The sequence below is a fragment of the Staurois parvus genome, unplaced genomic scaffold (genome assembly GCF_062004578.1).
Source record: "Staurois parvus isolate SC_StPar_1 unplaced genomic scaffold, SC_StPar_1.0 ptg001432l, whole genome shotgun sequence".
In the NCBI taxonomy this organism is placed as follows: domain Eukaryota; kingdom Metazoa; phylum Chordata; class Amphibia; order Anura; family Ranidae; genus Staurois; species Staurois parvus.
This window is the reverse complement of record NW_028319228.1, coordinates 7,548,222-7,669,572: the sequence shown is the minus strand read 5'-3', so window position 1 is coordinate 7,669,572 and position 121,351 is coordinate 7,548,222. Positions and strand designations below refer to the sequence as shown.

At 40.8% G+C, this 121,351-nt stretch overlaps 1 protein-coding gene across 1 annotated transcript; it reads left to right on the top strand.

The window, feature by feature from the left end:
* Positions 1–23,666: 23,666 nt before the first annotated feature.
* LOC149436041 (cryptic protein-like) lies at positions 23,667–115,238 on the top strand. The gene is made up of 6 exons (XM_089662098.1): positions 23,667–23,710; positions 96,127–96,173; positions 99,197–99,367; positions 102,519–102,633; positions 112,317–112,429; positions 115,105–115,238. The coding sequence occupies exons 1-6, from the start codon at positions 23,667–23,669 to the stop codon at positions 115,236–115,238; spliced, it is 624 nt and encodes a 207-aa protein (XP_089518224.1).
* The last annotated feature ends 6,113 nt before the right edge of the window (positions 115,239–121,351 follow it).

Sequence of the window (121,351 nt, the reverse complement as noted above, 5' to 3'; positions counted from 1 at the left end):
GGTGTCCATGACATCTGATCACATTAGTATGATGCCGGTCATCTGTAGTAGGAAGTTGACTTTGGAGGTTTTTCTTCTGCTTTCTGTCATGACAGGAAAAAAACAATCCACCCCAACACAGTAATACCTCACAGAAATTTCAACTTTCTTCCCTCTCTTCTGGGGATGGAGGGGTAGGGGACATTTTTACAAGCAAATGTTATTCTGTTATATAATGTAGTTTACAATAAAGCTTTCATTTGAAATTTTTACTGTGTGTGGTGCTGGACTTGCAAAAGTGAAGCCATGGTATTTTAAGATCTATAAATGTTCTTTCCTCTATTATTTTGCCATGCCGGCTAACTGGGATATTTAAAAGCACTTTATTCAAGATAAGTCAGCCATTTTGGCATATTTTACAAACAGGATGAACAGACAAGTTGGCCTGAACCTAGGTTTGGACTGACCTCCTGGATGTTTGGATGAAAACCCAAACCTTTGTCTTTTCAGCCCCCTAATTGGCTACAGACAAAAATTATATATAGAATTGATATTTCTACCCATTCTATATATGACAGTTTCTTGCTATCACTGGGAATCCCTGCCACTGAAGCAAAGGACCCTGGCCTTATTTAGTCAATTTCACCCCCCACCCATCTTTTGCATAGCTGATGAAAGCTCAGGAACTGTCATTTTGGACATGAGTTCCGGTTTGATCGGCAGTGTGGTTGGCCAGGCGAGGGGGTCCCAAAATATTGAGAATGTTGAAGGCATGTGACCCAGTATGGTTTAGGCTGCATGTTCAGATTAAGGGTCTGGTATGAATTTGTGTGTGTGTGTGTGTGTGTGTGTGTGTGTGTGTGTGTGTGTGTGTGTGTGTGTGTGTGTGTGTGTGTCCCTTAAAATCCATACCATCCTCAAAGGATCTGATATGCATTTTGGAAAGGAGGGGCTGCTGTACACGTTGTGTGTTCTTTTGTTTTGCATTGGTATATGTTCCAGTGCTCAGCTCCCTATGATTTATTTATTTTTTTTGGCTACGCTAAAATAAGAAATATGTTTGTACCTGAAAAAAATAAAAACCTGAAACAGGTTCTAACCCTAATGCTGTCTATGTCGCTACTCTTTAGGGGTTCCTCCTCTCTTATATGTCCAAGTAACCCTTCCCATTGGGAATTAAAGTGGGACTGAAAATCCAAAAATTGAGTTGTCACTAAAAACAGAAGTTGATTGAACATATTCTAAAGGTGATGCTTATTCTAGTGACAGCTGTTCAAGAGAGGTTTCCTTTCATTTACTGGTGTCTCATGACTTCAAGTAAAGAAAAATCTACTCAAAAGAATGCAGACAGCAAAAAAAAAAAAAAAAATCCTGAGTGCTTTGAGTAGTAGATTGATATGCTACTGAAAAATTATTTACCCAAGTTGTGCTAATAGTGCCCCTGTGAGGCATCTAAGTGATTTGCAGGCAGCTTCCAAACACAGGACTACCACAATAACTTTGGGATGTAAAGATATTTAAATTAAGACTGAAGTGCCACACTGAAATATTCCAGGTACATTTTTATTTCAAGCATTAACTGCGTACAAGAGCCAACACATTTTAGCCACATATCTCCCTTCATCACAATGTAATATGAAAATAAAAATCATTTGGCAAGGATAAATGAATAAAAGCCACATTCATGTATTTATATACAATACACATACACCCATATACAGTACATAAGCGTGCATGAACAGTCATCTGGGATAAACAATGGTTTCAACTTCTAAAAACACAGATATACAAAAACAGATGATAAAAAGTAATAATTATCGAGGCGCTTTAGGAACATTTTATTACCAGTATCAATAATTTTACAAATTTCAAGAAATATTCAGATTTATTGTCTATGGATACAATTTCCTAAAATTGATTGTCCTACCAGTGATGACAGGTTTTTACAGTGCATAGGTTTTGTATGTATTACTGTCCACATATATACCATATGAGGTTGATTCACTAACCTGGAGAGTGCAAAAGCTGGTGCAGATCTGCATAGAAACCAATCCGCTTCCAGGTTTTATGTCAAAGCTTAATTGAACAAGCTGAAGTTAGGAGCTGATTGGCTACCATGCACAGCTGCACCAGACTCCATACACTCTATAAATGCATACATACATATACTGTGTTTATCACTTTTAATATATTTTTGTAAATATATACTTTTAGAAGTGAAAACTATTTTTTAGCCCAAATGATTGTGTTTATGCACGTGTATGAACAGATGTATGTGTATAAAGACAAGAATGTGAGTTTTATTCATTTATAACTGCCAAATTACTTTTTTTAATTTTAGTTTTTTTGTTACTTTGTAGTCCAGGTGAAGGTGGCAGCCTGTGGTTTCTTGCATTCAATTCATATTTGGAATAAAACCTTACTTTAGACTCGATGTGACACTTCAATTTTAATTTAAATATTCGCAAATACTGTCAGGGGCCTTGAAGTGTATCTAAACCCAAAAGCAAACCTTTTGTATATTGCAGCAAACAATTGTTAAATGTGGAGGCTGCATTGCTTTCTCAAAAGTGCTGTGCTATGTCTCCTCTCCAATATTTACCTGCTTTGTCGCAGTCTTTTATTGACTGTATGAGTTGAACTTACTCCTCTGTGCTGGGATAACTGACTCCCATGTGCATGCACAGGATGATGTCATCCTCCTTTAGTTCAGCTTTACCACTGTCCAGGGTGCTTACAATGGTCAGTTTTTATTTATGTAAAACCTTTATCCTAAAAGAGAAAAACAACTGTTGCTGTCACTGCTTAGAAAATATTAGCTGAAGTTTGGCTTTAATTTGTTAGTCAAGTTCATTTAAATGTTCAACTGTTGTGTTCATGTGGATGGACCTGGGCAGGAGAGTGTTGGAACCACTTGTTTTTTGAGGAACAAGAAGTTTAGAGCATGCTTTCTAACCTATCCAATCCATTGTGAGAACAGTTATTGGTGAAGATTTGGGCAGTTGTTATCTTAAAATCTACTGGCAAAGTAATATAGACAAGGTCACCAGAAAAACAAATCTGTTAAATGATTTAATTATGAAATTTGGTCATGCAACAGCAAACAAATTAATCATTAAGGTCACAGTTATTACATCATATATAACAGTTACATTATATTTTTTCAGCTGCATAAAGTTGTGCTGAGGTGATACAGTAGATCATCATTTTTCCTTACAATGTTCTGCTCAGTCAGTTTCAGGGCATAGGACATATGTTGATGGGTCTCACAAAAAATGTTGATAAATCATGCCATTCTTGGTTTGGTTTACCAGCATTTTTCTGGAGAACCGTCAATTCCAGGACTTTTGACATCATTGGGAAGCCAAAGGTCAAGCCTTAAAGTGATACTAAAGTCTTGTTTTTTATTAAAAAAAAAATGTCATACTTACCTGCTCTGTGTAATGGTTTTGCACAGAGAAGCCTGGACCTTCCTCTTCTCAGGTTCTCCGCAGGTGCTCCTAGCCTCTCCATCCTGTCTGGTGCCCCCACAGCAAGCAGATTGCTATGGGGGCACTTGAGCAGGCACACTCCAGAGCCGTGGCTCTGGTTCACACAGGGAGCCATGGCTCATCCTCACCCCTCCCTCTACTGATTTTCTCACTAGCTGTGATTGAAAGCAGCTCCCTCAGCCAATCAGGAGGGAGTCCCCGAAGAACCGAGGCACTCATGGACATCACTGGATCGGGATGGGGTTCAGGTAGGTGTTGGGGGGCTGGGAGAGGCTGCTACACACAGAAGGTTTTATTACCTTCATGTATAGAATACATGAAGGAAAATAACCTTTAGCTTTTAGAACCACTATAAGATGATCTAAGATCGTGGAGATACCCCCATGACTTCTTTGACAACTTGTCCAAGGGCTATTGTGAACCTCCAGGACCATCTAGGAATGCTGAGCTACACCCTTTGTTTTCTGTGTTATATTTAAAATGAAAAATTGGTGATAAAGAATTGTGCACTGCCCAATGATTATATCAATAGTGAAATAATACATTTTGAGCTGCTGCAAACACATGAAGTGTGTGCTCATCACATATGAACATACAAAATCAGTGTGTAGTGTTGCGCTGCTAAAAAACACTAAAGCAGAAGAAAAACCTAGATAAATCCAAAAAAATGTGAACAACTCAACATTATAAGTCCAAAAAAGGAGAAGGAAGTCTCCAACAATATTAGTGGGAAACCGTATTCCTACTGGTGAGTAAGCCCACTATCACGGTGCTGTAGTCTTTAAATGATGTGTATCACCCCAGTGACCATACTATATAGGTGGACCCTCACCTTCATGTATTGACCTGTATGAAAGACGGGAGATGCCACCCTGGTTTAGAAGTAGGTTTCCCACTAATATTGTTGAAGAGACTTCCTTCTCCTTTTTTGGACTTATACTGGTGAGTGTTTCACATATTTATGGATTTATTTATGTTTATTATGCTTTAGTGTTTTGAGCAGCACAACACTACACACTGGTTTTATATTTAAAATTAAATATATGCCAGATCTCCCAGAGGAAGTGAGCTTGTCGTGGGAAATGTGGCGGAGATGACTATATGAAACCTTCCTCAGGATTATATGATTGTTTTTAACAGTACCTCAATGTCTGTACTACAATTATTTCTTAATGTTTTGTATAATAAAAATGTAGGCTTTTTTATATATACAGTATGTGGTGTGGTACTTTTTAAAATCCTATTAGCTTTTTCAATGTTAGGGATTGGTCTATATTTCAGTGTTTAATGGAATTCTTGCCCCAACAGGCTACAGGATCTAAGAATGGAGGATGGGTGGATGATTAATAGTTCCACCCACTCAATTCATAGATCACATTTAATTCATAGAAGTTGGAGTACGGCTTCTAAAAATGGAGAAGCTGGGTAGAAAGCTTGGGTTTTCTTGAGGAGAACCTATGATAGCCCCTTTTAGCTGTATTAACCCTGCCGAAACAGAAGATTACAGTGGGGGGAGGGGCAGGGGCAAAGGAGAATTTCAACCTGAGGAAAAGGTACAAGGGGCGCTTGCTACTGACTGTATGTTATGTCTGTTGTGCTGATTTTTCTGTTTTTATTTGATCAATACCTAGGCTTTAAGTGCATAAGAACAGGTTCCTTCTATTTACATTGACAACAGCTAATGACTGGAGCTTTGATATATCATTATATACTCTTGAAGCTATCTATACTACTAACTGATGTGGAACATTTGAACGATTATATCCTAAAGGGTTTAATTAATCCTTGGTGTCTATTGGATTTATTATATTGCAAAAAAGAGCAATATAATTAGTACATTGTGGGATCATTGATTATTGATTGGATTCTACTCATAGTTTTATACAGCAATGACAGTGAGCGCCTGTATTGGTAAACATAATAGTGCGTTTGGGCCAGTATAGCTCAAATGAACTATTTAAAGTGATATCAAAGCTGGAGTTGGGCTTTAAGGTTATAAACTTTCAACAAAATTGTTTACCTTGTGTTAGCTTCTTTAATACGAAATTAAAAAAAAATCTATATAAGGAAAGTGGTCAATCAGATGTGTTTGACATCCTTACCACAGTGTCAGATTCTGCAGGCTTTCTTCAAATACTGATTGGTAACAAAAGAAAAGATAAAACATACCTGTGTATTATGATGAAAAACCTTTGACACGGACCATTTCACTTACAACATGATAAACATTGGTCATGCTTGAACAGCTATCAATGTGTACTTCATAGTTATTAGCTCTTTTCAATAGTAGCAATCATGTATTTTGTGTTGAAGTATGTTACCATGAAATAAAAAGGACTAGGGTGATTTAAAATTAAAATAAAAATAAACTGAAAATTGAGGAGTTAAAGGAAAAGCTGGATGCTGACATGCTTGGATTTCCTGTCAGTTTCAGGGTTTTATCACAAAACTAAAGATAACAATTGAGTGTGGTATTCTGAGGTCAGCACTGTCTTGTCTTTCTTATATCATCAATGTGGCTGATCCAATTGCATTGCTTTTCTTATCTTGACATTTATTGATCAGTCACTCAGATTCAGTGCAAATTGCTTTGGAGAAGCTTGGAGCCTTCACTGAGATGACACAAATACACTTCTCAGGCTCTGTTTACCTCCCCTTGCAATTAGTAGATGATACAATATTCTAATAGATCGAGGCATCCATTGCTGGGTTTGGGGATGCATTTAAGAAACTGAAATTCAGATCTCTGCTGTGGTGTTTTTTTTTTCTTTTATTCCATAACTTGTAATATTCTATATTTGTTATGCTTGGAATGCAGGCATACCTTTTCTATGTGCCTTTTCATTAGTACAACTTGTTTCTTTTATTACAATTGTATCTAAAGACTTTTCACAGAGAACAAGACTGGAAGCACTAATATGGTTATTTTAAAAAGCTTGCAGAGTCTCCTAGCTACCAAACACAAATCCTATTTTATAACTTTAAATGGTTAGTTCAATGGTATAGGTTCCCCGTCCTCCAATGCCCTCTCCAGCCGGTTTAACTATCTAGTACAACTTCACAAAGCAGAGCTGGAGGCTGTGTAGCAGCATATTGCCCACAATGGTGAGTGCTCATTTGTCAGCACTGGCCAAGTTACCACATTAATGAATGAGACACTATGCTTTGTTCTAGAATGCCATCCTGGAAGAAGGGAGCCTTTAAAGGATTCAATTAGGCTAAAATGACAATGATAGCAGCATTCAACAGTGCTGCATGCCTGTTGTCACCTAATGCAACAATATCAACTTAAAGCCCATATGCATTCAAAATCTGAAGCACCGTTCCTCGCCATCCCCAACTAGCTTCCGCCATTCTTTAAGTTATTATTATTTTTATTATTATACAGTATTTATAAAGCGCCAAGAGTTTGCTCAGCGCTGTACATTACTAAGGGGGACAGAACATGTGACAGAACAATACCAATACAATGCAAAACATGAGGGAATTGAGGGCCCTGCTCTTTCAAGCTTACAATCTAGGAGGGAGGCGATGGTGGCACAGGAGGAGATAGCTGTGGGGGATGGAGTGGTAGGAAGAGTTGAGGAGGTCGGCAAGTTAGCAGGGGGTGGGGTAGGCTTCCCTAAAGAGATGGGTTTTCAGTGTGCACCTAAAGGAGAGGAGAAGCTACTTCTTTCTTATTTATTTGCCGCCAAAGCAATTTGTTACTTGAGTCTGCAGTCATGTGATCCAATGCAGTGCCTTTTCTAGGAGAGATGACCAGTGATCCACTGGTTGTGGACTTATTGCTACTCCTGTTTGTGATGTCATCACACTACAGCTGGGGTCTCCAGCACCTGTAAAAACCCTACAAATGGGCAGCTTTTTGAAATGTGAATGTCACCATGCTGTGTTCTTGGCACAGAAAAAAAGGACTCTCCCACTATGCAGTCTAAGGAAAAGAAGACTTGGAACCTAACACCTCATATGACCACAGATGTCAGGAACCTGATAGAAGACTGATTTGATTAGGTCAGCCTCTTGTATCTCCTACCCAGGCCCCACTGAAGGTGGAACAGATGGTGCTGAGGGACAAGAGAAGCACCAGTGCCTGTGGATATTGATTGCGGCTGGAGGTGTAACCTTGGTAAATCAAGCAAGGCATCCAGTCAGGAACAGAGGAGATGTCAGAACAGCCAGCTGAGGTTAAGGAAGTACTCCACTGAAAATGCAAGATCTGGGTATGTGGCTTGCCGGAACTTCTGATAAGCGTGAGGCCGGAACACACCATGACAACAAGAGCTGATATAATGGATAGCCAGGAAAAGCACTTGGCAGGACTGTAGAGCCAAACTGGAGCCAGAAGCGTAGTCAGAGTAATAGCCAGGGTCAGCAACGAGCAGGCGATGAGATACCAGAACATCAGACAGGGACAAGGTCAAGCATAAACAGAATCCAAGATCAGGTCAATGGAAAGTCAGGTCAGTAACGGATACACACAGGATACAGCAGGACACAGGGAATTAGCTGAAGACCAGTCAGCACTGACAGAGAGTAAGAGCTTCCTTTAAATAGTATGTCTGGTGCCAGAAACTGTGGGCATGCTCCCGCGTGCGTGCATCTGTGTGCACGCATTCTTGCACGCATGCGTGAGCCTATGCTCATTGTTATTAGCAATGCACCCTTGTTCATTTCTATGCATGATGTTGCACACATGTGCATTTCTATGCGCCAGTTGCTGTACATAAATTCCCTTCCAACAGATTTGGACAAGTATTTTGTAACTTTTAGTTTAGCTCTAGTAGGATCAGGCAGATTCCTGGTGGTCTGATAATAAATTTGCTTGGGGTTCTAGACAGGTGAGTATTCTGTTGCAGAAACCTGCCACTTAGACTTTTTTAAGCAACTGACAGGATTAAAAAAACTATAAAATGGTGCAGCGCTATTAATAAATACCATATGGAGCAAATAACCACAGGTGAATGAACCCCCTTAAGTGACAGCATAAATCAATCACTGGTGTCAAGATGCAATTGACACGCACTTAACAAGTGACTACGGGGTGATAAAGTCCAATATGAGCACACAGGTGAGGAACTCTTCACACGTGGATGTGTCATACGTGCCACAGGAATCCCAAAACAATCTGAGTGCCCCCTCACCTCCTTGAAATGACCTCAAGGGCCAACCAGCTTTCCAATGATAGTCAGGCAATCTCCTGTTGATCCCTTCAGTCTGACTGGAATAATGGTAACTTTCACCAGACCTCTTCCACCGCTCTACCGACACCACTATCTTCCACTCAGAGACATAACCAAAACAGGCTCCATAGTGCAATATGTCCAATTTATTAAGATAAAAACATAAATACCCACTTACATGTAGGCAAACGATCATGCACAGTACTCGGCAGTCCTCCTGACATGCGGCTTCATGGAGTCCCAATATGGCGCGGACGCCGGAAGTGACGTCACCGCGTCCCGGAATAAACAATGAACGTACCAACGCGTTACGTCACGAATAACACGTGACTTCATCAGGGTGAACGCCCATAGTCCCACATACCGCTTATATTGGCTGCCTTGGTGTCAATTAACTTAAACGACAACCCCCGGCGGCCATTTTCTTGAAGTCTCGTCCCATGCAGACCTTCCCATTCAGTTACACTGGGACTGATCACAACCATTACTATATTATATGGGAAGATAAATAACGGTGGTTCTATTAGCAATTAAAACCCACCCAACTTTCACACCCTACATGAAATAAATCAGGGCATAATAGACCATTATATATATATGATTAAAATATATGATTAAATAAATTACAATATGTGTGAATAAAAATGAATTAAAATACATTAAAATACATATATCCATATATACATAAATATATATATACAATATATGTATACACCTATATTCAACTCCATGTAGACACTCCATGTCTTGAGTATACATTCAAAAAAGCTACCAAAAAATACATATACCATAATAGCCAGATAGATCAAATACAATAAAATACAATAAAATATAAAACATAAAACCTATTCAAAAATCACTTATAAAACAATTCAGGTCGAATTCAATATTCAGACCTTTGGGAGCTTGGGTATGCATTGTGTATATCCACCGCGACTCGGCCTTGCTAAGAGTTTTTTTAATTTATGTGACACTGGTACATAGTAGGTGCTAGCAGCTTATTATTAGGGTCATCTAAGCGCAGGGGTTCTTTTATTTATTTTTAACTGACAGGATTGATTTAATAAAAAAAAACCTACTATACCACATCTATAGTACAGTCTTCTAACAAAAAATTGTATCTTGTATCATCATGTAACCCTTGACCACTAGCCAAGTGATTGGGCCTGGGCTGATGGAAGGAATCTAATGATGTCATCAATGTGCTGCAGTTTGGAGAGGGCATTTTCTTAGTTCACACTAGGATCACTCAATGTGACTGCTTTAACCTTATGGGGGGTTATTTACTAAAACTGAAGAGTGCAAAGTCTAGTGCAACTCTGCCAAGAAACCAATCGGCTTTCAGGTTTTATTGCCAAAACTTAATTGAACAAGCTGATGTTAGAAGCTGATTGGCTACCGTGCACCAGATTCTCAGTTCACCTGTTTTAGTAAATCTCCCCCTATATGTTAGCACAAATGATAGGAGAAAGCAGCCAGTCAACTGATTTGTGTAAGACAATGTGGGCAGCACAGTGGCTAAATGGTTCGCACTTCCGCCTAGCAGTACTAGTGTCATCGGTTCGAATCCCAACCACAGCACTACCTGCCTGGAGTTTGCATGTTCTCCCTGTGCCTGCGTGGGTTTCCTCTGGGAGCTCCAGTTTCCTCCGACACTCTAAAGACATGCTGGTAGGTTAATTGGATCCTGTTTAAATTGGCCCTAGTATGTGTATATATGAATGTAAGTTACCTTAGATTGTACACCCTTTGAGGGTTATGGGCTGATGTAAATGCAGGGGTGTAAATAAGAGGGGGTCAGGGGGTCTGAACCCCCCCAGAGGAGAGTTGCCAACCATCCCTGGCTGCAGACTGCAGCCCTCTAAATTTGGGCAGTGAAAAGAACACAGTGGTGGAAACAGCAGCAGAGGAAGGGAGGGATGATTTCAGAAAGAAAACCGTTCTGTGCAGCAGTGGAGGTGGTGAGCAGCACTGGGGCTAGGGGTGTTTGGGAAGGGTGGGGGTGGTTGTGGTGACAGGCAGCAATCTCCTTTATCACTTTCAATTAATCAGCTGGAAGCCACGGGAGGGAGAGGAGGAGACGAAGCTTCCAGCTCCTTCATTGAAAGTCATACAGGAGATCACTGCCTGTCACCACAACCACCGCTGCCCCTCCCACACACCCCTAGCCCCGGTACTGCCCGCCGCTGCCCAGAACAGTTTTCTTTGACCCCGCTCACCCACCAACCAACAGACTGCCGCTGTGCTCTAGCTGCTGTGTTCTTTTCACTGCCCAGCAGCCAAGCCCCTCCCTCCATCCTCCACCAATAGGAGAAGAGGGTAGAGAGCCTGGATCTGCTCTACTTCCCCCTGTGCCCACCCACACTCTATTTCGTTCATCTTTAGAGGAGGTGTGGGCGGGAAACTGAACACAGCAGCCAACAGTCACAGCTCTGATGCTTCTGAAGGAGTCATGCTGAGTTTGACCTAACCTTCCTTTCATCCTTCCACCCTCTCCCTTCCATCCTTCCACCCCCCCCCCCCTCCATTCCATCCTTCCACCCACCCCTTACTTCCTTCCACCCACCCCTCCCTACAGCCCTGTGTGATTGTACAATATATATACTGTATGTAAAGCACTGTGTAAATTGAAGTACCTGTAATAAATAAATAAATGTGTACACTTGGCACAGAACATTAAGGGCACATTCAACCTATAGCATATTGTCAAAATGTACTGATTACTGCAACACATAAAAACACACACTGCATGCATTTCTGTGATCCAATGTGATAAACGTGCATGACAGTGCAGCACAACACACTGACATAAAATGTAGTGCAGTATGCCACAGATAGGACATGCACTATTTCAAACCCATGGGCTTCCTTAATGTAATACACATTAACATGCATGTGCTAATGTACCGCAGTGTGAATAGGACCAAAGGCTACTGTACAGGCTTTGGGTCTTACAGGGTTGTATCACTTGAAAACCAGCACTCTATTCTAGGCAACAGTGAGGATTTGTTATTTGTGAGAGGTATAAACACCTACAATTGTTTCTCCTGGTTATCATGAATCTACTTCACATGCTAAAAATATCTTCTTAAAAAGGCATAGCCACCCTGGTTTAAAAGTGTTATTACACACCTACAGTCAGGTCCATAAATATTGGGACATGGACACAATTCTAACATTTTTGCCTCTATACACCACCACAATGGATTTGAAATGAAACGAACAAGATGTGCTTTAACTGCAGACTGTCAGCTTTAATTTACATCCAAATCAGGTGAACGGTGTAGGAATTACAACAGTTTGCATATGTGCCTCCCACTTGTTAAGGGACCAAAAGTAATGGGACAGAATAATAATCATAAATAAAACTTTCACTTTTTAATACTTGGTTGCAAATCCTTTGCAGTCAATTACAGCCTGAAGTCTGGAACTCATAGACATCACCAGACGCTGGGTTTCATCCCTGGTGATGCTCTGCCAGGCCTCTACTGCAACTGTCTTCAGTTCCTGTTTGTTCTTAAGGGCATTTTCCCTTCAGTTTTGTCTTCAGCAAGTGAAATGCATGCTCAATCGGATTCAGGTCAGGTGATTGACTTGGCCATTGCATAACATTCCACTTCTTTCCCTTAAAAAAACTCTTTGGTTCCTTTTGCAGTATGCTTTGTGTCATTGTCCATCTGCACTGTGAAGCGGCGTTCAATGAGTTCTGAAGCATTTGGCTGAATATGAGCAGATAATATTGCCCGAAACACTTCAGAATTCATCCTGCTGCTTTTGTCAGCAGTCACATCATCAATAAATACAAGAGAACCAGTTCCATTGGCAGCCATACATGCCCACGCCATGACACTACCACCACCATGCTTCACTGATGAGGTGGTATGCTTAGGATTATGAGCAGTTCCTTTCCTTCTCCATACTCTTCTCTTCCCATCACTCTGGTACAAGTTGATCTTGGTCTCATCTGTACATAGGATGTTGTTCCAGAACTGTGAAGGCTTTTTTAGATGTTGTTTGGCAAACTCTAATCTGGCCTTCCTGTTTTTGAGGCTCACCAATGGTTTGCATCTTGTGGTGAACCCTCTGTATTCACTCTGGTGAAGTCTTTTCTTGATTGTTGACTTTGACACACATACACCTACCTCCTGGAGAGTGTTCTTGATCTGGCCAACTGTTGTGAAGGGTGTTTTCTTCATCAGGGAAAGAATTCTTCGGTCATCCACCACAGTTGTTTTCCGTTGTCTTCCGGGTCTTTTGGTGTTGCTGAGGTCACCGATGCATTCCTTCTTTTTAAGAATGTTCCAAACAGTTGTTTTGGCCACGCCTAATGTTTTTGCTATCTCTCTGATGGGTTTGTTTTGTTTTTTCAGCCTAATGATGGCTTGCTTCACTGATAGTGACAGCTCTTTGGATCTCATCTTGAGAGTTGACAGCAACAGATTCCAAGTGACAGCTCTTTGGATCTCATCTTGAGAGTTGACAGCAACAGATTCCAAATGCAAATAGCACACTTGAAATGAACTCTGGACCTTTTATCTGCTCATTGGGATAATGAGGGAATAACACACACCTGGCCATGGAACAGCTGAGAAGCCAATTGTCCCATTACGTTTGGTCCCTTTAACAAGTGGGAGGCACATATGCAAACTGTTGTAATTCCTACACCGTTCACCTGATTTGGATGTAAATACCCTCGAATTAAAGCTGACAGTCTGCAGTTAAAGCACATCTTGTTTGTTTCACTTCAAATCCATTGTAGTGGTGTATAGAGCCAAAAATGTTAGAATTGTGTCGATGTCCCAATATTTATGGACCTGACTGTATATGAAGATCAAAGTGATGATTGCGCCTTCCTTGCATCTCAAGCCTTGAAACCACTGGCGTAGTGACAGAAAGTTTAAAGGCACAGACTGGTGACCTAAAATCTAAGGAAACACTTGTGATGGACATCTTGATTGTGGAGTGCTCCTTTAGAGTACCAGAATGACTGAGATCAGGAACTTCTGAGGAACTGATATGCAAAACTTAGCAAGGCTGCCATCAGCAACTGGCATTATACAGGTTCAGGGTAGTTACTGAGGTTGTGTTTATGAGTAGAGAGGTGTGCAAACGGTACAAGACAGGAAGCAGGTGGGGTCCTAGTCAAGGAGGTCACACTGGAGCAAGTGATAGACAGGTACAATCTGTAGTCGGAAAGAAATCAGCAAGAATGGAGTATGCCATCCTCAGGAAGCAGGCCACAACCACTCACCTGTTTCTATGAGCTGCTTGTGTGTCATAGGCAGCATAGGATTGCTGTGGATGTGGGTGCACCATGACTTTGAATATGTGTTTGAGTGGAACCACACTTTGAAAGCTCCATGCAGACTGGGTGTTTTGCTAACGCTGGTAACATTAGCTGTGTAAAGTGACGTTAAAAACATGAGTTTTTCAGCTTTTTTTTTAGCATGTTTGCATTAGTGTTTAGAAACCTTTTTCCATGTTTTTCTGCATTTTTTTCTTTTTTACCAAAAAAAGTCCAAAACACTGTTTTGCAGCATTTTACCACGTTTTACCACATTTTTCAGCGTTAGAGCATTCTTTACAGCAAATAAACTCCTCTAGAAACCAACTAGTCCTGGGGTTTTTTTCCAGCGAAAAACGTCCCCACCAAAAAATGTTGATTACAGTCTATATGTGCATGGACACATAGGATAACATGCTGGGGGGTTTACTGGCTATAGAAAAAAACATCAAAAGCCAAAAACAGCTGCTGTAAAAATGTCCAGTGTGCACGAGGACTGAAACTGTAGCATGACAGATTTATTCCAAACAAGTACAATGCAGAAATCTTGTGGGATTGAGTCCTTTAGAAGAAGTCCTATAGAACTTTTCATTTGTCTATGTATTTTGCTAGCATCACGAAAAACTGCTAACTTCCCTACTGTTAACAAGCCCTAAGATATCAATATCGTGTGGTATGAGGTGGTATACAATCAGCTACCCTAACGATTGCATAGCCTTTTTTCCAGACACTCTGGAGAAGTCCCAGTTTACAGGTATATTTTTCACTGCAACACTACTATTCCATGCACGTTTATCCACTATTATTGATAAGAATGTTATCACTTTCTTCATGCTTTACATGTTTTAATTATAATATGCGGCATAGCTCTCTACCTCATTAATCTATGGCACACAATCTATATTGTAGCACACAATGATGTGTTTCTGCTACACTGTATATGTGTACAGAAGTGCAATAATGAATGTTGATGCATAGAGTGATGACTTAAATCCACCACAAACCAATCCATTGGAAAGACTTAAAAAGGGGGCAAAAATCCATATTTCACTAAATTGTTTTGCTAATTAAAATGGATTTCAGATTTTCTGAGGTACCTTAGCATCTTGATTTACTCATAAAAGTGGTTTAAGACTTGATTCAATATTGTGTGTTTGACCTGTTTTAGTGGATATTGATTAATTGGAAATTCCATTTAATAGTATTGCAGTGTTGTTCAATCAACTGTATCTTGAAGTCTCTATAGTTATCTCTGTGAAGAGCTGCTTTTTCTTTTCTTTTTTTTAACCACTGCATTGGATCTCTTCATAAAAATCAAATTTGTATACAAATGCTGTAATAATGTTTTCTCTGAATAATGAATGGCATTAATGGATGGATGGATAGATGGATGGATGAACGCTCATTTTTATAGCATCCGCATATTCCCCAACTCTTTCCACAAGTACTGTATACAGGTTCTGAAAAAAATACAGGGGCTGCCTTTCCAGAATGCCTTCTGAAAATTCTAGTTGCCTGAATATGTATGATTTCAATATTTTTAAGTTATACAACTAGAACAAACATGCAGCAAATAGATGTTTTAGAGAAAGCGATCAACCCCTAAATCTATGCTTTTTCCATATCAGGCAACTAGCATTCTAGACAGAGATATGCACACTAGCATCCTCTAAATTTATTTCATGAGAGGTCTCCTTTAAACATTAAATTATTTACATTGTCTATAATGAGCTTACAGCAACACCTTCCTGGAGTTTGCATGTTCTCCCTGTGCCTGCGTGGGTTTCCTCCGGGTACTCTGGTTTCCTTCCACACTCCAAAGACATGCTGGTAGGTTAATTGGATCCTGTCTAAATTGGCCCTAGTAAGTGTATGTATGAATGTAAGTTAGGGACCTTAGATTGTACACCCCTTGAGGGTTAGGGACTGATGTGAATGTACAATATATATGTACCGCACTGTGTAAATTGACGGAGCTATGTAAGTACCTGAAATAAATAAATAATACAAAATAAAATTCCTACCAGTTTGGATAAACATATATTTACTTCCCATAGTAAGGATTGTGGGAGATAACTTGAGCAAAGGAAATCCACAGAAACATGGGGAAACCTACCAACATCATGGAGATACCAACTGTAATTCAAATACATTTCAAAGTTAAAGATAAGCAGATATAAAAGACAAAAAAGCAATGCCCTGGGTGATAACACAGCAGGCATCATGACTGATGACAGTTCCTTTGGGATAGCAACTGGTGACAAAAGGGTTAAGTGTGAGGGCAAAGCGTGGAGGAAAAAGGATGGCAGTGAACTAGGTGTGAGGTTATTGGTGGGGAGTGTAAGAAGGAGGGGTCTGTCTTTAATGTAGTGCCTGGTGATCTGCAGGGGGAGGAGGGGTCCCTTCAGTCTGCACATTATTATTTGTATTATTTATTTATTTCAGGTACTTATATAGCACCATCAATTTACGTAGTGCTTTACATATATATTGTACATTCACATCAGTCCCTAACCCTCAAGGGGCATACAATTTAAGGTCCCTAACTAATATTCATATATACACATACTACGGCCAATTTAGACAGGAGCCAATTAACCTACCAGCATGTCTTTGGCGTGTGGGAGGAAACCGGAGTTCCCAGAGGAAACCCACGCAGGCACAGGGAGAACATGCAAACTCCAGGCAGGTGGTGCTGTGGCTGGGATTTGAACCAACGACCCTAGTACTGCCAGGCGGAAGTGCTAACCATTTAGCCATGTAAAGGAGAGAGCAAGTCCCTCCCACCATTAGTGTTTTGGCTTTGTTATTCTTACTTTGATTTCCAAAAAAACCCCAAAAAACTGAGGAATATGTAAATATACTGACTACAGAATGTCAATGACATGGGGTTTTTTCTTTTGTTAGGCTTTGTTACTTGTCAAGCATGTTCATGTGTGTGGGGATTAGCATAGTTGTGGTGTTTCTGTTGTACCTTTTCATAACACAGCTGGCGGTTATCCCTTTTGCGGGCTAAGGTGGCAAGTGGTGGATAAAGTTGGATGAATTGCTGGCAGGATGCCCAAGTAAGCCCCTGAACCCTACCTGGATGGCTGGAGGCTGAATTGGCTCCTGATAAGGAAAGAGAGTTTGTGGACACCCACTCAGGTCTGCCATAGGAATATTGGAGCTGGTTATATGTGATGTGAATGTACAATATACATGGAAAGTGCAGCATAAATTGGTATATAAGTACCTGAAATAAATAAATATGTCGGTGTTTTGATCATTCATCATTTACATATATCAAGCTGTGGCCGATACATAAAGTATAAACCCAGTCAAAAGAACTTATGTTGTCGGAGTGGTTATTTAAGGTTATGTTTTGTTAAGAGAGAAGTGAACAGTGGATCAGTCATGAATTCAGTTCTGAATTTATTAATGCATCATTAAAGCCCTTTTTTGTCAATGCAAGCAGTGTGTAACTGAATTTTATTGGCATCAGCCTACTACAGTCTTTGCGCATAGCTCAGAATCGGAAAAAGGAAGAAGCGGCATAAGGAGCCAATCAGTCTGTGTGCTGACAAGGAGATGATAGCTAAAGAAAGCAGAGTGATAGAGATAGTGACTACTTCACTGCCCAGTCACAGACTGGGGTTGATTCCATCACAGCCTGTGCTCAGAGGAAGTGGGTTGAATGATGTCTCCGAACCCAGAAGATGGAGGACCAGGGGAGGACTGACCATTTAGCCACTCGGGCACTGCCCAAGGGCCCAGGGTCAGTAGGGGGCCCCATGAGATGCCCCTGGTACCTTTCATTGGCTTTTTCATAGGCTTTTTTGGGTGTGGGTGAGGACACAGGGGCCCCATAATCCCCTATTGCCTGGGGGATGAGTTGTCAGTCCGCCCCTGTGGAGGACATTTGTTGGTGGAAAATAAGTACTGAGTGGGAGAGTTCCAGATTGCAGGTAAGAATTGCTGTAAAATCGGTTTTTCTTTTATCTTTAATTTAGCTTTTTTTTTTTGACTGCTGGATTCCTTTAACCACCAGGCACTTATACCCCCTTCCTGCCCAGGCCAATTTTCAGCTTTCAGCGCTGTCGCACTTTGAATGACAATTGCACGGTCATGCAACACTGCACCCATATGACATTTTTATCATTTTTTTCACACAAATAGAGCTTTCTTTTTGTGGTATGTACTTGCCACTGGGTGTTTTATTTTTTGTGCTATAAACAGTAAAAGAGCAAACATTTTGAAAAAAATAAGTTCTTTGTTTCTATTATAAAATTTTGCAAACAGGTAATTTTTCTCCTTCACTGATGTGCGTTGATGAGACTGCACTGATAGTCAGCACTGATGGGTACTGATAAGCAGCACTGACAGGCATTGATGGGCACTGATAGGCAGCACTGATGAGGTGGCACTGATATGCAACAATGATGAGCACTGATAGGCGGCACTGATAGGTAGCACGGATAGACGGCACTGTTGGGTGGCACTGCTGGGCACAGGTGGGTGGCACTGCTGGGTACAGATGGGCGGCACTGGTGGGTGGCACTGCTGGGCACTGATCATCAGGCCACTGATCATCAGTGCCTTGATGATCGGTGCTGATCCCTCCTCTGACAATTGCCAGTCATCGGCAGTACTTTCCTCATGCTGTGACAGCGTGAGGAAAGTGCAGCCGATAACCGGCAACTGCATTTACTGGTGATCTGCTGTGTCATTGGACATGGCTGATCACGTGGTAAAAGGCCGCTGTGATTGGAAAACAGTGATCACGGAGATCGCCGGGTGCATGCCCACGGGGGCACCCAGGAGAGCTCATTCTTGGAGGACATCATATGATGCCCTCCCAGAACTGACCCGCCACAGTGCAGCTGTCATTCGGCTATCTGCGGTTGGCAACTAGTTAAAGTGGAACTTTAGTCAGCAAATTAAGTCCGGCTAGATCGCTTAGGGCTGGCCTTTTTTGCAGGTATGCTGTTGCTATATCACAACAGAAAAATCAGCCTCTTACCAGACACATTGATCTCCAATCAAGAGATCAAATGAGCAGACAGTGTTTAGATCCAACACTGACACCCATGTCACTTTATAATTTGGGCTTTTTATAGCACTTTAGCAATACATTTTTTGTCATATTATTATTCATTTATTTATATTTTGTGGATATATTGGGTTCTTGCATTTGATTGTTTAGTGTACAGAGCACTTACTTTATTATTATTATTATAATACAGGATTTATATAGCGCCAACAGTTTGCTCAGCGGTGTACATTATAAAGGGAGACAGTACACGAGACAGTACAGTAACAATACGATTCAATACACGAGGGGCTCGAGGGCCCTGCTCCTTGGAGCTTACAATCTAGGAGGGAGGGGATAGTGGTACAGGAGGAAATAGCTGTGGGGGATGGAGTGGTAGGAAGAGTGTAGGAGTTCAGTAATTAGCTGAGGTAGGCTTCCCTAAAGAGATAGGTTTTCAGAGTGCGCCTAAAGGTGAGGAGAGTAGGTGACAGTCTGATGGATTGGACTAGGGAGTTCCAGAGAATGGGGGAAGCCCTGGAGAAGTCCTGGAGATGAGCATGGGAGGAGGAGACCAGGGAACTAGAGAGTAGGAGGTCTTGTGAGGAATGGAGAGTACGTTTTGAGTGGTATTTGGATACCAGATCAGTGATGTAGTTTGGGGTAGTATTATGAACAGCTTTATAAGTCAATGTTAGCATTTTGAATTTTATCCGTTGGGCAATCGGAAGCCAGTGGAGGGATTGGCAGAGAGGGGTGGCAGATACGGTGCGGTTAGTAAGGTGGATGAGTCTGGCCGCAGCATTCAAGATAGACTGAAGTGGGGATAGCCTGCAGTGGGGTAAGCCGGTGAGGAGGGAGTTACAGTAGTCGAGGCATGATATAATGAGGGAGTGAATGAGTTGCTTAGTGGTTTCCGGGGTTAGGAACGGACGTATTTTGGAGATGTTGCGGAGGTGAAGTCTGCATAAGTTTGTCAGCGAATGGACTTGGGGCTGGAAGGACAGATTGCAGTCTAGGATGACACCTAGTAATCTGGCTTGAGGGGAGGGACTGATGGTGGTGTTGTTGGTCTTGATGGAGAAGTCGGGGGGGGGGGGGGGGGTGCGGGCTGGGCGGAAAACTAAGAGCTCAGATTTGGACAGATTTAGTTTGAGAAAGTAGAGTGACATCCAGTCCGATATGTCACTCAGTAGGCTTGTGATACGAGCAGAGACTGAAGGGGTGAGGTGAGCGGTAGAGAGACAGATTTGCGTGTCGTCGGCATAGAGATGGTAGTTGAAGCCGTGAGAGTGTATCAATTGGCCAAGGGAGGAGGTGTAGATGGAGAAGAGAAGGGGCCCAAGGACAGAACCTTGAGGGACCCCAGCAGAGAGGGGGAGTGTAGAGGAGGTGGCAGCGTTATAGGTAACACTGAAGGAGCGCTGTGATAGATAGGAAGAGAGCCAGGAGAGAGCGGAGTCTCTGAGGCCAAGAGAGTGTAGTTGTTTGAGGAGGAGGGGGTGGTCATCTGTGTCGAAAGCCGCAGAGAGGTCGAGGAGTAGGAGCACTAAATAGTGGCCATTAGCTTTGGCGGTTAGCAGGTCGTTGGTGAGTTTGAGTAGGGCAGTTTCGGTGGAGTGTAGGGGGCGGAAGCAAGACTGTAGGGGATCAAGGAAGTTGTTGTCGTGAGGTGGGAACTCAGGCGATTATAGACTAAGCGCTCTAGGAGTTGGATGTAAATGGCAGCAGGGAGATGGGTCTAAGGTTGTTCGGGTCGGTGGGATCCAGGGAGGGTTTTTTAGGTATGGGAGTGATGTGCGCGTGTTTTAGAGGGTAGGGGAATGTGCCAGTAGAGAGGGAAAGATTAAAGATGTGTTTGAGCTAGCGTAGAATGGAGGAAGAGGGGGATCATAGGAGTTGTGAGGGGACAGGGTCAAGGGGGCAGGTGGTGAGGCGGGCTTCAGAGAAGACCTTAGTGACCTCTTCAGTGGTAGCGAGGTCGAAGGAGTGGAGTGTTGAGGGGGCTATAGTGTGAGGAATGCTAGGTGGGGTGGAAGTCTGGGCCGTGGCGAGGTTGAGGGAGTGGAGTGTTGAGGGGCTTTTAGTGTGAGGGATGCTAGGTGGGGTGGAAGTCTGAGCAGTGGCGATGTCCCTACGAATTGCGTCGATCTTGTTTTTTGTATTTCAATGGTTTTTATTCATTAATAACAATTAACATAGGAGCAACAAATCACGCCCATGCAGGGGCTATCAATTGCACATAGAAAAAGTAGAAAATTAAAGAAATCAGTTCTCTAACACAAACGGTAAAAGATCGCCCACGCAGGGGCTATCAATGGCACTTAAATAACAAAACATAAATATAACACTGATAATAACTCAGACTAAAAGGCAGCTATCCACTGCCACACCAAAAGCGAAAAAAAAAAAGGGGGGGGGGAAGGAAGGAGGAGTACAAAAGAAAAAAGATAACCAAACCAAGAGCAGGGATCCAAGAACGCCAAAGCCGAACAACTACACATCCCCAGACTAGCCGGGGGGAGTGTGGGAAAGGTATATTGCAACCTCGGCTCCCATATTTTCAAGAATTTACATTGGGAGTCGTTGCAGATACTCGATATCTGTTCATTGAGCATCATAGTGGTCCCGCACCTCCTGAAGAGGGACAAACGGGCTCTTTCAGGCCTGAGCAATTGTTCTAGAGGCCGACAAAAACAAATAGGAAGCCAACTTCTGCTGATGAGCCAAGAGGCCCGGAATTGGGACAATGAAGCAAAGCATACCGAGCATCCCATCGTATAGAGAGATGGAACAAGGTGAAAACGAGGCCAAACACATGAGACCAAAAACGAAGCAGCCTCAGGCATGACCACCAGATATGCAATACATCACCACGATGGCCACAACCCTGAAAGCATCGATCACTGCAGGCAGGATTCGTCTGTGCCAAACGAGCCGGAACCCAATACCAACGATACAATACCTTGTAAGCCGCCTCCAGTGTGGCCGTATTAAAAGTGACCAGGCCCTATTCCAGTCACCGGATCCACAACCACTCCCAGGTCGCGCTCCCACTGAACGACATATGAAAGAGAAGTATGCAACGAGCGTCTGTTCAAAACTGCATAAAGAAGGGAAATAAGGCCTGGGGCGCCCGGCCGCTGTTGGCAAAGCAGTTCAAAGGCAGATTTCTGGTACGGGAAGACAGAAGTGCCCCGCAATGAGAGCAGCCAATGCCGCAATTGAAGGTAATGAAAAAATTCTGCCGGAGGGACATCCCGTGACTCCTGAAGAGAATTCCAGGTAGGGAAGGACCGAGAGGTCAAAAAGTGTCATACCTGTAAAAAACCATTGGTCACCCACCAAGAAAACACCCTTGGTTGATCTAAACCCGGTGGGAAGAGGGGGTTGTTAGTGATTGGGAGCAAAGGCAAAAAAGGTGACATTAGGCCACTGGAGTAATGTACCGAGTCCCACACTTGTAAGCCATGGAGCAAAATCGGACTCAGTGCCGTGGGGCGCAGGGCAGGGGGAAGCCATAGAAGTGTTGATATTGCAATAGGCGCACAATTAGGTAATTCCAGGAGGACCCAGAGAGGTATGTCTGAGGAAGCATGCAACATAGATAGCGGAGCGATCTGGCTCGCCTGATAATATTTAGTAACATTGGGAACCCCAAGGCCACCCTGGAGTCTATGGACAAAAAGCGTAGTTCTGGAAACTCTGGGGTGTTTATCGGCCCAGATAAAACGCATAATCTTTACCTGAAGCAACTGAAGGAAATGAGGAGGAACCCACACTGGGAGGGTTCGAAAATAGTATAACAATTTCGGCAAGATGGTCATTTTCACTGAATGAATCCGTCCTATCCATGACAGGTGTGGAAATTGCCAAGAATGCATAAGAGAGGACACAGAGCGAAGCAATGGATAGTAATTTGCAGCAAACAGTGAGTCATAGGTGGGGGTCAAGCGAATGCCTAGGTATTCAAGAGAAGAAGAAGCCCATTTATAAGGGAAGTGGGACTGTAGGCGCAAAACCAAATCAGAGGCCAAAGTAATATTAAGTGCGACAGTTTTATCCAAATCGATACAGAGACCTGAAATCAAGGAGAAGCGCTCAAGAACCTGTTGCAAATTTGGAAGCGTCGTCAGGGGATTAGTGAGAGTCAAGAGGGCATTGTCTGCAAAAAGGTTCAACTTGAACTCCAGTCCCGCGTATGGAACCCCCGATACATTACAATCAGTCCGAAGTGCCATAGCCAACGGCTCAAGCACCAGGACAAAGAGTGCTGGGGACAGGGGGCATCCCTGTCTCTTACCTCACCAAATAGGAAAGGAATCTGAGAAATACCCAGCGTATTTAACGGAAGGGGAAGAATACAAGGCTTGAATCCAAGAAAGAATAGAGTCCCCAGCGAGACAGCACAAACCACAGATAGTCTCAGGATAGAGAATTAAAGGCTTTATATATGTCTAAGGACAGTAAGAATCCCGGTGTCAGGGCTCCGGGTATGACCAGAGGTGTGTGTACTGACACAGGGAAACGCAGGCTTCAGATATGGTATAAATAAGACAATTTATTAACCATTAGCCGCCCGGCCAATGGCCGTTTGGCGGCTTGAAATGCGCTCTTAAATTCCGGGTGCACGCCATTTGGCGTGCTCCCGCATATGCGCAGTTTGCGGCACAGCAGAGCGGCGCAGCAGCGGGATCTGTCACGGGCCGTGCACCTCGGACATGGCCGATGACAGATCCGAGTACCTCCGAGGCTCCCGTAGCTGGTACCATGTGACCTGCTGTGACCAATCACAGCAGGTCACATGATAGTTGTATACAATGGATGGCTTCATTCATGATGCCATCCATTGTATACTAGTGCCTAGCTGTGAATGGTCACAGCAGGTCACATGCACATGTCATGTGATTAGCTGTGACCAAATCACAGCTAAGCACAAAAAAAAAAAAAAAAAAAAAAGCTGAATGAATCGATTTCATTCAGCTAAATGCTTGCTTATAGCAAAGTAATTCTTTGCTATAAGCAAACTGTGTATAAAAAAAAAAAAAAAAAAAATACTGATCACTCCCCCAAAGTAGTACAATGTTACTATGGTAACATTGTACTACTTTGGTCATAGTAAAATATGAAAAAAAAATCTTTAAAAAAATGTAATAAAAAATATAAAAATAAATAAATAAATATAATAAAAAAATAAAAAATAAAAAAAAATATATATATATTTTTTTTTCATACTGTCACCAGTCAGTGTCCATGTTCACCGCCATGCCAGTTATATGAAGACGCTGTACTGCACTGGTGGCAGTATGTAAAAAAAAAAATAGTGAAAATAATTTTTTTAATTTTTTCATTTTCCGAAAAATTATGACAAAAAAATACAACTTCAAAAAACTCGCCATGCCTCTTATGAAGTACGTCGGACTGTCTACTCTGCAAAAAGGGGTCATTTGGGGATATCTGTACTATTCTGACATTCTTGGACCTCAAGAAATTAGATTGGCTGTCAGTACTTCAGGATTGATCAATATTCAGATCTATACCATAGTTTGTGAACTCTATAACTTTCCTACAAACTAAAAAATACATCCTAATTTGGGTTATTTTCACCAAAGACATGTAGCAGAATACATCTCGACCTAAATTTATGAAGAACAATTATTTATTTGTAAACTTTTATAACAGAAACAAAGAAAATGTGTTTTTTTTTCAAAATTTTTGGTCTTTTTTTGTTAATTTAGCAAAAAATAAAAACCCCAGCGGTGATTAAATACCACCAAAAGAAAGCTCTAGTTGTGTGAAGAAAATGATAAAATTTTAGTTTGGGTACAGTGTTGTATGACCGCGCAATTGTCATTCAAAGTGTGAGAGCGCTGAAACCTGAAAAATGGCCTGGGCAGGAAGGTGTAAAATCACACGGTATTGAAACGGTTAAGACTAACAATACAAATATAAACGCAGTGCACCAAAACCCAAACTAACACAAATACATACAACAAGGTGAAACAAACCCAAACCTAAACTGATATAGATACACAGGTACATACACATATAGAGCACAATGTAGTCAGGCAGGCCGGGTCGATAACTATCGGACAGGTAGGTACAGGAGGAGCAGGCGGAGAGTAGTCAGGGTCACAAGCCAGGGATCAAACAGGAGAAGTCAGCAGAGGTCAGGATCAGGCAGGGTCGGCAACAAGTCACTCAGGAACAAGAACAGGAACAGGAATGCAGGTTACAAGATACAGGGGCCCATGGAAAAACACACACCAAGGCACAGACTGCAGGTCTGGCCATCCCTTAAATACACCACCTGCAATCAGCCCCAGGTGATGGCTAATTGCCGAAGTGAACCTCTGGTTGTTGAGAGCACCCGCTGGCCAGCCCTGGTACTGCAGCCCACAAGGCAGGTGAGTCCCACCACTATTGGCAAGTCCATTCCTGACACCCGGTATTTTCCGCTGCTGTTAAAAATGTATAAGATGGACCACCTTACGAATGTTATCACCTGCCTGTCTCCCAGGGACGAAACCCACTTAGCCCCTGTGAATCAGACTACACAAATATTTATTGATACGACAGCTAAGAATCTTGCCTAATATCTTCAGGTCTTCATTAAGAAGAGAAATGGGCCAAAAGGCTTGCAGTTCTTGCACATCATCGGTCGTCTTAGGAATCATAGAGATGTGAGCTCTAAGCGTGTCTGGAGAGGGCAAGGAGCCTTGTCGTAACTCATTAAAATAATAAGCCAAGAAGGGTGCTAACAGGGTTTCAAATTTCTTATAATAGAGGCCGGAAAAGCCATCTGGACCTGGGGCCGCGGTGGACCGTAGAGATTTAATAGCTTGTAGCACTTCCGGTACGGTGACACCAGCATTGAGGGCCTTCTGCACTGCCTCAGATAGTCCAGGAAGTTGATGGTCTTGAAAGAATGCCTCTGCCCGAACCACAGGGAAGGGATCTAGTTTAGCGTAAAGGCGCAAAAGAAAGTCCACAAAACGGGAGGCAATCTGCTGGGGATTAGAAGTACAGCCACCCACGGGAAGTCGCAATCGGATCGGTTTGTGGGGTTTCCCCACAGAATTGAGTTTCCTGGCCAGCATCGGACCAGGCTTATTCGTACAGGAATAAAATTTGTGTTTGGTCCAACGCAGGGCCCGTTTCGCCTCTGAAGAGGTGAGTTGATCCAACTCTGCCGCCAGGGTGTGCTGAGCACGTTTATGGGCCATGGATGGGAATGACTTCCAATGAGCATCCGCAGAGGCCAACAGAGAATGAAGCTCCAAAAGTTGGCGCCCTCATTCCCGCCTCCGAACTGCCGCCAGCTGTATAACCTGACCCCGCACCGTGGCTTTATGTGCCTCCCACAGGGGAACTGCCGAAGAAACAGATCCCGAGTTTTCCATGAAGTATGTGCATGCAAAAGATTCTATTTGTTGGCAAGTGACCTGAGTGGTCAATAAGGAATCATTAATGCGCCAGTGAAAGTACCGACCCCGAAAGGGCCAGGAGGAGTACCAGGGGATCATGGTCTGACCAGGGCGAGGAGGGGATAGTTATCCGCCTGACCAAAGGAAGCTGCTGAACATGCATGAATATATGGTCAATTCTACAAAAACTGTCATGAGGGTTGGAGTAGAATGTAAAGTCGCACTCAGTTGGGTGAAGTTCTCTCCAGATGTCCGCCAGCCCCGACGTCCGCAAGAGAAAGCGCATACGTTCCTCTAGCACTAAGTCGTGAGAAGGCGCCTATCCAATGTGGAATCCAAGGTAACATTAGAATCTCCCAAAAGTAAAAGAAGACCCTTGGAGTGTTGGGAGACAATGGTGCAAAGATGAGAAAATAATTTATGTTTAAAGCGATTGTGTGCATAGTAAGAGACAAAGGTAACCTCCTGATCCCACAGGGTGCCCTGCAGAAGCAAGTACCTACCCGTGGGGTCCGCTATATTCCGAGCACAGACAAAAGGAAGATTGCACTTGAAAGCTATTAGTACACCCCGGCGTTTCTCAGGGGCCGAGGCAGTGTAAAAAGGTGGGAAAGTGAGGCGAAAGATACCGTGGAGCGGAGGACTGAGAAAACCTGGTCTCCTGTAAACATACCACGTCAATTTGTTGCGATTTGAGGTGATGAAAAACTTTAGCCTGCTTCTGAGGCAAATTGAAACCTTGAACATTCTGTGAGTATACTTTCAGAAGGGGTGAGGCCATGGCGGTATCAGCACAGCACGCTCAGCAGAAAAAGCATAGGTCGTCCACCAGCTACCACTCCCAATGGCGTTCGGACCATGGCATCCCGAAACCCTGCATGAGGATAAAACAAAAAAAACAGAAAGGAAAAGAAAAGAAGGGAGAAAAAAAAGAAACAAGAAATATATACAGCAGTACAAACGTGTCACGTCAATGGTGACATGCATCCTTCTACACCTGAAGAATACCGGTTGGGGGTGGCTCTACCACCGGACACATGGCTGCAAATGAAAACAGCAAAAGCATAAGCCCCCAGGGGGCAAAAAGGCAATTAACACAGTATAACAGAACACCAAAGTAATAACTAAGAGTCTCAGAAGTGAGCACATCCGCAGCAACCTCCCGATAGAAAACCCAGCTAAACTAGGGGCCAACCCCCTCCAGGAGGACGGCCACAGGCCGCCATAGAACCACTGCACAGCCCAAGTGGTCCCCCACCCACCTCCCAAAAAGGCCAACACCCGATCAGGCCCACCAGGCCAACCTCCCACCGGAGCCCGAGGGAACCATCACCCCATACCCAAACGGGAACCCGAACAATGGCACCCGGACCCGAGATAGGCCAGGACAGCAAAATGTCATAATCCGCGAGTCCAAGAGGAGACCCTCCCCCCTATTCAGTGATGGAACCCAAGGGAGTGGGCTGGATCAGGCCAAGCCTGGAACGCTAACAAACTGGAAGAGCCCTAGGGGCCAAACTCACAGTCCCATCAGGAGAGTCTAACGGTGAAACACAACGCGGGAGATCCAAGATGCATCTTCAGCCTGGAGAAGAGCAGGATGGACTTGATCATTGAGGGGTCTGAGGGAGGGCCCTCTTCCTGTTGGACGACTGCTCCCAGAGGCAGCCTGATAGAAGCAGCCTCGCTGGGGATCCATTGGAGTGAGCCGGGCTCTGAGCAGCGGCCCCTGGCGGAAGAAGGTGAAAAGATTCCAGGGGAGAATGGGCCTCCTCCGGCGTAACAACAGAGTGACTGCGGCCCTGGTGGTTGAAGGTGAGGCAGAGCGGAAAGCCCCAGGCATATTTAATTCTGTGGTTCACCAGGACCGAAGTTAAGGGCGTCAACTGATGTCGTTTCTGCAGAGTGGTCTGGGAGAGGTCCGCGAAGAGCTGGTAGCAATGTCCCTGGAACCTGAGGTCTGGTTTGTTTCTGGCCGCCAAGAGGATGGTTTCCTTAGTGCGGTAGAAAGTGAACTTGATGATGATGTCCCTCGGGGGCCCATACGGTCGTCTGGGGCCCAATGCACGATGAATGCGGTCAAATTCAAGCCGGTCAATGGGAATTGCGGGCGTCAGCTCCTAAAACAGAGCTGTAGTGGAGGAGGTGAGATCTGTGACCGTTTCAGGTATACCCCTTAACCGCAAATTGCCGGGACGGGAACAGTTCTTTAAATCCTCAAGTTGGAGCAGCGCGTCTGCTAATTCTTTCTTGAGGTCACACAAGTCCTGCTCATGACCCTCAATGACTGTGGTCGCTGCATTCATTTTATCCTCAAGATCATTTGTCCGATTGCCCAACTCTCAAATTTCATGCGAAAGTCGGTCGGCAAGCTTGGAGGTAGCGGAGGACAGTTCCGACTGTAGCATCTCCTTGAAACGGTGCAGAAGCTCAGCATCCCTTAGACCTGGAGGGGAAGACCGCAGGTATGCTGCTGATGCCAGGTCATCTTCACCCCTGGGATCCAGCCCACCCGCGGGTAGGGGCAGCGGGGGACCCGAATTCGAGACCGGGGCTTCAACTGCGGTCTCTGGGAGAAGACGTGATCCTGCGGCCGGGGCTCTGGAACTCTCCGGCGGCAGGCCAAAAATTGAGGCTGCGGCCGCAAAATTGAAAATGGGCTGCCGGGCACTGGAAGCGTGGGAGACGGCTGTTTTTTTCCCCATCGGGGCACCAGGGGACAAGGGGCCAGGAGAGGTTGGAGGAGAGGCGAGAAATTCCCCCCTGAGAGCTTAAAATCAGCTGATGTGCCGGTGATCAAGCAGCCAGGTTTAAAGAGCAGCCATTCCTGAGGCTGCTCACGAGTGCCCCCCGATCTTGTTTTTTAAATGGTTAGCAATCTCGTGGGCGGTGAGTGAGGTACTGGGTGGAGGTGGGGGCGGAGCGAGTAGATAGTTAAAAGTGGAGAAGAGCTGGCAAGGACTGGAGGAGAAGGTATTAATGAGGGATTTTATATATGTTTTGTATTTTTCTGGTGTTCAAGAAAAGAGTAGCAGCAGTTTGCTATATTCATTCACATATTTATTCATTGTCATTCATTTTGCATATACATTTTTTGGATGTAGAGCAGGTTTTTCTTTTTTACATATACTGTAGCTATGTAAAACAGTAAAAATACTGTAAGTGCCCGTACTGTTTAAAATCCAGTAATACAGTCTCACCCTACCCTGCACATGCTTGGTTGCTCTCTATTTTTTGTCACTGTCAAAAATCTAGAGACTGATCTGTTAAAAGTCTAAAGATTTACTGCTGCTCAGGGCTTCAGCAAAATGACAGACTCCAGTAAGAAGAAACAGGAACAATGCTGGAGGCAATTTACATCACAAACCATGACCAGATCTAGGGGGGTGCTGGGGAGGGCTGTGCCCCCCCCAGATTCCAGTTGTGCCCCCCCAGGCCGGGTGCTCCCTCTTCCCACGTACTTTGTGCCGTGCCCACTGAACTTTCTCCCCCCACTTGCACTCACGGTCAGCCACATCGAAAGTGATCAGTCCAGACAGGAGCGGCAGAGAGGAAAGAGCGGGTAGGAGATGTGGGCTTTCTGTGATCTCCCCTCCTGTCATAACAGCGATCCTCCATATAGCAGGTTAAACAGGATCGCTATTACATCCGATAGTACATGCTTCATTACCCACCCCCATCCACATTTCCAAGAGTTGAGCAGTCTTTGGTGGAGATGGGGGCGGGTAATGAAGCCGTGTACCGTCAGATGCAATAGCGATCCTGTGTAACCTGCTATATGGAGGATCGCTGTTATGACAGGAGAATCACAGAGAGCTTGCATCCTGTCATTCCCTCTGGTAAGACTGGGGGAGGGGGAGCTCGTGGAGGAAGGATGGAGGGGCTACTTGTGCTGGGAAGCGTAGTTGGGGGCGGGGATGTGTTAGTAAGAAGGATTGGAGAAGATTTATGCTAGGAGGGGGGAATGGGGGGGTAGGATTGTGCTAGGAGGGAGATTTGGGAGGGGGGTGGATTTGTGCTAGGAGGGGGGAATTGAGAGGGGGATTAGTGTTAGGTGGGGGGAATTGGGGGTGATATGTGCTACTAGGGTGATTTGTGTATGCAGGAATTTGTGCTGGGAAGGGAAATTTGTAGGCGGTTGTGCTAGCATAAAGATTTTTTTTGGGGGTTGTACTAGAAGGGGGGATGGGGGGGCAAATATGTACTAGTAGGGGGGATTTGTACTAGAGGGGGGGATTTGGGGGAGAGGATTTGTACTAGAAGGTGGGATTTGTGGGCAGGATTTGTACTAAAAGGCAGGATTTTGAGGGTAGGATTTGTGCTGAGAGGGGAGTTTCAGGGGGGAGTATTTGTACTAAGAGGGGAGATTTGAGGAGAAGATTTACGCTAGGAATGAGGATTTGAGAGAGAGGGTTTGTTCTAGAAATGGGGGGAATTTGTACTAGGAGAGGTGATTCTAAGAGAGAATTTGTAGTAAGAGGGGGGATTTGGATAGAGGATTTACGTTAGGAGTGGGGATATGGGGAGAGGATTTGTGCTAGGAGGGGGATTTGTGCTAAAAGGGGGAATTTGGTAAAGGATTTACGCTAGGAGTGGGGATTTGTACTAGGGGGGATTGGGGAGAGAATTTGTACTAGGAGAGGGGATTTGGGGGAGAGGTTTTGTACTAGGAGGGGGGATTTGGGGGAGAGGGTTTGTATTAGGAGGAGGGATTTGGGAGAGAGGTTTTGTACTAGGAGGGGGGATTTGTACTGGGGGGTGGGGGGATTGGGGAGAGAATTTGTACTAGGAGTGGGGATTTGGGGGAGATGGTTTGTACTAGGAGGAAGGATTTGGGGGAAAGGTTTTGTACTACGAGGAGGGATTTGAGAGAGGGGGGCTGTACTAGGAAGAGGGATTTGGGAGAGAGGTTTTGTACTAGGAGGGGGGATTTGGGGAAGAGGCTGACCACTGTCTTCCACCATGCTGACCCCTGTACCCTGCCCTGCTAACCTCTCCCCCCTGCACTGCTAACCCCTATCTTCTGTTCTGTTGACCCCTGGGTCAACCATACTGGGACATTAACTGTGCATCTTAGCATATCTGTATGGTTGTCCTGAGAACATAAGCTCCTTTAATACATGGTTAAAATAGTTCTATGCACAGAATTTTTGGAGCTGTGTAAATGAATTAAATAAATATATAGAAACTGAACTGCTGTGGTAATTGTATAGCCTTTGGAATTAGTTCCCTTGCATTTGCAAGTGCATCTTGAAATATTGGAATGTTTTTTCCTCTAAGTATTTTTCCTGATACAACAGCTTGTTAAATTAGGGTTATTTCCTATTCCCTTATCTTTATTGGCTCCTTAATAAAGACAGAACGACTTCTGGAAATAGAAAACTACAGCTTCAAGTTTAAGTAACAACAGGAGTTATGATTCCTGCTATTGTCTTGAACAAAGAACATGTTGCATGTGAGTTAAATCACAAGTAAATATAAATAACTAAGATACTAGAACACAACAAAATGTGCATATGCAATACAGTACTGTATGTTCCAATCAATGCAACTGTCTTCCTTATTATTATTATTAGACATTATTATTATAATATGTGCTGGAACATCAGAAAAGGCAGTGCAATATTGCTGAGAATCTGAAAAGATTTACCATTTGTTTATTTATTGCAGGTACTTATATAGTGCCATCAATTCACGCAGCACTTTTACTTATACATTCACATCAGTCCTTAACCCTCAAGGGGCCTACAATCTAGGGTCCCTAACTCTCAATTACACATACACATACTAGGGCCAATTTAGACAGGAACCAATTAACCTACCAGCATGTATTTGGAGTGTGGAAGGAAACCAGAGTACCTGGGGGAAACCCACACAGGTAGAACATGCAAACTCCAGGCAGGTGGTGCTGTGGTTGGGATTTGAACCAATGACTCTAGTATTGCCAGGCTAAAGTGCTAACCATTTAGCCACTGTGCTGCCCATGACTTTGTTGTAAGTCTTTCTATATAAAAGTTCAAACCACAAGGAGCTGACTTAGCAAAATGGTATCAGAAAAAGTAAATCTGATATTTTAGTGTGTGTTGTTTTATAAAATAGACAATCCATTTGTTAAAAAATTTTATGGGCCAAGCATATACTTTAGCCCATGTCTGTTAGGGCCCATTCACACCAGAATGCAGTGGACTGCAATAAACACATTTCTGTGACACCAGACTTATGTAGTACAACACAGCACAAGGTACTGTAAAGCTCTAAATGACAAATCCCTATAAAAATAGTTGCCAAGAGTCCCCCTTTTGTAGGACTCCCACTCCATTTTCTCCATTTGTCCCATTATACCCATACTTCCCAAAAGTTTTCACCAGGCATATGGTGTGTCCTCCCAAGTTTTTTTCAAAAATATCAGCATAAATAAATCCTCTTTTACTGACTTGACCTAAAGTGTATATGTTTTTTCTTTTTTTTTTACACACAATACCATTTTTGATTACAGAGTATACCAGTGACAGCTAAGAACTGTTCCAGTTCAGAATGGGTGAACTAAATGGTCAACTTTGGCCAGTTTGCCCATGTGAACCTTTGGTTGCTTCAGATAAAAGTCATTAATTTATTAGTGTTATCACTACTGCCACTGAATGAGTAGCTAAATGAGTGACTCCCTACCCCCTAGCTTGTTTCAGCACAGTTTACATGCTTGATAACAAGTTGGTGAACAGGCATCCTGGCCAATACAGTCATGATCATATTCAGTCAATGACATCAGCCAGCACCCTGGCCAGATGGTTTATGTTCAACAGCAGCCTGAGCAGATTTTGATTTTGTTTTTTTGTGATGGAGTGTCCTCAGGAGAGCATAATTGTTGTACATTTACTTATTGGGACATTATTTGTATACATCGTGGGAAATTGGAGATTGTTAGAATTGAAAATAGTTTTTCAATACAGGACTGGGTATAGAACTGTTCAGCACATAGGCAGCAACAACCTTTCTCTACAAACACTGTGTTATTATTCCCTATCTACTCCAAATCTCTCCAACACACATTGACTGTAAATATAAGACTTTTCAGCAGCGCCATATAGGGTGGCAGCAACAAACTCTCCCTGCAAACGCTGTGTGGTCTATCCATATTGCCCCTAAAGCAGATGATGATACAGTTTAAGCTGTTTTTTTCTTTTTTTTCTTTTTCACCCAGTGGGTTGAAGGAAAAAACTGACTTGATGTGGACGGGAGTATCCTCCTCAATGGGCTATGGTATTCTGATAGAGACTTCCCCAACATCAAAGTACACAGGCAGGGAAAATCCAGCAGGTAGATTAGTAGATCAACTTCTGTACAACCTCAGTGCCTTGATTTTAATAGGGAAGGGACTAGAACATAAGAAAACCTCCATGATTGGCTCTTCTAAGCCACCTAACCATAATTCAGAGACCAGGAAGTACACTGTTGGTTATTGATTGCTATAGACGTGAACAGACAAATTTGTTTGCCATTTGGTAAAACTGCAAATGGACTGGATTAGAGTTAAACTCATGTTTGACCCAAAGCTGAAGCTCATCCCTAGTTATTAACCAGAGTAGCTATCTCTGCCTGCAAGCACTGAGTGTCTATGTGACTGACTGTATATACAGTATAGCTGTTTTCAGCAGCAACTATCACTTCTTGCAAACACTCTGTGATCTATCCCTATTTGCTCCAGTTCTCTCCACCATAGAGCTACAAGTAACATATCAGCTTTTGCTGCTGCTCTGTGGAGCCTCAAGTACAAGCATAGCATAGCAGAGCCATACAAAACAATGTGCTTACATAGTAAAGCAAACACAGCACACATAGTAAAACAGCACACAGTTAACCCTTTGATCGCCCCAGATGTTAACCCCTTCTTGTCCAGTGCAATTAGTACAGTCAGTGCTTTTTATTAGCACTGATCACTGCATTCATGTCATTCGGGATGTCAGTGACACCAAGTCAGTTCCAAGTCAGTTCCCCCCAGTGTCAGAATTCCCGTCACAGTCCCGCTATAAGTCGCTGATCGCTATTACTAGTAAAAATAAATAAATAAATTAATTAATTAATTAATTAAAATTCGAGTATATATACGGCTATTTGTAGATGCTATAGCTTTCACGCAAACCAATTAATTTACACGTATTGGGATTTTTGTTTTTAGCAAACACATGTAGCAAAATACATTTTGGCCTAAATTTATGACGAAATTGGATTTTTTAAATTTTTTTACTGGACATGTTTAACCACTTGCCTACTGGGCACTTATACCCCCTTCCTGCCCAGGCCAATGTTCAACTTTCTTTGCTGTTGCACTTCGAATTACAATTGTGCGGTCATGCAACATTGTACCCATATGAAATTTTTATCATTTTTTTCACACAAATAGAGCTTTCTTTTGGTGGCATTTAATCGCCACTGGGTGTTTTATTTTTTGTGCTATAAACAAAAAAATAGCAAAAATCTTGAAAAAAAAAAAGATTTTCTTTGTTTCTATTATAAAATTTTGCAAACAGGTAATTTTTCTCCTTCACTGATGTACATTGATGAGGCTGCACTGATAGGCAGGACTGATGGGCACTGATAGGTGGCACTGATAGGCAGCAATGATGAGGTGGCATGGATAGGCAGCACTGATGGGCACTGATAGGTAGCACTGATAGGCAGCACTGATAGGTGGCACTGATGAGCTGGCACTGATGATACTGCACTGATATGCAGCAATGATGGGCACTGATAGGCGGCACTGATGGGCACTGATAGGCAGCACTGATGGGCACTGAGGGGCAGCCCTGATGGGCACTGATGGGTGGCACTGACTGGCGGCACTGCTGGGCACTGATGGGTGGCACTGCTAGGCAGGACTGATGTGTGGCACTGATGGGGGGCACTGCTGGACACTGGTGGGTGGCACTGCTGGGCACAGGTGGGTGGCACTGCTTGGCACTTGTGGGTGGCACTGCTGGGCACTGGTGGGTGGCACTGCTGGGCACAGTTGGGTGGCACTGCTTGGCACTTATGGGTAGCACTGCTGGGCACAGGTGGGTGGCCTTGCTGGACACTGATCATCAGGGCACTGTTCATCAGTGCCCTGTAGATCAGTGCCGATCTGTTTTCTGGCAATTGCCAGTTATGGGCAGTACTTTCCTCATGCTGTGACAGCGTGAGGAAAGTGCAGCCGATAAGCAACGACTGCATTTACCTGGTGATCAGCTGATCACATTGTAAAAGGCCGCTGTGATTGGCTTTTTACCACATCACGTGGTCAGCTGTGTCCATAGGACACAGCAATCATGGAGATCTCCAGGTGCGCGCCACTGGGGGCACGCAGGAAGGCGCGTTCTGGGAGGACGTCATGCGATGCCCTCCCAGAACTGGACAACTACGCTGCTGCCGTCATTTGGCTATAGCGCAGTTGCCAAGCGGTTAATAGCAAAACTTCAAAAATATTGTTTTTTTCTCCAAATTGATGGTCTTTTTTTGTGTATAGCGCAAAAAATAAAACATGCACAGGCAATCAAATACCACCAAAATAAAACTCTATTTGTGGGGAGAAAAACGTAAGACATAAATTTAATTTAGGTGCAGCGTTGCAATTGTCAGTTAAATTAATGCAGCTCTGTACTGCAAAAAATGGCCTGGTCAAGAAGGGGGGGGGGGGGAGGGGGGGATCCGGAGGGCAAAATCCTCTGGAAGGCAAGTGGTTAAATCATGTTTTGATTATCATTCAATGATTTTAGCACTTTGATGTATTTGTGATATGTTTTCCACGGACTGGGAATTAATTTAATTTTAGTGGAGTGAGCGCCTTTTTTATAATTTTCTTTTTTTACTTCAAAACCACCCCACCCACAGAGATGTACACAGCCTCTGACCATCTCCTGTAGTATGTCCGTAGTCGCTGACATCTCCTGTAGTACATCCTCACTCTCTGACTATCTCCTGTGTATGTACAGCCTCTGACCATCTCCTGCAGTATGTCAACAGTCTCTGATCATCTCCTGTAGTATATCTCCAGTCTCTGACCATCTTTTGTAGTATGTCTACCATCTTTGGCCATCTCATGTATAATGTCTAGCACTAAATAGACTCCTTCCTGTCAGGTAGAAGCAGTTGGGAGGCTGCACTGCCGGCCATATATTTGTAAAAGTACAAATATTTATACTATAAAGAATGTTTATAGGGAGGGACTGGAACATAATAAAATCATCATTATCTGTCCTTCTAAGCCTCCTGACCACAGTGCAAAAGCCAAGAAGTGCATTAATGATTACTATAGATGCAAACAGTCACATTAACCATTTTCTTGACACAAATCTGAAGCTCCTCCCTAGAGGTCAACAAAGGCAAACATGTTTAAAGTCCAACCTATGTGCAAATCTTGGCCGCTTCCATATATTACTGTGGAGAAGTGAATGTAGCCACAAAGGGACAGAATGTGTGTGCTATTTACAGGATTAAAACAAAGAAAAAAAAGCCTGTACAGAGAATAAAGGCATCCATTACACCAAAAGAATGGTAGCGTTCAATATTTGATTTTTTTTTTAGGGGTTTATCTAAGTTTGCCTTTTATAACATGTTACATGTTACACTTGTATTTAGCAACACTGCAAAGGGCACTGGTGAGCACTCTTACAGTTCATTGATCTTCCTGCTTTCCGTATGTATGGGCAGACAGCTATACTGAGATTCTGCAGGAGCCTGACATTGTACTTGCGATTAGCCAACCACAAGTGCAATGTTCTGCAGTCTCCAGAAAATAATATATACACATTTTTTATACCTGCCAAAATATATGCAATTATTATTCTTTTTTTAAAGGTAAATTTAGATTTTAAGCTATTTTGCACATTACTCCCAAAGTGTTCCTTGTCTCAACAGTTGTTGTTGGTTGATAAGTAGTCTTTATCTATTTTCATTACCTTTCCATTAAGGCAAGCTCAAGTGAATTGTTAGTTTTATGATTATATTTTCAGTTTAAAAAAGTATAGAGAATTTTGCTAGTGGTGCAGCTAGTAAAGCCTCGTACACATGGGCCAAATATCAGCCTGTATCGACCAGTTTCTACTGAACTAGATGATACCAGCTGATATTCGTGTGTACACTGGCCAAATGGTCGCCTTCTGTCAAACAGGCATGCTGGAAAACCAGCATCCAGTCGACATCCGATCAGTGCTGGTCAGCGTGTTCTGGGGGGGCAGTCCCCCTGTCAAAACATATTAGCTCAGCGGGGAGATCTCCCAAGCTCTTGAGTTTTTGAGCCGCTGGGCTGAACAAAACAAAACTGATGGTGTGTAGCCAGCTTAAGGCATATTTTCTGGGTACAAGCAGCCTATCTAAGTAACTAAGTAGGGTAAAATTCATCTTACTGAAAGCAGAGTTCCAGTCACACTGTAAAAAAATAAAAGTCAGCAGCTACAAAAACTGTAGATGCTAAATTTAAAAAAACAGCCACTCACCTGTCCCTCAATCCCATGGTGTACTCCCCACAGCCCATTTCACCGGCCACCCGTGTGCCCAGCACCAACATCTTCAGTGTGGGCACCCGGCTGTGACAGCCTTAGCGATGCACTTTCTGAATAGTCCCGTAGTCTTCTGTGACCTGTTGCATGTCCCAGAAGACTACGGGGAGGGAGGGGGGGGGAGGACAACTTTCACTTCCAATCGCCTAGGCGATCACAGCGGAAGTGGGAGTGGGTACTTGTCCCCAAAGGTCCTTAACAGGGAGCGGGGGACCAGTCTTTAAAGCGGAACGTCCCCTTTTGGGTGGAGCTCCGCTTTAAGTTCCTTTAAGTTTTGTCAATTGTTCAGCATGATTATTACACTTCAGCACATTTAGTACACTGCTGCTGTTCTCTTGTCACTAAGCCCAAGGGATCCAAAGGTCTTTTTAAAATCTTATAAAGGTCACCATGCGCAAGGAACTTATAGGTAATTCCATCATATTCAATTCAGGGGACTCAACAGAAAAGCTTTGCTGCACCTGCTCTACAGCTTCTCTGTATGCTCTACTGTCCAACAGATCCACTCAGAGCCCTCTGCTTGTTAAATCCATGGCAGTGCAGGAAGGTGGGGAAATACAATGTCCAGCAACTCAATAACTATGCCAGCAATGGGCAAACTACGGTCCGTGGGCCGTATACGGCCCGGCGGACCTTTTAATCCGGCCCGCGGAGAACGTGAGGGGAGCTCACAGTCCGCCCTGAAGATCGGTGTAGCATGAAAATCTGTCTCCTATGAGGATCTGTCCCCCTCGACGTATCTGCGCATGTGCCGGAGATCGCCGATCGGCTGCTAATGCCTGAAACTGGCACATGCGCAGATACGTCGAGGGGGACATCCTCATAGGAGACAGATTTTCATGCTACACCGGAACGGCGCGGGAACACGGCGAGAGGAACGTGCGGAGCAAAGGTAAGTGAATTGACACAGGGGGGACTTGGGGACTTAATATGGGGGATGAATTACTATGGGGGATGAATTACTATAGGGGGGATGAATTACTATGGGGGATGAATTACTATATGGGGGATGAATTACTATAGGGGGGATGAATTACTATATGGGGGATGAATTACTATGGGGGATGAATTACTATATGGGGGATGAATTACTATATGGGGGATGAATTACTATGGGGGATGAATTACTATATGGGGGATGAATTACTATATGGGGGATGAATTACTATGGGGGATGAATTACTATATGGGGGATGAATTACTATGGGGGATGAATTACTATATGCGTGATGAATTACTATATGGGGGATGAATTACTATATGGGGGATGCATTACTATAGGAGGGATGAATTACTATGGGGGATGAATTACTATATGGGGGATGAATTACTATATGGGGGATGAATTACTATGGGGGATGAATTACTATATGGGGGATTAATTACTATGCTTACTATGGGGGAATATTACTATACTTACTATGGATGACACATAAACATCATTCATCTACTCTTGGTCCGGCCCCTGGGTCCAATATATGAACCCATTGCGGCCCTCAAGTCAAAAAGTTTGCCCACCCCTGAACTATGCCATTGTTATTGAAACTAAGTCCATCATCTCAGGTTGTAAGGATGTACAATACATTTGCAGGCTTGTAGTGCAAACACTTTAGACATGAACTGTTCTATTAAAGTCCATTTTAATTTTTCACTCTAAAATAATTCAGATGAAACATAATACCAGATTTATATTTTTGATGACTAAGCTAGCCTGCTAAAATGATAAATCTGTTTGCGTACAGTTTATGTCTTTGTTTTCCTTGGAAAAAATGCCTATGTAAGTGCAATGCATTAGAATTAGTGAGCTGCTACTGGTATCTCTTCCACAGAAGTCTAAATACTGGCTCCAACTCTTGCTGTGCACAGCAGGAAAGAGCATGGACCAGTGAAGCCAGGAAGTTACTCAGCAAAAGCTTCAGTGTTCAGCATGACTCATAATCCTGATCTCTTCTTCTACACTTATTAACAAAATAAGTCTCTGCTTTGGAGAAAAGGCCTGAATTAACTTGGGATTTCTTTGTAATTCAAACAAGGCGTTAAGGAATGTACTTTACAGATTTGCAGAATTGTTTATTTTTCTTGTACCATGCATAATAGGAATGGCTAAAACCATGTCCAACTAGTATTTACCTATCAAAGCCTGTAAGAAAAAAGTAAAAACAAGAGGCTTTATCCCTGTCTTCCTCCCCCATGCCCATTTATTCAAACATCTGATATGTGAGCTGTTAAATGTCAAAGTCGATGTGAATTACAACGCAAACTGTGAAACACAAATGGACTGAATGGGATTAAAGCAGAGGATTACAGTATTTCTCTGTGTGTAGCCAATAACCTATACCTCCATAAAAGGTGCAATAACCTGCTTGAATATTTGTCTAGTTACATACAGCCATTATTGATTGTATAATAAATATCCATTACCCTTAGGGTTCAACTAAGAGTTTCCATTGTTTCAAACCCTTGACTGCTCATTGGTTTTTGGAGCTAATCCTGGTAAACATGACTAACTACATGGGTAACAGTGATCCTTAATGAATCCTAGTAATCATAATATTTATGGATACTACACATCCCTGAGACTTATGTATACAGCCAGTTAGCAGCAGCAGAATAATAATAATAATAATAATAGTAAAAATAGGCAACCTTATTTTATATAGCTCATTTAAAGGTAGCTTCTCAAAGCGCTTTACAAAGAAAACACAAGAAATAACCAGAATAAAATAATAGAAAAAAAGGGGCAATTATGTGAAAGCTTGTCTAAAGAAAAACATTTTTAGATTTCATTTGAATGAGTTTCGAGAAGATGACTCTCTGATGCACTTTTGAAGTGAATTCTAGTGTTTTGAAGCACAGCGGGAGAAGGCTCTGTCTCCCATTGAGTGTAGCTGAGTGGGGGGGGACACAGAAGACCAGAGTTTGAGAAGCAAAAGTTACTGGGGGGAGTAAGTTGATAACAGTTCAGACAGGTAATGGGGTGCCAAGCCATAGGTAAGCAAAAGGATCTTAAAGTCTAAGCGAAAGCCAACAGGTAGCCAGTGCAAGGACTCCAGGAGAGGGGTAATATAATCACTTGTACCAGACCTAGTGAGGATTCTGGCTGCATAATTTTGTGCATATTGTTGTTGATTAATAGTGGATTTAGGTACAACAGCAAGGAGAGCATTGCAGTAGTCAAGTCAGGAGAACACAAATGTATGGATCAGCTTTTCAACTACAGTGTATGATAGCATTAGAAGCACTGTCGAGCAATGTTTCTCAAGTAGAAAAAAGATGTTCTGACAACATTTTGTACATGTGAATCAAAGGTTAAACTAGCATCAAATATCTCCCCTGGATTTTTCAATTTAGACTGAAGCTCAAGTATAGATGGCTATCAAGACTGACCTTAAATAATTGATGGGGGTGCCACTAAGCATTACTTCAGTCTTGTTACAGTTTAATTAAAGGTGCTTGTGGGCCATCCAAGTTTTTATATCACAAATACAGTTAGATAGGATACTATTAGCCAAAGTAGAATCACGTTTAGTGTGGATGTATATCTGAGTCCCACCAGAATAGAAGTGATAATTGAGCCCATGTGATCTAAGCAGTTGGCCAAGTGGAAACATGTAAATGCTAAAAAGTAAGGAACCCAAGATTGAACCCTGAGGAACACCGAACTTGACTGGACTGACTTCAGACTGGAATCTGCCAAGAGAAACAAAGCGACAGTGATCAGTAAGATATGACTTAATCCATTTCCGAGCCCATTCTGAGACTCCAATAATGGTTTCAAGATGAGAGAGTAAAAGATTTTGGTCTACAGTATCCAAGGCAGAACTACTGTAAGATCTAGTAAAATAGGAATAGTTAGTAAGTCGGAATCAGAAGCTAACATAAGGTTATTAGTGGCTTTGACCAAGGCGGTTTCTGTGCTGTGCAGTTGCCAAAAAACAGATTGGAGGGGGTCAAATAGGTTATTTAAAGTCATGTGATTATGTAAATGAGATATCAAAGTCCAATCAAGGATCTTGGCAAGGAAGAGTAAGTTAGATATTGAGCAAAAGTTGTTTAAATTGTCCAGAGCCATATTGGGTTTTTGGGTATATCCAGGTGTAGAAAAAAAGTGATACCTGGATATAGCCCAGAGGGGGAAGAAAAGAAGCACTATTAGACCTGCTTACATCACTATGGAGTCATGGATGGCTGGTGAGTGTGGTGTACAGAGGGGAGCATGAGGACAGCAGCACTGGAGTGAATATTGCACTTTATTTCACAGCACTTTTGAATCTTTCTGAACTTTATGAAATAGCACCTGAATGAAGCACTTTATTAACTTTTGTACTTTACATTAATTTATTGGAACGTTTGTATGCACATGGCACTTTTTATTAATCTAATTGTATTTGTGGTGTATTTATGATGCTGTTTACATAAAACTGTACTATATAGAAAAAAAGGGGGAGATGTACAGTAGCACCACACCCACATATTCATACATTTTCAAATTATTGAGAATAATTATGCATAGAGAGCTAAAACAGGATTTGAATAAATGGGTGGGAGTAGGATCAAGTATGCAGGTGGAAGATTTCATAACAGAGGCCAATTTAATGATGCAGAGCCAAGTAGAGAGAAGTGGGAGAGAGAAGAACCAGTAAAACTGGGTGGGTCAGGAAGTGATGAATATTCCAAGGAATGAGGGTTAGTTAAAATAGCATAATGATATGGACCAATGGCACAGAATATGAGGGATTATGAATATGATATAGTACATTTAAAAGTTGTACTTCTAACAATGTAATGCATTTAATTCAAATACATATAGAAATATCATATGTGAAATACAGACTTTTTTCCAGTTTTTAATATCATTCTAATATATATATATATATATATATATATATATATATATATATATATATATATATATAGCCACAATATATGTAATAAATGAGTAGTGGCAAGTGTACTGTCATCATGGCTACTGCATGTGGAAAGTGCATCAAGTTTTAAATTTGTAATGGTATAACCATCTGCCTACAGGTATACAGTACATTTGTAATTCAAAGCATTAGCCTTTAGCAATGTCTAGTTTATGTTCAAATTGTAAATATATATTCCCTTGGCCAACTCATACACTCTCACGGCTTCAACTACCCCCTCTATGCCTCTCGACCCCTCGCCTCACTCCCTCTGTCTCCGCCCGAATCACAAACCTACTAAATGACATATCAGACTGGATGTCGCTCCGCTTCCTTAAACTGAACCTCTCCAAAACCGAGCTCCTAGTCTTCCCCCCAGCTCGCACACCACCCCCCACTGACTTCTCCATCATGTCCAACAATGCCACTATCAGGCCCGCCCCGCTGGCCAGAGTACTGGGTGTCATTCTAGACTCCAACCTATCCTTCCAGCCCCAAGTCCAATCACTAACAAACTCATGCAGACTCCACCTCCGCACGTTCTTAACCCCAGAAACCACCAAACAGCTCATCCACTCCCTCATCATATCATGACTCGATTACTGCAACTCCCTCCTCACTGGCCTCCCTCACCACAGGCTATCTCCGCTTCAGTCGATCCTGAACACGGCAGCCAGACTCATTCACCTCACCAACCGCCCCGTTTCCGCCACCCCCCTCTGCCAATCCCTCCACTGGGTTCCGATTGCACAACGGATCAAATTCAAAATCCTAACACTGACATACAAAGCTGTCCATCATACTGCCCCAAACTACATCACCGACCTAATATCCAAGTACCGCCCAGCACGCACACTCCGCTCCTCTCAAGACCTCCTTCTCTCTAGTTCCCTGGTCTCCTCCTCCCATGCCCGCCTGCAGGATTTCTCCAGGACATTACCTATCTTCTGGAACTCCCTACCCCAATCCATCAGACTATCACCTACTCTCCTCTCATTTAGGCGCACCCTGAAAACCCACCTGTTCAGGGAAGCCTACCCCACCCCCTGCTAATTGATGACCACCTCCACTCTTCCTACCACCCCATCCCCCACAGCTATTTCCTCCTGTACCACTCTTCCCTCCCTCCTAGATTGTAAGCTCGAAAGAGCAGGGCCCTCGAACCCCTCGTGTATCGCATTGTATTGTTATTGTACTGTTGCATGTTCTGTCTCCCTTTGCAATGTACAGCTCTGAGCAAACTGTTGGCACTTTATAAATACTGTATAATAATAATATATATAATAAATGAAAGGAATATGACCCTGAGGTCAAATTCTGCATTCCAGCAGATTAGAATGGAGTATCAAAAGCATACAATTAATGTAATCCTTTTGCATATTATTACTCAAATGGGTATATAGGCATTGGATGGCAGTCTATAGGAGAATATCAAATTATGATCTATAGCACTGTGACTAAATAAAAATGAATCTTCACAGATCTGCCCCATCATCTGTTCTCCAGTGATCGTATTCACTGGGTTTAGATATGCAGCAGTGGACTGGGTGAGTTGCTAGCAGAGAAGAGTTAAAAAAAAAAATCAGTGGATTTCTTAGAAATAATTATTATATTAATAGATTTGTTGATACTCGGAATAGACCTCTAGTAGAGGTAGTGGGTAGGTCAACAGTTAGTGGATTCAAACACTTTTAAAAAAAAACATAGATCTATGACAAGGGTGTATATATATATATACACCCTGTTCCAAATTATTCTGCAAATTATATTTTTCTCATTTACCTAAATAATTGATGTAAATAACAGTCAGCATAATTCTCATGTTATCAACTATTAAGAGTACAATTCAAATTTTATTGAACAAACCTCCTAATAATAACAGTATTTTTTTTAAACATAAAAAACTTACAATGCACTGTTCCAAATTATTAGGCACAGTAAGTTTCAAAACACTTTATAGGTTGTAAAGAACTGAAATTGTCAATTGTTGTGTTTGCAGCATATTTACTGAAATCAAAAGTTATTTCAATCAAACTTTTAACAACATTTTAACTTTTTAAACATTTTAACAGGTCACGTTACATTTTAACATAGGACCCCTTATTTGATAGTAGCTTCACAAGTCTTGCATCCATTGAACTTGTGAGTTTTTGGACAGTTTCTGCTTGAATTTGTTTGCAAGATGTCAGAATAGCCTCCCAGAGCTGCTGAGGATGCTCCAAAGGTTCTCAATAGGATTGAGGTCAGGGGAGGATGGAGGCCACACCATGACTTTCTGACCTTTTATCCCTATAGCAGTCATTGATGCAGAGGTATTCTTTGCAGCATGAGATGGTGCATTGTCCTGCATGAAGATGATTTTATTACAGAAAGCATAGTTCTTCCTTCTGTACCAGGGAAGAAAGTGGTCAGTCATAAACTCCACATACTTTGCAGAGGTCATCTTTACACCTTTGGGGACCCTAAAGGGGCCAACCAGCTCTGTTCCCATGATTCCGGCCCAAACCATCCACTACTCCATCCATCTGGACCATCCAGGGTTGCATGGCACTCATCTGTGAACAGGACTGTTTGAAAATTAGTCTTCATGTATTTTTCTGCCCAATGCAGCCGTTTCTGCTTGTGAGCATTGGTTATTGGTGGCCGAATATAAGGTTTATGCACAGTTGCAAGACTCTGGAGGACTCTACACCTTGATGTCCGTGGGACTCCAGAGGCACCAGCAGCTTCAAATATCTGTTTGCTGCTATGTAATGCTATTTTAGCAGCTGCTCTCTTGATCCGATGCATGGATCTGGCAGAAATCTTCCTCAATGTGCCTTTATCTGCACCAACCCGTCTGTGCTCTGAATCAGCCACAAATCTCTTAATAGTGCGATGATCATGCTTAAATTTTCGTGAGATATCTAATGTTTTCATACCTCGTCCAAGGCATTGAACTATTTCACTCTTTTCGGCAGCAGAGAGATCCTTTTTCTTCCCCATATTGCTTGAAAATGGTGCTCTGCTTAATAATGTGGAACACCCTCCTTTAGTAGTTTTTCCTTAAATTGGGCTCACCTGCCAATTTAATTATCACAGGTGTCCGAGATTGTTTTCAGTGATCAAAAGAGCCCTGACACACAATGCCATCTATGAGTTACACTGAAAAACAAAATATTTCATCTTTGTGGCACTTAAATATAATTTGCATAATAATTTGGAACAGGGTGTATATATATATATATATATATATATATATATATAAAATGTGGCAGACTCGATGGACAACTTGGTCTTTATACTGCTATCACTCTGCTATGTTACTGTGAATTAAAAAATGCACATCTCATTAGCATGGAATAGATGAGACCCCAGCTAAATATTTTAAATAGTTTGGCAAAGGGCTAGTTTTGTCAAGCTTTTACTGTTGTCTTTTAGAAGACTTTACCTTAACTGTACTTAAATCTGAACCTCATCCAAACGGCAAAGTTCCGCTTGTCTGTATCCCCCCCCCCCCCTTCACTGCCATATTTGGCAATTTATTTGGGGGGGGGAGCAGGTACTTGGTTTTGACAGGTACCCGATCCCACTTCCAGTCAGATGCAGTGATCTGAGCCAGAAGTTCCCCCCCTCCTCCTTCTCCCGCAGCCTTCTGAGGTACGTCACAGGTCCCAGAAGACTGTGTGACCATTCACAAAGCGCAGTGCCCCTCGCGCATGTGCAGTATGGAACCTGCTGTGAAGCTGCAAAGCTTTACTGCTGGTTTCCCTTGTGGTGCTGATGAGTGTATTCTGATGACTGAGAAATCTCTCCACTGTCAGAATACAATAGCTCTGTAACTCTTCCCAACAGTAACTTTCATAACATTAAACTTTTGAGAGATGCTCTTTTCGAAACACACTAAAATATGCTGCTAGGGAGATTTCCCCACACTACCAAATAACATGGCAGATAATGAAAGGAAATTTCTCCAATAGAGATGAAAAAAAACAGTAAAATACCAACAGAATGTCTCACTTTTATCAGAAAGATAACATGTGGCTGAAGCTCCAATTTGACATGAAATTGCTTGGATTACAAACATTACCAAACTCTGTAATTAGAAATGCGTCTGTCTATAGGGCATCATAATAGAGGAAGGCTGCTATTAACACTACATACATTTGCTGTTGATTAGTTCTGTTTAACACCTTTTGTAAGGTGCTATTCAATTTCTATACTAGACAGAGAATTATGATGGAGCCAATGGCCTCTTAATTTGTATGTAAATTGTGTCTTTTTTAGACTTCCATTTGCAAATGAATAATAAATTACAACAGACTATATTGTGTTTTCAACAAAGGAATATATGTAAAGTTTGCTGATTTTCCATTGGAATTTTCTTTAAATGAGAGACTTTGGTTTGGTTAGTTTCATTTATTTTTTTTAAGTGTTTAAGTTAATGTGTATAAAAAGGAACACTTTGAAAACACTTCAGATCTCAATGGGGAAAAATACCATGCTGGATATCTATACTGATATGGACTGGGTAATGTGTAAGGAACGTAAGAATGCCCCAACGTTTGATGGAAATGAAAATAATCAACCTACAGAGGACTGAATTCAAAGATACCCCGAAAATAAAAGTGAAAAAATGATGCAGCAGGCTAACCCATTTTGGTGAAATTTCATTGCAGCAACCCAAAATGGTACTCGGTAGTTTGCATGGCCCCCACATACTTGTATGCATGCCTGACAACATTGGGGCATTCTGCTAATGAGATGACGGATGGTGTCCTGGGGTATTTCCTCCCAAATCTGGACCAGGGCATCACTGAGCTCCTGGACAGTCTGAGGTGCAACCTGGTGGTGTCAGATGGACTAAAACATGATATCCCAGAGGTGTTCTATTTAGGTCAGGTGAGTGTGGGGGCCATTCAATGGCATCAATTTCTTCATCCTCCAGGAACTGCCTGCATGCTCTCGTCACATGAGGCTGGGCATTTGTCGTGCACCAGGAGGAACCCAGGACCCACTGCACCAGCATGGGTCTGACAATGGATCCAAGGATTTCATCCCGATACCTAATGGCAGTCAGGGTGCGGTGCCATTGTCCAGCCTGTAGAGGTCTGTGAAAAGCAAAGGACTCTAGTGGCGGACCTGAAAATTCTGGTGTTCAGTGGCAAATTCCAATCCAGCTCTGTGGTGCTGGGCAGTGAGCACATGGCTCACTAGAGGATGTTGAGCCCTCAGGCCACCCTCATGAAGTCTGTTTCTGATTGTTTGGTCAGAGACATTCACACCAGTGGCCTGCTGGATGTAATTTTGTGGGGCTCTGAAAATGCTCATCCTGTTCCATCTAGCCCAAAGGAGCAGATACCGGTCCTGCTGATTGGTTAAGGGCTTTCTATGGCCCTGTCCAGCTCTCCTAGATAAACTGCCTGCCTCCTGGAATCTCTTCCATGCTCTTGAGACTGTGTTGGGAGAAACACCTGCAAACCTTCTTGCAATGGCATGTATTGATGTGCTATCCTGGAGATGCTGGACTGCCTGTGCAACCTCTGTAGGTTCCAGGTATCGTCTCATGCTACCAGTAGTGACGTTGACCCTAGCCAAATGCAAAACTAATGAAAAACAGTCTGAAAAGATGAATAGGGAAAAAAATGTCAGTGGCCTCCACCTGTAAAACCAGTCCTGTTTTGGGAGTCGTCTCATTGTTGCCCATCTAGTGCACCTGTTGTTAATTTCATTAACACCAAAGCAGCTGAAACTGATTAACAACCCCCTCTGCTACTTAACTGACCAGATCAATATGCCAGGATTTTAATTGACTTGATGCTATACTCTGATTAAAAAGTGTTCCTTTAATTTTTTGAGCTATGTTGCTACGCCTTTCATCAGGTAAGAACACATACAAAAGTATCAATATTCACATGTGTATACATATCATTACAAGAAATCTTGAACCAACTGCTGCATTGTATGCAATTAAGACAGGGAAAGGAACTATTGGTGAGTGACCTAAAAAAGTTGTTATAGGCAATGATGGATGGTACTGATCTGACCTAATTAGTCTGTTATATATAGTCTTACCTCAGCAATATGATGGTAAAGGGGGGGAGGTTGAATTCCATTACAGAAGGGTAATTGCTAGTAAAATTGGTCAGTGTTTTTTAATGATGTTATAAGCCTGAGTAGAGTAAGGATGAAACTGAGCAATGAAGGGTACTCTTCGACCAGGTATCCATTTATTTCTATTATGAAACAAATTCTTTTGTTCTTTTTAACAAAAATCTGCAGAATACCCGTTGCCGGAGCTTAGCCATCCAATCTTTTATCACAATCTCCCGGTTCACTAACAATCCTAGGTACATAGGTTAACTGGCTCTGAGGGATCTATTTAAATACCCCTGGAGGTAAGATAGATGAATTAGGTCAGATCAGTACTGTCCATCATTAACTATAACTTTTTTTAGGTCCCCACAACAGTGCATCCTTCCCTGTCTTAATTGCATACAATGCAACAGTATGAGTAAGGGAAAATATTTTCTCCATCCTCAAAAGAGATATAATATAAACATTAGGGGTAATTATACTTATCAATCATCTTATGTAGTATATATATTAAAATGCCCTAAACTTTAATATACATGAGGGAAATGAAAGAGATGCTTAAGGACCAGATCACCCAACACAAATGCTCAATTGGAGACAAACTAGTTAAGTTACCTTTGGTCAGACATTTTATTGAGAAGGTTTCATCACTGAGATACATGGTAATTGAAGGGGTTTTGAGAAATAGACATGGGGGTAACAAAGAATTAACTCTTAACAAGTAGGAGATCCAATGGATTCACCGTTTGGAAAACTTGTATCCTAAAGGGTTGAACTCAGGTTTTGATCTGTATTTGTTCTTACAATATCATTGGAAGATATCATTGGAGTCGTTTATTTTAACCTTTTTTTACTGTTTCTAATATTTTTTTATTTTTTTGATATGTGCCTGTTCGGGAACATTTCTCACGTGGTATATGGAAGTGATTACACTGTGTTGGTCTTCACCCTGACAATGTTTTTGCGATTATGCACTTGGTTGAAATGACAATTGGTTGTTAATTGATTAGTTAATTAATTGGTTCCAGATTTTGTAATATTATATATACTCTTGTGAATATTGATACTTTTGTGCAGGGGCGGACTGACAACTCATGGGGCCCCCAGGCAATAGGGGATCATGGGGTCCCTGCGTCCTTGCCCACACTCATAGCACACCCAAAAAAGCCTATAAAAGGTACCAGGGGCATTTCATGGGGCTCTATACTGACCCCGAGCCCCCGGGCAGTGCCCGAGTGTTCGAATGGTCAGTTCACCCCTGCTTTTGTGTGTGTTTTACCTGATAAAGGGTGTAACAACATAGCCCGAAACTGGGGGCACTAGTGTATGCTCGCACCAGAGCCCTGCTCTGTGCGTCTTTAAGACACACAGAGCACAGCTCAGCCCCACCACCGTTCACTCCTCACTGGTTGTGATTGACAGATGTGGGAGCCAATGACTCCTGCTTTGTCTCAGCCAATGAGGAGAGACAGACCTGGGAGAGCCAAGGCACAGTGCTGAAACAAGATCGGACATGGGTAAGTATTGGAGGCGGGCTGTGGGGGAACATTCATTTTATAAGTAACTAATATTCACAAGGATGATTAGGGGCATAAAGTGGAATCCCATCAGCAATAATCAATTGATTTTTGTGGCTGAAACAGGTGCAGCCACCCAGTCTGTACATAGTATTGAGCACTCCCTGCTCAAGTACAGCCTACATCTTGACTCACACTGAATAAACTTTGGAATGCAGGCACACTATGTATCTGCACCGTGTCCTGTAACCCCGCCCCCAACTATCAAAAAGAAGAGATGCATAGTCATGTGACAGAACTTGTAAAACTTGTAAAAAAGTTAAGAAAGTTTTTTTCTGAAACAAAGCAAAAGCAGTTATTGTATCTGCATATTTACAACTGTATTAGAAAGTATCTATAACATTGAAAGTTCACAAATACTTCACATATTTAGGTATAGATAAGCTATGTATATTCCATATTGAGCTACAGAGCTGTGTAAACAGCAGGGTTTTTACAACAGGCAGTAAAAGAAGGATATAAAAAACATCAACATGAGCCTAAAGAAAAGGTCCCTTTCCCTTGCTGAGACATGTATATGGAGGAGAAGAACACTAAGGGGTGTATTTATAAAAAAAATTGCAGAGCCAGTCATCCTGCGAAACTACATGTACATTTATTCTGTGTGAATGCCAGCAAAACTGAATGTTACTAGGCTATTTTCCAGGTCAGACATTATTCATTCAAAAGAATAATGTGAACCAGTAAAATAGCTGAGCTGACAATCATAGTGAATAAATATTTATTTCCTGTGATCAATGATTCCATCTTTTGACCATTATGCAATATTCCTTTGTTTGCATATTGTTTGCATATTTTATGAATTAAGAATATCTGACCTGGAGACAAAATATCCTAGTAACATTTTAATTTGCCGCCATTCGTACGAAACAGCTGTACACGCAGTATCTCTGAAAGTTTTTTGTTATAAATATGCCCCTAAGAGAGCTCCTGCTAAAAGTATAAGTGTTTTATGGCCCTACACAGACTTGTTCACCTCTGTGGTGACTGTTGCTAGTAACACTTACTGAAATTCAGGAAATAAAACAAATACTATTATTATTATTATTATTACCAATAGTAATATTCCACTTTCAAATTTAAAACCCTCTTTATTAGAGGATTATTTTATGTAATTATAATAAAGCATAACGAGATAGATATGGTTTGGTATACAGGACATAGTAATTATTTATGTTTACAAACAGTTTACATATGCAACATCCAAACTAAGGTCACTTTATTATGCCTGTGCTGATATTTTTACCAATGCAGTGTTAATACAAGTAAAAAGCTATACCTGATACAACATTGGACCAAATTAATCGAGCCTTCAATAAAGCATACTCAAATTAGAACATTCTTCAATACATGAAGGAAAAACAATTTATATTCAGTAGGCAACAGTATATTACTACAAAGTTCAATATGTGGGCCAAAGCAACTGAGATATTCAATAAAACAATAGCTGATAGGTGAAAACATCATTAATGCTATCACATATGGTGTAGTACAAGGAAAAATATATCCCAATAATAAGACAATTAGAATATAACACATGTAAAACACTTTTTACGTGTCAATAAAAATATGAACTAAAATACAAAATTATTATTTATATTAGTGTAAAAATACAGTAAAGTTAATTTAAAGGCCACACAAAGGCAATAAATTACCCATTTTTTGTAAAATATAAAAGACAAGATTGCTCCGAGTAAATGGATACCCAACATGTCAAACCTTAAATTTGCGTGTGCCTGTAAAATGGCGATGAACTTCAGTACCCTATATTTTCCATAGACAACACCACTTGCTGACCAGTCATGTACCTGGTACGTCACTGGTCTTCAAGTGGTTGTATTGGGATGATTCCTGCAGCTCTATGCATCATCCCAGTACTAATAAATAAATAATTTGCGCTAGTAAATGTGTATAAATATATAAATATATATAAAGAAATCATCAAATCATAAGTCCAGAAAAAAATATATATATGCCAATACCACAAAAAAAAAAATATAAAAAAAAAAAAAAAACTTTTAAGTGCAAAAAACTTTTGTGCAAAAAAAGTGTCTAAATATGAAAAATTTCACCAAAAAACCTTGATAATATAATGGCAGATCATCCATAAATATATCTTCAGAAACGGAAACTCTGCAACACACCGATCCTCATCGATCGAAATAACAGGATGAAAAACTTTGTAGTTAATCGAAAATCCACTTCTCCAATAGATAAAGGACCACCTTCAAACGTATCCATGGGGGGAAATGCCAAGCACTCGAGAGAAACAGAAAGACTTCATGGTGCAATATTATAAAAACCAATTCCTTTATTAGGTACTCATTGCACTTACTCAAGAGGTGTCCCAGCCGACACCAGCATCAACAGCATAACAGCAATCACATAAACGAGCCTGGCTACTCAGCACATGCGCAGTAGCTGGCAGCCAAAAACGTAATGACGTCACATCAATCAAGCTCCGCCCTACGCGTTTCGTCATCGACGTCCTCACGGAGCGGATAGATGTGAGACGTCTCAACCTCCTTAAATATTCACTCACAGGAAACGAACAGCTGACATCAATGGGGAATCAAGCAAAGCAAGCCGCATTTTTTTTGTGGTATTGGCATATATATATTTTTTTCTGGACTTATGATTTGATGATTTCTTTATATATATTTATATATTTATACACATTTACTAGCGCAAATTATTTATTTATTGGTACACTTTATATATGGTGATTTTTTGCAGCTGGTACACTATTAGTAAGTTATATAATTTTGACCATAGGCGCTATTATTAATTTTTCTTATTTTTAGTAATTTCTCTTTTTAGAGGGATTTTATAATTGGCAGCCATGGATATTTTTGGATATATGGAAAAAAGAAAAGTTGATCTTAGTGAAGTTTTCAATCCCATGGGTATTTCAAATAGTATGAATTTAGAAGAAAATTTCAAAAGTTTAAAATATCTTTTGGAGAAGCAAATTAAAATATGGTGGGATGTGAATACTTTGGAACTCTATCTAAAAGAGAAAATTACTCCCAGGAGGTTGAGATGGGATATACCTGCCAATGATGGGATGGATGATAGAGAATTAGTAGATGAGTGGTTTCAGTTTTTTAACCATTGTGAAAGTAGTTTATTGGAATTAATTATAAAAAGGCGACAGGTTAAATTGAGGAAAGTAGACTTTAAAATTAAAGAGCTGAAGGATGTGATGTTACCTTTTGCAGATACCAATGATTATAAAGATCGATTAAAGAATTTACAGGATCATATTGTTAAAGTCGATAAGGATACTAAAAACAAAAAGGTTAAAAAATATAAAAGAGACACTGAAGATTATAGGAATAATAGAGTGTATAAATGGCAAGATAAGATCACTACAGATGGGTGTGACTCCCAACTTTCTACACCTGAAAAAATTATTATACCTAATTTAAAATCCCCAACGGTTAATCAAACCACTATATCTCCTCCTAAACAAAAAGTGACATTTCAGAATTCTGGCAATAGAACACCTGAAAATGTTCATGATAAATTACCTCATCAATATGAATATAGTGGTAGACCTTCAAGAGGTTTTTCCAACTATAGAGGTCAAGGTGGATATAGGGGTAATGGATATAGGAGAGGAGGTTATCAAAACCAAAATTTTTTTCCATCGAGGGGGGGTTTTTCATACCATCACCGGGGGTGGAATATGGCACCAAGGGGTTACAGACCACAGGAGAAAGATTGGAGAGAACAAGGGAATTATGACAGAGAAGAGGGAACAAGAAATACAGAGGCAAAAGAGGAGGAAGGAGACAAAAAGAGAAAAAGAGAATAATAGGGGCAGGAATCTATAACTTGAGTGATGTTACTTTTTCTGAAAGAGAAATTAAAGTTTTGGACCTTGGTTTGAAATATATACCTAGGACGAATTTAAATAAATTCGATGTTTTTATTGATTTGCAAAAATTTGTGAGAAAACTTAATATTAAAAATTTTTTTGAATTGAATAAATCTCAAGGAAACAATCCTACTTCATCTTCTCATGGTTTTCAAAATAGTGGTTTAAAAAATGCTTCTACATTTAACCCTAAGATTTCTGGTAATGCTTTTCTGGAGGTATTTAAAAATATGGTAGAAAATGAGATTAAGAGTATTAATGTTAAAAATTCGTACTGTATTCCACCAGATATAAAATTGGGTATTGAGGATCTTGAAAAGAGAAAGAATATAGTAATTAGAAGTGCTGATAAAGGGGGAAGTATTGTTGTTTTAAATAAGAATGACTATGAAAAAGAAATGGAGAGATTATTACAATCTGAAGATACATATAAAATTTTGCAAAAAAATCCCACTAAGAAACTTAAATTACTACTTAAGTGTATTATCAACAAAGGAAAAGAGTTGGGGGTATTAACTGAAAAAGAAGTAAAACATTTATTGATTAAACATCCGAAAATACCTACTATATACTATTTACCAAAAATACACAAAAATAAGGAGAACCCACCGGGGAGACCCATTGTGAGTGGGATAAATTCTTTATTTGCAAGAGTTGGTGAATATGTTGATACTTTTCTGAAAAACATTGTTATGACAAATAGGGCTTTTCCGAGAGATGGTGGACATCTTATTAACATCCTTAAAGAATTACATAATGTTGATAATTGTATGTTGGTTACTATAGATGTAGAATCTTTATATACTAACATCGATTAAAATGATGGAATTAATGCGGTAAAATGGGCCCTTAAACATAAATCACTCCTGAAAAGATCGCAGAGGAAATTTGTTGTTGAATTACTTGAATTTGCGATGAATAACAATTTCTTTTGGTACAACAACACTTTTTTTCAGCAATGTAAGGGTGTTGCCATGGGAGCTAAGTATGCTCCCAGTGTGGCAAATCTGGTAATGGATAAATGGGAGGAAGAAAGTATTTTCAATAAATGGCCAGAGATGGCGCTATACAAGAGGTATATTGATGACATTATAATGGTATGGGATGGATCCAGAGAAAAGCTCGATTTCTTTATGGAATATATTAATATGAACCGCTATGGATTGAGATTCACTGTTATGAGTGATTTTGAGCAAATTAATTTTTTGGATCTGGTCCTATATAAAGATAATGGCCAAATTTGTACCAAAACTTACTTCAAGGAAGTGGACAAAAACAGCTATATACCTATTTCTAGTGGACATCATCCAAATTGGTTATATAGCACTCCAAAAAGTCAGTTTACCAGATTAAAAAGAAATTGTAGCGCTAACAAAGATTTTTTCGATCAATCTGAGGTGTTAATTGAAAGATTTATAGAGAAAGGGTATGATAAGACCTTTTTGATTAAAGAGAGAAATTCGATTAGTATTAAAGATAGGGAGACGTTTCTTGGAAATAGAAAGGCTCATTTGGGATTTGAAAATAATGTACCCTTTATTACTAACTATAATATGCAATACAAAAATATTGAACGAATTTTTAAAAAATATTGGCCCATTTTGTTAAAAGATGATATACTAAATAAATTCTTATCTAAAACTCCTAAATTCATTTATAAGAAAAATAAGTCTCTTAGGATGAAACTGGCTCGCAATGTCATCGAACCCCCAAAAAAGTTCGATCTGTTTCCAAATTTAAATGTTTTTTTTCCTTGTAGGAAGTGTAAAGTTTGTAGGACTGTAAAAGTTGGTAATAATAAAAAAAGAAAGTCATTCTGCTCTTCATTTTCCAAAAAAGAATATGATATTAAATCCCTGATTACATGCAATTCTACACATGTGATTTATGTTTTAGAATGTCCATGTCATTTGAGATATATTGGGAGAACTGGGAGATGTTTAAAAACAAGAATAGGCGAACATATAAGAAACATAGTAAAAGGATTTGATAAACATAGTGTATTCAAACATTTCAAATTGGTACATAATTGTGATCCGAGCTTACTTACCTTTTATGGGATCGAGATGGTAAAACCCCATTGGAGGGGCTTGGATTTGGTTAATGAGATTTCCAAAAAAGAGACGTTTTGGATTTATGAACTAAATTCCTTGCAACCATTTGGGTTAAATGTCGATATAGATTTGAATTGTTTTCTCACAAATTTTTAATTTTTAATTTTTATGTTATTTTAAGTATATTTTTATATAGGCAACTGTTTAAAGGTGATATATGGGAGATTGTATGCTTTTTGTACAATTTTTGCATTATTTTTGTATTATTACTAGAGTTCCCCTTTATTTGTGTTTAAAGTGTTACTGGCCCTTTAAGTTCCCTTTTTGAAACACAGTCTTAGAGGGTGCTGGCCCGTTAATGTATTTATTTATTTATTTCATTTATTTATCATTAGTGTTTTATTTAAATTTCTTTTCATTTTATTTTTGTTCTCTTATTTTAAAGTTTTTTTGCTTGTGATGGCAAATATATTGGATACATTGTATATCCTTTGTGGACTCCTGTCCTCTGTGGGGCGGCTTGCTTTGCTTGATTCCCCATTGATGTCAGCTGTTCGTTTCCTGTGAGTGAATATTTAAGGAGGTTGAGACGTCTCACATCTATCCGCTCCGTGAGGACGTCGATGACGAAACGCGTAGGGCGGAGCTTGATTGATGTGACGTCATTACGTTTTTGGCTGCCAGCTACTGCGCATGTGCTGAGTAGCCAGGCTCGTTTATGTGATTGCTGTTATGCTGTTGATGCTGGTGTCGGCTGGGACACCTCTTGAGTAAGTGCAATGAGTACCTAATAAAGGAATTGGTTTTTTATAATATTGCACCATGAAGTCTTTCTGTTTCTCTCGAGTGCTTGGCATTTCCCCCCATGGATACGTTTGAAGGTGGTCCTTTATCTATTGGAGAAGTGGATTTTCGATTAACTACAAAGTTTTTCATGCTGTTATTTCGATCGATGAGGATCGGTGTGTTGCAGAGTTTCCGTTTCTGAAGATATATTTATGGATGATCTGCCATTATATTATCAAGGTTTTTTGGTGAAATTTTTCATATTTAGACACTTTTTTTGCACAAAAGTTTTTTGCACTTAAAAGTTTTTTTTTTTTTTTATATATTTTTTTTTGTGGTATTGGCATATATATATTTTTTTCTGGACTTATGATTTGATGATTTCTTTATATATATTTATATATTTATACACATTTACTAGCGCAAATTATTTATTTATTGGTACACTTTATATATGGTGATTTTTTGCAGCTGGTACACTATTAGTAAGTTATATAATTTTGACCATAGGCGCTATTATTAATTTTTCTTATCATCCCAGTACTGTTTTTTGCAGCCAACGATCAGCATTCTTGTAATAGTAATAGGAGTGGCTAACTAGCCACTCGTTCGCTACTAGTAGGAGGGAATGTCTCCCCCCTCCTGCCACCTTCTGTTGATTTAATGGGATCTTCTGTTCCACCAGGAGTCCCGATTAATCATCATGCTTCCATTTGACAGGCAGGAGTCAGTTTATCAGATGTACACATGCTCCTGATGGCTGCAGCCACTGGGAGTGTGTGTAATGCCCCCCGCCGTGTTAGCTCTGTACAACATATGGACCTGGCAGCAAAAGAGTTAACATACTTTCTCACATTTGACATAATTTAACCTGCATAATTTATGAAAAGTATTCAATGTTTGTGAACACCTAACCATCACACCTACCTACATGTCCAAAGTAATGTTGTCAAACTTTGAAATTACTAAAGCATGCAAGAAACACAGCAAATTTCTTTCCTGCAACCATTTGCTTGATTCCCCCATCAACACAGACAGTGCTGACTGGGGAATCCCTCCCATGAGGCTATTGTGCTCTCCTGGCGGTGGGACAGGGGAGGACATCCCTGTCAGGAGAACACAGTGGTCGCATTTAAAATCCAGAAGGCTGGTTGTATACAAGTTGATCTATCAATCAACATGGGTACATTCAGCCTGCCCATACATGGTTTTAAACTTTGCCAGTTCCTGCTGAACCAGCCAAGGTTCGAATCTACTTAAGTTCTGGTGCTTCCATTGAAGGGTACTGTTAAAGCTACAACACACGTACATGTTTGACATTTGTGCCCTTTCAAATCTGTGGTAGTAGCTTGAAGAAGACCCTTTTCAATTCCAGCCTGGGAGTGTTCCTGTTCACAAAGCCAAAACTGGCGTCCTTAACAGCCATTGCCAGTGGGAATTTGTCATGTATGTGTTTGGACTGAACTTACCATACTTACCTAGCCAGATGTACATCACTACTAATATGACAGATGACAATATTTATTTTATCAACCTTCAAGTTGAACTGCCTGCCTGCACATATCCAGAAGTATCTATTAAAAGAAAATATAGCTAGAAGGGCAGGATAATTATATTTTTGACAGTGTATCCTAATTTCACATGTGGAATAAATGGCAGACAATACCACATATCTAGTGAACTACTATTGTGACAGGATGTGTAATTGGCTAAATGATCAGACAGAGTAACTGCAATTTGTAGTTTACTAAACAGATGCAAAGTTAAAATCAATAGTATAAAACCTGGGTCAGAATGGAAAAGAGCATGTACAGTATATACTGCAGAATAACACAAAACAGATTATGAAAGCTCTACAAACACAGACTCACAGCAAGGTCCCTGTAGCTAAATCAGAGCAATGTGGCTGCATAGCAAGGTTTTCTAAGTATCTACCGTATCCCTCTTAGTCCAGAGTAGCTCTGGTAACACAGGAGAACAGCTGGAGATATCAAAGGGCAAAATGGCTAACCCACTGTAACTGGAGTACTCTCAGAGCAATTGGGGAGAGTTTCCCAACAATAGCTGGGTCTTCCAGATAATTTACGTGCTATCAGGATCTGACCTGGCTGTCCGTATGCCAATCGGACAGTGTTGGACTCTCACCTGAATGCAGATCACTTGCCCAGCTACCTGTGCTTCATCAGGTGTAGCATCTTTGAGCTGTTAAGTGAGAGAGGCAGAGGAACTTATCTTCCCTTGATGTGTCCAGGAGGCTCAGGAGACATGGTGTTTAAGGGGCTTGTGCCTATATCTGAGCATAGTGAGCAAATAGGCAGTCTACTAAAATATATAAAAGTCCTAATAAAGTATGTATTCCTTTTCTACTGAATATATAACAGAGATACATCTTGGCAGCATTAGGTTAGCTTGAAGTAGTAAATGGCTGTACCCATGAGCACGGCTTTATATTCTAATTTTGGCATTTCTTTATATTTCAGCAATACACTCAAATACATTACAATAACTTTGATGATATAGCTGCTTTGGTTCATACGTGCATATCATAGATTAACATGTGGCTGATTTAAATAAATAAAATGCTATCAATGAACACAGAGAGCCATCTAAAAGGGATTTAGAGCATCTTTTCTGTAAAATGCATTCCTTGCAGCCATTTGAGCACAATGTAATTTGAAGCTAGCGGAGTTTGACTAATCCATACAGGCAAATAATTAAACAACTCTGGTATCATCCTATAAGCCTCTTTATGTGATACTTCTGTAAATAAAGAGAAAAAAGGATAATTTCTTACAATGGCCTTAGCATTATGGGACAACTTAACTTGTGAGGATTTGACTGTCTGTTGCTGCTTTGGTGATGTTCTCTTTCCTTTTATTAACCACTGGCTGAGATCCCATTGATCAGTTTACAATCAGCACACATTTTGTTGTCCTGCTGAAAAAAGCAGGAAAAATCCAGGATGAATGAGGATCCTCATCTACTTTCACGCATTGGTGTTCAGTGCTAATCAGCCTTAACCAATGTGTAAAATAAACAGGCTTGTGTAAGCAGCTGAATGCACAAATGCGCTCCCAAACAATTAGATACACAGAAAAATACACAGAACATAGAAATATATATTTAACTCTTTTGTTAGATATGAAAAATATTACTAAATTAGCAAAAGGGTGGGAAGTTTAACTGTACTCATGCATTTAACATTCACATTGCATTGGTGTTATGTGTATGGCAAGTGTAAAAAGAAAAATTATGAGAAAAGGCTGGTTTTTAAAAATACAAAGTAAAAGGAACACCTTTGGGATTTCAGGTCTGCATGGATTTCAACAAGAGATACAAAACAGCAGTCATGGCAGCTAAAATAAATTATGAAAGATATATTACGACAGTAAGAAAAAAAATCTTATTAAATCTATAGTGACAGAAATCCAAGTTCAATAAATAGCTACATAGTTACATAGTTAGTCTGGCTGAAAAAAGACAAAAGTCCAGCCAGTTCAACTATTAAAAAAAAAGTTATAATCCTATACCCATAGTTGATTCAGAGGATTAGACAAATGTAATATTAATACATTTTCATGGCCAAATAGCTTACACCCTTGGATCCTCGGAGAGCTTAGCTTTGTTATAAGTGGACCATTGTTTCTAATTTTTAAGGACACCGTTCTGACAGAAATGGTACCATCTAATCAGCCTAAAGCAAATATGGTACCAATATTCAAAAAGGGTTGGGATGTATACTAGGAAACAACAGAGCATTCAGCTTTACATTAATTGTATGTAAAATATTTGAGGGGCTGGTATGGGACTATATTCAAGAATCTGTCAGTAATAACAACTTGGTGAGACTATTCTTGTCTCACCAAGTTGTTATCATTCTGTGAGGAAGTGACTAGGAATTTAGATAGAGGAGTTCCAATGGGTATAGTATGTCTGAGATTTGCTAAAGCATTCAACTCTATACTTTATATGCATTTCATTTACAAATTAAGGTCTATAGGTGTAGAAGAAATTTTATGTACATGGATAGAAATTGTGTCCCGAGAGCAGAGATAAATGACTCATTCACTAAATAGACCAAAGTTGGCCATACATGGTTATTGTTTTGTGCAGCCAGTTGTGCAGCTATGGTTATTTTTTTGGGCCTCAGTTAGAGAAGAGGTGCTCAAGGGGGGTATGATCACAATATATACATGGTCAAATGAAAAATAACTAACAGATTTCTCCATCTACACAATTAAGGGGGATGGTGGAATCCCCCCATCTGGACATTGTATTCTGAAAGTGGCACCCAATGCTGTCAGGATACACTGCAGTTATTGAGCGACTGAAATTTTTGCAACATTTCCCTTGGACAAATGTTGGTTAAATAATTGACTTCTGTGCAGTGGGGAAGGCCATACATTGATCAAAATGTAGCCAGTCCAGCTTTTGTGGTGTGCCCTGGTCCTTAGGACCAATGTTATGTTATTTATAAAATGATGAAATTAAGAGATACCAAAATATACAGTGAAATATATTTGGCACAAGATTATTATTATTATTATACAGGATTTATATAGCGCCAACAGTTTTCTCAGCGCTTTACAATACAAGATGTATCATCACTAGAGGAAGACCTAGATAGAACTGAGTGTTTGGCAATCACATGACAGATGAGGCTCAGTATTGAAAAATATAAAATTATACACTTTGATGCTTAAATGTGCATGCGGCATACTCTCTGGGAAAGGCTCCTCTAGCTGAATATGTGATGGAAAAGGATTTGAGGGTCCTTGTAGATCACAGACAATCAATAGCAATCTGCAACTAGCAAAGCTAGCAGAAAAATCTTTTGCATTAAAAAGAACATATATTTAGGAGATAGTTGCATAATTCTGCCCCTTTAAAAAACACTGATTTGGCCTTAACTTGAATAAACACTGCACTTTTGGTCACCGAATCACTGAAGTGATATCCTTGAACTAGAAAGAATCTGAGAGGTGCATCAAAATTAAAAAGGGGTTTTGAGAGCCTCAGTTAGAGAAGAGGCGCTCAAGGGGGGTATGATCACAATATATACATATGTCGAAGGTTGTAATAACTTGTTAACTCTAAGGTCTCTGAAGAAGACACATGGTCACAATTTACAACTGGATGAAAAAAGATTTAATACTAAACTGAGAAAGGGGTTCTTGTGGAAAATGTGGAACTCACTCAGAAAGTGCCATTAGCTGAGCGTGGATACATTAAAAAAACTTTAGATATCTTCCTTAGTCGCATTATATACAAGGCTATAGACATTCTTAAATTCAATAGGAGGTTGATCCAGGGATTTATCTTCATTGTAAGTATGGGATCAGGGTGGGGGGAGGAAGATAATTTAAAAAATGTCTTTAGCACATGATTGGCTATTCAGAGTGAACATAGCTTCTCCTTATTCAATAGACAAAGTGAAGAGACACAATTATATAGTGGATATAAGGTTGAAAAAAGACAGAGCTACATTAAAGTGTTACTAAACCCAGGACCCTGCATTCACTATATCTGGTCTCCCACAGTACACAGAACATGGCAATGCAATTATTTTAGTAAATATAAACTGCTAAATACCTTTTCTCATCAGCAGTTAGAGCAGTCTTGTGACTTCTATCAGTGTCCAGCTGAGCACTGGTTAAAACTTGTAGGAGGAGTTTTCATTCTCCTCTCACTGCCCTATGAGATTGCATAATCCCTGACCCTCTGTCTGGACAGTGCTGATTGGCCCTGTGCTGATCACATGCACCCTCCCAAGAAAAAGAAAAAACTCTAGCAGTACACAACAAACTATGCATGCGCAGAGGGTCCCTGAGGCTCTGTTCTATCAGGAGATGAAATGGGGAACGTGAAAGAAGGGGGCATCACAGAAGACAGGATCAAACATCCTTTTTACACAATGCAGAGGATAAACCCCTTAAGTTCTTCAGTGAGTATAAGCATGCTTTACTGCATATACAGATGGATTTTACTGTTGTGGGTATAAGTTTAACCTCTATGTGTGTGAGTATGAGTTTAACCTCTATGTGTGTGAGTTTTTTTTAACGCATGGTTGTATGATTGAAGTGAACACAGCTTCACTGCGATTTGTACATTCCCCACTACTCTAGTAAATCAACCCCATGGGGGAACAAAGTGGATCATGAATAATACACAAAAGCCGATTATTTCAGTTTGCCTTCCCTAACATGTTTGATCTCATCTCCTAATAAAAATGCTAGTTACTGACTTTTGGGGATCCAGAAGTATTGATACCAAAGAATCAGCATAACAACTAGATCACTTGCATTTTATGGATAAGGTTATCATTGGTTGGCAAACATACATCTCTACATCTCTTATGAAAAGCTTTAAACAAGGTAGAAACATGCAAATACCATTTATTTCAGTTTTTGATTGTGACAAGTGAATTGTAAGCACTTACAAGTGTAAGTAATAAAGCGCTTTGTACTAGTGCTTTAAATATATATATATAAAAATATAGATATATACTATATTGTCAAAAGTATGGAGACGCTTGCCTTTACATGCATATGAACTTTAATGGCATCCCAGTCTTAGTCCGTAGGGTTCAATATTGAGTTGGCCCACCCTTTGCAGCTATAACAGCTTCAACTCTTCTAGGAAGGTTGTCCACAAGGTTTAGGAGTGTGTCTATGGGAATGTTTGACCATTCTTCCAGAAGCGCATTTGTGAGGTCAGGCACTGATGTCAGACCATAAGGCCTGGCTTACAGTCTCCACTCTAATTCATTCCAAAGGTGTTCTGTTGGTTTGATATCAGGACTCTGTGCAGGCCAGTCAAGTTCCTCCACCCCAAACTCACTCATCCTTGTAATTATGGACTTTCCTTTGTGCACTGGTGTGCAGTGATGTTGGAACAGGAAAGGGCCATCCCCAAACTGTTTCCACAAAGTTAGGAGCCTGAAATTGTCTAAAATATCTTGGTATGCTGATTCCTTAACAGTTCCCTTCACTGGAACTAAGGGGCCAAGCCCAACCGCTGAAAAACAACCCCACACCATAATCCCCCCTCCATCAAACTTTACACTTGGCACAATGCAGTCAGGCAAGTACCGTTCTCCTTGCAACTGTCAAACTCAGTCACGTCCATCGGATTGCCAGAGAAGCATGATTTGTCACTCCAGAGAACACATCTCCACTGCTCTAGAGTTCAATGGTGGCGTGCTTTACACCACTACATCCGACGCTTTGCATTGCACTTGGTGATGTAAGGCTTAGATGCAGCTGCTCGGCCCTGGCAACCCATTCCATGAAGCTCTCTACGCACTGTTGTTGTGCTAATCTGTAGGCCAAACGAAGTTTGGAGGTCTTTAGCAATTGACTCTGCAGACAGTTGGCGACTTTTGCTGTTGTTCTCAGTTGCTTCCACTTTGTTATAATACCACTAACAGTTGACCGTGGAATATATGTTAGCAAGGAAATTTCATGGATGGACTTATTGCACAGGTGGCAACCTATCACGGAACCATGCTTGAGTTCACTGAGCTCCTGAGAGCAAGCCATTCTTTCTCAAATGTTTGTAGTCTGCATGCCTAGGTGCTTGATTTTATACACCTGTGACCATCGAGATGATTGGAATGCCTGAATCCAATGATTTGGAGGGGTGTCCCAATACTTTTGGCAATATAGTGTAGATATATTGTATATGAATGTGAGCTTCCCAGACTGCTAATAATATTTCTCAACATTTGCGTACTGTTTATTCAATAAGCCAGTTCAAAGAGCAATAATGAACTACAAAATGCATGTGCAATAGCCATCAGTCATGAATAATTATTATTAATTGATCTAAGGAGTTTAATTTTAATTCAGTTTGTAACCAGTCCGAAGGACAGAGTGATGGAATTGTACTGCTAAACAGATTGCTTTACAATGGAGAAACATAAATGGATCATTGTTAAGCGCAGCAACACACATGCTTTATACATATCATTGATCATTCACTAGCATTAAGAAAAAACTATTAACTAATGTTAGGTGCTAATAGTAGGCAACATAAAAATATTTACAAAGTATCAGTTTGTGTAACATGCCTTGGGGACTCCAAATCCAGGTTTGTACTCTAGGAAAGTGTTAAGGTGGCCCCATACATATAGATTTCTTTGTTCTGCCTGTGGGTTAAGCAATGAAATTGAAGAGATACCCCCACTGAGAGTGGATGAATGGAGATTCCACTGAGGTTGTTGTATTTTGACAGCTAGCCCACCTGGCTGTCAAAATACCTGAAGAGTGGCTTTATCTGTTGGGATGCAACCACTCTTTAACAGACAATTTTAGGCCCAGTTTCTTGAATTTTTTAATTTTAAGGATGCTGGGTGAGAATGAGCCAATGGGGTTACCGGGGGAGATTCCGCAGGTTTATCAGAAACTAGCTGCAATTCATACTGTATGGTCAGTCCATCATAAGATCAGTTTAGAAACATTTTGCTTTAGCATCTATGATGGAATCAGAAGAGTTGCCACCAGTTAACCTATTTATTTCAAGTTAATTGGTAAGGTGGTCTAAAAGATGATTTAATGTAGCACCACCATCTTGCAGAGTGAGCATTGGGCAGAAGAACTGCCCTATTATGAGATAATATGCTTTTTTGTAATTTTTTTTATTTATCCACAGGTTGCATAGTACAGTTTATGCAAAATTAAAGCATGGAATAGTACACAGTCAGACAAGAAAGTCAGGACAATGACTAAATGGCAAGGACTGTTGATCAATAATTAACACTGGAAAGTGGAAAAAACTGTGGAGCAAATATCAGTCAGCAAAACCTGAATATCACTGTGAGATCAGCAAATGGCACCACTGACAGGCACGTACAGGTACAGACAATGATACACAACCAAATATACATTCTTACCACAGACCACAGATAAAATCTTCAAGAAAGGAAATGCGCGTGCAGCTGAAATACTGACAAGAAGTTAGTGAAAAGCAGCTTCCAGATGATGCGTCTCCGCGGCATGCATTGAGGCCTGCCCGTTGTTGTCATATCCAGTCCCTGAATATGTCACTTCTGGTGACTTGGTTTGCAGTCTGTGGAACGCACGCCGGCTCAACTTGTCGGAGTGGCAGTGCTTGGAGACTTAGCCACAATTAAGCGCTGTGCAATTGCCGGGAGCAGCACTTTTAAATGTAAGTGCATTTTTATCCTTTAACCCTTTTGAATTTAATAAAATTTACTACACTAAGAGAAGCATTTTTGTTTCTTCAGTGTGTGTATTATCATACTGGTTTATCCGTAAAGAAGACCCTGGTGGCGTCTGCTTCCTCATTGTTTTTGAGACATGCATGAGTTATTATGGATCTGATGAGCTTTTAATTTTAATGCATGTGGTGGGTGGTAAATCAGCAACAGGTGGAATTTACACAGGTTGGGCACATAAGTGGATGAAAACTAAGTGGATGGGCTTTTATTTATGGACACTCTTTAACTAATGAATAAAATTTATTGGACATTATTTAAATCATGTTTTGATTATCATTAAATTATATTAGCACTTTGATGTATTTTATGGATCATGTTTTGATTATCATTTAACAATATTAGCACTTATTTGTGATTCTTACGGATTGGGGATGAATTTATTTTTAGTGGGATGAGTGCCTTTTTATAAAAACAAAATTTTTCAAAGCAGTATACAACCAATCTAATAACTAGTAAAAGACAATGAAGGGATGAGAGGGTTAAAAACAGATGGTGGGAAAAGAAGAGGGGAAGAAGGGAAAGGAAGGGAAGGAAAGGAAAGCGGTGGAAAGAAGAGGCCAAAGACCTCCGGCAGGAGAAAAAGAGATGCAGAAAGAATCAGAGAGGTGAAGCAAGGATCCCAAATCTAGCCCGGAATCGGGGTTCAGTGAATCCTGGGGACTTCAATTGGGTTGTGAAATCTCCTGTAGGTAAGCATCAGTGTTTACATAGTATTGCCATGGTCTCCAGATGTCTCAAAAAAGCACCTCCTGGTCATACAAAGTGGCTGTGAGGTCCTCCATGTCCCTGAACGCATTAATTTTGGAAAACCATAGGGACCTTGTGGGCGGGCTCACAGATCTCCAGCATAAAGGGATACAGGCCTTTACTGCATTCAACAACTAAATCGTTAAGGAGGCCTTGTACTTTTTAATGGGACGTTCTGTGAGGTGCAGCAGACAAGCCGCTGGGTTCTCTGCAAAGTCAACATTTGTCAGATGTTTAATGGCACTGCTTACTGCATGACAAAAGGGCTTAATTTTGGGGCGAGATGGGGAACATCGTACCCTGGTCTGTTCCAGAGCATCAACACAAGTACGAGACCTGTGGGAAGATGCAGTGTAAAGTTGAGGGGACCCTATACCACCTGTTTAAAATTTTATAATTGGTCTCTTGGACCTTGGTGGTGATATATAATTTGTGTGCAAAATTGAGAATTTTCTCTGTTTGAGAGTCAGAAATGCATAGTGAGGTCAGTTTCCCACTTAGAAAGAAAGGTAGGAACAAACTCCTTCTTTGGTCAGGTCAGGGCTGACAAAGGGTGAAAAGACAATGGTGGATCAGTTCCATCCTGTGACAGATATTTTCCAGTTCTGTAAGCTGGTGGTAAAGACCAGGGGAGCCAAAACAGTGGCAAAGAAAGAGTCTGAGCTGTAAATTGTTCCACAAATCTAGGGGCAGGTTCGCAGGAGTAGCGAGAGCTGAAGAGAAGAGCTTGCCATCGGTCCCCAGTCCTAGAGGTGGAGACTAGAGATGAGCGAATTATTCAAAAATTCGGTTCGGCTGATTCGCCGAATTCGCCGAATAAATTCGCTTCGAGCCGAATATATTCGCTGTGAATTTAACTTATAAAAAGGGTGTTTCTAGGCTTCAGAGAGCCTTTATATTAGTGCAGAACACTGTACCTTTAATTTAAATGCCCTTGGAGTCTGCTGGGGAAGAGAAATAATACTGTCAGTCAGTATGACATGCAGATGAGTGCCGTCGATCTTAGAATCACCGCACACTTCACTCATTTGGGCAGTCACGGGGCCAAAACCAGAGTGTGGAGCCACAGTGTGGCGGTGGAGGCAGCAGCAATGGGAGGCCATACAGCACCCTATGACAAAATGGAACCCACCAGCAGTGTGAGGAGACCTGAAAGTGGCACATGGCAGAGTGTGGCGATGGAGACAGCAGCAATGGGAGGCCGTACAGGGACCCATGACACACTCTGGACCTGGCAGCAGCATGAGGAGGCGGTACAGGGGCCCATGACAGATTACGGGCCTGGCAGCAGCATGAGGAGTCGGTACGGGGGCCCATGGCAGATTACGGGCCTGGCAGCAGCATGAGGAGGTGGTACAGGGGCCCATGGCAGAGTGGCGGAGCGTAAGCAGCTAAAATTGAAGGCCATACAGAGGCCTATGTTAAAAAGTCCCCCCAGCAGCAGCGTGGGGAGACGACTATCAAGAGTCCAATGGCAGAGTGGCGGAGCAGAAGCAGCTTCAATTGAAGGCCATACACAGGCCTAGGTTTAAAAGTCCCTCACAGTTAATTCCAATAACGAACTCTACTCCTCCGTGCAATCTACTTACGAGACCCTGGGCAGGTCTGGGTCCAATTTGTGGTAGAGACTGGTTTTGTTCAGCCATGCTTGAGCGAGTAATAACAGGTCTGTGCTGCCCTTTGGTGTCTGGCTTAATGCGCACAACACTGAACGTCCCAGCGTTTGTCAACGATTTGCCGTTAAGTGATGCAAACCCGCTGAACCACGTTCATGAGGAGCCGGTACAGGGGGCCAAAAAATATTACCGCCAGCCGGCGTGTAAATGGATTTAACTCTTTGAACGTACAATAGTGGTTGTGAAGCAGAAAGTCAGTTTATTTAGCACAATCGGTCAATTGCAGCTTGCCGTTGGCTGGAAACTGTACGTTTATGTCACTGGAATGCACTAATCACCCAAAAAATATTACCGCCACCCGGCGTGTAAATGGATCTAACTCTTTGAACGTACAATAGTGGTTGTGAAGCAGAAAGTCAGTTTATTGTACACAATCGGTCAATTGCAGCTTGCCGTTGGCTGGAAACTGTACGTTTGTGTCACTGGAATGCACTAATCACCCAAAAAATATTACCGCCAGCCGGCGTGTAAATGGATTTAACTCTTTGAACGTACAATAGTGGTTGTGAAGCAGAAAGTCAGTTTATTTTGCACAATCGGCAAACTGCAGCACCAACTGTGCAGGACAGCCACCAAAAAAAAAAGGGTGTATGTCACTTTAAATTTTCGATTCTTTGATAGCTGTGGCCCTAAGTAACGATTCTGTGTCCCTGAGTAACGATTCTGTGTCCCTGAGTAACGATTCTGTGACCCTAAAGTCTCTGTGGCCCTAACTCTGTCCCTTAATACACACAGGTCTGTCTCTCTTGAATGACCGTAGGCTAATGGAGAATTCTAAGATGGCCGCGATTTATAGCTCCACCATTACACAGTGCTGGCTGGCTGCTGATTGGCTAATGCGATCACATGTCATGAATGCATTATGGGTCAGCGCGCCTTGTCTGCGCGCCTTCCCAGAGATCCCCGCCCCATCTTCTCTGTCCATTTTCTCCGTCGCCACACATGTCGCCGCCATTTTTGGGAAAATTCGATTCGTGCATCCGAAGTTTGCTAATCTTCGGATTCGTCGCGAATCGAATTTTTCCAAATCTTCGGAACGAATTCCACTTCGTCATGTTCGATTCGCTCATCTCTAGTGGAGACGGCTACCTGCCAACAAACGTTGGAACAGGGGGTTATCAAGGCCCAGCTGGAACGCCGGATTCCCCAGGATAGGGATCATGGGGGATGGTAGCAGAGAAATTTAGGATCTGCGAACGACCTCTCTGTAGACCACCAAGTTGCTACCAAGAGTTTGGGATGGTCATTGAGATCTTTTGGTAGCTGTCAGGTAATCCAAGGCCAACTCCTCCCCGTGCCACTCCCCGAGTCTTCCAATTCTATCGCCACCCGTTGTTTTGCCATGGCATGGCAATGCCGGTCCACCAGCCCAGTGAAATGGGCCGCCCTATAATAGGAGATGTCAGGGAGACCAACTCCACTCTGACATATAGAAAGGTGAAAAGTTGGAGTTGGAGACAAGGCTTTTAATGGGACTATACAAACTCCCGAAAAAGGGAATGTACTCGTTTAAAGAACAGGGGTGGTAGTCAACTGGGGAGTGCCTGCAAGAGATAAAGGAACTTAGGCAATAATGTCATCTTGAGGGCACTGCAACGGCCACATAATATGCTTCTTTTTTTTTGTATTAATTTAGATCTTGAAATAAAATATTGTTTCTGCTTTTTCTCCTCTGACACCCTTACCACATAAAAACATGGCATGAAATACAAAAAAATGAGAACACATTACAACAAACATTTAAAAAATATACAGTACTTATTTTATAAGCCCAGCTCCTGCCTACTGTAGCTAAGCAAAGGTGACATCATAGGCATTCTGTCAAGATCCTTGGAAAGCTAAGGATCCCAAATCTTAGGAGGAGGTACTCCAGCACTGTGCTGTAGTATTAAACGTTATACAAAAAAGCTAAAACTTCAAACAAATGTAGTCATTTAGCGGATTAAAAAATGATTGTAGTAATTATAATACAGCGTTGTATATTGACTTTAGTTATATCACTTGTAGAACAATGATATTTCCTAAAATACAGTGATATGTTGGCAACTGTGAAATGACCTCGGAGAAAATGTGCACTATAATTAACAAAATGCGATTAACTATTACTCAACTGCAGACATGCATATGAAATAGCATTTTCCTATAAAAGTTATGGAGCTGGCTCAGGGAAACAGATATTTCTATTTTGTAGGTTTCAAACGTGCAATAGCTACTGCAGACTATATACTTAAACTTCATTCCTATTAGTTTTATTACACATCTCATTTGCAAGACTATTAAAGCGAAATAATTAAGGTTCTGTGATAAATGTATATATCAACTTAATATGTTGTAGACGCAAAAAAAAATAAAATATCTTGTAATAGTATTCTTCAAATGGTAATTAGTTCTAAGCAGTAAAGGCGTTGATTCTAAGTGTTGTTGCTAGTATCATTATTTCTGAATGATGGCAGACTATCTAGTGTATGCTTGCTCATGCACAGCAGGAGACAGTTCTCATAGGGCTGCCTATATTACAAGCTGACTCACCATCTTATCTAATGCTAGCAAAAACATAGTTTCATGGCACCATAATACAAGAAACAGAACACCTAACCAGGGTTCAAGTAATTTTGGCAGTCTGCTTGTGAGAACAAAAGCAAAATCCAGGCCCTAATCTGAGTGGCTTTATAAGATGAATAATGTCATTTATGGCACGTCCCAGAATTATAGCATCACAAATAGGATGATGAAGTAAAATGCAACATGTGATAGTCACCTTTCTAAACTTACTAAATGAACAAACTGTGGTGAAAGAACGATTCCAATGCCATAAGTAAGGTAATATTAGGATATACAACTGAATGAAGCATCTCAGCTGACAAGGTCAGCAACCTTGAGAAAACTTAAACATGTTACGTGAAGTTGACTTTAGCAAGGGCACTTTCTTCTTCTTAACATGTTCCTGTTTTAATGGGGTAACAAATCAGGCAACATTAAATGTTGCCATACTTCCTACTAAGATTCTTATTCCATTTTGCTACCACAAAGAAACTTAATTAGTTACTAATAGGACTGAGCATGAAATCAAGCTTGATTTCACCTCAGAATTGAATGTTTGCACCCTACGTGCTCTGTGATTGGCCATCAATCAGCCATCAAGCACAGCGGCCCTTGATCAGCTGTGTCCAATCATAGCTGCTCACACTGTAAACAGACTTTCCGGTTATTGGCAGTCTTTTCCTCGCACACTGTCACAGCTTGAGGAGAGGAGAGCCGATAACTGGCAATTCACACAGGGAACATTTATGCTGATGATCAGTGCCCTGAATATTAGTGATATCCTATCAGTACCCATCAGTGCTGGCTATCAGTGTCCATCAGTGTGGCCTATCAGTGCCTCCTCATCAGTGCCGCCTGTCAGTGCCCATCAGTGCCGCCTCATCAGTGCACATCAGTGCCCATGAATGCTGCCTTATCAGAGCCCATCACTGCAGCCTCATAAGTACACATCAGTAAAGGAGAAAAATTACTTATTTGCTAAATTTTATAACAGCAGCTAATAAGAACTTTTTTTCCAAAATTTTCGTTAGTTAAGCAAACAATAAAAAAAAAACCCAGTGGTGATTAAATACCACCAAAAGAAAGCTCTATTTGTCTAAAAAAAAATATAAAAATTTGGTTTGGGTACAGTGTTGAGTGACCGCTGAATTGTCATTCAAAGTGCTACAGTGCTAAAAGCTGAAAATTGGCCTCGGCAGGAAGGGAGTTAAAGTGCCCGGTAATGAAGTGGTTAAAATATAGTGTGCTAATTACATGAAATATTTTACAGAGATATTTAGTTTTTTATATTATCATTATTATTATTATTACATTTGTCAATATAAATATTTAAGGGTCCTAAGGGTCTGCACTATGAAGCAGATTTGCAATGAGAACATTTGTTGTGTCTTCATTTCCCTTGCAGATTGATGGGGACAGTTTTATTTATTGTCTTACTGTGACTTTTATATTCTTGCTCACCAAACATGGGATCCTAGCAACAGCACATCTGCACTAGCTTGCTGAGACCAGTGTATTTACTTCTATAAACAGAGGGAGAAAGAAGCAGACAGAAAACCCCCCAGTCAAAAACATCCATCAACTGGTTTACGACTTCCCAACTCTCTGACTCCCTACAGCTGACTTCAACTCTCTAACAAATGGTCCCAGGTGTAGTTCACGACACCTATTTTGGTTTTGTTTGAATCAATGTACTGAATCACCTCTGGCTCAAAACAGAAGCTGACAAAAGATTTTTAAGCTGAGTACATTTAAGAATATATTTTAAATGACAGAAAGATCTATTGAAACAAGAATGTCAGTTCTCCTATTGACAATGGGTTGTTTAACTTTCCTGGCTGCCATCTGTGACACACTAATAGTCATTTAGTTTTGTCTCTGCTGTGTTATCGAGACCCGTATAAAACATTCTGTAGGGCTAGAACTACTTCATAACACATCTCATTTATTCCCTTTTATGTATAATGCCGTTAATAAATCTTTTAAATGTTTAAAACATTGCAAAGAACAGAACTGGACAGAAAACTAAAACTTTATTGAATCCAAATTTTGTTTTCTCTGCACAGTATATTCAAACATGCTGTTGACAGCAAATTTTCAGTTAAATCATTTAGGCTACTTTCACACTCTGAAGTTTTCGAAGTGTTTTTGCGTAAAAAAAAAAACCGCCTGAAAAGCTCAAGATAAATGCTTCCCTATGTACTGTATGTGAATGTTTATCTATGTATGTTTTCACACTGAGGCATTGCGCTTGAGGTGCGGTGTAAAAACTCCTGCTTGCAGCATCTTTGGGGCATGTTTGGTGAGTTAAAAAAGGCCCAAAAACCTTGGAAACCACCTAAAAAGCGCCTCAAAAATGCCTCAGAGAAGTGTTTGTGGTGCAGTTTTTAAGTCATGTGTCCTTTAACAATGCTCAGAAAGCACGGCAAAAGCACAGTAAAAACCCCTATGCATTTTTGCTGTGTTGTTGCGGCAGATCAGTGTGAAAGTAGCCTTAGAGTTGATTTACTAAAATTGGAGAGTGCAAAATCTGGTGCAGTTATGCATAGAAATCAATGTTTTATTTATGAAACTGCATTTGGTGATGGCATTTTGCCACATTTCAGTTGAGATGCAGGCAATTATTAGCAGATTTACTGAGCCATTCAATATTTCAGAAGCATAAAGTACCATGGTCCATTAACCACTAGATGTGTTGCCCACCCAGAGCCATTACATCATACCAAACTTAAACTGAACCTCTCCAAAACCGAGTTTCTTGTCTTCCCCCCATCCCGGACACCACCCCCCATTGACTTCTCCATCACATCCAGCAACGCCACCATCAAACCCGCCCCGCAGGCCAGAGTACTTGGTGTCATTCTGGACTCCAACCTATCCTTCCAGCCCCAAGTCCAATCTTTAACAAACTCGTGCAGACTCCACCTCCGCAACATCGCCGAAATCCGCACGTTCCTAACCCCAGAAACCACTAAACAGCTCATCCACTCCCTCATCATATCACGACTTGACTACTGCAACTCCCTCCTCACTGGCCTGCCTCGCCGCTGGCTATCCCTGCTTCAGTCGATCCTGAATACGGCTGCCAGACTCATTCACCTTTCCAACCGCTCCGTTTCCGCCACCCCCCTCTGCCAATCCCTCCACTGGCTTCCGATTGCGCAACGGATCAAATTCAAAATCCTAACACTGACGTACAAAACTGTCCACCATACTGCCCCGTACTACATCACTGACCTAATATCCAAGTACCGCCCAGCACGCACACTCCGCTCCTCACAAGACCTCCTTCTCTCTAGTTCCCTGGTCTCCTCCTCCCACGTCCGCCTCCAGGACTTCTCCAGGGTGTCACCCATCCTCTGGAACTCCCTGCCCCAACCCATCAGATTATCACCTACTCTCCTCTCCTTTAGGCGCACCCTGAAAACCCACCAAATTTTGCACTTTAGTTTTAGTAAACCAACCCCTACAACTTAATGCACATCCACTGCTTTCTGCTTTGTTCTTATTGGGAACCCATCAAAGTAAAAATATTGCTATTGCTGCACTTTTATGAAGACTGCCATAGGGCTGTTATCCTGGTTATGGTTCACTGGGGTTGATTTACTAAAGACAGTTCAAAGGGAATTTTCACTTAACCCAGTGAATGTGGTGAACATTGAGTTTGCAAAGAATGCCCAATCACAGGTTGGGCAGAACTAGACTGTTCAATGGGAATTTTCACTTAACCAAGTGAATGTGGTGAACATTGAGTTTGCAAAGAATGGCCAATCACAGGTAAGGAAAGAAAAAAAAACTATTTTTGCTTGCATGACTGTATGATGGAAGTCAGCAGAGCTTCACCTCATTCACTAAGCAAAGGAGAAATTCATCTGCAAAGTGAACAGCCTTTTTGCCTTTAGTAAGCCTGGCCTATGACACTATGAAATCTGAATGTAAGATCTTCTTTAGATCTAACATCAATTATGCAGTGCAAGAGCCTGCCTGATCTGATACAAATTGAATGGATTGTATGGTTGTGCCTATTCCATTGAAGTGGATTTACTAAAGGCAAAGAGATGATGCACTTTGCAAGTGCATTTGCACTAATTTTTCCCAGAGCTTAGTAATGGTGCTAAAGCGTCAAAACAATATCCAATCATGTGCAAAGAAAATAAAAAACAGCATTTTTTTGTTTGCATGTGACTGGATCATGGAGATCAACAGAGCTTTAGCACATTCACTAAGCTCTGGGAAAAATAAGTGTAACTGCACTTGCAAAGTGCACAGTCCTTTTGTCTGTAGTAAATCCACCCCTATGTTTTGATGAATCCAAAGGAGATTGCAGAGAGTTTGTACAGATTGTAGCATTCCTAGATGGCAAACTCTAAGGAGCAGGGCCCTCTGATTCCTCTTGTACCAAATTATAGTGTAACTGTAATGTCTACCTTCATTTTGTAAAGTGCAAACTGTTGCCGCTATTTAAATCCTGTATAATAATAATAGCAATCAATCACTAACCAAGAAAAAGAATTTACCTATCCAGATTCCTAACAGTTCTATTTTTTTGTATGCTTCAAGGTGAGAGACTTCCTTAATAGTAAAGCAAGTATCAGTACTACAGACCTGGATTATGTCCATTTAACAGGAAACTAGAATGTTATTAGGTCAGTGTTAATTTATTTGTTTTTATTTAAAGATTATACTTGTTTGAACTGTTGTTTAATATTCATTTTTTACTATCTATATACAATCCAAATTTTACATATAAATATTTAATATATGACAAAGGGTTCTCAGAGAGTTGTCGATTATCTAAACAGACAGCACTGCAGAAAATCTTACTTTGGAACTTGCTATGGCAATACTTAGTAGTGATAAAACTTGTCCATTCCTTTCTGCCTCCCACATATTTCTATTAGCCTATCACAACAATGAGCCCTATTACTTGCCAACAAAATGAGCAACCAGGCAGCAGGGTATGTATCAGGCTGTCTGTAGATCAGAATGCCCCCTCCCCCCTTCTCCCAGGTGGGTCAGCTCTTGAATAAGGCTAAGATTTTTGGTTATCCATACCCCCCCACCACCACCACCACCTTTAAACTTACCAAGTACTGTGGTACTATAATGAGTCGCAATTTCCTTTACATGTGTTAGTGACATCATAGCAGATGGCAGTTAAAGCTATAGACCAGTTGTATCGTGTATAAATATATATATTTTATATATATATATATATTGTATATATACCATGATTCGACAGCACCAGCTGTGTGAATCGAAGCGCTATCATCTTGGTAAATGGAGCTGTCTTCAGGAAACAATGACTGCACCATGGGGCGCACATGGTCGGCCAAAATTTGTACATAGTCGCTGGAAGTGACTCTACCTTTCAAAGTGATGATGGAGCCTGCAGAATACCAAGATATGGCTGCCCAAACCATAGCAGTCACTGTGCTTTACCATTGCCACAAGACAATCCTAGTTGTAAGCCTGGACTGATGTTCGCCACACGTAAACACATCTGGTGGTTGGAAACAGTGTGATGCTCGATTCATCGGACCATATTACAGTCTTCCATTGATTGATAGTCCACGATTTATGGTTTTTGCACCACACTCTCCTCTTCAGACACAGCCGATGACTGATCAGTGCACCTCTGCCGGTACCATGTGAACACTGTGACCAATCACAGCAGGTCACAATACAATTGTAAACAATGGATGGCTTCCTTTCATGCCATCCATTGTGTACAATTGTGTTGCTAGCTATGATTGGTCACAGTGATCACTTTGTAAAGACTGGGCCAATCACAACCCATCTGTGCCATGTAGATAGCTGTAGCCAATCACAGCTAATCACAAGAAAAAAAACTGAATTAATCAATTTTATTTAGTAAAATGCTTGCTTGTAGCAATGAAATCCATTTCTATAAGCAATCATAATGTGTAAAAAACAATACTGATCACTTCCCTAGAGCAGTACAATGTTACTATGGTAACATTATATTGCTTTGGTCACAGTGTAAAAAAATATTTTCATGCAGTAATTTATCGTACGGTAGCTGGTAGTTAAGGAAGCCAGTGGTGGCTTCCTTAACAACGGATGACTCTTCAGCTGTCAGCGAGTGTCCCACTGATGCTGAATGTAAACAAAACATGCCAGAAATTACAAATGATGGAAAAAAACAGTGTAGGGCTCCCCCCATCCATATCAGGCCCTTTGGCCAAAAATTAAAAAAAAAACTGCCCTTAGGTTTAGTATGGATTTTGGGGGAACCCCAAACCAAAAGAAAAAGAAAAAAAAATGGCGTGCGGGTTTTTAAAAAATGTTGGCATGGAGTTCCCCTTAATATTTGAATCAGACCCCTCGCTGCATATGAAAAAATACCGCATGTGATAACGCCAGCAAAACCCTGGTGATAAATATCGCAATTTTTTTTTTCTTTTTGTCCTGTTTGTGAATTGGACTTAACAGCTTACAGTATGGTTTGTTTGCAGTATTTACCGACACCATTTTTAATTTTGCATTACATACTGTAGAATCGTTATTTATTTTTTATGAATTGAACATTTTGTTAACGCATGTGATAATTTATGCAAATGAGTGACGTGACAGTGTTATCGTATGCGGTAACCTTTAGTGAATAGACCCCAATGTTACATTTCTCAGTTCTAGACAAATAAAAAATGACCTTACAAAATTTTCCTTCACAAGCCTACTATGAGTGTGTGGCCCTGCAATAACATCACAATGGAGGCCATCTGAAGTCAGCTTTTAACCACTTGCCACTTGGTCACAGTAGATTTAGTGTGACTGAGCGGCAGCTGCAGGCTCTGCAAAGTACATAAATGTTGCAAGCTTGCTTCCGTGTTTGGGGCGCACATGATTGCACCCTGTGCTAGCCAATGCATTGGTTGGAGACAGTGCAATTTTATCAACAGTTTACAAACACACAGGACTCTGTACACAGAGCAGCGATCTGGCTGTTTCTTCTCCATGCAAAACGGGGAAAAAAAACAGCCAAATCTGTTAGTAAAACCAGTACATATTACACACATAACAATGTTAGGCACACAGTTAACCCCTTGATTGCCCCTAGATGTTAACCCTTCCCAGGCAGTGTCATTAGTACAGTGACAGTGTACAGTTTTATATCTGATCACTCAATTAGTGTCACTACTGATGTCAGTTATTCAGTTAGTGTACCTCCCAGAAAGGGTCTGTTAGTGCCAGATTACCTGCTACACTCCTATTATAAGTCATTGATCACCACCATTACCAGTATAGTGTCATAGCTCCATAAATTCCAGTATATATACCATAGTTTGTAGACATTATAACTTTCACACAAACCAATTGATATATACAGTTATTGTGCTTTTTTTATTGTGCTTTTTTTTTTACCAAAGATATGTAGCAGAATACATTTTGGCCTAAATTTATATATTTTGGCCTATATTGATATATACAGTTATTGTGCTTTTTTTATTGTGCTTTTTTTTTACCAAAGATATGTAGCAGAATACATTTTGGCCTAAATTTATGAAGAAATTAGATTTTTTTATTTTTATTTTTTATTGGACAAAGATTCAAATCACTTACACACCCTTCACACTTGTGCGACTTGTCATGCGACTTTGGACGTCAAAGTCGAATGACAAGTCTACCCTATGTTTTCCAAAAATAAACACTCATATACACTATATTGCCAAAAGCATTGGGACACCCCTCTAAATCATTGGATTCAGGTGTTCCAATCACCTCCATGGCCACAGGTGTAGAAATCAAACACCTAGGCATGAAGATTGCTTCTACAAATATTTGTGAAAGAATGGGTCGCTCTCAGGAGCTCAGTGAATTCAAGCATGGTACTGTGATAGGTTTCCACCTGTGCAATAAGTCCATCCATGAAATTTCCTTGCTTCTAAATATTCCACAGTCAACTGTTAGTATTATTGTAACAAAGTGGAAGCAACTGGGAACAACAGAAACTCAGCCATGAAAGGGTAGGCCACGTAAAAAGACAGAGCAGGGTCAGTACATACTGAAGTGCACGGTGCGCAGAAGTCGCCAACTGTCTGCAGAGTCAATAGCTAAAGACCTCCAAACTTCTTGTGGCCTTCAGATTATCACAACAACAGTGCTTAGACAGCTTTATGGAATGGTTTCCAAGGCCAAGCAGCTGCATCCAAGCCTTACATCACCAAGTGCATAAAGCAAGGTCCATAGAGACATGGGCAAGTTTGAGGTGGAGGAACTTGACTGGCCTGCACAGAGTCTTGACCTCAACCTGATAGAACACCTTTCGGATGAATTAGAGCAGAGACTGCAAGCCAGGCCTTCTCAGACATCAGTGCCTGACCTCACATATGCACTGCTGAAAGAATGGTCAAACATTCCCATAGACACACTCCTAAACCTTGTGGACAGCATTCCCAGAGGAATTGAAGCTGTTATAGCTGCAAAGGGTGGGCCAACTCAATATTGAACCTTACTGACTAAGATAGGGATGCCATTAAAGTTCATGTGCATGTAAAGGCAGGCGTCCCAATACTTTTGGCAATATAGTGTATATGTGACTTAAAGTCGAAGCAACGTCAAAGTAGTTCATGCACTACTTTGGTCCAACTTTCATGCAACTTGAGGGTCATAGACTTCAATATTAACCCTCATAAATTGTATGAAAGTCATATCTGAATGTTTTACATGCAACAGTGATGAAATAGTGGGTCCAACTTTGCAAAGGGACAATAAGTCACATTCAAGTCACACCCATCCAATGTTGTGTCAAAGTTGCACTCCAAAGTTGTGCAACTTTTGGAGTTGTACAAGTGCGAATAGAGCCTTAGAGGTCTTTTTGAAATGTTTATTGATTAAATAGAATCAAATACAGCAAATACATTTCAGGTTTGAGCAGTGGATACTATTAGGATCATGATGGGAATACCTATGTTAGAGCTTGATAAAGACTGTCAAATCTTAACGGCGTTATGAACTGCTGGCTGGATTTGGGTGTGATATTGGTGATTAAAATGTAATTGTTCTTGTCGGTAACACTGTTTGTTTATTTTCCATTTTAATTACAATTAGAAAAAAAAGAAGCATGGAAAAAAAAGAGCTGAGAAATTTGCAAAGCATCAGATATTGAATTATATTGATCTATTCTCTCATCTCAGGGCAGCACATTGGCTAAATGGTTAGCACTTCAGCCTAGGGTTGCTGGTTTGAATCCCTACCATGACACTTCCTGCCTGGAGTTTGCATGTTCTCCCTGTGCCTGGGTGGGTTTCCTCTCACACTCCAAATACATGGTGGTAGGTTCATTGGCTCCTGTCTAAATTGGCCCTAGTATGTGTACAGATTGTATGAATGTGAGTTAGGAACCTTAGATTGTACACCCCTTGAGGGGTAGGGACTGATGTGAATGGACAATATATATATATATATATTTATGTCAAGCGCTGCATAAACTGATACCACTATATAAGTACCTGAAATAAATAAGTCTCTTCCTAGTGCCTGCTTAGGCTATGCCCATAACTTTCATATAATAGATGCCATCCACGTTGGTGCCATATACATAGATTTTGTATTAAAAAACATTATAAGCACTATTTAATAAAGGTCTAGTTAAAATATGTGCTAGGCTGTATTTCCGAAACAAAAGTGCAAGTTTGCTTTAGTTTTAAAATTGCTCAAAAATTAAAATGACAAATTGATCAATCTCTTTCAATCAGCATTTTTCTTAGTCTACCTTCTTCTGTTTAAAGATAACACTGTTTTGCTTTTGCCTACTAGCCTAAATCTCCAAATTCTTCTTTTGTGCTAGATTTTAATTTGCTAAACACTGTCCTACAAATCAATAAGAATGTGTGCCAACAGGAATTTGCTTGCTTCATGCCATGTGCAAGATAAGTGATTACATGCATCAGCCTTATGGTAATCTACATTCTTCAACAGTATATTGAAAAGTCTGTCTTGAAAAGATGCACAGAAGTTAACCTTGCCTACAAGCCAACAAGTTCAATAAGCTGTTGCTTGAATTTTTAGATGTATAAAGAAAATGAACAGATGGCGGTTTACTCTTTCTGAAAGCAGTACAACTTGATGTAAACACAATGTTAGAATTTATTATGGTCCCAATGTAAGAGAACTCTTGAAAATGTAATTTCATTACTGTGTAATGCTCTGTAATAGCCAATCATTTTCATAAGTTGCTATTTTTATGCTGGTCTCAAGCAAGACTATAGTTACCTATTACTTTGTGCAAACTGTACACTCTGCAAAATTGAATAGATCTACATTACGTTGGGAGTGTGAGATGAGTAGAAGGGGTGGGGCTAATCACAGCACACATGGTGTGTGTGGCCAAATTGCACTAACAGTGGGAAAAACTTAATGAGACAGAAGTACATTATGTACAGTGTGCATGGGTCAAGCATGCATAACACACAAAGTGCAAGGGACAGAAGTGAGTAATGCACAGAGTTCATGGGTCAGGAGTGAATAATGTACAGAGTGCAGGATCCAGGAGTAGGCATTGCTCAAAATGCAGGGGTAATAAGTAATTTATGCACAGAGTGCAGGGGTCAGGAGTAAGTATTGAACAGAGTGCAGAGTTGAAGAGTAAATGAATGAGTGGAATAATAAAATAAACCTCATCATTAGTAGTAATAAGAATAAAGTGTTGGTGCAGACACTGGCATTTCACATTTGCCTCACTGAGAAATCAACTTTAAAAAGGAAATATAGCTAACGTTATTTTGGCTATGCTTCTGTAAGTTACAGGAATACAGTTTGTTCTGCACACCTGTGACCTGTGTTCAATTGACAGCGGGCTAAAGTTGCTGTCGGCTGACGTCACTCAGCCAGTCCATTCTCTGAAAAGATCCCAATCATATGGTTGTGATCCACCCAGAAGCCTGGAACGGCACCTGGAGTAGCCTTTCACCAATCTGCTTAGAGTCTGCGCCAGCCCCTCCACCCCCTCCACAACCTAGCACTCCAGTTAGCGATAGAGGGGCAGCAGAGTGGAGGGGAGAACTGAGCAATCAGCAGTGTTTGATCACTCAGTGCTCACTACAGAGCCAGCAGGGGATAAATGTAGTAACAGATCAATGCTGCATCCACCTAGGTGAGTATCAATTTTTTAAATCCATACTTTTCTTTTAATGTCTTGAAAGCTGCTGCTTTTACATTCAAAGTCAGACAGTGTATGTGGTAATTCACCCAGCCCTCCTCCATCCCTCCCTCCTACTCTCCAGGCAGCCAGTGTGATAGACAGGCCAACCAGGACTCAAGTCTTGTGATGTACCAATGTCATTAACTCATATTGCTTACAAACAATGCAGACTGATGGAAATTTCAGCTGCTTACCTCCTGAAAATAAGAGACAAACTGCATCCTGTATTGAATCAATTTAGGACCAAGCTGTAAACTTTGAGATCTGGGACAATCCTACAGTATATTATTATTATTATAATACAGGATTTATATAGCGCCAACAGTTTGCGCATTGCTTTACAAAATGAAGGTAGACATTACAGTTACAAAACAATTTGGTACAAGAGGAAACAGAGGGCCCTGCTCATTAGAGCTTACAATCTAGGAGGAAGGGTTGAGTGATACAAAAGATAATAGCTGTATGGGGGATGAGCTGATGGAGGAAATAAATGGCGGTTTACTAGTTAGAAGCAGGATAGACTTCTTTAAAGAGAAAGGTTTTCAAGAATCGTCTAAAGGTGGATAGATTAGGAGACAGCTGGACAGATTGGGGTAGAGAGTTCCATAGGATGGGAGAAGCTCAGGAGAAATCCTGGAGGCGAGCATGGGAGGAGGTGACACAGGAACTAGAGAGCAGAAGGTTAGTGATGTAGCTGGGGGCAGAGTTGTGGATGGCTTTGTAAGTTGTTGTTAGTATTTTGAATTTTATTCATTGAGCGAGTGGAAGCCAGTGGAGGGATTGGCAGAGAGGGGTAGCAGACACTGAACAGTTGGTAAGGTGGATGAGCCTGGCAGCAGTATTCATGATGGACTGGAGGGGGGATAGCCTATGTAAAGGTAAGCCAATGAGGAGGTAGTTGAAGTAATCGAGTCAAGAGATTACCAGGGAGTGAATTAGGAGCTTTGTGGTATCATTGTTTAACCCCTTGACGCCGATGTAACACAAATATGCGGCCTTACAGAACTGGGCTTTTTACCATGGGGCCGCATATTTGCGTACCTGTCTTTCTGCTGGGACCGTGGTGTCACTGAGGGCACTGGGTCCCGTTCTAATGATCAGGACCTGGGACTCCCGATTCCGGGTCACATGATCGCTGTGATAGCCTCTGATTGGCTATCGCAGTGATCAGTCACTGTACAGCCCGGCCCCCTTGTTTTTTTTCTCTCTATGAATGGAGGAGAGAGATACATTATATCTCTCTAACTCCTGGTATAGTGGGGGAAAAAAATGTTTGTAAAAAAAAGTAAATAAATACATTTTATATATATATATATATATATATATATATATATATATATATATAAAAGAAATAAAGGAAAAATACCTAGATCAAAGTTTGATCTAGTTCAGTGCCAGGGTAAATGTTTGGGTCAAGGTCAGGTTGAAAGGTCAAGGTCAAAAGGTCAGGATTTAAAAAAAAATTCAGTGTCAGTGTGTTTTAGGTAAAAAAAGACAAAAACAAAATGTGCACTATTATTTCTGGGCTGTACTACGGGTACAAACAACAAATAACATACATACATGTGGTATTGCAGCGATCGTCAAGAGCTGGAGAATTTATTTTGGGTTGTTCTTTGGTGGTAGGTTATGGTAGTAAGAAGAAACACACAGCTAAATAAAAGAAAATTATTTTTTTTTACTGTTTTGTGCCAGTTTTCCTTTGATAATAAAAAAAATCAGGAGCTATCCTTTACCATTTACCACCAAATGAAAGCCCAATTTGTCCAGAAAACGTGGTATAATTCACCTGGCTGTACAAAGTAGTTGAGATGATGTGTATGGTTTTACTAACACATGTCAGTGTTGCAAAATTGTGCTTAGGCATTTAGATTTGTTTTACCCATAGGCGTGAAGGGGTTAAAAAGGGGCATATTCTGGAGATCTTGCGGAGGTTGAGGCGTCATGATTTGGGCACGGATTGTATGTGGGCCTGCAGGGATGGGTTCATAGTGGTGCTACTGATCCTCACTGAGAAATCAGGCGAAGAGGCTCCCGGGGATGGTGATTGTGGTAACCCTACTGCAGTAGAGCATGCTGTATCACACACTACAGTATGGGCTCCATTCACATAGCTTTACACATGCCTAAAACAGTCTATTTTCAACCATGTCACTGTAAATTTCAGATCTTATTGGACTCAAATGACATTAACAGATTTTTAAAATAATTATCCTTATTGTGGTGTGGTAACTTTTTGAATTGAGTCTTCTGTGAGAAAGAATCCCAAGGATTACAGGTAGAGTTAATTTAAGTGGAACCCTATGAGTAGAGAGCATCACTCTTTGCATCATGTTCTCTGCACTGACTCTACTCTTTCTACCAACACTAATCTCCTGATGCGTAAACCACTAAGACACCGTCACTATGCATTGCACCTATATATGACATCTGTTAAACTGATATCAATCAGCCTATATGAGTACAATTTCAAAAAGTTTACTACAGTTGTGTAGGTAAGGAAATAACTAAAACAGCACTTTAACAAAGTAGCAATTAAGCAATAAGCATTTGTTAGGAGAACAGAAGAGTGACTGAGAGCTATGCTTCTGATGTTCTGTCTATGCTCAAAGTCTAATCTATATACAGAGTATTAGATAATGTACAGGGCTAGGCACAAATGCCATGTCCAGGAGGTGGGAGTGGTTGGGGCTGGAGTAAAATCTTAGGCCATAGAGAGGGAAGAAAAGAGGTACAGATCTGGTGCCAGCTTATCTGTGGGAATGTGGAAATAATAGTCATCAGACAAGATTTTCTAACCTCTCTGATTCCTGTGTTCCTCTGAGAGCAGTCAGCTGGGCTAGGGCTGCTAGAAATTAGTTTATTGCCTCATTCAGCGGAGAATGGCCAAGTCGAAGACTGCAATGTCCATGTACAATGTAACGTCCATCGGCACCAGCACATAATACAAGATTCACATTAACCTTAACGATTATCATGGATAGCAAAGGGGACTCGAAAGCAAGGTCCCCATCCATTATCCTACAATTAGTTTTTTTTATTAATGTTTTTAACTTGATATCATCTCTTTATCTTCTACTTATCTGTTGGTACTCTAGAAATCCAGTGAGATCCTCACTCTGTGTGAGCTGAAAATACAGTATCTGCTGCAGTGAAATATCAAGCTGTATTGCCATCTCTTCCCAGTTCCGTTCTCCTGGACTACAGAGCACCTCCACCATTCCACATTTTCATAACATAAGGGGTAAGTGCTCTGTAGTCTAAGGGGAGAACTGGTCAGGGCTGAAAACACAGCCCGGAATGTCAGTGCAGCAGAGGCAGTGTTGTCAGCTTACAGGGCTTCTGACACAATCAACAGCTATTTTTCTGTATTTCCAGCATCTTTAATGAGACAAAACATGAGGAAATGTGCATATATTTCAGAATGCATTGCATAAGCTTTTTTATTTTGCCAATGCTGTACTCCACATAAAAATGAATGCCAGGCAAGGTAGTAATTAATTCAAAATGGTTATGCAAGGTATATACTGTATCTGGTATACACTATATATATATTAAGTGGCAGAGGTAACACAGCAAGGTTTAGATATAGATATTTACAACATAGCTGAAAATTTTTATCCATTCAATTGTATTATAAGCTCCAAAAGTATTAGCATGTTTTATACATTGTCTTAATAATTTAAAGCACATTTGTTGCCATGGTGAAATTATGCGTATTTTGAGTATATATTTTAACATTATGGAATGAGTCAAAAACAGTAACCTACAAGCCTGACTTAAATCCAGCAGGCATCTGCTCTATGGGACTATGGCTATGGTACTCTTGCACTGCAAGCTTGAATAAACACATACACGTACATGTGCACAGTGAATGGGAGTCTTCAACACATCTGGCAAATAGTACACAGACATTCAACATGTACAGTGTGGAATTCGTTTTCCACACACATTCAACATCCAAATAAGGCTGCTTTTGAACCCCCTGGTCCATTTAGGTGCATAAAGGAATGCACAAAATAAATAACTATGGCCAAGTCTCCATGCAATGAAATAAGCTTGCTACAAGCAATGCAGTGCAAAAAAGGAAGTTGAGCTGTCTGTACAAAAAAAGTCTTAAACATATGGGTATCTGTCATTGCAATTTGTATTTCGAACTGCAATGTTGCTTGATATGTTCATAACTGTTTCTATGCACTCCTGAACCCTGCAGCCTGTGCATAGCGCAATCCTGAACCTTGTGAGTAGCGCAATCCTGAACCCTGCACCCTGTGTGTAATGCACCTCTGGACCCTGTACCCTATGTCAAGCGCAATCTTGAACCTTGTGTGTAGTGCACTCCTGAATCCTGCACCCTATGTTAAGCACAATCCTGAACTCTGTGTGTAATGCATTCCTGAATCCTGCACCATGTGTGCAATGCAATGCTGAACCTTACTCCCAGTTCATAATGCACTCCTGAACCCTATACCCTGTGTGTAGCACAATCCTCAATCTTGAACTCTGTGCATAAAACACTCCTGAACCCTGCATCATGTGTGCAATGCATTGCTGAACCCTGCTCCCAGTTCATAATGCGCTCCTTAACCCTACACCCTGTGTGTAGCACAATCCTCAACCTTGAACTCTGTGCATAAAACACTCCTGAACCCTGCATCATGTGTGCAATGCAATGCTGAACCCTGCTCCCAGTTCATAATGCACTCCTGAACCCTGCACCATGTGTGTAGCACAATCCTCAACCTTGAACTCTGTGCATAATGCACTCCTGAACCCTGTATCCTGTGTGCAATGCAATGCTGAACCCTGCTCCCAGTTCATAATGCACTCCTGAACCCTGCACCATGTGTGTAGCACAATCCTCAACCTTGAACTCTGTGCATAATGCACTCCTGAACCCTGTATCCTGTGTGCAGTGCAATGCTGAACCCTGCTCCCAGTTCATAATGCACTCCTGATCTCTGCACCCTAGGTGTGGCACAATCCTGAACCCCATACATAGCGCACTCCTGAATCCTTCCAAATTCCTAAACCCTGCCATCCTCTGCAATATGCATTCCTGATTTTATTTAACAATGCCCTTTTAGGACCCTCCCACCATTAGAACAATTTGATCATGCCCACCATTTGCAACACAAAGCTCCATATTGTTATTTTGCCCCATGAGCGGGAAGAGGAGTGGGGAGCGTGAGTTCCTGCACCTATTCTATGACAAAAAAAGCCCTGGATAACAAATACAGTATGTGAAGACTTAAAAATTGTATGTGATACGGAAAAAATCTATATTCCAAAGACAATGCTGTAAAAACTTTTACAGATCATCAGTTTAGAATTAACCATATTTAATGGCCCTAAAATTGTTAATAGTACACCTGCATTTGTGGAAATATCCAATACGGGCGGCACAGTGGCTTGGTGGTTAGCACATCTGCCTTGCAGTAAATGGGTCATGGGTTCGATTCCTGACCATGGCACCTCCTGCATGGAATTTGCATGTTTTCCCTGTGCTTGCGTGGGTTTCCTCCGGGTGCTCTGGTTTCCTCCCAAATTCCAAAGACATGCTGGTAGGTTAATTGGATTCTGTCTAAATTGGCCATATTATATGAATGTGAGTTAGGGACCTTAGAGTGTAAATTGACAGCGCTATATACCTGAAATAAATAAATAACAAAAAATATTTTAAAAGGAATTTATGAAAGAAAAAAAACAAGTATTATGTAGCATTCATAATTAGAAAAAAAATTCAGCTAAAACCAGTAATTTAAAATGTCAATTTATAAAGCTCAGCATGAGATAAATGTTTAAAGATTTTAGAATTTCTATACTGTATCTGCTGTATATCACTTGTTGAATGTAGTATGGGACCAATCTGTTTACATAGTCTAAACAGATCAGGAACCCTGTGTGGCCTTCTCCACCTCTTGCTAATGATTTGTTGGGAGGAGCATTCAATGAAAGGAACACACTGATTGTCTTTTTGACCAAGGACCATATTGAAGAGTACCTGGAAGCTTTTGTCAACTGCTTGTGTCTGTATGCTATGGAGGAAAGGAAGAGGCTGCTTTTATTTTCTGTTGTGCAGGATATGTTCTTTCCGAGGCCCTGTGTGAACATGGATTAGCTTTACAGACTGGGATAACATTACAACATTTTTCTTACTTGGCTTTATTCATTACTAATCAGCTCAAGGAGAATTTTACCAAAAATTGGCTTTTCCAGAAAATGCACTGGAGAGACCATGTTAGGTAAGTGTTTGCACGAAACTAAATGCCCACAGTATGTACAATTTTGTATTGAATGAGCATGTCTGTTTTATTTGTGCTGTATTTGTTTATACAGATTTATATTGTAATCATGTTTAATTGTTTATAAATGGTGTCAGTAGCAAACATACATGTATATAATCAGGAATAAAAAGTCCCATACACGGCCAGCTAACTGGCAGTCTACCATGTCTATTTGGCCTTCAAAAGGTGGAAAATTTTGATGGGCATCCATGTGGAGATTTATGGGATAGGATGGAAAATACAGTCCATTAAAGGCAGGTCAAAATGATTACTATTTAACAAAAATATAAATATGCAATAAATATATTTTCCGCTAATATACAGTAACATTCTTCATTACAATACATATGTAAACATCATTCAAGAAGTATTCTTTAGCAAACTGTGTTAAGTTACAAACATATTTTGGGATTGTTTTATGCACTATTTTGGGTCAACTATTCTTTCCAATTGTTAGAGCTTTGAACAAAAACAGAAGTCTTTAAGACTGGAACAGCACTGTTTGATAAATGCTAGACTATGATGTGTTAAACTTTCATAAAAACTTTCCAAAAATTGGCCCCTGTACGGGCAGTCTCTGGCAGGGTGGATTATAATAGGAAGATTTGGGTGCCTACGACATCATGGATTGGAATATAAACCAGGAAAACTAGATTTTTTTAAAGTTAGTTTATTTTAGTTTTCAGCCTTATAGCTCTGGCAACACATGCATCTAGACTAATGCCTAGTACACACAGTCAGATAATCGGATGACTTATCATAAGTTTTTTTGTTACATGCTAGTCTCATACCCAAAATGAAAAAGTTACTAAAGTTACAAAAGTTCTCGAGATGACAGAATACAACTTCTGTAATGTGATGTAATGTATTGAATTCCTCCTAGATTGTAAACTCGAAAGAGCAGGGCCCTCGAACCCCTCGTGTTTTGTTTTGTTACTGTATTGTCTCATGTTCTGTCCCCCACTATAATGTACAGCGCTGAGCAAACCTTTTGGCGCTATATAAATACTGTATAATAATAATAATAATAATAATTGTATAGTTTCTGAGCATGCGTGGTCGTGATCGTGGTTTCTCAGTTTGTTTGATGAATACTGTACTGCTTAAACCCAAATAGTTTGCACTGTTATCGTCTTCCTTTGGATATTGTTACATGAACTGTCGTGATTGGCTGTTGAAAGCTGTGTACCAATGATTAGATTATCGTACGATCCCTCCGATTTCTGTCATTCGATTTTCTGATCGTGTGTACGGGGCATTAGACATCTAGGAGTGATTATTAAAACTGGAGATTGTAAAATCTGGGACATCTCAATCAGCTTCCAGGTTTTGTTGTCAAAGCTTAACTGAACAAACAGAAGTTAGAAGCTGATTGGCTGCCATGCACAGCTGCACCAGATTCTAAGTGCACCAGTTTTAGTAAATCTCCCTCATCGCCAAGTTATGAGAATGAATCTTTTGATAAATATACCCGCTGAAAAAGTAGATACAAATAAAAGTAAAATATGCAGAACTAAGTACAAATGTTAAAAGAGAAATATGTGTAATGCCTATACTGGCGTCCATGCTGTGAGTGGATTTAATACCTCTAAATTATAGAGTTAGAGCAAGCATGCAACCAGTGAAAGATACGAAATAATTTAGAACTCCTTATCACTATATGCTGTACTTGTTCAGGGTCAATAATTAACAAAGTATGACATGCAAAGGGCCAGCATCAGTGGAGTCCCTAGGCAGGTGCAGGGGGTGCAAGCCGCACCAGGTGACACCTATCGCATGGGGTGACACCGGACCCGCTCCAAGAAAAGGTAAGTTTTAAAGCAAGCCGACGATCCCCGCAGGATAGATCTGATCTACGGATTTAGCATAATGGATTGGAGTCTGATCCATTATGCTCCCCAATCCGCAGATCCGATCCATCTTGCGGGGATCATCGGCTTGCTTTAAAACTTACCTTTTCGTGGAGCTTGTGGAGAGGTCAGTTAACCCCATATAGGTTGCAAACCGACGATCCCTACAGGATGGTTCGGATCTGCGGATTGGGGAGCATAATGAATCAGACTCCAATCCATTATGCTCAATCCGCAGATCCGATCCATCCTGCGGGGATCGTTGGAGGGGTGACACCAGGTGTTACCGCACTGGGAGACACCAAACCTAGAGACGCCCCTGGCCAGCATGACAGCAAATGAACAAGCATTTCAGCAGGAGATGTCAGAAATGGCATTCTAATTATTTCTCTCATGGTAGACATATTTATTAATTTCCACCATTTATATAGTGGTTATATACTACATAGCACTTTCCTATAAGATGAAAAAAAACACTCCTATGTTTGCATGAACATATATACATGAATGCACAAATGTAATATTGTGGCATTCACTGCATTTTTAACATAAGACATTACAAAAAAGGCCAACTCTCAAATTAATCATCTCCTACAATATTGCTTTTTGACTTTGCTTGCCAATGTCACAAGTTATTACAAACGTTCATCACACTGCTGTCTAAACACATAAATAGTCCCAACTGTCTGCTTTGCTGCTTCCAAATCTGTTTGCTGAATACCAGATTATAGGGCCTCAGCAGGCACAATCTTAATTTTGCGAAGTATATTTTATCTATTAAAACACAGCAAGGCAATGTAACATTTTGAGCGTCTCAAAATGTTTTTTTAAATACTGTGGGAATTTACAGATTTGGATGTCAATTGCTACACTGAAAATGTCAATTTCCAATTAGGAGAGCTCTCAGTGCAATGCACAGATAGAGGCTTGAGCGGAGTGTAGAAAGCGGCCAGGAAGAAGCAGAGAATGATTTGGTATTGATGTTTGCGGAGACAAAATTACTCTGTTAAGCGTGTGGATAAAAACAATTAACTTTTCTGCCAAATCAACTGTGGTGTGCTCTCATGCTAATACTAATTGTTTCAGAGTTTTCTTAGTACAGTGTGTTAAGAGGCACGCTTTTTGATGGAGTTTTGCAATGACCTGTAAATATAGCCTGGGGCTTTTAAGATTTTCATTTTCACACATGGCTGCACCAGCTAGAAACTGCCGTAGCGTTTTTGTTACTTTTCATTACAAACTCCCCCAGTTCAGGTATCTTCGCTGCATTTCTCCTTCCTATTTCTTTGTCACACTGATTAAATGTTCCATTGCCAATGCTCCAGCAGCTTAGCATTAAAGGCTTGATATTTGGGATATCTAATTATCAGTGATCCCTGCAGCACCAGAGTGGCTCCCATGCTCTATTATTGATGTATTCACCCAACGGGAAGGGAAAGGAAATAATATTGGATTTTCATATCTCTTATATGATGAAATAAAATTTACAGTCCATCACATAAATGATTCTGGGTAAATCATGTCTGATCGTGTTTGTAATGTGTTGTTCTTTTATATAGGATTGAAAAAAATTTAGGATGTTATGAAATGCTCTTTTTTTTATAGTTTGTGACAAACAAAATGGCATATGTAGCAGGTTGTATCAATGAAGATTTTCAACATGGTTGCAATGGATGCAAAAGCCTAACATCCTGTTGGTTGGCTTTCTGTAGTCTTTTAACATTCCCATGTTTGCTACAAACTGCCTCTCTTCCTACAGCTGCTTTGGAAGATTATGACCATTGATATATTCCCACTGGTCAAAATGGTGGGCTGAGAAGGGTTGTGAGAACCTTCATTGTACAGTAAAGAGGGTCGTAACTTTGGTAACTCCATCCCACTAGGGCCTTTTTGACAGCCAAGTTCCCTCATCAGAACTCATGGAAGTAGTAACATGGGTCAAGGCTCCTATGGAACAAGAGAATCTTTTTTAGGACCCCCACTTAATTTTTATTTGGTATGGAATCTTTTTACTTTCTAAATCTGTCAAAGAGTAGAAAAATCTGCCTCCTGCAAGCATAGTGTACCTTACTTTCTGTGAAAAAGCAGTGGTCTCTCTGCAGACGTTCAACATTCCATCTGCTGAAGCACACCTAGAGCTCTGCAATCAGCAAAGATCATTCTCCTTGCTGACTGGAGAACTCTAGCTCTGACTCAAAGCAGGTGTGCTGGACCTCAATAGAAAGACCACTGCTTCCAAATAGCATGGTGGAAGGAAACAACTTTTTCTACTCAGGCTGTGGCTGCCTCTTAGCATGGGTTCACACTGATACGGTGCAGAATTCGCAGTGGTTTCTGTGTGAATTCCGCACTGCATTACAATCGCACCCAGGGGCTAACTGACAACTCATGGGCAATAGGGGATCATGGGGCCCCTGTGTCCTTGCTCAAACTCAAAAAAGCCTATGAAAAAGGTACCAGGGGCATCTCATGGGGCCCCCTAATGACCCCGGTCCCTCGGGCAGTGCCCGAGTTTCCAAATGGTCAGGCCGCCCCTGATCGCACCCCACTCATGTAAACCGCTACGGGTGTGTATGTTAAGTTAACAACACCCTGAAATCGGTCCGCAAAACACGGTGCGATATGCAGAATCGGATCGCATAGGTGTGAATACCCATGCAATCCAATTCTAGTGGAGACCAAAAAAAGGGTCCTGCACCTCTTTAGTGCGGATGCAGTGCGATTTGAGCCATACAAAATGTATGTCTCAAATCGCGCCACACAGAATTTGCATGTGATTTGCACAGGAATGCGGTGCGGTTCCTGTGCGAATCACATATGATATGCTGCACTGCACAAGTGTGAACCCAGGCTCAAAGATAATAAACTGTAAGACTTTGAATGCCTTTTGGTTTAATGCACCTGGAACATATTTTGCTGATTTAAACTGAATGTATAGTTGGGCTTAAATAGAAAAAAATGAAAGTGGCTGTTGCAAAGAGCAGGCCAACAATCAAATGCTTCCTTTTATTTTTTTAACCAGCTCAAGAGAATAACAGGTGGAATGTGAATGACTGCTGTTGTGCACAGCATCACAATAGATCTTTCATTTTATTTTTTCACTAAATTCTTACATGTCTGTAAACATCATACTTTGAATACTTCGGTGAGATAAATAGAAAAAAAAGTGTGTATATATATATATATATATAAGAAATGTTAAACGCAAAAGGTTTTCCAGAAGATTAAATGATGGTCTCAGACGCAGACCTAATGTCTATGTGAATAGGGACATTTATAACTGCATACAAACTGGCCACAGCTACTCGTACAGTTTGTATGCTGCCATTGTAACCTTTAAGAGGATTTAAATGCCAGGAGGCGCAGGCGGAGGCAGGCTTTCAGACCTTGTGACCGCTGTGATTGAGCAACAGCTCCCTATTGCAAGTATACATTTGGAGCTGCATGTGGCATCTTAGTTATTGTGCTGGGAGTGCGCTCTCAGCACAGAAAAGCCTTCCCAATGGACACATATATGTGGCTGCCTGGCATTAAGCCAGGTCCATACGTCATACGGATCTGACAGCGGGGGGGTTTACATACATTGTCAGTGGCTGCAGACTCCTGCCTGTCAGTTGGAAGCATTTGGGCAGCTATTCTGATGCCAGATTGCTTCCACAAATCCCCGGTAGTGGTGCCACCCTACGCACGTTCCTGCCATATATCCCCGATATGTCCTCCCTCCTCCCCTCTTTGCTGCTGACCCAGAAAATGACGTACTTGACGTCACTTTCAGGTCCCCATGTCAGTTTTCCCCGCCAGTATGGCTGGGAATGAATGTATTGCAATGCGATCTGCATTACATTACATTCAGTGTTGCACAGAGGAGACATCCAGGGTGTTCTAGACCCTGGATATCTCATTAAAGAAAACCTTTCACGAAAAAAAATCATCACTTACTTTCTGTCCCCATGTGATGAAAAAACCCCACCCCCACATATAAGCATGTATGAAAGCGACGATTGTGAAACACACGTTATATATCGCCACGCATGCCGGCGTGGGAGAATAATTCTAGCACCAGACCCCTCTTTAACGATGAACTGATGACCTATAGGGGGCTTTTAAAGTGTCGAAATATAGGGCATTGACGTTTGTTGCCATTTTATGGGCGCACACAAATTTATGGTTTGACATTTTGGGTATCTATTTACTCAGTGAAACTTTGTTATATTTTTCAAAGAAATTGGGTAATTTAATGCATTTGAGTGCATGGGTGTAGCAATAGGGGTCACATGGGCCGTAAAGGTGACCCCACCCATGCTCCAGGGGGCCAGTGTGGCCTCTTTGTCAGGCTGTCATTAGGTTTTACATGTTCAGCTCGTCCCAGAAGCTCTAATGGAACGCCAGAAAGTTCATGCTGCAATGCTTCACATTCCTCCTCCTCAATCTGTCTGCGGTAGGTGGCCCAGTACATGGAGCAGAAGCCCAGTGGTTCCAGGACCCGAACCTGCTCACAGTCTGTGCTGTACTAGCCAGGTAGTGAGAGAGTCTGCACAGGGCTGAGCGGCTTGAGGAGTTGGAAGATGGCTTGTGATGGCTCAGGGCCTGAACCCTCTGAGTTTCTGGTTTCACCTAAGCCCTCTTCCTCAGTGGTGCATTCTATGCTCAGACCCCCACCCAGCTCAGTGCAGCCCCTCCCTCCCCGCCCTGCTCAATCCTGCACTTGCACTCAAGGTAGGGGCAAGCAGGCCACACTCTGAGCTGCCGGGTGAAAGCAGTGGGCTTCTATGTGAATCGGGTGAAAGCAGTGGGCTTCTATGTGAATCTGGAAGTCAGAGGGTCTTCTGCAGGGCCCAGACCAGGCTCTCTGAGTTACTTCTTTTACATACTAGCCTACCGCTTTCACCCAACAGCTTAAAGTGTGGCCTGCCTCCCCCAACCTTGTGTGTGCGTGCAGCCAGCAGAAGGAGTATCTTGGCGCACATTGAAAGAAGCAGGTGGTAGTGGAGGGGCTCCAGGTCAATTTTGCATCGGGGCCACAAGCCTCAAGCTATGTCTCTGTTTTTGTTCCTTTAAAATTAACAATATTTTTTTTTTCACTGAAATGTTGTGTTTCCTAGACCTTTGCGGTAATATTGTGTTTCATATAAAATTGGAACTACCGCTATGTGTGAATGAATGAATCTGTGTGTGTATACCCAGCTTAAATAAATACCCTCCTGATTAGAGAGATCCCAGGAAACACTGACCAATCACTCATTTCCATGGCTAATTTTATACTACCACTAGTACAATTGATGGCCTAGATAAATAACAAATACACCAAACATCCTTTGCTGTTATGCAGATTTCAGAACCCTTCCTCAGGTTTTGCTTTGCTGAAAAGGGTCAGTTTGTTTATATAGTGGGTCATGACACTAACACTAATACTGTGTTTTCTTTCTGTTTATCAGGCTCATTGTAATAACATTGACACTGATGGCTTTTCCCTTTCAGAGAGGTAAGCTTTATTCTGTGCTTTTAAGTTCCTAGCTGACAGCTGACACTGAAGGTGAATCTGATCATTTGGCAGCTTATTGTCTGATCATTAGAATACCTTCTTTTCATCCTATATGTATATCTATTGTTTTCTATATGTTCAAATATTCCAATGAAGGAGTCAGGACCTTCTGGTTATCTCTGTTTAGATCTGTTGTACCTGTAGAAATAAATGTAATATCAAACAAAGATGTGCAACCTGCCTGATCACTACAATATTCAACAGCATGCCAATACTCTCTTGCCAATAAGCTCCTTTGGCCTTTCCTCTCATATAGCACACAGGAGTGCATAGTTCTGTGACCCATTTTCAGCCGGCAGTGGGCTAAAGTCCGCTATCAGCTGACATCACTCTAAAGATCCAGACTCTAATGTTGGAATCCACCCAGATCCCTGACTGACAGCTGGGTCAGCCTCTCAGCATGCCACCGAGCGCTTGAGCCAGCAGCTCCCATTCCCTCCACAGTCCGGAATTCCAGTGAGCGCTGGAGGGCAGAGCAGAGAACCGGTGACACACACAGCTCTCTGCTCAGTGAGAACTGAGTGATCAGAGATCTTTGATCGCTCAGTTCTCAGTCTGATAGGCAGCAGGGAACAGATGCAGCTTCAGAACGATACTGCATCCACCCAGGTGAACTGTTTTTTCCAGAAACTTCTATTTCAAGGCAGAAGCAAACAGAAAAATGTGTAATTCTATTCTGCTAGTCTTGGGTATCACTTACCTCTCCACAGCTTGGCAACTGATACTCTCATTTGTTGGTTCAGCGCTGTAGCTATACTTACTTTATAGGTATAAGTACCTGTAATAATAATAATAATAATAATAAATAGTTAGCTGTTTGTAGAGGCTACATTTATTTCCCAGAAATACTGTAATTCTAAACTGTGAGGTCTTCATTGCACAGCCAAAAAACCTGTATGAGTAGGTACCAAAATGAGGTATTCAGCACACATTCCAAATGATCAACGTTTCTCTGACACTTGTTAAAAATGTAATGCTTATCAATTGAATACAGACTTCAACATCTGTTAGCACTAATCATCCTAGCTAATATCTTGCATTACTTCTGCTCACTTCATACTCAGGTAATTGCCATAGGTCAGTGATTTGCAATCTAAAACAAGTGCATTCGATGTATTGTAACTCCTGCTGCACATTTTACAGCCCTTAGTTTAGTTGCTGCCAATCGTGTAAAGTTGGCCATACATAGAATTTCAGCTGAATCCTTTGGCTAACAAGGACAAAGGTTAGTCTGTGGGTGGCTTAGCCTGAACCTGAGCTCAACACTACTGGGAATGTGTCAAAGACACATGATTTGAGATAAGTAGTGAAAGACTAACTGCACATATACAGCAAGCTGAACAGAAGGTAATTCCCTGGGGTGGGGGGGTACTTATATGGATTTTGAGGGGAACCCCACCCAAAAATACATGGCATCCACCCAAATTTAATACCAGATCCTCGAGATCAAGTACAGATTTTAAGTAGGAACCTTGTGTAAAAAGAAAAAAAAATGGCATTGGGTTCCTCCCCAAATCCATACCCAACACCTAATCAAAGCATGCAGCCTGGCAGACCAGGGAAGGGGGAGCAGCCTTCCTGCATCATAACAAGCAATATGCCCTCAACATGGGAGGGGAGAATGTTGATGGGAAAAAGGGTATCTTCCCCACAACCCAGGCCTGGCCCAATGATTGTAGAGATGTAGTTGGGACCTATTGTAATCTGGAAGCCCTTTTAAAGATAAGGGGGCACCCAGATATCTGGTCTCCCCCCCCATGTGAATGAGTAAGAGGTATATAGTACATATACCTCATACCATTTATAGTACCTATAAATATAGTATATTTGCACAGGAATGCGGTGCGGTGTCTGTGCGAATCACATGTGATATGCCGCACTGCACAAGAGTGAATCCAGGCTCACAAAGCAATGCCACATGTAAATAAACACACACAAATTTTTGACAATTCTTAAAAAAACAAAATAGGGATGCACATACCCATGCACCAAAGCCAAGGGGAGGATGAATAGTCTAACATTTATTAGGACTTAAATATGTGGTAGGACCATTGTGTGTGTTGTTTACTACTTATAGTTGGGGGACCACCAAACAACACTCCTTGAACCTCCAAACAAATTTAGACATAATATATAAATTACTAACACACTTATGGTGTCTTAATTGTTGGCATTGGGAGAGAGATTTTCATCCACCCTAGCACAATGGTACCATTTCTTTTTGATAGTATTTCTTGGAAATAAATTGAGTTCCCCTTATTGAGCCACACCTTTAGTGGGAGTAATTGATATATTATTTAAAAATTTGTTTGGAGGTTCAAAGAGTTTTGTTTGGTGGTATAGTGGGAGTCAGGGGTTGGGAGGAGGATGTATGGTGCTCAGGGGTGGACTGACCATTCGAGCACTCGGGTACTGCCCGAGGGCCCGGGATCAGTAGGGGGCCCCATAAAATTACCCTGGTACCTTTTTTATAGGCTTTTTTGGGTGTGTTTTGAGTGTGGGCAAGGACACAGGGGCCCCATGATCCCCAATTTTCCAGAGGACCCATAAGTTGTCAGTCCGCCCCTGATGGTGCTGGTTCACATTTACATTTATAAAGGTGAACCAACACTTTAAGCTCCTCCATAATTGTTATACTAGGACAGCAACTCCTAGATTGTAAGCTCCAAGGAGCAGGGCCCTCAAATTCCTCTTGTATTGAACTGTATTGTTGCTGAATTGTCTCCCGTTATATTGTAAAGTGCTGAGCAAACTGTTGGCGCTATATAAATCCTGTGTAATAATAATAAGTGTGCTCCTGGATGGATCAGAATTTTAAATAAAGAAAAATACTTAATGATATATTGCATCTAAGGCTGCAATGTATTATATTTTTTCTTGCGCTTAGATATGTTTTATTGCAAGCTCTGTCAACAATCATGATACTTTTTTGATGTCTTCTGTATATGTTTTCCCAATTTTAGGAAGTGCAAAGGCAAAATCTGAAGCCTTTAGTAACTTGTATGCAAAGTCTGAACCTCAACAGATAAATGTCAGCAGGGTCATGGATATGCTACATGAGATGAATAGAAGCTCTGGTGTCAGAAGGCTACCAAATACCGCAGCACTTATCCCTTTCACTGGTCTTACTGACAGTAAGTAGCCAGCCTCTATGAAATGTATATCTGTTAAATTACCACTAATGGATCCTGGAGAAATACAAAAGACATATAACAAATTTATTTTAATTAGGATGACATTTTCTCCAGTCATTTTGCACAAAATTGCTTTTGTATAAGTTCTAAAGTAAATGCTAGGTTTCTTTTTCTTAGGTAGTTAAATTTGAAGCAGTAGACAGAAATATATGGCATAGTTCCTTCTCTAGCCTAGCCTTCACTGTCAGCATCTTAATTCTAGCATGTGCACATGTTACAAAGTTCTCAGTCATGTGGAAACAAGTTGTGTTTTGAGTGGATTATCCTTTAATATGCTTAGAAAAAGGAAACTTATTATGTCACAAGCATTTTAGACTGAAAATATGTAAAAGCTTAACTCCAGTCAAAATTATCTTTTTTCTTATTTTTATGTGTGGAAGGCTTAGAACTTCTGTCAGAAGAAATCAGGGTAACATTTACCATTAACCACTTGAGCCCCCGGGCCATTTTTATCCTAAACACCTAAAAAAAATTTTCACTGATATCTTGGTTCCGCAAATTGCATATTTTGAGTTTTGAAGTTTACTCTAATACATTATACATATATTGTTTTTCTGGGGACAGCAAGGGTATTAATTTGGCTAAAGTTGGGTTTTGAAGCATAGCCGCTGTAGTATGTTATAGTACAAGCTGTTAGAAACATGTAAAACTTTATTTATAATTAAAAGTGCTTAAAGCTGAACTCTGGCCTTACATTTAGGCTTGCACAGCTGCACAAGTTCCTTTTCTGTACTGAAATTGCTTACTCTGATTCCATTGCTCACTGTGGTCTCCCTACAATGTGTGTTACGAGCTGCATCAACTCAGACAGACATTCCGGAACGGAGGACACCTGACATTATCTAGCTCTTTCTGCAGCCTGACTGCCCCTGGCCCACATCTTTCATTCAATGGACTTCAAGTGATATAAACGGTACATAAAATATGGTATACGTATCTGCTCTCTGCAATGGTTTTTCCCCAGAGCAGCAACAATCCTCTTCTTCTCAGGTTACCTAGTCATTCTCTTGGCTCCTCCTCCATGGTGAGTGCCCCCGTAACAAGCCACTTTTTATGGGGCACTCATATGTGCTTGCTCCCAGGGTCCCGTGTCAATGAACACACAGAGCGGGACTCAACCCCGCCCCCTCCTCACTGGCTGTAATTGACAGCTGCTGTCTCTGAGACAATGAGGAGGGAGAGAGCCGAGAGAGCTGTAACTCTCATGCAGATTTCTGGATCTAGATCAGGCTCAGGTAAGTATAAGGGGTGGCTGGGATGGGCCTGCACACAGAAGGTTTTTTTACCTTCAAGCATAGAATGCATAAAAGTAAGAACTCTTCAGCCTTTAGAACTACTTTTAGTTCTTTCAATCACAGAGGCTCAGCAGCACATATTGTTGTTATCTAAGGCAGTCTGCATGCAAATAGAGATTACCAAGAATTCCCACTCCTTCAGACTGACATCCACCCATCATTCATTTTGATAATTACATAAACCCTCCTGAGAGCCAGCCCATTGCACCCTCATAGAGCTGAGAGCTTAAGAGAGGAGTGCTATGTACAACACCATGCCAGCCCCTACATACTTGTTCACACTAACCTTTAAAGTGTATTTCCACTGTTGCAACCAAATTGAAATAACATATTTTTTATATTTGTTACATGCACCCTTTTTTAGTATAGTATACAAAATCTAAAAGCTGCTGGTTACCTTTTTTAGTGCTTTTTGCTTGCCTAAGTTTTCATGCACACTGGACGTTTTTACAGCTAAATGCTGATGCAAAAACACAAAAAAAGCTGAAAAACTCACATTTTTAACGTCACTTTACACAGCTAAGGTTGCCAGCATTATCAAATTGTTATTGTTTAGGAGAGGGCTGTGGATAATGTTTAACAAAACTAACCCTGTTTGTATTGTGTTTGCAGTTCTTCATTATCTGCTGTGAACTAGATTTGAACACTGTCTGTCCCAACAAGGGGTTAAAAATATAGAAACTGCCCTTCTGCCTTGTATGTTAATGAGGGGTAGTGTGGGGACAAAGACACTTGATACTGTCCAAAAATACTTTAGCTGGCCATAGATTGATCCTTCCTCCATCCACCCAGGCAAGGTGGATCGAGGAATCCGCTCTGCTAAGACATTGGCGTTGATTTGCTAAAGGCAAATAGACTGTGCACCATACAAGGTGCATTTGCACTCTGCAAGTACAATTGCTCCAGAGCTTAGTAAATGAGATAAAGATTCACTTTGCAAGGAATACCCAATCACAAGCAAGGAAAATTAAAAAAAAGCACTTTTGCTTGAACATGATTGGATGATGGAAGTCAGCAGAGCTTCTGCTCATTTATAAAGCTCTGGAGCAACTGCTCTTGCAGAGTGCAACTGCACTTTGCAAAGTGTACAGTCTATTTGCCTTTAGTAAATCAACCCCATTGTGTTCTGACTGCGCTGTCAGAATACACTGATTGGTGGCTGAAGCTGATTGGCTGTAGCCACTGATCAAGAAAAAATTCCCATTTTCCCTTCTGTACTGGCCACATTTAGATCCATCTATGGCTAGCTTTAGAACAATCCTGATACCTTCTCCTTAGAAACATCTAAAAAGTAAGACATATTTTGAAAAAAAAATTGTTTAATTGCTGTGTGAATGGAATAACTTAAGCAAATTTGACTGCAAAAAGTGGAAATACACTTAGAGATGGAAAGCCCTTTCTGGTAATGTAAAGTAAACGAAGTCTTCTTGCAAGGAGTATGACAGCTGTAAAATCTTGCATCCTTTATGACCTAAGTGGCTCCACAGTACCTCTCAAAAAACACTATTTAAGAGTGCCATAAAAATTTAGGGAGGAACATGTAGTACCCCCAGGCTAGAATCTATCTGGAGTGTCAGCATAAAAGGCACTAATCTTTTGTAGTTGTCCTTTAATCCTTGTACAAACAACACTGCCTTCACTGAACAAACATTTTTAACAGGCACCTAATTGTATTGCTTTACAAGACAATAAATGCAAACCTTTAAAAGATTCTTTGGTGACTAGAGACAAATAAGATTTATCTATGGGCAGAGTTGCTAAGTGTGTCCATGTAACAATTTCCTTTTTTCTTTAAGGCAGTAAACTCAACCGAAATTGCTGCATGAATGGAGGAACTTGCGTATTAGGAAGTTTCTGTGCTTGCCCAAAGCATTTCACTGGACGACACTGTGAATTTGACGAAAGGAACAAGTAAGATTTATGTTATGAAAGGAGGTTTTGTTTTCCTGGAAAATGTTCTTGGTGATTACAGTAGTTGGCCGTAATAACTTTGCAAATATAAGGCTGTGTATGGCCACCAATATTTGACCAAACTGGTTAAAGATTTTGCCAAGTTATGAGCTCAAGAGGTTATTTGTTCCAGTCTCAATGTATATAGCCAGATTAAAATGGAAAGCATGTTAAACCCCAGAAACCACTAAACAGCTCATCCACTCCCTCATCATATCACGACTCGACTACTGCAACTCCCTCCTCACTGGCCTGCCTTGCCGCTGGCTATCCCCGCTTCAGTCGATCCTGAATACGGCTGCCAGACTCATTCACCTTTCCAACCGCTCTGTCTCCGCCACCCCCCTCTGCCAATCCCTCCACTGGCTTCCGATTGCGCAACGGATCAAATTCAAAATCCTAACGCTGACGTACAAAGCTGTCCACCATACTGCCCCGAACTACATCACTGACCTAATATCCAAGTACCGCCCAGCACGCACACTCCGCTCCTCACAAGACCTCCTTCTCTCTAGTTCCCTGGTCTCCTCCTCCCATGCCCGCCTCCAGGACTTCTCCAGGGTGTCACCCATCCTCTGGAACTCCCTGCCCCAACCCATCAGATTATCACCTACTCTCCTCTCCTTTAGGCGCACCCTGAAAACCCATCTCTTCAGGGAAGCCTACCCCACCCCCTGCTAACTTGCCGACCTCCTCCACTCTTCCTACCACTCCATCCCCCACAGCTATCTCCTCCTGTGCCACCATCCCCTCCCTCCTAGATTGTAAGCTCGAAAGAGCAGGGCCCTTGATCCCCTCATGTTTTGCATTGTATTGGTATTGTTCTGTCACATGTTCTGTCCCCCTTTGTAATGTACAGCGCTGAGCGAACTATTGGCGCTTTATAAATACTGTATAATAATAATAATAATAAAATACACTAGATAGGGTAATTGCACAACTATTAGACCAGCTATAGAATACCTTATTTAGACCAGACAACTATTAGACCAGCAGTACACTTACCTTATCTTAACGTGACATTAGATTCTGGAAAAAAAATTATATTCAAGTATGTAACATTAGCTCAAAAATATACCTTCCAATCCAGCTCTCAGCCTCCTCCAAATCGTCAAATTGCTTTTTTGGCTGCTGTGATATGACTTCTTGTTAACCCTTTGAGGACCATAAGATTACGGAACGCCAAAAGAATCAATTTTTTGTTTTTAAAGTTTGTACACTTCAGTTGCTGTAACTAAGCCATTTCATGAAATAATTGGCAAAAAGCTAGATCCATTTGTTGATAAGAACTAATATTTTGACTCAAACCAAAAAAAAAAAGTATTTTAAGTTCTTAATCAGATGATACAGGCAATTAAAAACATGGGACAAATACGTCCCTTGGTCCTCAAAGGGGATACCTAAGTCTGTTTTCCATGGTTGTATGTAGGAACATAGCCACCCTCTCATGTTCACTCCCACTATGGACTAAGGACTATGGGTTTTGGACCATGGACACCCCAGTAACGCCAATACAGTGATCAGTGCTAAAAAAAAGCACTAACATTGTACTAATGGCACTGGGCAGGAAGGGGTTAATGTGAGGGGCGATCAAAGGGTTAACTGTGTGCTGGGAGTAGGTTACTAGGGGGCAGGGGGTGTGTTCTTCACTGTAAGCACACTGATCAGGATGGCTGTACTATGCACAGCCATCCCGAGCAGTGTGCTCGAGCTGACAGGGAGGAAGATTTTTGTAAACAAATCAATCTTCCTCCCCATCAGAGATGCCGAGTAATTACCAGCCGGGACCCAGTGATTGAGGGCCGCGAATGGCAGCGAGGGTAGGGCGCAAGTGCGCCCCCTACCCGGAACTGCAAAATCATGTATATACACGTGATTCTGTGCACAGGTGCCACCCTGTAGCAGTATATATGCTATAGGGCAGTCCTTAAGCGGTTAAGGAAGAATAGATTACAGGGTCATTAAATAATTGGTGTATATGGATTACTTTTCCGATATTGTTTAGTGTCACTTTAACTCTATTGAAGCATTCATTGTTAGCGATGACTGGACAGTGCATGGCACTGAGCATGGAGAGTGATAGAGGTTTTCCATCATACTAAAAAGTTTTTCACTATAAATCAAAGTAAGTTCTATACACTCTTATTACAATTTCGTACAATTCGTGTGTTAAACAATAACATAAACTCAAAGTGAAAAGACTTTTGTGCTCCACACAGTGTTCACAGTTGTGTATCATCATCCATTGTTAGTATGCTGAATCACCAGGAATTTAAAGGATAAGTTCACCTTTCTACAAAAAATAAAAAATGCACATTTTTTTGCAGGTGAAAAAATGTGCATGTAATATTTTTTTGTGTTAGGAGCTTGTAAAGCATTGTACCAGTGATCAGCAGATCACTGATGCCATGCAGGTCTCCTGCACACTGTCAGTGTATCTGATTGCTCATACATCCTGTACGGTCAAGCCAACACTTGCTGACAGGAAGAATCAATTAACTACCATAGCGCTCCACAGCACTGTGGTAGTTTTTTAAATCTGACAGCTACTACGGGGAACTTCTCCCCATGTAACATGTTCCCAAAGGTCCCAACTTATCCTTTAAATCTACACCTTTTTCTCACATTGCCCAGGAACTCACAAAACTAAGAAGAAAATTCTCATTGTGCAGTATTTTATTAATTGTTGTGCCCACATTAAAATATAGCAAGTCACATTTATTTGTTCCTTTGTCCAGCACCAGAACAATCATTCCACAGTGGGTATAGTAAATGTTGTCGCTCTGCTCTCACTAGAAGCCAGTGCGCGCTCCAAATGCCGGAACTTATGTCACTGGAATTGATGTAGCCGGAGTCTTGATGTAGCCAGAGTCTTGTCATTTCATTTACACAATGTCTTGAGGAAGCTATATACAATATAGTGTAAACATTGTGAAGTTGTGTGTGGAGCACAAACGTTTTTTCACTTTGATGTTATGTTACTTTTTCTCGTAATGATTGTGAAAAATTGTGTAAAGCGCCTACTTTGCTTTGATTTGTAGTGCACCAGAGTGTTGTGGGGATGCATTTAAAGGGACAGTTGACACCGCACTTATTGTTTGGGAATCTTTTTTTTTTTTTTTCAAACAATTGTTTTTATTAGAAGAAAACAGGCATAACAATGCATATACAGTTATGGATCCAAATCTGAACATAACATAGCATGTCGCCTCCCGTGTCGCAGACGGGTTAAAGCATAAAAGGCAATACAGAGTATAACGGTATAAGACATTATGACAACATAATATTACAATCCAGTAGATGTACAGAGTATAGGAGAGAAGCAGGAAGATATATTGTCTTCTGACCTATGAGCAGGATTTGATATCCAGGGAGTGTGAAGTGTGGAGTATTGAGTAAGAACAGCACATGATGCAGTTTTAGTTCTGTTTCGTGTGTCCATGGATTGGATATGTGAGTTATATGTAGCATAGCGCACCTGTTTGAAGGTCAATGGTCTGTATCGTTTATGATATAAAAATGATGATAGGAGTTGAGTGTAGATGTGAGCTTGAGATCAGATAGAGAGAGGGTTAGTTAGACAAGGGTATGTAGTATAGTATAGTGGTAAAGGTAAGTATATAGGATAGAAAGAAAGAAGAAAGAGAGAGAGAAAAAAAGGGGTGGGCAGGAAGGGGAGGGCTTAGGGTAAGGTAAAACGGGGAAGTGGAGTGTATACTTGCGTATGAATGGCTCACTTCATGTTGAATGAGCCGCAATAGAAATGTAGACCTTTAGCTTAAGACGTGGTGTGTATCAAGACAGTCAACAGGGTAAAATGTGGATTAAAAGTCCAAGAGAATAGGCCGTGGTGAAAGACCAAGGCACTTCCAGACATGGAGCAAGAGGTATCTCAGAAAACAGGATACTCCCCAATGTCATAATATGTCCAATCATTCAGTCCTGTACTAAGTGGTAGGTAGGGGTGGTTTTAAAGTGCCTCCAACAAGCCCAGGTTTCCCTGAATCTCTCGGGATGTTCCTTAGCAACAGAGATCAATTCCTCCATTTCCTCAATTTTATTGATCCTAGCAAACCATTCACAGATAGTGGGAATACATGTTGAGCGCCAATGGACTGGGACACCCTGTTTTGCAGCGTTAACCATATGCATGGCGAGTGATTTATGATTTATGTCCGGAATGGAAGGGAGAAGTAGTGCAACAGGAATTGTGCAGGTGAGAAGTCTAGGTTATACGTGGTGACTCGTGCAATTGTGGATTGGACTTTCCCCCAAAAAGGCTGCAGCACTGGGCAGTCCCACCAAATATGCAGGAGAGTACCCGTCGCCTGATGACATCTCCAACACGCGTTTGAGATGTTGGGATCGAATTGGTGAAGCAAGGATGGGACTCTATACCATCTAGAATATAGTTTGCTTTCCTGTGTAGAGACACATATGGATCCTTTGTGAATATGTGCGTAAATGTGATCCCAATCTTCCGGCGTTAGTTGGAGTTGTAATTCAGAGCTCCAGGCTTTACACGCTTTCCTAGACTGAACATCAATGGTATTTTCAAGGCAAGAATAGAGTTGTGAAATAACATGTCTCTGGGGGGAGTGTGTAGAGCAAAGTTTTTCGAATGGGGTAAGAAGTCTAGTATATTCGTTTGTGTGCGAGGAGCTATGAACAAAGTGGTGCAGTTGTCTGTACATCCATGGCGTCAAGGTCAGAAGTGGCCAATTATTTATAATGTTGTCCCTGGATAGAAACGTCCCATCTTTAAAAAGTTGGCGCATACTCAAACTATCTGTGGGACTGGATCCTGCAAGAAATGCACGCGACAAACCCGGGGGGAAGTCCGGGTTCATTGTAATGGGCGAGAGTGGGCCGGGGGTAGAAGAAAAATCTGTTTTCTTAATGATCTGGTGATAGCAGGATAGAGTGGGGCCTATAAGAGGATGGACCGTGAACTCAGACAGAAGGTAAGAATTTTTCAGCCAGGGAGAGAAGGCTAGTGGGGTCTTCGAAAAGTCAGCTTCCAAGTTAACCCAAGCTTTACTACAATGATTCATAGACCAATCTACTATTCTTGTCATTTGGCATGCTCTGTAGTAGCTGGCAATGTCTGGTAGCCGTATACCTCCGCTGGTTTTGGGCATAGTGAGTTGGTCGAAACCTATTCTGGGGCGTTTGTTACACCATAGGAACAAGGTACATAATGTTTTATAGGACTTAAAGAATCAATTGGCCAGTTTAATCAGAATTGTTTGCATTAGGTATAGGAGTCTAGGTAACATTCATCTTGAGGATCGCTGCTCTGCCAAACCAAGAGAAAAATGGTTTATCCCAAGTTTGTAGGTCTTTAGTGATGCTACGAAGGATGGGTAAGAAGTTTTGGGCATAAAAATCTGTAAGATGGGTCGGTAGTTGAATTCTTAAATACCTGATGGCTTCGGACTGCCAGGTGAAGGGAAAATTGAGTTTTGCCTGCCGAAGCATATTGTGTGGTAGGGATATATTTAGGGCTTGAGATTTATTGAAGTTGATCTTAAGATTGGCTAGATACTGAAACAGCCTAAAGTCATGTAGTAGGTTAGGTAATGTAATATGTGGGTCTGTTAAGAAGAGTAAAATGTCGTCAGCGAAAGTCGCAGTTTTGTGCATTTTGCCATTAATTGAAATCCCTTTAATATTGTCATTCTGTTTAATACAGTTCAAGAACGGTTCAAGTGTAATGATAAATAGGAGGGGGGATAATGGACAGCCTTGCCTGGTCTCATTGTTTATTGAAAAGGCTTCTGAAAGGAGACCATTTACTTTCACTTTAGCCGTTGGTGTCGTGTATAGGGACATAATGAAGTTCAAAAAAGCGGGAGGGAAGCCCGAGGCCAGATAGAACATCCTCCATATAATCCCATGCCAATCTGTCAAAGGCCTTCTCAGCATCTAGAGAGAGGAAGAAGCCAGATTGCTTCTTTTGTGTCAACCAATGGTGTATGTTAATAGCCCTGATCGTGTTATCTCTAGCCTCTCTGCCGGGAACGAAACCTACTTGGTCAGTGGCGATAATAGTATCAATGATGCACAGTAAGCGATTGGCCAGTATTTTGGCAAAAATCTTTAAGTCAACGTTCAATAGGGAAATCGGACGGTAGTTTGCTGGCGATGTCAGGTCTTTATCTGCTTTCGGTATCAATGTAATATGAGCTTCAGAGAGATGGCGCATGGATTGACCGGGAATAATTTAAATTTGAGGAAGCACAAGGCTTTTTGTAAAATTACTAAAAACCTTTTGAAACCAGTCATTTATTTCTTGATGATCATTAAAAGCTTTGAAAGTCTTCTATGAGCTGTTTGTGTAACTGAATAACCTGAGGCTAGTGCAATCATTCTCAAACAGACAAACTGTGCAAATGATCCTGTTATTGATATCTGGCAGTGATATAGAAGATAAGATCTAAAAGAAGCCTACCTGACTGTCTGTTCACTTGGACACTGTTTGGGAAAAATAAATATTGGATCTTTTATCAAACAGGACTTAATTGCTACTCATTTGGCCATCGTATATTTAGTTTTGTTCTGGCTATACGAAGTTTGTGTAGCAATCAATGAAACCTAAAAATATTGCCAAGACACCTGTTACATATGATAATTTCTCTACATATGCATTAAAAAGATTTTCCCTTTCATTTAGGTAAAAGAGAAGGGTCTTATGATCAAATAATAGAAAGTTTTATTTTGTTCAAATACTTATCCATTCTGCATTACATACACACACATATTCCAGTAATTACTAACATCTTTTTCATGGACAGATCTTCACTGAGCATGGGTCATTGACCAGCAGTACAATATATTGTTTGTATTTGAATGCATATTTCTGACGTGTTATAATCTGGTTCTAAATTCTACTAGCTGCATCTGGAGAGAATTCAAAGAGAATCAGATTAAAAATGCATACAATGCATACAAGTCCTCAAAGTGTATATATAGCAAAAATCTTTTTTTTTAATCTCTGGATGGAGTCGGGAAGAACAACTGTCTGAGAGGGGAATTTGCTGCACTTGGTAGGGATTTTGAGGTTTATTTACTAAAGGCAAATTGACTGTGCACTTTGCTCCACAGCTTAGTAAGTGGGGGGAAGTTTCACTTTGCAAACAATACCCAATCACATGCAAGGAATATAAAAAAAACTGCATTTTTGCTTGCACATGATTGGATGATGGAAGTTAGCAGAGCTTCCCCTCATTTACTATGCTGCGGAGCAATTGAACTTGCAAACTGCGCAGTCTGTTTGCCTTTAGTAACTAAACCCTAATGTCTCACTTCCTGATCTGTCTCTGGAGCAGGAGGTTAATGTAAAGATCTCCCTAACAGGACACAGACAGCAAACTGGCAGGGGTTTTAAACCTTTCTTAATCTATACAAAACTAAAAGAAAATGTTTTGGTTACACTTACACTTTAAGTCCCTTGTGCCAAACCAGCGCCCTGTTGACACTTATCATGCAGCCTTCAGAGCCCCTGCAGATAGCAGCCTGTGTTTTTTACCTAGGTGCTTACTCAGGCCAGTGAATACAAAATATTCTTTAGATTGCATTCTAGTAGTTAAATTACTTCAAATATTTCCTTAATACTATCTTACTTTTTTCTTTGTATACCTCTGCATGGGGTTTTGGATGGGCTCTCCTAAGAAAAGCTCATCTGCCATGTGTACACCATGAAATAATTCATCCTCAAGATTCTGAAAATACTTTTTTTTTCTCTGTATATCATTTGGTTCCTCCATGCAATTAGAGAGTTGGCAGGCTGCCAGCCTTCTATTGTAAACACAAGGCAAGCGCATAGAAATAGGAGGGAGAGCAAAATGCTTAGACTCAACTTGGACAGCTTCAGTGAATCTCTGGGGAAATTTGAGGATGAATTACTCCACAGTTTCTACAGCTACAGTAGCTATTGAAGGCATGTTTTCATGCTTAAGTTTAGTCAAAAAAGGTTTAAATAATGGCACAAGAGATATTAGTCACAAGCAGGGTGATATGTGCTGCTGCCTACAGATTTAGTTGAAAATATACTTAGTTCACACCCAGCTTCAGAACTGGAGGGGGAGGTGTAGCAATCTTTTTGACGAAATCTTGGGAGTATCCCAAATCTAACAAGAAGGCTAAAGTGCAAGAGCATCTTCTCAAGAGATTTGGGATCATCAGAATTCCCAGGATCTTGCTGGAAGGATTGCAACTTCACCCTCACAGCAGACAAAAGCCAGGTGTAAGATAAGTGTGACTTTCTAACTTTTTCTCTACAGATATAATGTGTTCTTTTTACATGGCATGGGATGGGTGGGGGGATGTATTAGTTTGTAATAAGTGAACCTTGCATTTTTGTGCAGGGTCTGCTTTAAAGAATTCCACTGAAAACTTTCATGCTTTTATACTGACAATTTAATCAAATACATTATAAAATTAAAGTAACACTTTTTAATCAGAGTATAAGATCAAGTCAATTAAACTCCTGGGATATTGATCTGGTCGGTTAAGTAGCAGAGGGGGTTGTTAATCTGTTTCAGCTGCTTTGGTGTTAATGAAATTAACAACAGGTGCACTAGATGGGCAACAATGACATGCCCCCCAAAATAGGAATGGTTTTACAGGTGGAGGCCACTGGCATTTTTTTCCCTACTCATCTTTTCTGACTGTTTTTCCCCAGTTTTGCTTCTGGCTAGGGTCATTGTCACTACTGGTAGCATGAGGCGATACCTGGACCCTACAGAGGTTGCACAGGCAGTCTAACTCCTCCAGGATAGCACATCAATACATGCTATTGCCAGAAGGTTTGCTGTGTTTCCCAGCACAGTCTCAAGAGCATGGAGGAGATTCCAGGAGACAGGCAGTTACTATAGGAGAGCTGGACAGGGCTGTAGAAGGTCCTTAACCCATCAGCAGGACTGGTATCTGCTCCTTTGTGCAAGGAGGAACAGGATGCCAGCAAAGCAATCTCCCTGCTGAGTTATTGTGTTCTGTCAGGAGGATTGCCCCCTCAGCCAGAACACACCAGTCAGCAATTGGCTACCAGCACTGATCAGATGCTGATCGGATTCTGATTTTCCAGCATGGCCATTGACAGAAGCTGGCCGTTCAGCCAACTTCTGTTAGACAGGCACGTGTACACACAGGCTAAATGTCAGCCGGTTACTATTGAACCAGCCGATATTCAGCCCGCGTGTAAGGGGCTTAAGAGAGTGTCTGGCGACACCCATCCCTCTGATTTTCTATAAAGATATCACCAGGGCAAGACCCAAAAGAGAATCTACTCTACTTTACAAAAAGAAAAACTGATGGAGGTTCTAACCCTTTGCACTATCCAAAACATAAAAGGGCTTTATTCATTGTGTCTTCTTGTGCTTTATTTGGCGGTCATTATGTTAAAGCAGAAAGGTAAACACTACATATTATTTTGTGTGTCTGGTTTAGAAATCCAGCTTTTTTTTTGGAAATGTGAAGGCTTAATGTTTTAGACACTGCACCACAAGGTTATGTTTATCAATCTAAAGAACTCCTATATATTGTAAACTAGAAGGAAGAAATTTAGATCAAAATTCTTCTTTAGCTACTGTGATAATAGTTAACCTTAGTTATAAAAAACAAATGTATTTTCTTACATCCAGGAACTGTGCTGCCAAAATCAAACATGGAGACTGGCTTCAACATGGCTGCAGATTTTGTCGGTGCACCTACGGCGTTCTTCACTGCTTAGAGGAATTTAGGCAAACAAATTGTGGTGAGTTTGTTTCTGAAGGAATTGTTAAGCAATGCATCAACTTTCAACCAAGAGAAATACACTCTTAAAAAGTATACTGTAAATAACCTATTGCTAGTTCATTAAGTAAAATACCAGCATCTACCACTTTATAATCAAACCATATCTAAAATGATAGCCAGGATTCTTGTGCACACAAGCCAGAACAGTTAAGATGAGCAGATACAAGCATATGTCTCCTGGAGAATGACTTTTGAGGAGTTATCTGCTTGTTCTATGTAGTGCCTTGCCTATGTAGTGACTCGCTCAACAGACAGAAGAAGAACACACTACCTTTCCTTTTCTTTTTTGAGATCAGCCAAGCAGCACAGAGATTGTCCAACAAGTTTTGTTTTGGAGCTATAAAGAAAATTTCTGACAACTGATAGCGCTATTCTGTACCCCTTAAGGTGGCTCGAAATGGGCTGATTTTGGGCCAAGACAATGAGGGTAAAAAAATAAAGAGCAGGATTGTGCCATTTATGGTGACTGCTATGGAATTACTGGATTATCTGTTATTAAAGGGCAACTGTTATGGCTTTTGACTTTTTATATGGATTTTTGTGTATTTTTCTTACAAATAAACATTTAAAGTGTTACTAAACCCAGGACCCTGCAATCACTATATCTGATCTCCCACAGTACACACAACAAGGAAATGCAATTATTTTAGTAAATATAAACTGCTAAATACCTTTTCTCATCAGCAGTTATAGAAGTCTGGTTATAGCTTGTAGGAGGGGTTTTTGTTCTTCTCTGACTGTCCTATGAGGCTGCATGACCCCTGACCCTCTGTCACAGTGCATTTTTGGTTGGCCCTGTGCTGATCACATGCACTCTTCTACGGGAAAAAAAAACTCTCTAGCAATACACATCAAACTGAGCATGTGCAGAGTGACTCCTCGAGCTCTGTACTATCAACAGATGGATTGGGGGCTGTGGAAGAAGTGGAGGATCAGAGAAGACAAGATCAAACAGCCTTTTTACACCATGCAGAGAATTAACCCCTTAGGTTCCACAGTGAATATAACAAGCATGCTTTAGTCCATATACAGACTGATTTTACTGTTGTAGGTTTAGTAACACTTTAATATGGGGTGCACTCAGGATTGACAGAGCATTTTAAAAGAGGATACAGCAGAAACTATTTGCCTGCAAGGTCACCCTTCCAGTTGTGTATTTAAAGCCTAACTGCAGACACAACTTTTTTAAAGATTTGGAAAGTGTGGGAATGGGATAAAATCCCTGTTGTTTTTAGATGTTTCCTATCAGGACAGTAAGTAAGGGTAAATATCTCCAATGGGTCAGTGGGTACACAGAGTGTAACAAGAGAATTGTTTTCAAAGTGTATAGAAAAAACCCAAAAGTAAAAACATTTTAATTAAAGAAAAAGTAATAAGCCTGAACAAATAAAAGTAATGCTGAAGCCGATTGGTTTTTATGTAGAAGTGAGCCTGATTTTGCACTATCCAGATTTACTATTATTATTATTAATATTATTATTATACAGTATTTATATAGCGCTAAAAGGTTTGCTCAGCACTGTACATTATAGTGGAAGACAGTACATGAGACAATACAGTAACAAAACAGAACACAAGGGATTCAAGGGCCCTGCTCTTTCGAGCTTACAATCTAGTAGTAAATAAACCCCGCAGGGTTATTTTCTATAACACTTTTTTTTCCACAAAACAAGCAAAAATATGAAAAGGAGACCAAAGCTGCTGGTTGAAAACAAAAATGCATAATGTTCATAATGTGCATTTTTTTTAAAAAAGATTAAATTTTTTTTAACCTGACGTTAAGAACATATGCAAAACCAATATATATTCCCTAGAAGTATATGATTACCAATCTCTTTGCATGGAACCAGTTTTAGGTATTGCCATAAAACAGTGTACTAATGAAAAAATAAAATAGTACACACAATGAGAATATCAGATGAATGATTGTCTGTTTTTTTTTGCATGTTAGTAGTCTCATATCAAAAATGAGTACATCACTAAAGTTATGAAAATTCAGAATACAGATAGAATACAACTTCGGAAGCGATGTATTGTACTATAAAGTGTATTCTTTAGTTTTCGAGCATGGTCAGTCGTGGTCATTTGATTTTTTTATGGACGAGTACTCTACTGATTAAACGAAAATCGTTCATTCTGTTATTGTACAAGAAAAATTTGTGTGCTTGTACTTTCGGATATTTTCACTTGAATTGTCATGATTGGCTCTCAAAAGCTGTGTACTAACAATCAGATTATCGGACGATCGCTCCGAAAGCTGTATTTTTCATCTGATATTCTTGTCTTGTGTACAAGGCTTTAGGATGAATTTATTTTCATGGCCTTAAAAGTATGCAGGCATGGTACACATTTTGTAATGTATCTTACATTTTATAAGTGATTCAGAATACTCTTTTATCACTGCTTATCTCTGTAACATTTACTCTAGGTTGAGTCACAAAAAATAGCAGATAAGAATTATCAAGTACTTCACAATGTTGCTTTTAAATGAAAAAAAAAACATTTAGTTTGGTATCTGCTTACCAAGGTATCTGGGATTTCTCAACACAACTCAATAATGATGTAAAAGTAATGGTACTGAGTAGTATTTAAAAACTAATATATTCTTTTTTTTTTCCTCTTTTTATTTTTTAGATCCTGCAAATGATGACATTTGGTTAGAATTACATTCTAACGGAGCAATATTGCATTCCAGTTCACATGTGTTATTTTTATTTTCTTGTTATTTTTTTATTTTCATGTTATTTGGAAACCATTTAGGATTCTAAAAGCAACTCAGCGCTTGGTTATATGAACAAAAATGTACTAAAAAGTAAAATCTGTTTTGGGTGCGCTAAATCATTCTTTAGAATTAGTATACTGTATGCACACAGAAATACTATTTACGCTTCCCGTGGAAGAAATATTTAACATTTTATTTATTAATTATGTATTTAATTTAATTATGTATAATATGGTTGAATAGCAGTACAGAATGCTCATATATATTTGAATAAAACAATTTGAGACATATTTGGTGTATGTCTTCCTCAAGTGTGGCCTCAATTCAGCTCTTGTTTTATTATCATGAAGCAATAAATATTAATATGCACTACAAATAAAATCTGTGTGACTGATACGGCTTTAGGGATCCTATTTAGCACAGTGCCTCTGATTAAATGTTATGTTTGGTGAACTTTACAAACAACTTTGTTTCTCACAAGTGTACAGAACTTGACAAAAACCAGGGACACCAGGTTCTCTGACCTTTGAATGAACTAGGCATGGCCCTTTGTCACTTGTGTGAATTGTGTAAACTTTCCCAATGTGTCAATAAAAAACAAAAATTACATCTGATTTCTAAAGTTGGCATGATTTTTTAGGACCAATGGAAAATTGTTTATTTAAAGGTTTTTGACAATTTTACAATTTATAGCCAAAGATTCATTTTTAAACAATATTAAAGCAGATATAACCCCTAACTAAATTACATTTAGATTGCTAAAATACTTTGTACAATCATTTTTAAATGAAATACCTTCTCATTTTTTCATATTTTGTTGCATCTTATTGTTACTTATCTACATGCAGTCCTGGGATGGCTGCATCACATTTCTCAGGGTAGGTTTCTTGATGGTGACAACAGTGGGCGATGCCTGTTTAATTTGTGCTGAATTGAACACTTGTAATTTCCATCAGAAGCTCATTTGACATGGTGACAATGCAGGAGAACAACCAGGTGTGTTAGATTAGTATCCCACCAGCACACCTTTCACTTTCATTCACTTATAAGTAAAGCATTCCATAGATTAATCAATTTTCTTTCCTTCCACCCATGGTGGAAGATCAGTCCATTCCCCTCATCAACACAGTCTGTGTTGATGGGGGAATGCCTCCTGCAGTGCTTTTGTGTTTTGCTGGTGGAGCGGCAGAACACAATGGCTACTGCTGGCAGTAATCGAATGTCAAAAAATAGTTTGTTTGTACCCAAGTCAATCAATGGATCGACTTGGGTACAAACAGCCTGCCCATACACCTCATGTGAGTGTGGATCGCAGAAGTTGCCAATCAATGCAGTCAAAGGCCTTTTCTGAATCCATGAACAAGAGCATGATTGGAGAAACCTGGCCAGATGAATGAGATTAATTTAGTGTTATTGTCTCATGCCTCACGTTGAGGGATAAACTGCACCTGATCAGTGTGAATCTCCTGGGTGAAATGGGGAAGAAATCTATTAGCAAGGGTCTTGGAAAATAGTTTGAGATCCAAATTGAGTAGGGTAATTTATCTGTTGCTGCTACATTGTGAGAGATCTTTGCACTGTTTAGGAAGCACAGTAATATAAGCCCTGAGGTAGTCGGTGGGTAGAGATGCTCCATCTAGAATGGAGTTAAAGAGATGAATAAAACAAGGTGTAAGGCTCTAAAGGTTTTTAAGTATGACACTAACAGATGATCTGGCCCAGGGGCTTTGCCTGATGGAACCAATGTGATAGCCATGTGTAAAAGAGATTTCTTTCCTGCAACCATGGGAACCATTGTGTTCTCCCTGGGGGGGCTTCCTCACTGGGAGACCACAGTGATTACTACTAACAGCTAAAGTAGCCTCTGACAATAATTGCATGTAAAATTATTATTAATACAGGTACTTATATAGCGCCGTCAATTTACACAGCACTTTACATATATACTGTACATTCACATCAGTCCCTAACCCTCAAGGTGCATACAATCTAGAGCAGTGGGTGTCAAACTGGCGGCCCTCCAGCTGTTGCGAAACTACAAGTCCCATCATGCTTCTACCTTTGGGAGTCATGCTTGTAACTGTCAAATTTGCAGTTCCTCATGGGACTTGTAGTTTGGCAACAGCTGGAGGGTCGCCAGTTTGACACCTGTGATCTAAATTCCCTAACCTACATTCATACATACTAGGGCCAATTTAGACAGGATCCAATTAACCTACCAGCATGTCTTTGGAGTGTGGGAGGAAACCAGAGTATCTAGAGGAAACCCACACAGGCACAGGGAGAATATGCAAACTCCAGGCAGGTGGTGTCATGGTTGGGATATGAACCAAAAACCCTAGTACTGGCAGGCGGAAGTGATAACCATTTAGCCACTGTGCCCTTAAAATCCGACAGGCTGGTTGTACCCAAGTCAATCGATGGATGTACTTGGGTACAAACAGCCTGCCCATACATAGATCGAATCTCATCTGGTCCCTGCTGAACAGGCCAAATTTTGATCCATATATGGCTACCTTAAGAGAGTCATAACAGACCCAAAATTTATGGACCTCATAGAATTCTTTTTTTAGTTTTAGTCCCTGATAAATGTGTCCTGCATGGTCCTAAACCATTGGGCCTGTGAATACTTTATGTGCAAATTAAAGAAACACAGTTGCTTGAAACTGTTGAAGCATAGAAATGAATGTTGTTTCAACACAAATGTTATTTAAGTCATTTAAGATGTCTGAGACACTTAATGATTAGTGCTTCAGTGTGAACAATTAGCAAATGATTTCCCCCTTGCATGTTAATTGCATGCACTGTGAATTAGATTGCAGAAAACTGTATTAGATCTGTCACAGAAGCAAGAAATTGTATGATCCAATTTTTTTTAAATGGCATATCATTATGTAAAGAGACTGGAAAGAGTGGTCTCTTGCAGCTTGAGCCCCTCTGCTTGCTCCCCAATCTCCTCCAACTCAATTCCATAATTTCCAAGCCTCCAGGCTCCAGTTCTTTCACTGACATGGCAGCCTTGACCTGCATCAGTTCTTTGGAAGCTGGCAGGCTAACGCTGGCCTAACACATCTATGAGTGCACTCGTCAGTAGTGTGCAGTCAGAAGTTTTAATAACCTGCTGTGGTTAATCCCCTTACCTTATGCCCCTGCTCAGAGCTGTAACTTTGTAAGATTGCCTGCAGCATGCTAATACTGTGTAGTGAGTAGATCAAGCGGAGTGCTCTCCAGAGTGCTGCTGCCTGCAGAGAGCATGAAACTTGGGGTGCCAGGCTAGCTGCTTGTGCCAGAGTACAAGACCCACCAAAGTAGGTACACAGCAACGTAACAGCAACTTCACTTGTCTGCGGCAGTAATAAGATTCTAAACAGGGAAAGCACAGTGTGGCAAATTGACATGATTTATAGCATCTGTGATATATCTACAACACAAAGTCTGATTACTTAATCATATGCATGTATGCAACAGTGTAAAGCTGTGTGACAGAATGACAACTGCCAAATTAGTGCAAGTATCTTGATAAATGTCCCCCTATGTTCTTTTCATAAGACATGCTGGTGAGCTCTTCATTCACTTCTATTGTGTTGGCATCATCTATAGTCTCACTTTAGCACCCATTCTGAGAACGAAGGACAAGTCTGTATCTGTACGGTGTGAAAACAAAGCAGCCCATAGATTATGTACTTTTCTTCCACTGTGGATGGAAGGAAATAAAATAGTTTGATTTCTCCCATCAACATATTTAATGTTGTTGGGGGAATCCCTCCTGTAGAACTATTGCGTTCTGCCAGCAGATCACAATGAGCACTGCTGGTGGCTACAGCTGCTGGTAGTAATCACATGAAAAAATCCAACAGGCTGGTTGTATGGAAGTTGATCAATGGATCAATGTCCGCACACCCAGCCTGCCCATAGATGGATTGAATCTCGACCAGTCCCTGCTAAACCGGCTGAGATTTGATCCATCTATGGCCAGCTTAAAACAGAAATGTTAGGGACAGAGCATTGTCACCATATATCAGGATATGCCAAGGTAAGCAAAGTCATAGCAGGATCATCAGGCAATATTTTAATGAAAGCTACTGATGTAAGAACTTTTCTGGTTCTCCTTGTGTCAACATGCAATGTGTCAGCTCCATCCCTCCAGATTCACCCTTACAATAGTCAATTAAAAGTGGGCAATCTAATCTCTAAGTATTCTTCTTTAGTCCCACACTCCAGCACACCCTACAAAAGATTCTGCCTACCCTAATCCCACCCAGGTTCAGCCTTTCCTGTGGATAGAGCACCCATGTGTATGAGGTAAATCTTCTGGATTGTCCTAGGATTCCAGGCAGGATTTGCATGCTAAATGTTGCTGAGCATTGATTTTGTCCATTCCTTAATATAAATGCACTGTTGTCTTTTCTTGCTTCTGAATGCCTTTGGAATCTTCAGTGGGCATGGCCTTTCCTTTCGGGTCAGAGAATCTATAGGGAGACACTTTGTGCTGCAGTTTTCCAGGCAGTGGGTTGTGAATCCCAGTTACCTTTGGTAAATCTTCAGGTCAAGGGGGACATGATGGCAACTCTCACCAATATGCAATGTTCTCTCTTCTTTTTGGCAGTTTAAACCCTTACTCAAGATGCCATGTCTGTGGCTTGAATGTTTTTGCTTGTGTATGTATTTCCTCAAATACCCTTTTCTTAAGGTGCTTCTAAAATACAAGGAAATCAATAATGGCAATTGTGGTTTTTCATTATTGGCCAAAAAGACGGCAAATCACCTTCCTCTAGATCATGATGATTGCGCCACCAAAACCTCTCCCATGTCAAAGAGAACTTCTGATCCAGGATCAGGAGCTTCATCCCAAACCAGCTTGTCTATGTTTGCCTGACTATTGAGAGGCAAAGAATACACTTCATGGAGCTATCATTATAGGTAATTTCTATACTGATCCAGGTGTGGGTGGATTCTACTACTAAAACCTAGCATCAAATGTTGTTCAAACATTTATAATTATATCTAATATTTGTAATTGGGTTTAAAGTATAAGTTCACCTTTTAAAAAAATATTCATCCAGCCCCATTCCCTGGGCACTCTCAATATACACAGTTGTGTCCTTCCTTCCCCCACAGGTTTGTATTGACCTCCTCTGACAGCTAAGGCTTTCCTCCCTATCTGCAGCCCATCTGATAAAAATCTAATTGTGGGCTGGCTGCATCTGTGCGCTAACATCCCATAGACTGGAATGGATTTTGCGTGCAAAGTAGGGGTACAGCCCATTTAAGTCTATGGGATGGTAGTACACAGGGCAGCTCAGTAATAGGTGAGGGGCATGCCATATAATACATAACTGATGCAGTCTAATTATGCAAATACCTGATAATAAGGAATAAATAAGACACATTTGCTGTGACAAAACACACCCATGGAAAAGTATCCAAAACTAATTTTAGGGAATTTTATTCACACACAGACACACCTAATGTCAGTGGATACGAAAAACAAAATATAAAAAAAAATGTAATAGTGAAAAAAAGAAAATAGTAGAGCACCAAGTACACTACTGTTATTTTGTTTTCCATTTAAAATATTTAGCCAGTCTGTTTATATCTGTAATGAATTTACTGACAGGAACAACAATTTGTATATGAGTTACACTACAAACAGTTACTTATGAGATGGGGGCATACATGTTAATCACAGTACATGCAAGTGACAGTTTGCTGATGTACCAATATACAAGTTGTTGCTTCTGTTAGTCATTTATAGGTATAGGTAGAGCTCGGATATACACAGAGTAGCCTAGGACCAGAATACAGCTAGATTGAAATGTTGACTATTATTCATCTCTGTACCATGACATTTTCATTTGTGGGTTGAGCAATTATAGATATAAAAATGGACTGATGTTCTACAGCAATTTTTATGTGCAAAACTCAGGATCAAAAGACCATTGCTTTTAGTGCTGAGATAGTCCATAAGTTTTTAAGTTACAAAGCCATTTTTGGAATTCATGGGGCATTAAATATTGGACTGACTACAATATAAAGTAGAAATGTGGGCTTATTGAGCAATATCCTTGTTTGTAATATATATAGTAAGGCCTCTTGAGGAACTGAACAACCGGGGTTCAGATTTGAGGTTCAGATACAAAAACTGTAGCTGCTGACTTT

What these genes read in the sequence shown, in the direction of transcription:
- LOC149436041 (XM_089662098.1), top strand. Translation starts at nt 23,667, where the DNA reads ATGGCCGATGACAGATCCGAGTACCTCCGAGGCTCCCGTAGCTG. An exon ending in GAATTTGACGAAAGGAACAA is followed by an intron (nt 102,634 to 112,316) that starts GTAAGATTTATG and finishes TCTTACATCCAG; the next exon opens with GAACTGTGCTGCCAAAATCA. An exon ending in ATTTAGGCAAACAAATTGTG is followed by an intron (nt 112,430 to 115,104) that starts GTGAGTTTGTTT and finishes TTTATTTTTTAG; the next exon opens with ATCCTGCAAATGATGACATT.